The sequence below is a fragment of the Trachurus japonicus genome, unplaced genomic scaffold (genome assembly GCF_045865225.1).
Source record: "Trachurus japonicus isolate A0001 unplaced genomic scaffold, Traja_1.0 AP030730.1".
NCBI lineage: Eukaryota > Metazoa > Chordata > Actinopteri > Carangiformes > Carangidae > Trachurus > Trachurus japonicus.
Genome location: NW_028220863.1, coordinates 1 through 126,420, shown reverse-complemented (window position 1 = coordinate 126,420; position 126,420 = coordinate 1). Strand labels below are relative to the sequence as shown.

Here is a 126,420-nt window from a genome sequence, read left to right as displayed (position 1 = left end):
GGTCTAAAGTCTATCTCCTCGTTCAGGCCAGGGTGTATCAAGGCATCAAACTGGAAAATCCAAAATGTTTCTCTTTGGAGGAGTTTTTGGAGGCGATCTCCTCCTCTGATAGACTGCTCTATCGTATCTATTCCCTCCACTCTTAAAAGACTGTCATTGCCGTTGTGATGGCTATGAAAGTGGCGTGCCATGGGGTAATCAACATTATTTGTCCTTATGGCATATTTATGTTCCGCCACCCTGTCTTTAAGACGCCTTTTTGTGCGTCCTACATAAAAACACTTGCAAGGGCATGTCAGTCTATAGACGACATGCGTGGAGTTGCAGTTAATAAAGTGTTTGTTTTTGTGTTTCTCTCCTGTTTTGAGATTGGCAAATTCTTTTTGTTGTATAATGTTGCCACAATGATTACAGTTAGTTTGTAAACACTTATATGTGCCCACAGGTCTTTTAAGCCATTGTCTATCTCTTCTGGGGGGGAGATAGCTGTGGGTGAGTTTATCCTGAATAGAGGGAGCTCGTCTGTAGTGGAAGGAGGGGGGATGCTGAAAAACTTCTTTTAGGGAGGGATCACTCCTAAGTATATCCCAGTTGGATAGGATGATCTGCCTGATGGACTGGGCTTGTTGGCTGAAGCGTGTGCCAAAACTAATACCTAAACGATCTCTCTTCTGTTTTTTAGATGGCTCCAAGAGATGTTGTCGTCTAATGGAGGCTGCCTTAGTCTGGGCAGCAGAGACAACTGTTTTTTTTATAAGATCTATCTGTGAAACGTTTGGTCATGTGTTGAGCCGGTATCTGGAAATCAGAGTCTTGGCCACAGATCCTCCTTATCCTTTGGAATTGCCCAAAAGGAATGTTGTTTTTAAGGTGCTGAGGGTGAAGGGAGTCATAATGCAACAAGGAGTTACGGTCTGTGGGTTTTCTGTATAAAGTAGTGTGCAAATTGTTGTCAGCCCCTTTATAAATAAATAAATCCAGGAAACTGATCTTGTCTTTGGAATACTCTATAGACAAATTAATGTTCTCATTGGTATCATTCAAATATTTGTGAAAATCAATCAGTTCAGTATGACACCCTTTAAACAGAAGGAAAATATCATCAATAAATTGTACATACAGTTTGATATGATCTCTGAAAAGATTCTTTTCTGGATTGAAAATAAACTCTGACTCCCAGAGTCCCAGATAAAGACAGACATATTCTTGGGCAAAACTGGCTCCCATACTTGTACCTTTGCATTGCTTAAACAATTTGTCTTGAAACAGGAAAACATTGTTATTCAACACCCATTCAGTAAGTTCTATTAAGAAACCTGTAGGGGGCACCTCACCCTCTCTGTCTGAGAGGTAATGATTGACTGCTCTGTGGCCATCTGAATGATCAATGTTTGTGTAAAGTGCCTCTACATCCATAGTAACCATATAGTCCCAGGGAATATCATGCACTTGGTCTAACTTATTTAAAACATCAGTAGTATCTTTGACATATGAAGGTAAATTCAGGACATATGGTTTTAAAAAATAGTCAATATATTGAGATGCCGGTTCTGTTATAGTTCCGTTAGCAGCCACTATGGGCCTGCCAGGCGGGTTGTCCTTAGGTTCTTTATGCACCTTAGGCAGCATATAGAAAGTAGCTAGTCTGGGATGTTCACATGAAAGGAAGCTTTGTTCCGCCGTGTTGATCCAACCACTGTCTCTGGCTCTGATGAGAAGAGCATCGAGTTGTTCTTTCATAGAGGGTAAAGGGTTGGTAGAGAGTTCTGTGTAATAAATAGTGTTTTGTAATTGGCGGTGGGCTTCTTGAATGTACTTATCATAATGACAGACTACAACTGCTCCTCCTTTGTCTGCCCTTTTTATAATTATTTCTTTATTCTGTTGCAGTTCTTGTAGGGCTTTTTGTTCTGGAGGGGTCAAATTGTGCCTATAGGTGGGCGGGTTAGGGTTATCAAACAATTTCTGAACATCAAAGTCCACTTTTTTTGTAAAAGCCACTAGGCTGGGGTTGTTATTCAAGGGAAAAAATTGGGACTTAGGTTTAAAAGACTTTACTGTAAAGGATGAGTGTTGAGAGGTGTGGTCTCCCGGTTGCTTCTGTGAGTACCATAATTTCAGGTGCATGTTTCTATAAAATTTAAAGAGATCTATTCTAGTGTCAAAGTGATTTGTATTGTGTGTGGGGGCAAAAGATAAGCTCTTAGAGAGTACCTTGACTTGTGGTGTGGACAAAACCACCGGAGAGATGTTGATGACGGTGCTTATTGCATGGGATGAGGGTCGTGTGTGGAGGGGGGGCCACTCTTCCTCCAAAAAAGACGATCTCGTGGGTTGGGATGATGGTGTGCCGGGTTGGTGAAGCTCATCTTCGCTGCCAGTGAGGTTGAAAGACACACTCCTGCTCCGTGTTGAGGATTGCGGGCGCTGGTAGGAGCGCGCGCGCGTGCGTCTTGGTCGTTCATATCATCTGGTTACTTAGTTCCGGCTGTAGTCCTCCTCATCTCTTTTGAATATTAACTTCATCTGTTTAATGGTATTTTCCAGTTTATCCAAATCACTTTTTAATTTTTCTTCAAATGGGAGTTGTTGGGAGTTGTGAATATGGCTCATGGATTCTCGTAATTCTTGGAGTTGCTCTTGCACGGTGGCCCTCTCAGTTTTGGCCTCTTCAATGAGCAACAGGATGAGATCCATAGAGCATTTGGTCAAAATACATTCCCATTTCTTTTTGAAAGCTGGATCATCACTCCCGAAGGAGGGGAATTTGGCTATGCGTAAACCTCTGGGGATATAGCCAGGGGTTAATTTGAGCCGGATCCTGCCGGAACAAGATCCGGCACCTCTTAATTTTGGCCTCCCTGTGTTCCGGTACTTATTTGGGCAGATCCGGCACCTCTCATTAAAAAAAACGTTTTAAAAATGTTTAAAATAAAATAATATGTATTTATTAATTTACAGAACAAATCCCCATAATTCCATGTTGTTTATAGATTTAACGTCATTTGAAAGAGTTGGAGATCTGTTGAAGTTGACGCACTGACCGGTATAGTTTCGCTTCTACCGCGCTGTGCACTGCTGCACTCGCCATTCTCTCTCTCTCCACCCCTCTCTGCCTGTGTGTGTGTGTGTGTGTGTGTGTGTGCGTGCGTGTGTGTGCATGTGTGTATGCATGCGTGTGTGTGCGTGTGTGTGCCGCGCGCGCCAATAACGGCGAAAGAGCGAGATGAATGAACGGAACGATATTGCCGAAAAATCTATTCGTGGCGGACGTAATTTATTTGAAACTATGGGAAACACTGGCCGGAGCAACAGGCTGGACCCTGGCATCAGCCCGCTGACAGCAGGGAGGTTCAGAAGAAGAGGAGAGGCAGTGAGCGGAGAGTAGTGTGGGACGTCCAGCGACAGGTCAGGGATGAGATGCACAACTGTTTGGACAGCAGCTCAGTTCAAGCTGAAGCAGACTTACTATCCCTGGCTTCTTATGGAAAATTCAGGTTTTGCTGCACAACTGAGCTGAGCATACTGTCTATTAATAGGCTGCCGTGCCAATCTTTGAATAATAGAAAGATTTGTGTGATTTATTATAAGCTCTTTTTTTTGTTTGTTTTGACCTGTTGAGAAAATTCCTGCCTGTGGTGATGTGGGCATTTGCCTGTGCTGTACAGAGTAGGCTATAGCCTATATTTGAAATTGAGGCTTGTGTCCCACAGCATGGCATGTCCGCCATCATCCCCCCCCCCCGACATGCGCCGCATACGTTCCGGGACCTCTGCCCGTCTCGTCATCCCTGAGCTGTCATATGTACTTTGCGTTCCGGCACCTCATGATTTACAAATTAAGCACTGGATATAGCCCTCTTGCCAGTAGTCTGAGAGTGAGACTATGTGCCATTGTAGTCTGAGGTCTCTTTCCATGATTTTTCGCAATTTATAAAAATGTTCATTAAGATCCGTATTGGGGGAAGATGTGATTGTGTCTCGGCATAACGATTCCGACACAATAATGCTGTTGCCTTGCTCCCTGGAGTATGAAAAAACGTCAAAAGGCATGTTGGTTTTTTCATTTCACGCCAGGTTTGGCGGAGCCACTCGATGAGAACAATAGTTTTCAAAGGCGGGGGGAGGGGGGGGGATACGAGTGCTCGTGGTGGAAACAAAGGTAACTCCAGGTGTTACGGGGTGCTCTTGAAGTTGAAAAAATTTGTAGAGACAAAAAAAGCACAAGGCTTACTTCAGGCACTCACGCGCAGGAGACAAGGTGATGCGTAAAAAGCCTTTAATAAATCAGGGCATGGATACAAAAGAACGCCGACCGGTTTCGACCGACACGGTTTTCTTCAGGGCGTGGATCAAGGATCAGAGTCACAGGTGGAGTCTCTTATATAAACTCTGTGGGTGGGCCAATGGCTGGCTGCTAATCAAAAACAATAAATGGTTTGATGGTTTCTGTCTTGAAAAACCAACCAACAAAAAAAGAGAACATCACTGAGTTGCGTGTGTGTCTGTGTCTCTGTGTGTGTGCGTCGTGGGGGGGGGGGGCCTCGACGGTAATGATGTAGTCTGTCCATGGTTACTTGACCAAATGTCTCTTGACATGTTAAAGAAAGACAACTATGGACTATGGAAGTTTTAATAGTCAAAATACAGACGTTGTCATGACGTGAACCCATGTTGCTGTAAACAAAAATACGTCTCTGCTGTAAAAAAAAACAAAAAAAAAAACAATTGTTGATTCGGAGGATACCCGACCAAGGTTATCGTATGGCATGCACACGAATTACGACTCAATGTTACGTTTAGCAGCCAGCCAGCGACCTCTAGCAGCAACTGCAGTCTACACAATCCACGCCTTCGGTCTAGGTTGACTCCACTTTTCGTTTTACGGCCGCTAACTCTTTGACTGCCAGCCATTCTCACAGCAGCTTCCTCCAGCTTCCCAGGCATTTCCCAGCTTTCTGACTGATTTTTCGTAGACCCACCATATATTATGTACTTTTACTACATACACATTCAACCCATCAAAGGAAAGATGAGGGTCTCTACTTTCCAGCAAAATAAACAGTTTGTTTCTATCTTGTTCCAGTCTTGTGAAATTGGCGGTTGAATATAGGTTAGTTTAGCCCAAAATGCCATTTTGGCACCAAAATCTTGAGAAAAAGAGGTTTTTGTGTCGGCCGTCGTTTTCAGGTGAACCAGTGCAATTTGCTCCTTTATATTTTGCTTTAGTGACGCCTCAACATCTGTACAGTTGTTCTCTTGTAAACAACAAGACAAAAACAAACAAAAATCAACACTGACAAATGACTTTTGATGACAACAGACAAAACATTTAGCTACTGACACACACTACTGCAGCCTTTTTTCTTTCTTTTCTTTGAGTTACAACTTTGTCTTTCCTTTTTTTTAGTGTGTGTGGGTGCGTGACGTGTGCGTGTGCATGTATGTGTGCGCGTGTGTGTGTGCGTGTGCGTGCGTGCGTGTCTGTGTGTGTTCGGATCAGTTCGACAGGTTTTTGTAGCCGAAACACGGCGCTTTAGATCAGATCCAGCTTCCTCTGGTCAGCAGGCAGCGGTCTCACTCTGTCTCACACAAACATCTACACACACACACACACACACACACACAGCCTACAGCTCTGGCTGACGTGCCCCCTGAACTCCCAACCACAGACAGTACGCTGACGCTCACAACAGACACTCCCACCACCTTTAGCTCTCCTCGTCACGTTCGCCGGCGCCGTCCGCTCCTCATCCACACTAGATCGCGGGATTTTCAAGCTGCTATCTGAGTGATTTCTTGCAAAATCTGGCAACTTTCCAAACGCTCTTGACGACTAACGACGAGCGATCAACGGGGTTGTTGTTACTAACGTGTGTGCTTTGTATCACGGAGCTTCGACGAGCTGCCGAGCCGCCATGAGCCCCGCCGCCCCCTAAGCTCTCACCGGCGGCCAGAGTGTCACGGAGCGGCGCCGCTGCATTCAGACACCCGCCCTGCTCCGTGAGTGGGGAAAAACACGCTATATCTTTTTATATATGTCAATCCAAATGTGTTTTTCTGAACTTTATTTTGATGATACAAGTCTGATCTTCACAGAGGAGTAGGGCAAGACATTCAGCATGGCGTTGCCATTAAAAAAACGCTAAGACGAGTTATCTCATCTTTGGCAGACTACGCTTGGATTCGCTAAGACGTCTTTGGCAGTGAAAGAGTTAATATGTCACTTTATTAACTCATTGAGTGCCAACCACGTAATGTCTCGTTTTTCGTTCCCATGCGTTGAGTGCCAAAAACGAGATTTCTCCCCCTCCTAGGGGGGTCACAATAAGCGTTTAAATTTAAAAACCAAACCAACGGTAGATGCTACAGTGTTGAAACTTCACCACAATGTAGCCTCAATACTGCTGAAACTTTTGTCCACTTAAACTCATTACAAATTATGAAGTCCATCACTCTGTTTTTTTCAATAACTGTAAAACTTTTAAAATGTATCTTCTCCCACAATTTTTGCTCAATTGACACCAAACTTGCTACAGAGCATCTCCAGACCGTCCTCCACAAAACTTGTTTCTCAGATTTTTGATTAAGCAAAAATTGAGCCTACAGTGCATGAAAACGTTTGACTGTAAACAGTACTGTAAACATATACCATCAAATTCTCGCTAAATACATTTTCAAACTTCCTGAAAAAAATGACAATATTCTGGAGTCATGTTTGATGAAGTTTAGCAAATATCAGAATTTTAATTCAAAAACTGAATTTTTGAGAACATTTTGAATTCTGCTCTCATGGGAACAACTGCAGTCAATGTGAGTGTGGAATTTTTAAACATCAGATTTTCTCTTATGAAGCAAAACACTTATCATTAAAAACAAATCACCAACATTTCCATGCTGTCAAGATGCAATTTATGTATTATCAGATTTTTATTTAGATGACTGAATTATTGACATTTTGACCATTTCATCACAACAGCTGCCCGGGCACTGGCTCACCTGAGTGGATAAATGAAGCTACACAGCAGGTCTCACTACCAGCTAATTAGCTCAGCGAGTTAGGAGCTGGTTCTTGGTGTCAGAGATTGTGAGTTTGAGACCCAGCAAGGGTGATGATGATGATGATGACAGATCAAAATGTCAGATGTCCTCAAGCTGTTTTGCTGTCTAAATGCAATTTATGTATTAACAGATTTTTGTTTAGATAACAGAATTTCTGACTTTTTGACCATTTTTGAAATCTGCGTTCACAACTGCTGCCCGGACGGACACTGACTCCCTGAGTCTATTTGAAAAGACACACACCATGTCTCACTTCCAGATAATTAGCTCACTGAGTTAAGCGCTGGTTTGTGGTGCGAGGGGATGTGGGTTCAAGACCCAGCAAGAGTGATGATGATAATGACACATCAAAATGCCAGTTGTCCTCATGGTGACATCACAGCAAGCCTCTAAATTAAAAAAAAAACAAAAAAACAAATAGGTTGGACCGGACCATGGGCGAAAGCTCACTAAATTTTGCACAAAGGTCCAGTGTCATCTTCTTCTTTCTACTTCCAAGGAAATCATACTTCCCATGGGTGAAAACTCACCCAACCTTACAGAAATGTCCAACCCCATGCCAGATCCCATGTATTATCAGATTTTTGTTTAGATAACAGAATTTCTGACATTTTGACCATTTCCGAAATCTGCCTTGACAACAGCTGCCTGGGCATTGACTCCCTGAGTCGATAAATGAAGCTTCACAGCAGGTCTCACTACCAGCCAATTAGCTCAGCGAGTTAGGAGCTGGTTCTTGGTGTCAGAGGTTGTGAGTTCGAGACCCATCAAGGGTGATGATGATGATGACAGATCAAAATGTCAGATGTCCTCAACACGAAACACAAGACAGTTGTACTGATGGTGGCATCACAGCAAGCCTCTAAATTTAAAAATCCAAATAGCTTGGACTGGACCATGTGCGAAGGCTCCTAACATCTTAGAGTCACAGTAGATGTTTAACAAATACATATCATTACCTCAAAAACAGATTTTTCTTTTTACTGTGGTGTCAAATCTGCCTACACGAGAGTGAATGGCTTACTCAATTTGTGAAGCCACTGTTGAACTGCCACTTGTCAATTAGCTCAGTGCCATAGACAATGGTCTTTGGTTCCCGATAGGGGTGTGCATTGGCACTGCCCTCACGATTCGATTCGATTCGATTCGATTCTACGATGCATTGCGATGCATTGCAATGCATTGCAATGCATCAAAATTCTACTGCACACAACACGGCAAATTTTTCATCAGTCATGAAATATTGAACAACAGATTTTATCGGCTGCTATGTATTATCACTCTCCTGTATCTTTGACATAAATGTCATTAAATAAAATAAAATTGAATGGTACAGGTATTGGATATGGGATTTTCAAACCTGAAAAAGAAAACATAAATCACTTCTAGGGCTGCCCCCAAATCACTTCTAGGGCTGCCCCCAAAAATTAGCCGACAGGAAAAAACAAACAAACCTTTGGAGCCGTGTCTTGTCAATATTAACTCAAAATCAATATGACTTAACTATATGACAGACTACGGGGCTTTTATTTTGAAGGGCCCGATACAGGAAGTCGTGACACTTTCTGTTGTGGTTGTTTTTACACGGCACGGCAGGTCTCTCTCTCTCTGCATCAGAGACCCCCATACACAGCCTGAGCTCAGTCACTCCCCCTCCTCTACTGTGTTTATTGGTGATAAACGGGCATGCTGCCTGTAGTAACGGTAAAACCCGACCGGCTTGTTGAGTCTCGGACCCAACACGGCCGGACTCACGAGCGTTAATTAATTAATTCTCAACCCGACCGTGGGTGAAAAAGAAAAAAGGAAAAAGAAAGCCAGCGGCAACACTGCTACTGCTGGTGCTGCTGCTTAGCATGTAGCTACAGGCTGCGCATGTCGTTGCTCCGGAAACGCCCCCGGAGGTAATTGAAACTTCACAACTTTATTTGAGGCCAGAAAATAAACAGTGACATAATCGATTATGGCACGTTGCAGCATCGATGCTGAATCGTGCATGTCCCGCATTGCAATGCATCGCCAAATCGATTATTGTTGACACCCCTAGTTCCCGATAGCCTCGTAAACCAGCCTCTCGCGGAAATGCATTTCATTTCATTTCTCGAGAGAGTCTGGCCTCATCCCCCCTGCAAGCGTTTGGGGTGGGCGGGAGCTGGGCGGGAGTAGTAGCAAAGACGGTTTAATATCTTTGGTAGTAGCGTTGACAGACAACCCCATTCAGCCAATCAGCAAGTTGGTGTAGTGACGGGGCTTTGCACCAGTCGGTCCCTGATTGGCCAATGTGTTGTGTCAATCACAGCGGGCGACGCTGATTGGCTCGGCCTTCTGAGGGTTTCAGTCCAAACGCTTAGAATGGGGATGAGGCCAGACTCTCCCTCGGAATGAAATGAAATGCACTTCCGCGAGAGGCTGGTTTACGAGGCTAAGTTCCCGAGGTTGTGGGTTCAATCCTCAACTAATGCAAATTGGACATTATAAGGACAACTGTCTTGTCTTCCTATTCTCCTGTTTGTTGCTCAGAATTGCCTAAATTTGCCCAAAAGTACCCCGGACCTGACCCATCGCTGCGCAGCAGCTATAATTATAAGAGACACCTGTGTGTGTGTGTGTGTTGCTGTGTCTCAATTCGAATACTTCCTTAATCAAAGAAAGTTTTTTTTTTTGAGTCTGCAGTGCATCTTGATTTTCAAGTAGGTCAAAATGCCGTGTACTGTAAGAACCCAGATGGTGCACTCAAAACGTATTTGATTTGAGACACAGCATGTGTGTGTGCGCTCGTGGGTTAGGGCTGAACATGTGAGAGTGCATGGGGGTGTGTGCCGCAATAAAGGCAAATATATTAACACAGTTTTTTAAACTTTTAGCCCTCAAAGATAAGGAAGCGAAAGAAGGCTGTAGGCTCCAATGTTACTTGGAGGAGGTGGGACCGAGATGGGAATATCATACCACAACATGTGAGGAAGAATCGATCTCGATCGGGTGAGTAAAGTATAACATGGTTATTCTGTTATTCACAGTTTTTAATGCTGTTGGTCAGCAGTTAGAGTTCTTACATTGCACATTACATTTTGTGTTTACAGATAAACCTTCCAGCTCTCGGGAGCTCCCAAGAGTTGAGGAACAACACATGGATGAAATTCCTCAAGAGCTCCCAAATCTTGGTATGCATATTGAATTATGACATCTTACAACATTACTCTTTCAGTTTTAAAATGTAAAATATAGTCATCGGAATATTGTATTGCTACTACTACTGTACTGTAGTGTACTGTAGTGCCCATATGTCTGATGCATATGCAGTGACAAAGCAATGCAGAAAATCACTTTTTTATTTTATTGAAAGACATCATGTATGTTTTGTTCATTTAGACCAACGTATTCAGATGTTGAGAGACCTTTGTCCTCCATCACTGTACCTGCCTCAACTGAAGTGGAAGAGACACCCACCACGTCTGCATGGGCCCAGAGACAGTTGAATGCACAAAAAAGGTTCAAAGCTGCTATGCCAGAGCTATTGAACTGCAGATTGGCTGAAGAGACTGTTGAAGAGCACTGCTGTCAACAATGTAAAGCTGCAGACGCTGTGGTCCGTTGCCTGGACTGTGTTCCTTCAGGAACTCAGTTTCTTTGTCCTGGTTGTGATCTCAAGGTGCACAAAAATCATGTTTTACATGACAGAGAGGCCATGATTTATGTTTTTTTCAAACCAATCCTCCCACATCCTCAGTGGTGATGGACCAAAGTGGCAACTTTGAACTTGCTGAACAAGGTATGTTAAAATATTTTAGTAGATAAGATAATAAGCCACATCTAAAGTTTGCTTTAACGTTTTTTTTGCTTTTTCATTTGACTGTTTTGACTATATTTGACTAATACAGACATTATTATTTTTAATTCCGGTCATTTTCTTTACTGCAGTTTGCGTGCTTCCGATTCCTCCACCACTGCATGTCTGCTCCTGCGGCACAGACTTCACCGTTGTCCCCGGCAAACACACTGTCCTAGTGACTATCAATGGTGCGTCGTCACTTCCTCTACATATTTTACTATTATCCTTTTGTCCTGTGTTGTACAGATACTGGTCAAATAGTAAATGTAATTTTGTTTTCAGGCCCATACAACTTGTGCCTGCCAGTTGTGTGTTGCCCTCTTTGCCACGACAAGTAGACCCCAGGATTAAATGACCTGCTTGGATGTCGATACTGGCCAGCAACAACCAGCTGCCAACTCCTTTTTAAGTTTGATGTCTTCACGTCGTTTGAAGAGATGAAGTTGGCGAGCCCAGCACTGTCCCAACAGGCATTCTTGAGAATGCTTGAGCATAGAGCCAAAAGCACAGGACGGGTAAGTCCTATATTTAAGTATTTTGGGGAGGGCTTTAATGTACAGGATAGTTGAGAGAGAGAGAGAGACATGAAATGGGAGGCAGAGAGGGGGGAATGACACACAGGATAGGGCCGCTTGGCGCGGCATTCAAACCGCACAGATCTGCAGTGTGCCCTTGATCCTTGAATCTTATTGTTCTACACTGACTATGTAATCGTCTGTGCTGTTGCTCTGATGTCTGTGCATGTTTTTCTTTCCAAGTTTTTATTACATTCCAAATATCAAAGTCTTGTATTAACCAGAATACTACCATCCTTCTCTCCAGATGGGTAGTATTTGTGGTGATTCCTTCCACTGAGCCTTTCAGGAATTTGCATTCTGCAATTTTAAGAAAGATGATCTGTGCCAGGTGGAACCATTTGTATGTCCAGCATGCACACCAGACATGCTGGCCATATCAGCAGATGGTAACAGGAAACATTGTCGGTATAAAAAGTCCAAAGGGTTAGTAGAATCACTTTCTCATTTTAGTAATTGATCTATACTGGACTATACTGGACCTCACTGCCAATACATTTAACTCGTGATAAGCATTTTCACAAATTCTAGAGATGATATTTAATAATGTTTGTGGATGTGTGATTATGTTGTCAAACACTTTTTTCCCTAATGTACCAGGACAGATGAACCATCCCTCTTTGATGGAGTCTTTATTGCAGAGGATGTGAAAGTGTCAGCCTTTGTTGACAAAATCCGGAGCATGATGACAGTTGTAAGGATGTTTTTTTTTTTTTTTTTAAAGTATATTTTTTCGGCTTTTCATGCCTTTATTCGATAGGACAGTTGAGAGAGAGACAGGAAATGGGAGGCAGAGAGAGGGGGAACGACACGCAGGACAGGGCCGCCCGGCGCGGGACCCGAACCGGGGCCGCCTGCAGAGGACCACAGCCTCAACACATGGGGCGGGCGCTCCACCAACTGAGCCAAACACCGCCCCAGTAAGGATGTTTTTAACTATCTAATTCTTCTTTACTTTTTGTCCCAGTATTACGTGTAACACATTGTATCTAATTTCAGAGCACTGGTCATGATGTTTGTGGGCCGGCAACTTTTACAGCAGCCAGAGAAACATCCCACAAATCACGAGCAAAGGTGGATGAGGAGGGGCTCGAAATCGCTGTGTGCCGCCATGGAACGTTGCTACAAGGCCTGAACCACTACCGTGGGGAAATATATGCATATCCACTGTTCTTGCAGAAAGAATTGTGTGAAAAGGCAAACGCGACGTTCTTTTGTATGGACATCACTTGCAAGTAGTCACAACCGTTGACTCATCATAACTCTGTATTTTCCGCAGGTGTGGCCATTACTACTGAGTTCTTATTGCATGGGTTATTAGAGCTCTGTTACACTGGTCAGACCACACTCATTTTGTGGTGAAAAAAAAAAAATCGTCAGACGTATGAACACACAGACTCAAGTTGAAAACACTACCAATACCAACCTTTTCACTCCAAGTCCTGCTTTTTGTCCTTACCATTATGAACCTCAAATGCTGTGGTGTTTTTTCTATTGGCAGAGAAGTTGCCAGAGCTCCAGCCTCTTGTAGACATGAAGCCATTCCTCTCAATAATGCATGCCAAGGCTCACACTGGCAAATGTGAGGTACAGTGGCAAGTTAAATGTTTGTATCACAACACTGATTTTAAGTGTCTTACCTCTTCTCTTCCACTAGAAATATACCGTAGCTTTATTTTTATCTCTTCAAGCTCAGATATGTTGGTTCACATCCATGAAATGATTTTGATTATTATATGTAATCGTGTTATGCATTTATTAAGTTTCCTGTAGGACCAGAGATATACACTACATGCTTTTAAAGTGCTGTTCTGTGTGCACATCATGCCTGTGTGTAGGTCAGTTGTGTCCAGGAGCAAGAAAGTAAACACAGGAACAAGGCCTTGTCTTCACGACTAGTGTATACGTCTCTGACAGAGACATAACCTATGTCAAAAGCACAGTTGTCATTTGCTCATAACCATGATGATTATCTGAACAGTATAGCATCATAATGCTGAATGTACTTTGAGGAAACATCTTGAAAATCCTACACTGTTTTACGCCTTGTAAAGGAAGGCATGCTGCCCCCAGATGACTGAGCAAAAGAAATATTAAGCATGTACAATAGCGCTAACATGCTCACATGTTCTTGAAGTCTGGAGAGGTGCGTTTGCAGTATGAACCAGATCAGAGTCAATTTGGTATAAGACCATCTCGTCTCAATGTGGGTCTTTTAATCTGTACTAGAGCTCAGTTAGCATCTCCAATGAACCACATTAACCAAGCAAACATACAAGGAACTTAACCAAATAGGTTGGATGTGAAAGCATGACTCTAATACAAATGTCTTAATCTTATTGTCTGTTTTTGGAATAGGTGAGGTTGGGGGGGGAGAAACCAGGAGGGTGCAGGAAACACAATTGGTGAGGAAGTCGAACAAGTAAACAGCTTCCTGTCAAGAGCAGCTCTCACGACAAAATATATGACCAAGTCAGGTTGGTAAAAGCAAAATATATGCTTGGAAATAGCATCAAATGATAAAATGTATTTTAGTTTTATGTTTGCATAATTTCTAGGAGGTTTTTTGTTTGTTTGTTTATTGCAGGCAGAGCTGACATGATTACGGTCCTCGCCATGGCATGGAACAATCGGAAACATGAGAGTCTCCACAAGGCACTGGCCAAGAGATTTGTCAAAGTAAGAAGTCTGTGGGTCTATGTCGTATGTTGAAATAGGGCACCATTTATGCAGAGTGTGAAACCCAAGTACTGAGGCTGAATCCTCAGCTACAGCCCTTGGTCTGATTCCCACCTGTGGCTCTTTGTTGCATTTCAGTCTTCCTCTCTTTCCCTTTTCTCCTGGTGCTTGTCGGGTGTTCTAATAGGCCTGTTTGATTGATTGATTGATTTTAAATCACAATCACAATTATTTTGTTAGGACCATGTTAGAAAATTAATCAGACATTTAAAAAACTAACTAGGGTATACAGTACAGCCCCCATTCATCTATCTGGGCTGCGCTGGGGTACCGTAGTGACTTCCGCCTCCTTCTGCCCATAACGCTCTCCCCACACACTCTCTACAAACATGTCAACGTTTGCTAAGGCGCAGTGAGGACTTTGTTGCCACAAAGACTAGTGGCCCTTTTCCACTACAGAGTGGGCTTTATGCACAGCTCCAAGTAGTTCCTGAAATAAGCCAGCTCCTTTATTTCCTGTTACATTATTGGACCAACTGATTAATCCAGGTGTGTCTGACCATTATTGTGAGGTCAGACACACCTGGATTAATTAGTTGGTCTGTGCATAAAGCCAGTTACAGCTCTGTTCTGCTCAACTCGGTTACGTCTTTTCCCATTACAGCTGAGTTCTTCAACTTGGGTGGGTGGGTTCGTCATATCAAAAGACACAGCACACATAAATTAGTTTGTCATTTCCCCAAAATATCGTTATCGGAAATTGTTTTTTGAGAGAAGAAAATTGAGATTTTATTTTTGGGCAAAATCTAACAGCCCTGATATATCTAACCAAAAATAATAAAGGAGGCGGTGGGTAGATCACCAATGACCATGTAGGAATAAAATATTGTTTGTAAGGAATGGTTATTTATTAATTTGATTTATTCTCCATTAATTGTTAACAGCTGTATCTTGAGAGATTACACCTTGGGCTCTTGTATTCATCTCTCTTTTTCAAACCTTCAAAATAGGCCACACAGAGAGCAGATGTGGAAGGAGCCAACCTCCAACATCTCCAACAGGAGCTGAACATATCTCTGGAGGACAAAGAGCAGTGGGTAGAGGATGTGAAGCAGTGGGCGGTCTCTGGTGTGTAATGTGGTTGGTGGTTGTGTGTCAGTATAATAGGTCTTGTGATATTTGACTACATGACGTTTTACATCTTGCCTTGTTTCTATTTTTCGAGAGAGACCTACATGTAGTGCTGACAGTAGCCAGGAGGAGCTCCAGAGGGAGATAGAGGACATGATTTATTCCATAAGAAAGAAGAAAAATGATCTCTATCGACAAAATGGTATGAAGTATTACATCACTCAACAGCTTATGCTTGTTGTTCTTTTCCTATTTTTGTTCTTTTCCTAATATTTCTTTTAATCAAACAGACAGCAACAAAACGAGGCAGCGAAAAAGGAGGAGACTAGCTGAGGTCAAGAAAAAACTGAAAGACACAATCATGCACTACAATGCTGAACCTGCATTTGAGCCAAAAATTGACATTGAAGCTGTGTGCAGTCTCTCTGACAATGTCATTCTGCCTTGGGATGCGCAAGGAGATGGTAAGCAAGTGTTTTTTGTGATTTTGAAATTCATAGAATTCAAATAATGCGAAGCTAGTTCAGGCAGACGAGTCCAGCTGTGCCCATCCTGATCAGCTGATCAGTCACCTGCTCTCCTCATCCAAATAGAAGCGGGTTATTTAAACCCCCCAGCTCATCCCTGGCTATGATGCCGCTGCTCTGCAGCTACTGCTTACATCTCACTGCCGCCCATGAGGTTTTGCAAACCCACCTCCTCCCCAGCATCCACCTGTGGGCTCTGTCTCTTGATCCCCTGTGGGGGGTCTGCTTCATTCCCTGTAATGTCTGCCAAAGCAGATCATTCAGGTAATGAATTACTGAGACAGAGCCTGACACCAAACCTGCTGCAGCCATGCTCAAGGATACCTATGCTGTGCTTCAGCTTGCCATGCTTACGCTCAATAAATGATTTGTTCTCATTCCAGAGTAGTCTGACTGAACTGTTGTACGTAGTAAAATGCTTTGATGGTTTCATATCTGTTCTCTTTTCCAAAACAGTGGTGAGTCTACGCTTGAAGAGGCGACTGTTTGACCAGGTCATGCTGGTTAGGCGAATGGAAGAGGAGAGGATCGTCATCGTGAAAGAGATGACCCAGCATTGTCAATATTTGAGAAAGGCTTTGGGCAAACTTGATAACCTCCTTCACCAGGTTGACCAGGACATCAAGAACCACGGTAGGTTCCACACAATCTCCCCTTACTAAAAGGAGGATGCATTCTCAGTGACTTTGACATCTTTCTAAACCCAATGACCAAGTTCGAGTTGCACTTCTGTGTGCGACTTGAGTTGGACTTGTGTCTTTGGACTCGTGAGCAATCATTATTTTCTTGGCTTGTGCTGATTTTTGTCGTTATAAAATACACTGCTACAGCTGAGCAGCGCCACATGATCTGTATTCAGACTGAGGTTAGATCTTCATATATTGAACTCATTTTATACAAAGTACAGCCAAACACAGGCTATAGAGAGAGGAACAGCAGAGTGACAGCTCGGTCAGTGACAGGTGTGATAGGTGAACTGGCTTGGGTTTTTGTTGTTTTTAGGGTCCGGGCAGCGCAGCTGCCAGGACACTATTGTATTCCAAGGAATTCTTCTTCTTCTTCTTCTTCTTCTTCTTCTTCTTCTTCTTCTTCTTCTTCTTCTTCTTCTTCTTCTTCTTCTTCTTCTTCTTCTTCTTCTTCTTCTTCTTCTTCTTCTTCCAAGGAAGTCATACTTCCCATGGGTGAAAACTCACCAAACTTCACAGAAACATCCAACCCCATGCCAGATTCACTCAACTCCAAGGACATGTGCCCCCCCTCCTAGGGGCAGCATTTCCCCAGAGCATTGTGTGTTTTCATTATATTTACTTTCCATATATTGTTATATTTACTACTTTGCAATACCCTGTTAAAGTGATCATATGCTAAACAACTAATCTATACTGTATGCTAATAGATAAAGGGGTGATGATGATAATACAGTAAATGCTTTGAATTTCTTACATTTCTTAGCAGATCGGATAGCAGCAGATGATAGAAGGGTCATTACAACCAGAAGAGACAGGAGACCTTTATGTTTTAGAGACTTGAGGCTTGATTGGACTTCCTAAAAAGACTTGTGAACATCTCTGCCAATGGCACAATACTATGTAATGATAAATCAGTGCCACTGAGCAGTAAAATGGCATGTAGTGACATGTAATGAAAGTACCACACTAGTGTCATGTAATTATTGCAGTTTCATCAAATCTAAACACCCTTTTTTGGTCACAAATCCATTAACATGTTCAAAATGCATGATCCAGACTTCATTGATCAATATAAGCTGCCTTCTTTATCAAAATTTTCTTTTCATTTTAGTGTCATCCCCAGATATGACTGAAGAGGGATACAGGGGACTACACTGCTGTCTTCTTCACAAGCTGCACCTTCTGAGCAGTGTCACCAGCACCTATGCCCTTGTGGATGCAAGCTCCTCTTTCAGTCCATTTGAGGAAGACAAAGAGGACAAAGAAGAAGAGGGGGAAGAAAAAGAGGAAGAGGAGAGTGAACAGGACAATAGCAGTTCAGAAGAAGAATTGTAGACAGATGACACTGGATTAAAACAGACAGGATTCTGTAGGAGAGATCACTGCATAAAGCCCTTGCCTGTCATGACAGTTCATCACTGCATCCACTAATGACAGCTGAAACAATTAGTAATGGTTTGGATTGATATTGAATTCCAGTTTTAGTATAGTGAAATGTACAAATTTGTCCATGTTGGGGAAAGTGAAAGTATAGGTTTTGGAAGTACCTCAAAACTGTTGCAAGTGAATGTATTTTACTTCATCAATATCATGGAGATCTGAGAATAGTTGGGGGGTGGGGTTCTGCTGACATGCATTGTTCATCTACACTATGTAAACATAAACCATGACATCAAGATTTCAGCTTCATTAAAAAAATTGGCTAACCCACTGCTACTCTGTCTGTTGTGTCTTAAGTCCACTTGTGGTAATGATAGATCATAGATGACGAATATAGTGTATATTTTATTATTGTGGTTGTATTAGGGGCTGTGTCCACCAGACGCGTTTTCAGCTCTGACAGCGCTCTCAGCGCTCCTTTCCCAGCGCTTAGCGCTCTCTCTCTCCCTCGTCAGAATGCCGCTGTTGCTAGGTTACAAAACGAGTCCTCTGACACTTCCGTGTTCCGGCCTTGTTTAATGTAAACACTACAACGAGTGTCAGAAATACACAATAGCATTAGCGGCAGCTTTTGACATGGACCCTGAGGTCGGCCTACCTTCAACACAAGTGTGGGTCATGATATAAACCGAGCCACGTCTCCGTTGTGTTGCTGTCGGTAACGTAAGTCCCGCCCCTTCTTGATTCTGATTGGTCAGTGCGGTGAAAAGTGACATTGACGAGCGTAGCGCTGTTCTAAAAGTTGAACAGATTTCAACTCGAAGCGCTCTGAGCGCCGCGACAAAAAGAAGCAAGCGCCCAGGGCGTTTTACCGCCGAGGGCGCTGAGAGCTGTGAGCGCCCAACTCAATAGGGTTTGAATGTAAAATAGACGCCCAGAGCGCTGAAAACGCGTCTGGTGGACACGGCCCCTTATTGTTATTGATAAAAATAATAATAATAACAATATGATAATAATAATACTTTTATTAAATTATTATTGATGATAATCATAGTAATAATAATAATCATCATCATCATCCCCGCCGGGAGGGAGAGACCCCGGGGAAGACCCAGAACACGCCCCTTGGGATCCTCCCGGAAGCACCAGAGGAAGTTTGGGTGTCCCTGCGCAGACTGGATGGATGGATTAGTGTGAAAATAAAACGCACATCCTCAAAGGGAATGCTACTAATGCTATTTTATTCAATGCATTCGTTAAATCTGGTACACACGTGCATTTTGAGCTGTATTATTAAAAGAAGTCTTATGAGATCGGCAGAAAGCCTACTGACTAGGGATGTGGAGATTCACCGATTCATATCGGTGGTCCGATACAAACGTTTGCGATGCGACTGCACCGGTGGATTCAGGGTACATCGGATAAAATTCATGGTTGAATTTGCGATGCATCTCTGTAGCCTGTCTACATCGGTAAATTCCATGGTTAAATCGATCGTTTCATTTTCCGAGGTAACCTGAATGCACCACCGCGGAGCCGTGTGCAGCCTCCTGCCCCTGACAGGTAACAGCAGCAGCAGCAGCAGCAGCAGCAGCAGCAGTAGTCGGAGCCGCCAAGAAAAGTAAGTTTACAGTCCGATCTGAAGCGCTGGAGCGACGGGTCAATACTCGGCCGTCACTGGCTGTAACTAGGAGCAGGGCCGTGGTAGTGGCTCTGGTTGTAGTGAGCTGGGAAGTGGTGGTAGCCGCGGATGCTAACCGCTAGTTAGCGGTAGCGGTTAGCATAGATATATAAACGTTTATATATCTATGGCGGTTAGCATCTGGGACAGAGCTAGCAGTGCTAGTAGCTCTGCTGCTCTGCTGCACGGAGCTTCACCTGAGCTCTGTCACATGTCCCATGCACAACAAAACATCTGTGACTTGTCTCTTTTATGTTGTGTTGTGAAGCACTTTGTAAAGTTGTGTTTTTAAAGGTGCTAATATAAGTTATTATTATTAAAACATAGCAAAAGACAAAAATGCAGACTTACCACCACACAAGACTAGAAGCACATAGGTGATGATTAAGCTGGATTTCATTTGTATAAGTCTAGCATTTATTTTTGAGCAAAAACCTCTAGACTACCTTTCAAATATGAGTTGTTGTCCCATAAAAATTAACCAAATAGGCTACCCTCAAATTGGTAGACAGTAAGGCAGAATAGTGGTATTTAGGGTTGGGCGGTATGAGCAAAATCTTATATCACGGTATGAGTAGCTAATTTCATATCACGGTAACGGTATATCACGGTATGTTTTATTCCCCCTGTAAATTCAATTAATGGCTTAAAATAACCATACTGTCGCATTTGATCATTTTCCTCTTTTATTTTTTAACTTGGATTTCTATTTTACGGAAGCCCTAAAGGGCCAAGTCCGTATACATTTTTTTATTATCGTTTTCTCGAGATAACAAAGTCTGTTTTCTCGTGATAACAAATTAATTTATTTCGTTATCTCGAGATAACAAAGACCGTTTTCTCGTGATAATGAAATAATCATAGAATGTGTGGTTGACATGGTTGCCTAGCAACATGTTTCCCCGGTGCAACCGCTTCTGCTTACGGGGAAGTAGCAGCTGGTTAGCCGCTGTATGTTCGTAGCAGGGGGCTACTACGTATTAACTGACTCGCCGCTCTCTGTGTGTGTCGCGGTGATAATTTAACCGTGAAAAGTAGGCTACAACACACACAACATAACGTTACAGCCCCAGTGTTGTGAGTGAATCATGTCGGGACAACCAGGCTTCATGAATCTGCTTCACATTGTGTGTGTTGTGTGTGTTGTAGCCTACTTTTCGGCTACAACACACACAACATAACGTTACAGCCGCAGTGTTGTGAATGAATCATGTCGGGACAACCAGGCTTCATGAATCCGCTTCACAGACCCCGGTGCCCGGCCGTAGGTGGCTCACACACCCGGGGAAGGACATCCTGGCAGTGAGGGTGTGTGAGCCCGGCCGCCGCCGCCGCTGGGGGCGGCCAGGCGGGGAAGGCGATCAGTGAGCTTCGCCTTCCCCACCGTAGCAGCAGCAGCAGCGGCAGCGGGGGTGGCCGGGCTCACACACCCAGGGAAGGCCATACTGGCAGCATAGTTAAGAGGAGAAACTTTCTGCTTCTAGTTTAGGAGCAGCGCAGCGGCTCGCGGCTGCAGCTCTGTTCACTTCATACACTGACTCCATTCTCAGTGTATGAAGTGAACAGAGCTGCAGCCGCGAGCCGCGTGTGTGTCAGTATCCTTTGGCCTTCTTGTGGTGTTCAGTTCAAGCATATTCAAGTTTAAATTCCCTGCTGCATAGCCGTCCCATCCTGGACCATTTAAGAGGCTTGCCCAATTGTGATTTTTCCAGTCAGGACGCTTTCTATTGTTAAGATTAAGATTAACTTTATTGGTTAATAAATTGGTTAAATTAAGTGCTCAAACAGCTGCTTAAAAACCACACATATAGTAGTACACCTACATACTGTATACATACTGTAAATAGTTCCTCTAATAAAGTCGACAATGGTTTAGACCTGAAATATAGCTCTGTTAAGTTTTCTTGGAAGGTAAAACTAAAACTATTAACTTGCTCCGCCTCAGCTCCAATGATGTGATGTGTGTCTGTGCTTCCTCCTTCCTAAACTCAACAATCAGCTCCTTTGTTTTGCTGACGTTGAACAGTAAATTGTTCTCTGTGCACCCCATTGCAAGAATGAAGTGCATGTAAACGTAGTCATTACAGTCTCTTGATATAAATTCAATGTTTATAGTGGGATTACCCTATCCCACTATAAACATTGAATTTGAAAAGGGATTTCGGTAGCACAGTTTAAAACTCAATGTTTTAAAGGCTAACCCAGATTGGCAATATAGACGGGTTTCTTGTGTACAAACAATACTAGGTGTGTGCGCAAACAGGGGGCAAAGATGACAGTTTGCGTGCATATGTGCTTTTTAGTTTTTATTATTTTTAGTTTTATGACACAGGTGCTGCACAGACTCTCGCCGACTTTAAAGCCCTTTGTCCTGTCCTGCTTTCTCCACCCTGGCTGCGCACGCACATCTGCGATGATGTTGCACAGAAACCTGTCTATAAAGAACAAAGTTAATTGATTGACAGGTTTTTTGTTGCTATATTATAACATTTATTCAGCCATTTCCCAGAATGCATATGCTTAAGAACTGTACTTGTTTGTCTTATAAATAAGTCTCTTTTTAATGTCCTCAAGGGAAAAGAAGAAGTGAAGGTACGGTGTACACCCTGCTCCAGGTGGTAAGTTCTTTATAAACAAAGGCAATACAGTGATACTGTGGTTGACATTGTATTTAAAAGTCACTTCTTTTGCTGAGTAAAGCTGGGTTCAGACTACACGATTTCAGGGCGATTCTGACACGATTTCGTTGTGGCACATTTCACACTTCGCACCGACACATTTCCAGCGTCGTGCCCGATTATGAGTGTTGGGAATGACAAACTGATGTGTAGTGTGACATAATTGACGACTAGCGATTTTGCGTCTACAGCACTGTACAACGCAAGTTATAATTCTTTTAATGTCCTGACCTAGTCTGGCTAGTCTGGAATTAATTAATTAATTAATGCTCGTGACTCAGGCCGTGTTGGGTCCGAGATTCAACAACAAGCCGGTCGGGTTTCACCATTATTACCGGCAGAATGCCCGTTTATCACCAATAAACACAGTAGATGAGGAGGGTAAAAAGTTACTGAGCTCAGGCTGTGTGATGGGGCTGCGGGGGTGGGGGTCCGCGGGCAAAGAGCCAGTTATAACATTAAAAATTAGTCTACAGGGTTAGGATTATATGCTAAATCTACTTTTATTTGTTTGAAAATTATATTTTCACCAAAACTGCAAAATTTTTATTGTGCTACTAAAAAATGTTGTGTGCTACTAAATTTTTCAGCATGGTAGCACAGTGCTACTTGGAAAAAAGCTTAGCGTCAAGCCCTGCGCATCGTATCGTGAACAGGAGTGAATCGTATCGCATCGTATCGACAGGAGCTTCAGTGTATCGTGTATCGTATCGGTGGCAGCGTATCGAATCGGCCTCAGTGGTGGAGATATAGCCTACAACCCTACTGTAGACTAATTTTTAATGTTATAACTGGCTCTTTGCCTTAACAAAAATCAGGAAAGACAAACAATGCAAATGTGTGTGAGAAAATAGAATATTTATTACAACCAATATTAGTTTTTAGTTTCATGCTGCAGTCTTCACTATGTGTGTGTGCATGAGGTCATGTGTCTGTTATGGAAGGACTGCATTGGTTAGAGAAGCTCTCTATCAGATCTGATTACAGGTCCGATTTGATTTTCCCTGGGTTTTGAGACCAAGGTGGCTAAGGCCCTGGGGTGGGGGTATTGATGAGCAGCAAACCTATATTTCCCTCAGTATAAAAAGCTGAACATTACATACTGGGCTCTACACTAACATTTGCTTGTTTACTTTAGGAGCACAATGCAAAATGTTTGAGTAGCATTTAAGCCTTAAAGGATATTTTCCGTTTTTTACAACCTGGACCTTATTTCTAGCATAAAATACGATCATTTTACTCACCCAGACAACTTTGGTGTCATTTGGAGTTGTTTTGACGAAATTAGCCCCAGTGGAGCAGCGCGTATATCTGTATAATGCGAGAGCACGGGGCACGCAATGCAGCCTGTAAATAACACATTATCCGCCGCAAAACTCGTTCATTTCGCCAATATTTTGTTATGATACACTAGTGCTATTCCCCTCCGAGCCCGTGGTGGCATGTTAACAACATCCGGGGTCTCTAGGTTGACCTACTGACCTCTGATCTGGATGATGTCATCTCCGACCACTGCCCGGCTCATTCTGATAATAATCATTCTGCTTCGGCATTCGGGTCCATTTTTAGCTCAACGAGCCAGAGCTTTAGTGAGTCCAGGCTGAGGAGAGGAAGCCTGTGGAAGCTGAACTTCATCCAGCTGCTCATTTTGTTCTGACAAGTCAGAAACACGTAGAAACGAACCATAGCATTAGCGGTAGCAAGTTAGCCACGCCGGGCAGCGGTCGGAGATGACATCATCCAGATAAGACGTTAGTAGTCAACCTACAGGCGCAGCATGTTGATAACATGCCACCACGGACTCTGAGGTGAATAGCACTAGTGTATCATAACAAAATATTGGTGAAATGAACGAGTTTTGCGGCGGATAATGTGTTATTTAGAGGCTGCATTGCGTGCCCCGTGCTCTCGCATTATACGTATACGCGCTGCTCCACTGGGGCTAATTTCGTCAAAACAACTCCAAATGACACCAAAGTTGTCTGGGTGAGTAAAATGATCTTATTTTATGCTAGAAATAAGGTCCAGGTTGTAAAAAACAGAAATTATCCTTTAAATAATGTTGAGGGTCCAACATGACCCATTTTTACATTTGAGAACAGTAAAATCACCAAACATTTTTCCTAAGTTGACTTCTTATGTGACCAGGAATGGGTCAAACATGAAAATATTTCACCTTTTTTTTTTTTTTTTTTTAAATCAACAGACACAAGCAGTAACTTGTTCTAGGTAGGTTATATTTTGACCAACACAATATTTGGTTAATTGGTCTTTCCTGCCATTACTCTGATATGAATTACATCTCTTAAACCATAGTAGCCTAGGATACAGTAGTGATGGGATCGGCAGTTCTTTTGACTGTACTGTAGTGTTGTGTCGTTCGCGAGTGATTCGCACGCTTCCTTTTACAGTACAGTTCCACCTTTCTTACAGGGTAACTACTCTGTAAAACTCTGATATCACCCTGATATTTACCTGATAATTATCAGAGATGTATGGGAGTTTTTGCCAGGTACCATGTTCAAAACTACACAGGATTATAATCTACAGTTACCAGGAAAGTACATGGTAATATCATTGAAACAAACCACGCTTCCTTTTACAGTACAATTACACTTTTCTTACATGGTAACTACTCTGTAAAACTCTGATATTTACCTGTTAATTATCAGGTAGATATGGGAGTTTTTGCCAGGTACCATGTTCAAAACTACACACCCTGATGGGGGGCAGAGGATTATAATCTACAGTTACAAGGAAAGTACATGGTAATATCATTCAAACAAACCACGCTTCCTTTTACAGTACAGTTCCACCTTCCTTACAGGGTAATTCACAAGGTTTTACCTGATAATGTAAATTGTAACTACTGGGTAATTAGAAAGTAATTACTTGGTAAATAGTTGCAAGTTATACCCTCACTGTCACTACACAGGTTGCATAGTCTATAATTCCTGGATAAATACCTGGTAGTTTTCTGTATATTTCTAGTAAATACTAGGTAACTAGTTGATATTTACCAGGTAAGTATTAGGTAACTACCACGTAAAAAAGTGGTAGTTACCAGGTAAACATGTGATCATGTGAGTAAATACCTGGTAATTACCAGGTAGGCTAAATATCTAAGTTATTATCACCCTAACAAAGTCACATATAGACACATTCAATGGGTTTATAGTCTACAATATGCAATTGCAGGATATCTACCTGGTAATTATTGGGTAAATACTAGGTAACTTGTTGGTATTTACCAGATAAATATCCGGTAAATATTTTTAACTACCGGGTTTAAAATCTACAATATATAATTACTGCGTATCTACCAGGAAATTATTGGGTAAATGCCTGGTAGTAGTCAGGAAAAATATCTGTAAATACTGGGTAATTACCTTATAATTACTTAGTAAGTACTTGGTAATTACAATTAATTTTTACTTTTACTTTAATCCGATGCGCTATGCAATGCAATACACCTGGCACTTTAAACTGAGTGCACTTTAGGGCACCGTGCAATACAACTTGGTACCCATGTTCTCCTGCACTTTAGCACCTGTCACTTTGGCCCAGCACTTTGCACTTTGCACTTTATTTCCCAAACTGTCCAGGTTCCATTACTGGCATGATTATCTGACCTGTTTTTTACCTTATTACCTGGTAATTACCTGGTAATTACCGTACTGTAAAAGGAAGCGTTACCAATTATTTTTATTTAATATTTAATCCTTATCTCCTATATAAGTGCATTGCATTTTTTCATGACGGTATTGAAACTGATACCGTTGCTATTTTTAAACACCTGCAGTATACGGTATTACCGTAATACCGCCCAAGCCTAGAGAGGTGTTCATTCATTCATTCTGGAGGTCGGCTGTACCTTTGACTACAGCCTAGAGGGGGCCACAGTGCTGAGATACCAGCAGCTGAAGCAGACCCCCCCCCCCCACCTCAAAGAAGAGCTAAACAGTTAGCCAGGTACTGCTCAGTATGGGCTTTATGCAGCTCCACTACTTCCTGAAATAAGACAGCTCCTTTATTTCCTGTCTTACATTGTTGGACAAACAGAATAATCCAGGTGTGTCTGACCATTGTTGTGAGGTCAGACACACCTGGATTCGCGTCGGGGTTCCATACAACCGACCAACTATACATTATCCCTTACGTGTTGTAACGTGACTTAAAGCAGAAGTAAGCGATCCGGTCGTTTTGGGTAATGCTGCGTTCCAGGCAGGCTTTTGAAACCGTAAATTACAGCTTCAAGTCACGACTTACGACTTTGTAGCGTTCCAGGCAACCCACTCGTGTTTTTCAGACCTGTTTTACCTGTGAAAGTCACTATAACGGCCACTCGTAACTTCCGACCCGTGAACTCGTACCAGATCGAACTGGTACGACTTCACAGGTCGGAAACAGAGTTACGGGCTGCCTTGAACGCACCATAACGTCTTGTCAGCCGATGGAGTTAGCAGCCCCCGCCCTCGTCATGGATCTATTGGTCCTCGTCCCTACATCACCACATTCAGGCGCATCCCTTGGCTGCACACACAGCCCTTCATGCCGTTCTCTCTCCTCATTGGATAAAACTTGTAGGATACGAGAAAAGTTTTCTCCTCGGCTCAGAGCAGAGCAGAGTGACTGACAGACCCGTGTTTCGGTCCAAACACTCTATGTAAGTGATTGCTGTCGGAAGATACGTATAACTATTTAAGACTTATATTAACACAAAAATATCGCTTACTTCTGCTTCAACACTTTAACATTTATTCAAACAAACTCCGCTGTATCATAGCAACTAGAAGTAAACATTTCTGCCGTGTGTTCAGGCCAAACCTCCCTCCTCCTCCCCCCAGAAGAAGAAGAAGAGGAGGTCAGAGACGACTCCTCCTCTTCTGGACATCTGCACACCTGGGAGAGAGAAGAAGAAGAAGAGACGGACAGAGGAAGAGGAGGAGGAAGTCATGCTAACTCCTCTTCCTCCTGATGAAGAGGGAGATGGACAAAAGATAAAGGAGGAGGAAGAGGAGAGGGTCATTCTAACTCCTCTTCCTCCTGATGAAGAGGAAAACAGAGAGGGAGAGAAAAAGAGAAAGAAGAAAAAGAAGAAGAAGAGACAGAAGGAGGAAGAGGAGGAGGCGAGGTTAACTCCTCCTCTTCCTCCTGATGAAGAGGGAGATGGACAGAAGAAAAAAGCAAAGAAGAGAAAGGAGGAGGAAGAGGAAAGGGTCGTTCTAACTCCTCTTCCTCCTGATGAAGAGGAAAACAGAGGAGAGAAAAAGAGAAAGAAGAAAAAGAAGAAGAGAAAAGAGAAGGAGGAGGTTGTTCTTCCTCCTAATGAAGAGGAGAATAGAGAGGGAGAGAAAAAGAGAAAGAAGAAAAAGAAGAAGAGAAAAGAGGAAGAAGAGGAGGTTGTTCTTCCTCCTGATGAAGAGGAGAATAGAGAGGGAGAGAAAAAGAGAAAGAAGAAAAAGAAGAAGAGAAAAGAGGAAGAGGAGGAGGTTGTTCTTCCTCCTGATGAAGAGGAGAACAGAGAGGGAGAGAAAAAGAGAAAGAAGAAAAGGAAGAAGAGAAAAGAGGAAGAGGAGGAAGAACACAAAGAGGGGGAGGAAAAGAGAAAGAAGAAGAGAAAAGAGGAAGAGGAGGAGGTTGTTCTTCCTCCTGATGAAGAGGAGAACAGAGAGGGAGAGAAAAAGAGAAAGAAGAAAAAGAAGAAGAGAAAAGAGGAAGAGGAGGAGGTTGTTCTTCCTCCTGATGAAGAGGAGAACAGCGAGGGAGAGAAAAAGAGAAAGAAGAAGAAGAGAAAAGAGGAAGAGGAGGAGGTTGTTCTTCCTCCTGATGAAGAAGAGAACAGAGAGAGAGAGAAAAAGAGAAAGAAGAAAAAGAAAGAGGAGGTCACCGTTGCCGCGGTAACAAGTCATGAGAAGAAAAAGAAGAAAGAGAAAGTGACAGAGATGACGAGAGGAGGAGAAGAAGAAGAGTGAGTAGTGAAGTACTCAGTTACTAGCGGTGTAACATCGCGGTTGGATACCTCGGTGTTGACGTCTCGGTTCGGTTCATTTCCCGTTCAGTAAAAGAACCAAATGTAAAACATACATTTACTTGTTGTTTATCAGGAATTTTTCTAAACCAAATTTACAGTTTTTTAGACAAATTATTATAATTCTACTCACCTGCTAATGTTATGTTGTACATCGTCCCTGATACAAATACACTTATTCAACTAAACTAAACCATTATACAAAATATGAAAAAAATAGAATACTGTTGAAAAGTGCTGCCTAATAAGTTCAATAAATTATTCTCAAATAGGCCTATTTCACGAGATTCGGAAGTGACGTCACACAGGGTAAATCAACATCCGGTCCGGTCAGCTGCGGCTAGAGCGATTGACAGAGTGGCTACACTTTTCATTCAAACAAACTAATACGACCGCCACAAAAGATTTAATCAGTGAGACTAACATTAATCTCCTAAAAAAAGTTTAACCAGTCAGCGGTAAACCTCTAAAAACCTGTGGATAAAGTTACCTGGATGTAGCTACGAGCATCTGCCTACTAGCCCCCGGTCGCTGCTCCCTTTGCATTTCTCCCACAACAAGCACATTTCCTAACAGGCAATATCTGGATAAACTGACAACAGGCTGCGGATTTAACAGCGATGTTCTCGCATTAAAGAATATTAAAACTTTTAGCAGCTTTACTGCTACTGCTGCTGAACGGCGATAGCGATGCTAATTTGTTAGCCCGTCGTTAGCATTAAGCTAGCGGACGTTATGCTTAGTTAGCATTAAGCTAGCGGACTTTATGCTTAGTAGTGGTACTGGCTGTGTGTGGTTTGAAGGTTGTTTCAAATAATGTGGGTTTGAGTGAACATCTTTGATGATTAAATACATATTGCCGCTTAATATGTTTTATGTATGGCATTATTACAGTAGGCTAATGATAGCCGCTAATCTTCCATTTGGACAGTGACAAATAAAACCTTGAAGCAAGAAGATTTTGTTGGAGAACTGACATTGATATACAGTAACTCAGTAACGGTCGTAAACCAGTGTACGGTTTAGTTTTAATATTTTGCCGTTCAAAAGCAAGCTAAACAAAGTCTTTTCCATCATCTCTTCGTATAGCCTACCCTGCTAGAAAAACCAGCATGGAAATGCTGCTGGTCTATGCTGTTTGTTTGTTTTTTAGCAGTAGCCAAAACCCACTTCTTTCTCAGGTCTTTCTTTCGGAAACTCGTGGAAATGCAAGTACGGCTGTTTTTGTCTAGAATTTGTACACTGAGGTAAGCACATGGATGTATTATATTATGCAGCAGAAGCTTTTATTTTTGGATTCAGCCATTGCGCTTCCGCGACCGGAAGTAGTTTTACCCTGTAACGGAAACCGGAAGTACCTAAACCCGGAAGTCGTGAAATAGGCCTATTAACAAAACATATAAAATATGATTAAGAAAAACTTCTCACATAACTTTTTTTTTTTTTACGTGTGGAGTGCAGCACGAACAGTTCAGGCCAGTGACGGAGGGTTAGAGAGAGAGAGATTTCTCACTAGCGGTAGCATTAGCGGCAGCAGTAGCGGTAGCATTAGCGGCAGACGGGAGAAGCGCCGTGTAACTCCGTCCACAGTCACTTGCCTGCTGCAGGATTTTTAAAGGGATAGTTCACCCTAGAATGATATTTCGCTCATTATCTACTCACCCTCATGTTGACTAAGGGCTGGAAGAAGTTTCAGAGTCCACCGTCCCTTCTCTGAGTTACAGGGGGTCTTGGCGTAGCAGTGCATGTCCATATAACGGTTGCAAAGGGACACCAGAGCTCTTCGTAAAAAAACACACACAAAAAAACATCCAAATACCTCCATGATGCTCGTATGTAATGTCCATCTTGTGCTGAAGCCCCAAATTGCGTAATTGTCCCGAAAAAAATTAAATAAGTCTATGCGGAAGCTTCTCAAAGCTCCTCTTCCTGGTCCGTCCAAATCTTGCGTGATTCGCAGTAACCGCACTGACGCCGGCGCAAATCACGCGAGATTTGGACGGACCAGGAAGAGGAGCTTCGAGAAGCTTCCGCTACAAACAAGCTTAAAATATAGACTTATTTAATTTTTTTCGGGACAATTACGCAATTTGGGGCTTCAGCACAAGACGGACATTACATACGAGCATCATGGAGGTATTTGGATGTTTTTTTGTGTGTGTTTTTTACGAAGAGCTCTGGTGTCCCTTTGCAACCGTTATATGGACATGCACTGCTACGCCAAGACCCCCTGTAACTCAGAGAAGGGACGGTGGACTCTGAGACTTCTTCCAGCCCTTAGTCAACATGAGGGTGAGTAGATAATGAGCGAAATATCATTCTAGGGTGAACTATCCCTTTAAGTCAGGTTGCTCCGGTCCAAGCTCCTTTATCCTTTTTTTTTTACTCCAGCGAGCAGGGAGCTGCGCCCGGAGGAGAATCTTGAAGTAACCAATTAGAGACCAGCATGAAGTCACATGGAAGCCAAAAGTTTAAGAGCCCACATACACACTCATTAGGCCGGCGCCCCTCGCTATTGAAATGTATGAAACAACCCAGAATAAACCCAATATGGAATGGAAAGGCTTACGAATTTCAAAGTAAAACCCATTGTATGAGTGAACACTGAACAGATATGGTAATTACTTTTTATTATGTTATTTATGTTTACCCCCTAGTGCCCCCTATTGACCGGCCGCCACTGGTGGTTACTGTAATACTGTGGTACTGTGTACTCAGGCTGGACTGGCAGGCGGTGGAAGAGCTGCAGGAGTTTGTTCCAGACGTATTGAAGAAGTCGCACGACCAGATCAATAAGATGCTGAGATACGACCTGCAGCGCTTCAAGAACTTCAAACAGCAAGGTACTAGTACTGCAAACCCCTCAGACCACGTACTAATACTGTAAACCCCCTGAGACCGTCGCCGTATGTGAATTTGCATTAAGTTTGAACACGGAAACACGGAGCTGCTCGTGACCTTTATTCTGCGGTAACATGTCTCATGTTTGCTCAAGTACAGTGTGAAGAACGTGCACTGGGCTCAGGCCCCCATACTCGGGCGTATTTGACTCCGTGGATGTCCGCGCGCACTCGAGGCAGACGTGGACCCAAAGCGGGCGTCCGCCGGTCCCCTCCGCACAAAGCTCAATTTTTATGACCGCACGGACTCAATCTTTTTCAAATGTGACACTGTACGCTCGCCTATGAAACCGCAAAAGTCTGCGGACAGCGCGCGCGGAGTGAACGCCACTCTCAGTAGGCGCCGATAGTCTCTCTCCCTCCCTCTCTCTCTCTCTGTGTCAGCGCCGCACACACACACACACACACCCACGGAGCGTCGCGTCGGAGCGATGAAGTGAAACAACAACCTGCAGATCCTGAGTTGACGTGAGCTCCGCTCGTGGTTACCGAGTCAGATCAATAAATAGGCTTTATGCACAGCTCCACTACTTCCTGAACTTAAACAGGCTCCTTTCCTTCCTGTCTTACATTTTTGGACAAACTGATGAATCCAGGTGTGTCTGACCATTGTTGTGACTACTGAGGTCAGAGTCAGACACACCTGGATTCATCAGAGCCTGTTTAAGTTCAGGAAGTAGTGGGGCTCAGCTGTGCGTTCACACCAAAAGCTTCCAAAGTGTCAAAAACACTCGAGGGTGGGCGTCAGACAAGACAGCTTATTAAATAATTATTTTGTTATTATTTGCTTAACGGCAAATATTGTCAGCCGCTTTGGCCGCTCGTCACGTGACTGACGTCAAAGTTCGATCGCGCTGGTCATTGGGTAGCCGAAATACAAAAAAAAGAAAACAAAAAGGAGCCGACGGATCTCTATTCTGACAGGTTGCCGCCGGTTGCCGCCAAACCGCGTCATAGCTAATTACCCTAAAGTTAACCAGGGCTCAACTTCTCGTCTGGTGAAGCTTTGGACACTTTGGACACTTTGGAAGCGCAGCAACGCCTGTTGACGCTTTGGACACTCAGTACTGCCTGGCTCTCATTGAAAATGAATTGACTTCCGGCGTTTTGACTCTTTGGAAGCTTTTGGTGTGAACGCACAGTAAAGCCTCGTGATTGACACATTTTAGAGCTGATGTATGGTAGAAAAAAGACAACAGAAAACAACAACAACAATGTAAATCAAATCAAACTGTGGGTTATTGAACTGTTCCACCCTTAATGAACATTAAAGTGAACTCATGTCATCCTCCCAAACTGAACACATTCTCTGGTTTCTTCAGGATTCAGTCAGGATGCTGCTTGAACTGGCAGCGTCAGTAAAAAATACATATCGAGACGATATCGAGAATCGATCAATATGGAAAAACATATCGTGATAAAGTTTTTTGCCATATCGCCCAACCCTAATACTAATACTATGTACTCTGCAGGCGTGTCTCTGTGCCGCGGCCGCTTCTCGCAGCAGTACTAATACCATGTAAAACAGTAGTAATACTATGTACTCTGCGGGCGTGTCTCTGCGCCGCGGCCGCTTCTCGCAGCAGTACTATACTATACTAGTATACTAATACTATGTACTCTGCAGGCGTGTCTCTGCGCCGCGGCCGCTTCTCGCAGCAGTACTATACTATACTAGTATACTAATACTGCGTTTATCTCTGCAGGCGTGTCTCTGCGCCGCAGCCGCTTTTCGCAGCAGTACTAATACCATGTAAAACAAACAGTAGTAATACTATGTACTCTGCGGGTGTGTCTCTGCGCCGCGGCCGCTTCTCGCAGCAGTACTATACTATAGTATACTAATACTAGGGCTGGGCGATAAAACGATAACGATATATATCGCGATATAACTTTACTCAATAGCAATATGAAACGTGGTCGATAGAAAGTCGATAGGTTTCATTCATTCATGTTTTGAAACAGCCAATGAAAACGAGAGTTGCGCCGCGCTGAACCACTGGCTGAGCCAACCAGGTTAGATTGACACAGCACAGGAGGACTGTACACAGCACAACAACACGTGGTAATGTTTGGGCTGCTGCAGCCTGGCGTCAGCAGGGGGGCATCGCCAGTAAAAAAGAGAGAGAGAATGAGTGTTGCCTCGAAAGAAAAAATGGAGGAGAACTAGGACGAGTGACCGCGAAAAGACGTGGTACGTCATGTTTACATTAACCCAGATTGATTGAACTCTAATACAGTAGGTGTAAACAACACTAAACTTTAACCACGGAGACAGCAGGCAGTCGGAGCGGCTCGCCGTCACACATCAAAGGGAGCGCAGTCACGGCGTAGCCGCTCTGCTGCTGCTGCTGCTGCTCCTCACACCAGAGCGACACTGTTCAGCTGTGCCGACCTAAACACTGGTCACTTGCGAAGCAAATGCTAACCGCAGCGATTTCTCTTCCTTTTTCTTTTCCAGCCTGGTTTAGGCTGAGAATGATCGCTAATTAGACGGGCCACGTCAGGTCCGGGTTTTAATTTTCACGTCCGTTTATAACTGTAGCAGCAGCAGAGAGATGGAGCAGCTCCTGTATGGGGAGCGTGTCTCTGACCTAACTCCTGTCTGATGTAATGTTAAAGAGCGCCTGAACAGCGGAGTGATAATGTCTGTAAAAAGACCCAGTGCTGTTGTACTGTAGGCTATATCAGCACTCATGTATGTCTCTTGTCCAATCAAATTATTTGGTTGAAACTAACTGTAGCCTATATAATACTAGTTTTATTTATCTGAAACTGTTACTAGGCTACTCATTGCTGTTATATGTTAATCATTACATCTGAAATGTTCAATTTTTGACGAAAAATAAATATTTAAATCAGAAATAACCTTCTGATATCTTCAAATCTCACTTGTGAGTATGATGGAACATTTAGGCTTGACAAAAACAGTGACTTGAGTCCTATCGTGATATATATCGATATCGACTGATATGAAAAAAATTATCATGATAGGGTTTTTTCTCATATCGCCCAGCCCTAACTAATACTATGTACTCTGCAGGCGTGTCTCTGCGCCGCGGCCGCTTCTCGCAGCAGGAGAACGAGCGGATCAGGAAGAACGTGTCGGACTTCCTGGTTCTGACGGGCATCGGCTCGGCCAATCATCTGCTGTTTCCTGAGCGCTACGAAGACCTCACGGCGGAGATCCGGAAGCTGAGAGTCCAGCACCGCTTCCTGGAGCGCCTCGGTACGTAGTCGCCATCGCCATCGCCATCATCATCATCATGGGCGTGGTAGTGGGGGGAAAAGGGGCCTGAAAATCCTGACATTATTATTTTTTGTGTGTGATGTTTTTATTTTGAATGAATTGGGCCCCTCGGTTAATTGGTGTCATAATTTATTTCAAATATATTGATAACATCAACTGCAGTGGTGGACAGTAACGGAGTAAATTTACTTGAGTATTAGATTTCTTTGGTACTTATTACTCTTACTTGAATACATTTCCAAAGCAAATATTTTTACTTTTACTCGAGTTAATTTCTAGGAAGGCGGAAAAGTACTCGTTACTTTCAGGTCTGCTCTTTTTTTTCTTCTAAAATACTATTGGACTAAACGTGAAAATGACAATTGCTGTCCTCTTATGATCCCATTCATTGTATTTGTTTTTCTAGGTGTTTCTGCAGCTTTATATAACATTGTGGTTCTAAAAGCAGCACATCAGTGCAGCTGGTTTCAAAGAGTTCATTCTCAGAAACAAGAGTTAAAAGGTCCTTAAATTCATTTAGAAAAAAATTAAGTAATTCATTGATGTGAAAAATAAGAAATTTACTCTTACTCTTACTTTTACTTAAAGTAAATTTAAAAGCATGTACTTTTGAATACTTAAGTACCTTTAAAAGCAAGTACTTTTTTACTCTTACTCAAGTAACATGTCGACTGAGCTACTTTTACTTGTAACGGAGTAAATTTTGACCAGTAGTATTTGTACTCTTACTCAAGTACTGGGGTCGGGTACTCTGTCCATCTCTGATCAACTGAGAGAATGAACTCCATGTCAAAGTCCTCCCGACATACTGGACATTCTGGGGTTCCCCTCTTGGAGGCGTAAAATGGTTTAGTCCGCCCATAGACAGCGGCCGGCGACAAGTGTAACGTCAGTGAGCCCAGATGGAATGAGGCTAGCTTAAACATAAATCGGCGTATCAGAAAAAGAAAGAGCAGAAAGAAAAAGAAAGAAGGCAGAATTACGGGAGGCAACTGTTAAAGGGATATTTCAACATTTTGGCAAATTGGCCCAATGCCATAATCCCTATAGTTTTAGGAGTAGATTTGTTACCTTTAATTGTTGGTGCAAGCTATTTTTAGAACGGCGGAGATATGATATGAGATAATAATGGAATGTTACGAGTTGTTTTCGAGGTAAATGCAAAGCCAGTATAGTGCCGAAAAGAGATTGCTTGCCGAAAAACCGCCCCCGACGGAAACACGCTTTGGCGGTTTTGTATAAATTTACCTCAGAAACAACTCTGCGCTTCGTGCACTGGCTTGGATAGAGATAGGGGCCCACTGACATTACGAGTGAATAGGGCCCAGAATTTGGTGCTACGCCCCTGATCATCGTCCATCGCTGGTTACAGACGTCACCAGACTCTCTCTCTGTCTGTCTCTGTCTCTGTCTCTGTCTCTGTCTCTGTCTCTGTCTCTCAGCGGACGGCGTCCCGCGGCGGTGTCACTACGTCAACACCAGAGCCAAGAAGATGTTTGATGAGAGGAACCACATGGGCAGGTCAGTGTCTCTGTCGCTGCGTCTCAGTGCAGCGGCTGCTTCCTGCAGCGCCGGCGGCTGCTTCTAGCCTCTCATGTCACAGCGTCGCCGCGCGGCCGGTCCCAGTCCCAAGGCCTTCCTATCCACCTTATTCCTAGCCCCCATGATGCTTTGCGGGAATTATGGGCGCGTTTGTTTACATGCTAACAGTACGCGCTAATCCATTTTCTGCGAGCGTTAGAGACATAAAACACCACCTTTTACAACTCAAACGATATAATATCATAATACCGCTGCCTACTAATATTGTGAGGTGTGAGGACGACTTAAAAAAGTGTCCAAAGATAAAAAGATAACGTACAGTAGCATATTTAGCTACTTGTTAACTTGGTTGCTTCAGTTGTTGAGGCAACGAGCTATCTGCTAGCTCTGGAAAGTTGCCTCATATAAGTTGGAATAATTTTATTTTAAAACACATTCCTCTTTTATAAAGAAATGCAAATGTGTGTGTGTGTGTGTGTGTGTGTGTGTGTGTGTGTGTGTGGGGGGGGGGGGTCTCTCTCTCACTCACCTCTTTACGGTCTGCTCTTAGGGATTGTGTGTGGTGGTGGTGGGGGAGTATTTTACTGTAGGTTCTCACCATGGATCTATTATAAGACCACACACAGACACATCCGAGTGTCCAACCAACAAAGTTATAGTAAAAAAAAATCCATTATTTAGTTTATTTTAATCATAAAGACCTATACTTTTCATACAGTGGTATGTGTCAGTGTACACAACGTTTACACAGAATGAAACAGTAAACATAAAATTGCGTGTATCATTTAGGGATATAAAAACCCCTAAATGATACACGCAATTTTTTATACATATTTTATACATTGACCCGGTTATAAGACGATGTTTTTTCCGTCGAAAAAAGTCTGAAAAAGACGGGGGAGTCTTATAGATTCGGGGTCTATAGTCACAAGTCACAGCTTTTATTTCTCTCACACTCACACACACACCAGTGTCCTGGAGAGATGCAGCCGCATCTGAGGGGACGATGGCGTGTGTGCGTGTGTGCGCATAGCGTGTGTTGCCCCTTCTCCACTACACAGTTACAGCTCAGCTCTACTCGACTTGGTTTAGGTTCTTTTAATCACAATCATAGTTTGTCATATTAAAGCGGGTTCGTCAGCACCGCGGAGCTGATCGCTGTCTCTCTAATCAATGAGCATTTTCCACCGACTCTCTTTTTTCTCTCCTTTCGTCAGCTCCAAACTCACTCTTCTGCACCGCGATTACGAACCGCAGCGTGGTTTCAAACACAGCTGTTATTTAACTCATGTGTCAGAATAACAATAATCTCGGGGGGGTCGTTACATTCATTACAATTAGGGGTGTAACGGTATATGTATTCGTCCCGTGCCGTCACGGTACGGGGGTCACGGTTCGGTGCACACAGTCACACGACGAATACGTCTGAATGAATATTAAAAAAAAAAAAAAAGTCGAGTCCTCACTCGAATCCAGGTGGCGGTAATGAGCCTCGAAGCTGCCTGCAGCCGTCATAGCAGACGAAGAAGAGAAGTGATGAGAGAGTGAAGTTAGAGGAGGAGAGCTGTCTGCTTCATTCATGTCACTGTGGCTTCTCAATGAAACAAACGGCGGCGGCGGCGGCTCGCGCGACTGGTCCACCGGACAAAGTCCGTCGGCGATGTTTCACGGATGCGCGGTGAGTCGCTAGAAACGCATCAAACACGTAGCGCATGTTCAACCCGATATGTCAATCACTGGTGCAAGTAAAAAGACAAGTTGTGTGCAACAACTTATCCCGCAGCTTTTAAGCCTCTTGACATGAACACAGACAGGTGAGGAGAAAAGGAGACCGCACACTATTATAATCAGACACATTTTGTCTGATGAAGGGCTGACGCCCGAAACGTGTGAGTGACATAGCTTTTAACTAGTGTGCGGTCTCCTTTTTTCCTTACCTGTGTCTTTCTTGGTGGTCCAGCACCTAGTCTTCAGTTTTTTGGGGGATGTGCGTGTAGCTGCCTAATATGTTTTATGAACACAGGCAGGACCAGCAACATCACCAAAGTAACTGCTAGTCTAATTCAACTGTGTAAACCAACATTGATGTCAGTTTATTGTTTTGTTTTTTTAATAATATTTTTTTAATAATAATAATAATTTAATAATTCGAATAATAGTTGCCAGTTGTCAAGTGCACGTTTTTTTCCCTCTAGAATTAATGAATGGCATTATAACACTCCTAATGCACTTGTTTTATTTTGTATTCTTTTTTCTTTTTACTTCTATAACACAAGACAGATTTTAGTTTTACATTCAATTAGTGTCTGTTGTACCGAAACCGTACCGAACCGTGACCCCTGAACCGAGGTACGTACCGAACCGTGACTTTTGTGTACCGTTACACCCCTAATTACAATGCATTTCTCCTCTGTGACGGGCGGCGCGCCCCCTCACTCCCGTCACCACACACACACGCTGCCTCTCTCCCGGTTCAGCCCCGTCCACTTCTCGGTCTCCTGCCCAGATTACGTTGTACGAGCGGACCTGTTGGTCCGAGTGGCCACGGTCCAAGCGGACCTGTTGGTCTGACTCATCCAACACAGTCCATTCCTCCACCCGCAGCCCCCAGAAGCTGCAGACGGGTCAACCAAACAGCGCTACTCTCTCTCTTCACTCGAGCTGATTTTTTAATTACAGCGCTCACCACCATGGATCAATAACCGATCTATTATCACCACATGAATCGCCTCATCTACCGAATTAACTAAGAAAACAGAAAACAATGTGAAAACTTTCAAATAACCCGCTAACAGTAATGAAGACCGCTAGCAACCACTGCTGTTAGCCAATGGCTCACTGCTACTTCCGGTGCTGACCGGAAGTTCCACCCATAACCGTTTCTACAGTAACGACCCCAGGAATAAGGTGGATAGAGAGCCGGAGCAGAAGCAGGAAGTAGCCTAATAGTCGCCATGGGAACTCAACTCAGAAAAAGTCTCCATGTAAGTGAATGGGAGTCAAAGTTTTATTTCTAATGTGATTGAATAGTGTGATGATAAAACTCTCTGAGCTCTACCTGTTTAAAACACCACGGTTCATGAAGAGAAACCAGCAGTTTGTTGTAAAACTATTGTAAAATAAAACTCCTTAGAATCCGTAACCAGAAAGACTCCAGGTGGCGTAGTGACGTCACCACATGGTGCCTTTTCCCGTGTCAGTTGGTGACGTATTTTTAGTGGGACACCAGGGGCCGTATTCACAAAGAATCTTAGGGTTAAAAGTAGCTCCTAAGGGCCGAATTAGGAGCAACTCCTAAAAAAAGTGGGCGTGTCAGTCAGGGTTTCTGTTGTCCGGTAATTACCGGACTTTGACCGGAAAAATCTGCCGAAGTCCGGTATTTTCTAACCCCGCCGGTCAAAATGTCCGGTGAAAATATTCCCTCCGAGTCCGAGCACAATTTGAATTTTATTAAAAAAATCAAACAAAAAAAACGAAATCAGAAATTTCAGCGACATCTAGATTGAGTAGAGAGAGGCTTCTCTCTGCAGAATCGCATCAAAACAGCACAGTGAAGTTGCCTGGGGGAGAGCAAAGTCACACGACTGCGCGGAGACACTGCACACATTAGATTTTAAAACAGCTGCAGCACATTTCACACACGCTGTAGGAGCCATGTTTTATACAAACCTTGCACCATCAGGCCACTAGGTGGCAGTATTTTCTTTGTGCCTGACCTGAACCGGATGTTGGTGGGGGGTCAGGCAGGTTACTTGAGATTGCTCATTGTGTAGCCCAGGTGTTGCTGATGAGGCAGGAGCAAACAGTTTTGACGGTGCTCAGCGGTGACTTAAGTTTGATTGTTTTCTGTTTATGTTATATATAATACGTGGCTTCACCAAGAAATAAAAGGAACATGATTGTTGTTGTTTAAGTTGTTTATTATCAGCAGGATAAACCCCTTGAGTTGTCGCAACTCGTTTTCGAGGGGGTCCTGCGCACCTCACGTCAACATAAAACACAACAACACAACACATCACAGTACAATGAAAGGATACAGAACAATACAATAAAAACAAAACAAAACCAAACAAGACAAAGACAAAATCTGGACAGACATACAATAATCAGTCGGACAAGTTGCAACCGAGTTTGGACAGGTATTTAGCGAAATGTGGTGACAGATTCAATGAAAGCATGAACAAGTAGTTTCAAGATGTGAAGACAGGGCATGATTAAAGCAATTAAGAGATGGAGAAGATCTGATACACATGGGTAGGTGATTCCAGTCATTTGGTGCTCTGAACATAAATGCTTTTCTACCGGTTGTTTTTCTGGTATGTGGAACGGAAAAGTAGGGGTGAACAGAGTGTCTGGTTTGATAAGTAGAGGTGAGTTGCACAAAATACTGTTTAAGATAAGGGGGGTAATTAAAGTGAATACATTTGAAAATAAATTGGAACCAGTGTAACTGTCGTCGTGCATGTGGAGAAGGAAACTGAAGAGATTGGTACATTAGGCAGTGATGTGTAAGATAGGGACATTCAAGTATGAATCTGCAGGTTCTGTTATAAACTTTGATCAGAGGAGCTAACACAGATTTGGAAGCAGAGATATACACAACATCACAATAGTCCAAAATTGGAAAAATAAGTTGCATAGCAAGTTTCTTTCTAACACTATATGTAAAACAGTTTCTAGACCTATACAACATATTAATACGACAGTTCACCTTCCGTACCGTATAATCAATGTGCGTTTTAAATGACAAAGTAGGATCTAACCAGACACCAAGGTATTTCATTTTATCAACTTTCTGCAGAGTTGTACCATCTTTACAAGATATATTACATGAATCTGAGATGGATTTCAATTTGGAATTTGTGCCAAAAATCATTACGACAGATTTGTTTTTATTAAGAAGTAATTTATTTTGTAAGAGCCAGTCTTCAAGAATACTGAAGTCAGACTGAATGGTGGTTTGAACTTCAGATAGGTCAGATTTTGAAGTATAAATGACGGTGTCGTCTGCATACAATTGCACAGAGGAATAAGTAAATATAGACGGTAAGTCATTAACAAATATAGAGAAAAGAAGGGGTCCCAAGGTTGACCCTTGAGGCACTCCTCTTTCCTGCACCACCAAGTCAGAACATTTTCCATCAACAACAACACACTGTTTCCTATTATGTAGAAAAGCTAAACCATAAAATTACATTTTTAGATAGACCAATGTTATAAAGCTTATCTAATAATAAATACCGATCAACGAAATCAAAAGCTTTGGTTAAATCAACAAAAATTGCACCAGTAATTTCACCATTCCCTGCAGCAGTAAAAATATCATTTGTTATTTTCAACAAGGCAGTAGTTGTTGAATGGTTGGATCTGAATCCAGACTGAGAGGGAGATAAAATATTATTAATCTTGAGGTATTCTGACAGTTGAGAATAGACCAGTTTTTCCAGGATTTTTGCAATTGAACAGATGATAGATATAGGTCTATAATTGTTGCAATCAAGGACATCATTTGCTTTATGAAGTGGAGTGATTCGTGCTGATTTCCAGATGTAAGGTAATTCATTAGTAGAGAGAGAGAGATTAAACAAGTCAGCGAGAGGATACATAAGAACATTGGCGGCTAATTTGATATATCTGTTTTCCAGGCCGTCAAGTCCAGCGCTACTATTTCCATTGGTTTCCCTAATGACACTCAGCACTTCAGTTGGTGTGATTTTTCTAAATGAGAAAGATGAGGGTGAGGATGAGCTGATAGGAGGTGAAGTGTAGCCATGACAGTCATAGGTATAAGATGCAGGAAGAAGAGTAGAGCAAACAGAGGAAAAATGATGATTTAGTGCTTGGGCAACAGATAAAGAATCGTGTAAAATAGTATCGTTAACTCTTATTTGATTAATAGTATGCTTTTCTTTAGCATTTGTTATTGATTTAATCTTTCGCCAAAACTGTTTTGGGTTCCTGAAGTCAGAGTTCAGACATTCTTTATAATAATTAGATTTGGCATTACGTGTTTTGACTTTACTCTGGTTTCTAAATTGTCTATACATTTCCCAATCATCATTGTTTCTCGTTCTACGGTAAGTTGACCATGCTTTGTCTCTTTGTCTAAAAAGACTAATAAGCTCTGGAGTGATCCAGGGAAGATGCTCACCCTTGACCTTGACCATTTTCCACGGAGCATGTCTGTCAAGCACTTCATTATATTCAGTATAAAAATAGTCCCAGGCATCTTGTACATTGGGTATTAATTGAAAACGATCCCAGTTTATGTTGATCAAATCATGACAAAATAAATCTGTATCCATTTTTCTATGTTGTCTGATCTTTATCAACTTTGGAGGTGATTTGGGGAGTTTAATTTTCCATACACAATAGACAATCGAGTGATCACTAAAGCAGTCAGACATAACACCAGATTTGGTAATCCTATCAGGATGTGAAGCCAGTATCCAATCCAACAAAGTACTTGTTTTCTTGGTGACCCTTGTTGGTTCATCTATAAGCTGGGTAAGGTTTATAGCAGTGAATTTTCTTTTGATTGTGTCAGATGATTTGTCTAGCCAGTTCCTATTAAAGTCGCCTAGTAAAATTAATTCATTCATGGCAGATATAGAGGTGATAGTTGAAATCAAGTTGTTAAAGGAGTCCACTGGGGAGGAGGGTGGTCTGTATATACTACCTATGTGCAAACACTTATTCGTACTATGTAATACAATTTTCACAAAAACTGACTCAAAACCATATGGGCCAGTAGTAGGAATAACAATTTCAGAAGCAATGTCTGTAGAAACATAGATAGCCACACCTCCATGCCTAGTAATTCTGTCAGCTCTATATAGGACATAGTTCCTAATACTAATTTCATTATCTGAGATATCACTGTTAAGAAATGTTTCCGAAAGTGTAATGATATTTGGCTTGTGCAAGTAAACCCATGTACGGAGTAAATCAATCTTGGGTACCAGACTTCTGATATTTAAATTAATTATTTTTAAGCCTTTAATATCATCCAATGCGTTTTTCAAAACAGTTTATGCTGTCACCAGACAAGATACTTGAAAATAGAATCGAGTTGCAACCATTACAAATCAGAACACATACATACACACACACAACATATAACACAAAATGACAAGTTAAGTCCATCAAGGATGCCCAGGCTATATCCCAGGTAGCATCGGGTGAATCCCTGGGTTTAATAGCCTATTGTTTCAAATGCAAAGAAGTTTCCGTTGGTTCATGCTAGAGTACCAGTCTAAACAATACTATCAGCAACCAGTAGTGGCTACAGGACAAGCCCCTACACACGCGAAAATGCGTAAAAAGTAAAAGAAAAAAGAGAACTTGTCAAGGGATTTTTTTTCAGTTTGTTTGTAGAGTTTTTATTGCAAAGCAGCAGACTATTTATTAGGCTATTATTATTATTTCAAGTTGCCAGCACGCCGTGTTATTATGAAATGAGCCGGTCCAAGATGTGTTTTATTTGCAAATTATTGTAGCCTATCTGAGAAAAGGCCTTCAGTTTCTTTATGTTCTTTATGTAGGAGCGCAGGGTTGTGCAATATTTATTTTAGAATTTACGTGGTCAATTGACGGCATTAACAGTAAATTACTTCCACCATGAATAGATTTTTCGACCAGCGCAACATCGTCCCGTTCAGTCACCTCCGCATAGCGCTCTTTCTCCGTCGTCGACACACACACACACACAGCAACGCGCCGCGCATGCAGTGCCCGCGGTAAAAACGAATCCCCCCCACCCATCCCCGGACGTTACGATAGCGACCCCCCCCCCCGGACGGTCCGGCCCCCGCCACAGTTCACAAAGTATTTTAGGCCTAAAAGTAGCTCCTAAGTCTGGGAGAGTTTAAAAGTCCTCGTGAGGACTCCTAACTCAGTAAGACCTATTCACAAAGAATCGGAAATGGCTGCAGCCAGGCAAATGGTTTGGAGACAATGGAGGACTGCGAATTACTGCAGAGGGGGGTGCTGGAGCACCTGACCCTTTGCCCATTGATGCCCAAAGTGCTTTTTTGTCTGTGTTTTTTTTGTTTTTGTTAGAGCAACAATATCTACAACATTTTCGCTATAAAACGGGAGTAGTGACGGTGACGGACTGTCTAATATAGGCGCCACAAAAATATTTTTTAAAAGTTGGTGGGTGCGCTAGACACATATATCAGTTAGTAGAAGTAGCTCACGTGATAGGGCTGCTCCCCCAGAAAACCAAACTTGTTGTCAGTCTGGGTTCAAATCCTTCTATAGGCTACAAATTTGGGTAATGCATTTTCTTTTCTCATCATTATTATGATCACCATATATAATATTAGGGCTGTCAACGAGTGTGAAAATTAATATTCGAATGTGGGAAGAAAAAAAAATCAGCGGCTGCTTTGCGAGTGTGCGCGTTTGCAGAGAGTCAGCGTCAGACCGCCGGCACTCAACAACCAATCACCGTGTTGAGCGCCTCTAATTCGTGCACGAGAATTGACGTAATCCATAGCAACGGGGCGTCACCAGGGCGTCACTCTTAGTTTGCTCTTAGTGATTTATCCTTACTGTGCGTTCACACCAAAAGCTTCCAAAGCGTCAAAAACGCTCGAGGGTGGGCGTCAGACAAGACAGCTCCCAAAATGGCAAATATTTTCAGCTGCTTTGGCCGCTCGTCACGTGACTGACGTCAAAGTTCGATCGCGCTGGTCATTGGGGAGCCGAAATACAAAAAAAAAGAAAAAAAGGAGCCGATGGACATCTCTATTCTGACAGGTTGCCGCCGAACCGCGTCATAGCTAATTACCCTAAAGTTAACCAGGGCTCAACTTCTCGTCTGGTGACGCTTTGGACGCTTTGGAAGCGCGGCGACGCCTGTTGACGCTTTGCACACTCAGTGTTGCCGGGCGCTCATTGAAAATGAATTGACTTGCGGCGTTTTGACGCTTTGGAAGCTTTTGGTGTGAACGCACAGTTAGTATGAGTAGGTCTCAGCGGCTTGGTGAATTGCTTTTAAGAAAAAACTCCTACGTAAAAACTTTTAGCGCTCCTAGCGGTAAGATAAAAGGCTTTGTGAATACGGCCAGAACTGTAGTCCGTAGAGCGTCTTCACACTAAATACATTCTTCTGTTGTCGTGACAACAAACTGCAGGTTTCTCTTCATGAACCGTGGTGTTTTAAACAGGTAGAGGTCAGAGAGTTTTATCATCACACTATTCAATCACATTAGAAATAAAACTTTGACTCCCGTTCACTCACATGGAGACTTTTTCTGAGTTGAGTTCCCATGGCTGCATTCGGAGGAGCCTTCCAATCGGGACAGGCCTCGTGGCGCCGCTGTGATGTCATCGACCTTCAGATGGTGCTGAACTGGGACTCAGCGACTGAACCTGAGTGTTTACCCTCTGGTGTCGGTGTCTTCTCTCAGGTTCTCGGAGGAGGAGGTGTCTTCTCTGATAAAGTTACAGAATCTCCACGGCAATGACTGGAGGACGATCGGCGGGAAGATGGGCCGCAGCGTCTATTCCCTGGAGAAACGCTTCACCACCCTCGGTAAATCCCCTAACAGCTGCTGCATCTCCTACTCATGTACTATTCAGAAGAGGTTTCATCTCACAACAGATAAGCTCCGTCAGCTCCACTATTCACTAAGTATTCTCTTCTACCAGTTCATAAACTTTATATTTACCCTTTACCATCAGTTTAACATGTCTTATAGAGGTCCTATGTTCTGGAACCTCCTTCACTAAGATCTAGGGGTGGGAGAAAAAATCGATTCACATGAATATCGCAATATCTTTTTTGGCGATTTTTAAATCGATTTTTTTTTTTTTAAATTTTTTAAATATTGTGCAATGTGCATTTGTTAGCCTTTTTTACATACAGAGAGTACAGGTTTTGAAAAGGGTTTAAGTTCACTTTATAATGGAGTATGTTAATTTATAGGCTCCTACAGTATTTGTGTGCAGATAAATTTTAAAAATGCAGACTAAAAATCGAGAGAATCTGCAATATCATAGAATCGCAATTTAAATCCAATCAAGCATAAAAAAGCATATCGTCCCAGCCCTACTAAGATCCAGATCTTCCTATTCACTCTTTAAAAAGCAGCTAAAAGTACATCTCAACTTCTCTTGAATTTCCTGCTCTCTCCACATCCCACATCCTACTCTGTCTTTTTATGATTTCAATTAATGAATTTTTTGTACCTTATTTCCATTGTCTCTATTTGTTACTGATTATTTTGTTCTTTATCTCTCAATTTTTTCTCATTTTGCTCATATAACGTTGATTATCTATGCACTTTATCTCCTTTTTTTCTATGTTTATTTGTTAGCCGTAGAAATTTGCCTTGCTGTAATTTGTTATAGGGGTGGAACTTATGTACGAGCCAATCGGTTTCGTTCTCTCCGTGCACCATTGAATTCAAATGTGTGCTAAATAAATAAATAAACCTAACCCTAAAACCTGAACAGCTCTGATTCTGGATCTACTAAAACCAGATGTGTCTCAGACCAGCACTGTGGCCTTCAGCACCAACACATCTGGCCGGAGCAGAGCTGGTCTGAACTGGCGTCAGGGTGGAAACCTCCCGGTACCAGACCTGAACCTGGTCTTTCCCATCAGTCCCCTGCAAAATGTTTTAAAGGGATACGCCAACATTTTTTTTTGTGTCGTCTGCCTCACTCACGAGTCCATGACCAGCAGATAGACACCATCCTTTCGACTGTGCGTGCAGTAACCATGGAGATAGAGCCGTATCACCCGTAATTAGCTTAGCTCAAACGCTGGAAGTGTATAGGTAGTGTTAGCCTGCCTCCACCTAAAGTCGCTAATTAGCTTAGCTCAAACGCTGGAAGTGTATGGGAATGGCTAGTGTGACGTCACGAGTCACTTCCGTGTCCAACTCCTGCTGCTAACGTACAGCAATGCATGTTCTTCATTGCTGTCCCCCCAAAACACACACACACACACACACAATCATTTATAAGTTACATAGAGACGTTATATGAGCAAACGTTTAGCGCTAGCTACTAGCTAACTAACGTTAACCTACGTGACTGGACCACCGCGATCCACTGGTTCACTGGCCTCCCCCGGTGCATTGTTTACGTTGTGTGTTTTAATTAATCCTGTAACGTTAACGCATCGCGATGACCACGGTACGGCACGGTGTCAGACAGGCTCATTAATGTGCAGAGGGACCATAGACTGTATAAAAGAGAGGGACGGGGACGAGGTTAACTTTACAGCTGTTTCCTTCGTCCCCACAGTGACTCCCGACACTTAAACCTGAGCTGCTTCTATTCTGAAAAACTCTGACAAGTCGAACTTTAGGATGTGTTAGAGGACTAATTAATCTGTCTAACCATCTATGACACCTGAAACGGTAAACACAGATGATCGATCGAAATAAATCACTGAGTGAATTCACTTTCAATCACTGAAAACAGTTGGTTCTTGAATGTAACTCAGTAAGACATAGCCTCAAGATTTTTTTCTGTTAGGTTATACATGATGTACATGCTGACAAAGTACTCTGAGAAAATCGCTTTGTTACTTTCGTCCCATGTTACGTTCATCTTCTCGTTCTCTCTCTCTCTCTCTCTCTCTCTTTTTTTTTATGGTAAAAAAAAAAAAAAATATATATATATATATATATATATGCTATATTGTGCATTGAATTCATATACATGAATATGTGTTTATTTATTCATTAATGAAAGCTCCCGCTGTGTTTTTGACCCGGCTCGGTAGTGTTAGCCTGCCTCCTACCTAAAGTCTCTAATTAGCTTAGCTCAAACACTGGAAGTGTATAGGTAGTGTTAGCCTGCCTCCTACCTAAAGTCTCTATCAATCAATTTGTTTATTTCGGGCATGTCAATTTAAATCATCATCATCACACTTCATCTTCGTCTTCAATCACTGAAAACAGTCTTCATCTTCATCTTCTCTAATTAGCTTAGCTCAAACACTGGAAGTGTATAGGTAGTGTTAGCCTGCCTCCTAGCGATATTTTTTTCCATAGGATAGGTCTGGGAAAGTACCGCCTTTCCCGCCGTTCCCACTTCTGATTGGTTAGATGGGCTCCATTTTCGACTCTGATTGGCTAGAAGGGCTCTCGCCTGATTGGTTGTTTGTTTTGGCTGTGAAACGGCTGTGAAACGCAGGCTTTTGGCAAAGTGTGATAAGTGCCTAGATCTACCTGGACTCTCTCTACTTATCTGGCCTGTCACACCGTAACCGGGGCCCCACCGGACGCGGAAGCGCCGAGAAGCGGGGGCATTTTCATTTCGGCGTCCAATCCTCCGCAGGCGCCTCGCGCCGTGCACCGAGCGTTTGGTCTATTTTGTGCACGGGCCGCGAGCCATTGCGTCAATCTTGGTAGGAAGTCATACAAAGAAACACAAGAGAATCCGGTCAATTTTCAAAATAAAACACCAGGAATGACAAACACGTGAGGCCAATGTGTGTACGTTTGTAGCCTATTTGTGTTTATTAATCGAAACAGAGCGCGAGAGATGAACACACACACACAGCTGAGGGGCGAAGCGCTTGTCCCCCGGCTGCCACAAAGTCGTTAAAGCAGAAGTAAGCGATCCGGTTGTTTTGGCTAATGCTGCGTTCCAGGCAGGCTTTTGAAACCGTAAATTACAGCTTCAAGTCACGACTTACGACTTTGTAGCGTTCCAGGCAACCCACTCGTGTTTTTCCGACCTGTTTTACCGGTGAAAGTCACTATAACGGCCACTCGTAACTTCCGACCCGTGAACTCGTACCAGATCGAACTGGTACAACTTCACAGGTCGGAAAAACACGAGTTACGAGTTGCCTTGAACGCACCATAACAGTCCTCGTCCCTACGTCACCACATTCACGGCGTCCCTTGGCTGCACACACAGCCCTGCATGCCGTTCTCTCTCCTCATTGGATAAAAACTGTAGGATACGAGAAATGTTTTCTCCTCGGCTCAGAGCAGAGCAGAGGGACTGACAGACCCGTGTTTCAGTCCAAACACTCTATGTAAGTGATTGCTGTCGGAAGATAACTATTTAAGACTTATATTAACACAAATATATCACTTACTTCTGCTTTAATTAATGGTATAACGCTGGATGCACTCGTTGATAAGTTTTTTTTTTAATGAGGAGGAAATGAACTCAGCTGTGATTGAAAAGCATGAGTCGAAAGTTGTAACTGTGTAGTGGAAAGGGGTGCAAAGTAGGAAATGGTAACTGGTTGTGGAAACCCTGCTTTACATTGTTTTAACATAAAAAAACTTTAAAAAATCATCATTCTGAAGGTGTGGCGGCTTTTATTTTGCCGTGGCGGTGCGCCACGATCAATTACATGTAGAGGAAACCCTGTGCCTCCTACCTAAAGTCTCTAATTAGCTTAGCTCAAACGCTGGAAGTGTATAGGTAGTGTTAGCCTGCCTCATACCTAAAGTCGCTAATTAGCTTAGCTCAAACGCTGGAAGTGTATAGGTAGTGTTAGCCTGCCTCCTACCTGAGCTGAAATCAGCAGTCAGAAGCTGATTTCATTTTAGCTCTAAACTCTGTTATCACTTTATCACATATTTAAAACATTTTTAGGCGAGAAATTAGCCGTTTAGATCAGCAGTGTGTCGTTAATTTGTCTAAATACCAGCTGTTCACAATTTTGTTCGGACGAATTCGGCGCTACTCAAGCTAGCCGTTGTGACCAACGCACTTCCGGTTTCTTTCACAAAATAAAACACCTGTCTTCCTTTACATACAGAAAACCATGACGATAGAATTTGTGCTTTTACTTTGAAATAGGAAGCTAACCTACCCTCGATGTAGCTAGCTTGAACCAAAATAAACCGTCTTTGCTTGAACCCTCCGTTTTGACCAATCTCGTCCCGTCATTTGACTGCTCAAGATGCCTTACCTGAGAGCTTTGTCAGCTCTGAGACTAAGATCGGCCCGCCGGTTTCCGTTTAGAGTTGCTGAAGAGTTTCTCTGATGACTTTAGGTGGAGGCAGGCTAACACTACCTATACACTTCCAGCGTTTGAGCTAAGCTAATTAGCGACTTTAAGTGGAGGCAGGCTAACACTACCTATACACTTCCAGCGTTTGAGCTAAGCTAATTAGCGACTTTAGGTGGAGGCAGGCTAACACTACCTATACACTTCCAGCGTTTGAGCTAAGCTAATTAGTAGGGGTGTGACGAGATCTCGTCCCACGAGATTAAACTCGACGATATTTCTCGTCGCGTTAAAAATCTGTCTCGCAAGATTTTTTTTTAAAGAGGAACTAAACCCCAAAACCACTTTTTTCTGCTGAAAACAAACGTATTTGGGTATAAGGTAGTGTTGTCAGTTGATTCTGGTCCAACTTTTGACATTTTAGTCAAAATATTTCAATTTGGTGTATTTTGTAGTAAAAATGTAGAGTGACTGCCCTCTATGGGTTGAAACACGGCTATTACAATCGAATTTTTCTATTGGCTGAGATGGAGGCAGATGACGTTTTGGAGGCAGCTTTCGTCACCGGCCACTAGCTCCCCGGCCAATCAGCACCGGCTGCTGCCTGCCGCTAACGGTTGCTAGGCACTCTAGCTGCTCTGCTGCGGCTAACGGTTGCTAGGCGCTCTAGCTGCTCTGCTGCGGCTAACGGCTGCTGAATGGGAATCGTTAGTGCGGCCGGCGCTAACGAGCCGTTAACGAGTTAACGAGCCGGCGGATCGGCTGTAGATGCTGTGTCACGGCTCTGGCGTCCTCTCCTAGTAGTGTCCACGCTACTAGTGCTGTAAGAGTAGCTCGTTAGTAGCTCGTTAGCGCTAGCAGAAGTGTCGATGTGTGTTTATTACTTTTTTTTCTCTTTTGTGTGATTTTGCGGGTGTGAATGGGGCGCAGGGGGGAGGGGGGAGGGGGGATCGTAGAGTGCTCCTGGAGTCCCGCCCATAATCAAGGCATTTTTTGAATTTCAAGCTTAGAGCACGTCATCCAAAACTGAGGGGTTTAGTTCCCCTTTAATGTTAAAATATGTAAAGCAGGGTTTCCACTACCAGTTACCATTACTTTGCAACCCTTTCCACTGCACAGTTATAACTCTACTCGACTTGGTTTAGGTGCTTTTCAGTCACAGCTGAGTTCTTCATTCCTCCTCAGTAAAAACAAAACTTATCAACCAGCGCATCCAGCGCTAATTAACGATTCTGTGGCTGCCGCGACTCTCTCTCTCTCGCTGACGCACACACACACGGGCACATGGACAGGTCACGCTAACCGTCCGACGTGGGAGGGAGGAGGGAGAGAGGGAGGGAGGGAGGGAGAGGGGATGGGGGGACGGGGGGATCCGAGGAGTGAAATGGCACTGGGGGGAGTAGCTGCCACTACTCAAAAAAAATCCTAGAGGAAACACTGCACATAATATTGTTTGCACTTGAAAAAAAGAAAGAAATATTTAATTTTATTTAATTTATTTTAACTTTTATAAATTTTAGTTTTAATTTCAATTTGTGGAAGAAGAAATTTATTTAAAGCTCATGCTTACATCATGCATGTAAAGAGTTATAATAAAACATTTCAAAATGCAAGTGCAACTCGGTTAAATAAAAGTCTGTTGGTCCAGTCATATATTTTGTCATTGTAGTTTTCTTAAAATCTCGTCTCGTCTCGATCTCGTGAACCCAATCTCGTGTCTCGTCTCGTCTCGTGAGATGAGTGTATCGTCACACCCCTACTAATTAGCGACTTTAGGTGGAGGCAGGCTAACACTACCTATACACTTCCAGTGTTTGAGCTAAGCTAATTACGGCGATATGGCTCTATCTCCCTTGTTACTGCACTCACAGTCGAAAGTATGGTGTCTATCTGCTGGTCATGCACTCGGGAGTGAGGCAAGACATAAAGAAAAAAAATGTTGGCGTATCCCTTTAAAGCAGGACCCAGTTCAGGACCGATCCTGCTCAGCAGATCCAGACCAGGAACCAGCTGATCTCTCTGTCTTCTCTGTGTGCAGCTAAAGCTCGAGGGTCGTGGAGTCCAGACGAAGAGTCGCGGCTGCAGCAGGCGCTGAGGATCCACCTGGAGGACCGGGCCCAGCAGAGTCCAGCCGGTCCTAGTCTGAGTGCAGACCAGCTCTGGAGCCGCCTGCCCTGGACCCAGATCAGCCAGCTGGTCCAGACCAGGTCCTGGATCCAGTGTCGCGTCAAGTGGTGAGTGCTGCAGGTGTTCAGGAGAATATTGATGTGGTTTTACGGCGGGAGAGGAGACTTCCTCCTTCAGATGTCTCTCATTCCGTGATGAGGACTGCTGCGCTGATGAGAAGTGGTACCGTTCCAATATGCTCCGGTCCGCAATTTAATGGGGGGGGGGGATAAGGAAGTACCGGGAGGTGGAGTCACCTGAGTTCGGTGCTTCGTGACGTCAAGCTGCACAGCAATTCCAATTTGCTTGTTTGGAGACACGATCTCAAAAAAGTGCAGCAATCAATTGACCCTTCGCATAAGCCAGGGTTCTTACGGATCCTTAAAAAGTCTTAAAAGGCATTGAATTCATTAATCTAAAAACAAGGCCTTAATTGGCATTAAAATGTCTTAAATCAATTTTTCAAAAGTCTTAAAAATGTTAACACATGGTAAGTGGTATTTTATGGTTGTAATTAGTCTCAAATCTCAAAATAATTGGTAACATTTCGACATAGAGAAGTTAGTGGCGGCCGTCAACGCTAAATTTCTCACCGCCACCAGCTCCCGAGTCAGTGTTTTTTTTTTTTTCCGGACTTTTTATGCATTTATTTTGAAAGGACAGCTGGAAAGAGACACAATCCAATGTTCATGTAGCAGTCACTTTACCTTGGATCACATAGGAAAGTGGGTAAAATTGTCCCTAACCCTATGTAATTGATGTGGGGTTTTTCTTTTTTTTCTGCATTTGTGTTTATTATGAAGTCAGTCTTAAATTTAATTTCAAGTGGCTTTAAAAAAGTCTTAAAAAGTCTTAAATTTAACTTGGCTTAAGCTGTAGGAACCCTGGTAAGCCCCGCCCCCTTGGTTACTGTTGCTACGCCGGGCAAGCTTTCACTCCCAGCCATGCTCCTGGCAATATTTGGTATCGATTTCAAAGGAAATATCAGCAAATTTCTGAATAAACTGTTCTGAGATAATAGAGAGAAGAAGTCACAAAGATCATTCATAGTTTTCAGTGACGTGACTCGCACAGGAGGATAAAACATCTGTTCAACGACACGACTGGACAATGTACAGAGCAGCAGTAAGGGCTGGTAATTTTACCGTCTATCAACCCACGAAGACTTAGGTCATCTCACTGGTTGTCAAACTGCAAGTTTTTGGGCGATTGTGAACCACATACAGCTTTCGTTTTACGACCGCGTGGGCTCCGCGTACTCGCTGTCACACAATATACACCGAGTACACCGTACACCGAGTACACCGTACCGTACGTTCGCGGACAGTGCACGCAGACCGCGCCACTCGCAGTACGCCTGACTCTGTGGGAGCTACTGTAGCAGGTGAGGTGGAGAGAGAGAGATTGAGGGAGGAGGAGGAGAAGGAGAAGGAGGAGGAAGAAGAGAGAGGAGGATTCAGGTGGGGGGGTGGGGGGGTATAGACGCCATTCCACCGCTTTATTTCAGCACCGAGCTTTTGTAAAAAGAAAAACCAGAAAAAGACGAATACTCGACTCTGACGCTCAATTAGTGGTTTTGAGATTCAAATAGTCGGCTATTCGGTGAAACCCCTAACAGGTGTTCATGTGTTCATGTGTTCATCTGTGCTCTGTCTCTGTGTTTCAGGTTCAGCATCCTGAAGCGGAAGCTGTTTTCAGGTGGCAGAACCAAAAGCCGAGGAAGTGAAGGACTTAAAGTTAAAATCCTCCTCATCAACACGTAAGATGTTGAACACCTAACCCTAACCTCACCTCACCTGACCTGAACTAACCTGAACTAACCTCAGTGTGTGTGTGTGTGTGTGTGTGTTTCAGGTTGTACAACATGTGTGTGGACGACGCTGCAGACATCGACTGGGACAAGGTTGCAGAGAGTGTTGGGTAAGGTCAAAGGTCAAAGGGAGCTGTCAGGTGGAAGTAAGTTTTTATCGTAATGTAACGCTGCGTTCCAGACAAGTCGGATCTTTCCCAGTCGGAACTCGGATCGTTCCCAGTTGAAAACGCAGAGTTCCGACTCTAAAGCGTTGGAGACGCACCACGTCAGAAAAACCCAAAACACGTTGGACCGGGACAAACTTCACAATCACAGTTCTTCACGTAGTTACTAGGGTCGGGAGAAAAAATCGATTCACATAAATATCGCAATATCCTTTTTGACGATTTTTAAATCGATTTTTTTTTTCAAAAATTTTTTTTTTAATTTTTATTATGTTTTTTGAATTATTATTATTTTTTGGAATTTTTTTTAATTATTTTTAAAATATTGTGCACTGTGCATTTGTTCGTCTTTTTTTTTTACATACAGAGAGTCCAGGTTTTGAAAAGGGTTTAAGTTGACTTTATAATGGAGTATGTTAATTTATAGGCTCCTACAGTATTTGTGTGCAGATAAATGTTAAAAATGCAGACTAAAATTCGAGAGAATCTGCAATATCGTAGAATCGCAATTTAAATCGAATCGTCATCCAAAAAATCATAGAAGAATCGAATAGGGTGAAAAGCATATCGTCCCAGCCCTAGTAGCTATAAAACATTAGAAAGGACACAAACTATTTAAAAATAACGTTTTGATGTATTTTGACATTTAAATGCTTTTTTTTTTTCCCCATGTATTTTTATTGGGCATTTATAATACAAACATACAAACATAATAATTACAGAACACGTAAACAAAGACAACAGAAACAGAACATGACAGGTTGACAAAAAACCACCCCCCACCCCCTGGAGAAGACCCGCATGGAAAATATCACGAGAACCCTGCTAGCATAGAAGACCGAATATTAAGATGGGTTCGTATTAGCAAGGTACTGTATAAGAGGTTGCCAAGTTGCGTCAAAATGTTGGAGTCTGTCTTTCAGGACATATCTTATTCTTTCCAGATGGAGTGTATTAGTTCAATCAGGATAGACCATTTACGACGAGAGAGCCAGGTTTGAAGATGAAGATGAAATTACATTTATTGTGAACAAAATAAACTTTGGCGCTTAGACCACGGGGTGTAGACCAGCCGAGTAAACTGATCTGGGGATGAGAAGCTTGCATCTGAAGAAGTTATATCCCTCCGGGCCTAGACACTGGTGGTGGTAGGGAAGCTTGAAGTCGCCTGATGAGGAAACTTCTCGGTTGAAGATCCAGATTAAGACAGTCTGTATCTTGACGAAGGTGGTGCCGGGGTGGAGGTGGGCTGAGAGTTTGCTGAAGTGACGGCTGGATGACAGGAGAGCGAGAGAACTTTTAAATTTGACGCTAATGACTGATTGGTGGAAGAGAAAGAGGATGGCAGACTGTGATTGGTTGAATTATGAGAATAAGGGTGGAGCGAGAGGATAGCGGGAAAACAGGGAAAGGGCTTTGAGGCGTGCTTAAAGAGATAGTCTTCCTGTCTGAACTTTCGCTAAGCTTCATTTAATTCCTCTAACCACATCTTAGATGTTGGTGTATTTTCACTCTTCCATAATAAAAGAATATTTTTTTTCGCTATTATAAGACCATATGAAATAAAGCATTGTTGTGCTTTGCTTAATTTTTTTAAAGGTTTCAGACACCCCAAGAATGATAAGTAAGGATTCTGGCTTTGTCACAAACCTCATAACCTCGGACATTATATCAAAAACACCAGCCCAGAAAGAGTAAATTTTGGGGCATAGTACGTAACTATGTAGATGGGTTTCAATGGAAGCTTTGCATTTATCACACATAGGTGATACTTCTGGATATACAGTATATTATGTAATTTTTCCTTTGAGAAGTGGAGCATGTGTATAATTTTAAATTGAATAAGACAGTGTCTTGCACTGTGTGAACAGGTGTTGATCTTCTCAAGGGCTCTGTCCCATAGATCATCTGTGATCGGTTCGCCAAATTCTTTCTCCCATTTGCTTCTATGCATATGGGCAGGGGGGGACTTAATGACAGGAGATTATTATAGATAGAGTTATCACCACGATTGTAGGCTACACTTGCAAAATGGTGGCGGATAAAAACATTGAGTGGCAGGTAAAATTTAGAACCCCCCCCCCCCCCATCGTTCATGTTGCAGTCACTTTACCTTGGACCATGTAGGAAAGTGGGTAAAACCCATTTTTCCATTTGCGTTTGTGAAGTTGGTCTTAAATTTAATTTCAAGTGGCATTAAAAAAGTCTTAAAAAGTCTTAAATTTAACTTTACTTAAGCTACAGGAACCCTGCAGTAATAAAACAAAAAATTTGGGAGTGCTAATCCTCCTGCAGATTTAGGCCTACAGAGATATTTCTTACCTATTCTGGGAGCTTTGTGTCCTCACAAAAATGGAGTAATTAAAGAGTCTAATTGTTTAAAAAATGTCTTTTCAAGGAATATTGGGATATTTTGAAACAGATATAATAACTGTGGGAGTAAGACCATCTTAACCGCATTTATTCTTCCGATCATTGAGATTGGTAGTGCATCCCAAAACAATAACCTACAGCGCAGTTTTTCTATTAAAGGAGGAAAGTTTTGTTGAAAGAGAGAAGTATACTGTCTTGTCACTTCTATTCCTAAATAGGTAAATTTTTCCGAGGAGATTTTAAATGGGAGATTGATCAGGAATGTAAGATCATCCATGTGGACTGGCATTAAAACACTTTTTGTCCAATTAATCCGATATCCTAGCCTAGAAATCTAGACGCACCCTAGCAGCAGCAAAAATATTCGCGCCGTAGGTGGGTCTAGAAACGAGCCATAGGAACTTTTTGAGTCTCGAACACCGATTGTGTTCACCAATCACAGCGCTCTATCTGTTTAGAGAGTCGTTGGGCGGGCTTAACGCGATGGCGACATACATTTTAATTGGCTTGTCAGGCTAACGTCATCCTGCTCTTTGCTCTGATTGGTCGTAGCGCTCAAGCACTACCCCATTACGTGCAGAGGCAGTTTGAAAGACAGCCTTCATCCCGCCCCCTGGATTGAGCCGAGGTCTACCGGTCATTTCCAGACTATACATTTTAGTGATATAGTCTGGTTTGTCAGGCTACCGATATCCTGCAAAAAAAAAAACCCGAATAAATTGATTTTATCTAAAAGTACCGGAATAGTCATTTGTGGACGTGTTAAATAAAGAAGAATATCATCTGCATACAATGATATTTTACTAATTGTATCTTTAGTGGTGTATCCATGTATCTGAGGGTCAAGTCTAATACTTTGAGCCAACGGCTCGATAGCAAGAGCAAAAATCAAAGGGGAGAGGGGGCATCCCTGCCTCGTCCCTCTACATAACTTAAACGGGGAGGATAGTGTTCGGTTGGTTAGGATTTGGGCTGTAGGGTTTTTGTAGATAAGTTTAATTAGTGACAAAAAAACATCTCCGAGATTGAACCTACTAAGAACTTCAAATAAGTATCGCCACTCAATCTAATCAAACGCCTTTTCGGCATCAAGCGCAATAACGAGATCAGAGTGTGGTTCTCTTCCTGTAAACATGATATTAAAGAGGCGTCTCAGATTGAAAGTAGAGTTTCTATTAGGTACCAAACCTGTCTGGTCTGGGTGAACCAACCTCTCCAACAGGGGGTTCAGTCTATTAGCAAGTATTTTGGCAAATAGCTTTCCGTCAACATTCAAGAGTGAAATAGGGCGATAGGCACCTACTTCCTGTGGGTCTTTCCCTTTCTTATGAATAACCGTGATCACAGCTTCCGTTAAAGTCGGTGGTAAAGCACCGCTTTCCTGAGTGTGTTTGAATACCTTTAATAAATAAGGAGATAACTTTTCACCATACGTTTTATATAGTTCTCCAGGGAGTCCATCAGGACCTGGTGATTTATTACCTTTTAATGAGGCAATAGCAGACTAAATCTCTATGATTGTGAGCTCCGCATTTAGCAATTTAGAATCTTCAACATTTAGCTTGGGTAGGTTACATTTATCTAAAAACGTATTCATAATCTCAGACTCTGAGGTGGATTTAGAAGTATATAAGTCTGTGTAAAATTCGAGGAACCTGTTATTAATATCTCTGGGTGTTGTGAGTATTGTGTTATCACAGGCTTTTACTTTATGTATTGTCCTATCGTTCTCCATTTTTCGGAGCTGACGAGCTAATAATTTATGTGGTTTATCCCCAAATTCGAAGAACCTTTGTCTGGTATACAGGAATGCTTTACTTATTTTCACAGACATAATTTGATTATATTCATACTTAAATGTTGTTATTTTTCTGTGTAGAGTTGTAGATGGGGATCGAGCATTTTCCTGATCTAGTGCTTTGATCTGTTCTTCCAGTTCTTTTAACTTGGACATGTTTTCTTTTCTCCTTGATGCTTCAAATGAGATTATGCTACCTCTAATATAGGCTTTAAACGCCTCCCAGAGAGTGGAGGAAGATGTCTCTGGAATATCATTCATATCAAAATACAATGAAATTTGATCTTTTAGGTAATCACAAAATGTTTTATCTGCAAGCAGGTGAGGGTTTAGTCTCCAAGAGGTATGCTGTTTGTCTAAGTGGTCTAAACATACTGAAAAGAAAAGTGGGCTGTGATCTGAAATCACAATACTATGATACTGAACATCCACTATAAAAGGTGCCAGTTTGGCATCAACTAGGAAGTAGTCTATCCTACTATAAGAATTATGCACAGGTGAATAAAATGAATAGTCCCGCCCTGAGGGGTTCATCATCCTCCATATGTCTAGGATATTTGTGTTATTTATATATGTATTAAGGAATTCACTTGAGGCATTTCTGGGAGGTTTCTTTGTGGAGGATCTATCTAGATATGCATCCAAAACGGTGTTAAAATCTCCTCCGATTATCAAATTAGTCTGTGACATATCTGGTATTAATGCAAAAACTTTCTGAAAAAATACAGGGTTATCTGTATTAGGTGCGTATATATTTACTAGGGTGAGGGAGATATTCTGAATCTATCCAATCACTATAACATAACGACCCTCTTTGTCGGCTATAGTTTTTTTCTGCAAAAAAGGTACACCTTTTCTAATTAAGATTGTTGCGCCTCTTGCTTTAGAAGAGAAAGCCGAGTGATAAATCTCTCCTATCCATTTTGTCCTGAGCCTGCCATGTGATTTATTATTCAGATGGGTCTCTTGTAAAAACATAATATCCGAGGTCAGTGTTTTAAGATGGGACAAAACCTTCCCTCTTTTGACTGGATTATTTACTCCACGCACATTCCAACTGGAAAAAGTGAGATTTTTTTTCCCCTTGGTGCTATCACTCATGGTATCCCGCGTATTGGTAATCAGTTTTTGTAAGGTCTTCTTTCCCCAACCCAAATCTCCCTCCCCAGGTCAACCTGAACCAGAGATGTTCACAAGTATTTTTTTGCAAGTCCAAGTCAAGTCTCAAGTCTTTGGTCACGAGTCCAAGTCAAGTCTCAAGTCTTTGAGGGGTGAGACTTCATCAAGTCTCAAGTCTTTGGTCACGAGTCCAAGTCAAGTCTCAAGTCTCTAAAAAATAAAAGTCTCCTGTGTCTTCTGGTTGTAATGACCCTTCTATCATCTGCTGCTATCTGGTCTACTAAGGATACTGCACAGTTATATCTAAGAGATTCAAAGCATTTACTGTAGGTTATTATCACTCCTTTATCTATATAGTATTGATTAGTTGTTTATTATATGATCACTTTAAACAGGATATTGCAATGCAATATGAAGAAAACACACAATGAAAGCCTTCCTTTAAAGGAAACTGTATTCTGAGTCAAGAAAGAATCAAGGCTGCTCTGTCCCTCTGCACTGGCCTTTTCTCCGCATGTTCCTGAGAGAAGAACTGGTTGTTATTATTTTTTTAATTAGCTCTGTCAACTCATGGGGGCGTGTCGACACGTCCAGACTTCCATACAGGCCTTCAGTCATATTTCGCAGCAAAAACATTAATAAACAGGAGGATTTAGCCTACAGTAGCCTGATATGTGCCAGTTATGCAGCAGCTAGTCCCCGTGAAGGAAGGTCTGACGTCTGAAGTCTCTGTGGGTGCGACTTAAGTGCGACTCGAGTTCGAGTCGCAAACTCGAGTCCCCATCTCTGACCTGAACCACATATTAACAAAGAAACAAAATAAACTACTCTAGCCAATTCAAAGTGAATGGCGCGAGCCTTCTTAGGGAAGCTGAAAAAAAAAGATAACTAAGGTTACTTCCACACCTATTGGTGGCCTGTTGTTAACTCCAAAGTTGGTCCATTAGCTCTGAAACTTAATAATAAAGAAATTTAAATATGATAAAGGGAACGTGCAACCATACAGGGGTATACATGTGCACACGCACCCCCATTTATACAAGCGCATTTATCATCATGTATTACATGTACCTGGGAGACAGAGTAAAACACAAATGCACTCCCCAGACCTGAACGTCAATTCTACATTTCAAAGTTGTTGTTTTTTTTTTTAAACCAACATATCTTATGCAGCATATACACAGAAATTTTTTTGGAAATTATTTAAGTCAAATGAACAAATTTCTCTCTTCCTTTTTTTTTCTCCTCTGTCATCTAAAATTGAAATCACCTTGATTATAACTAGGGCTGGGACTCGATTAAAAAAATTAATTGAATTAATTAGAGGCTTTGTAATTAATTAATCGCATTTTAATCGCATATAAATATTTGACCTGAGATCAGTGAGAAGCATTTTTTTTCACATGGATTTTAGTATACCATTGAATGACTCAGTAACCAATCACACAGCTCCATGTTGTCTCTGTGTGATGTTCAGGGACAGGTCAGGCAGTGTTTCCCACAGGATTTCAGGAGGGGGGAGGGGGGCGATATAGTGCTGCAGCTGAGCAATTAGCGCTATATAGCGCATTTAGCGTGCGCCCGTGTCTGTGTATCTATGTGCAGGCAGAGATCAGAGATGGTGTTTTAAATAACCATGCTAGCGTTTCACCAGCTCTCATCTCTCAGCCTCTCAAACTGCCGCCTCTCTCGCATGCGGGCGCACCGCACATAGACACACATGAGAAAAAAAGATTTATTTTTTTTTTCCCCCAATTTTTTTTTTTTCTTTCCCCAATTTTTTTTTTTTCTGTGAGAGACTGTGGCGGGCCCAAACGATGGGAAACACTGGGTCAGGACAGTTTGAAGACAGACAGCTCTGAAATGCACCGTGGACAGTGACAGGTCTGTAGCTACGTCTTGACCACATATCAGCTGTTCAGCTGCAGCAGAGGAAATTCTGCTGCTCTCAGCTGCACCGCGACGAGCGCTTTAAAAAAAATTTTTTTTTAATTAAGCTCCGGTAGCGACTGGCTAAAACACGGCAGGATACTGTAAACCAGTGTGGATCCAGTTTGTTTACCAAAGCTTGGTCGCCGTGCTGAGGCACCGGGTCGGTTTGAGCTGCGTTCAGGCTGCATTAAAACTCCTCAGGAAGCTCAATGTCGGCGGCTTTTTGACTCGTTACTCACTGGTTTCTGTGTTAGAGATGGTACAGGCTGAGGCCAGTATACAACAGGTAACAGTGTTGTTGTCTCTTTTCACCTCCCCTCTCCTTTGCAGTGATCAGTGCATGGATGTATTATAGGATCAGTGTCGGCGGCTTGTTAAATGATTGTGCTCCAGTGTAATCAGTACGCCTGAAACTCATCCAGTGAGAAACGTTCCACGGTGCAAAATAAGTGCGTTAATTTTTTTAACGCGTAATTTTTTGTGTAATTAATTAATCGTAATTAACGCATTAAAGTCCCAGCCCTAATTATAACTTAATCTGACAGGGTAAGCATCCAAGAATTAGTCTTGAATCCTGGATATAAACATATGCTGCTTAAACATAGCTGTAGTTTTAGAAACAAGAGATAAGAGTAGGTCACACTGGGCAACACTTAAACATAAAGCTGAATCGAATCATAGAACTAAATGAAATGGATAAATGAATAACGCTTGGATTATAACAATACAGTCTCTAGATTATAAAGGATATAGTGTAGTGACCCACGACTTTAACACCTTGCATGTTTGTTCTTACCGTCATGCAGTAAAACACCGGTTATGTGTGTATGCGTGTGTATCTCTGCAGGTTTTTTTTGGGGCAGGTGACTACGGTGGCCGGGAGGTGCAAACCAAGATTACAACATGTACATAAAACACTTTTACAAAGCTTGAGACAAATTTACATTTTAGAAAACATTTTTACAAATTCTGAAACACTTTTACAAAGCTTGAGACAAATTTACATTTTAGAAAACATTTTTACATATCATAAAACAAAATCACATTAACATAACACATTTACAAGTCCCAAAACAAATTTACATTTCAGAAAACAAATGAACAAGAAACAAAACACGTTTACAAACACCGCAACAAATTTACAAGTGTTGACACACTTTTACAAGTCCCAAAACAAATTTACAAGTAACATATCAACCGGAAAGGGAATGTACCAACTACCGTAAGTGATAACGGGAGCAGCCAATACGAGTTGTTACTGTTCATGGTGACCCAAAATGGACAGCGATCGGTGCCAAACATAGAGGTGCCAAGTGAATTTGCCACCGTGGCGAATTCACATGCTACTGCCGGCTTCATTGCTGCCCGCTGTATTGATATGTTACTTGTAAATTTGTTGTGGGACTTGTAAAAGTGTTTCAACACTTGTAACTTTGTCACAGTGTTTGTAAAAATGTTTTGTTTCTTGTTAATTTGTTTTCTGAAATGTAAATTTGTTTCGGTAGCCTAATGTAATTTTGTTTTATGATATGTAAAAATGTTTTCTAAAATGTAAATTTGCCTCAAGCTTTGTAAAAGTGTTTCGGAATTTGTGATGTTGTTTTGCACCTCCAGGCCACCGTAGATGACAGTTGTTGTGCTAATGTTAGCCGCCGAGGCTAACTAGCCACTCACAGACAGAAAACACATATTCCTGAGGTCTGTGATTTATCAGATGACCCTGGACCAGAGAGTTGCTCCGCGTATTCTTCGGCTTTTTTAGGGTCTGTGAAGGATGTCTGTGTGCCATTGTGTGTGACCAGGAGTCTTGCAGGGTAAAGTAGGCCATATCTGACGCCGGGCTTGTTGCGCAATAGCTCCCTGGCACGGTTGAATAGAGCCCTTCGCTTAGCCACGGCTGGAGGATAATCGGGGAATATTTGAATCCTCTTGCCTCTGAAGTTAAGTTGTTTCGCCGCGCTGGCTTTCCGTAGAATGTCCTCAAGCACATGATAATAGTGTAGCCTCAGGAAGAAGGGCCTGGGGGGCTCTCGAGGGTCGGGTTTCTACGGAGGGTCCGATGCGCTCGGTCAATAAGTGGCTTCTCATCCAGAGATAGCACATCTTTTAGCAGGTCAGCTACGAAGTCGCGCGGCCTGGATCCCTCTGCCCCCTCGGGAACTCCGATGATCCTAATGTTGTGCCTCCTAGACCTGCCTTCTAAATCCTCACATTTTTCAGTCAGTTTCCCCACTTCGGAGTTCAGTCGTGTTACCTGACGTTGGAGAGCAGTAACATCGTCGACGTGGAATGAGGCTGACTTCTCCAGCTCTTTAATAGTCTTCTCGTGCAAGGCCGTGGCTCCTTCAAGTGTTGTAATGGATGTCTGAATAGGGCTGTTTGATTAATTGATTTAAAATCGTAATCGCGATTATTTGGAATCGTAAAAATCGATTTTTTATTCTAACTAGGGTAATTATTACGGTAAGCCCCCGTTCATGAATCTGGGCTGTGCTGAATTATCGTAATGACTGCCGCCTCCTTCCTCCCATCACGCTCTCCCACTGCTCTCCCCACACACTGTAAACAAGCATGTCGGCATTTTGCTAAGACCAGTGAGGATTTCGTTGCCAAAAAGACCAACGGCCCTTTTCCACTACACAGTTACAGCTCTCACGGTCCATTAGGTCCATTTAAAAAGACACAAACAGCACACCAAATAGTTTGTCATTTAACAAAAAAATCGGTATCGGAATCGGAAATTGATTTTTCAGAGAAGAAAATTGAGATTTTATTTTTGGGCAAAATCGAACAGCCCTATGTCTGAATTTCCTTTTTAGTCGTAGCCAGCTCCTCTCTTCGCTCAGTGCAAACAGTTTGTATGCGTGCATCTATGGAGGCACATATATCGTTCTTGATCTGAGTGACTTCATTTCGAAGATTAGCGATAGCAGCTAGTATTGCACGGTTGGGGGGGTCCGCCTCATCACTCATCTCCTCAGGTAGAGGTGTGTCACTCGGGTCCGAGGGCTGGTAGGGGCCTGCTTCTTGTTGGTCGTTTTTTTCTATTTTTTCCTTTTTTTGACATACTGTAGTTTCTTTACATTGGTCTTTACGATGCGCTTTTGTGTATCTTCTTGCGTCGTTCCGAGGATCTTAAGAGCAGATTTGAGTGTAATTGTGCAGTACTACCTGCAGTATTACCTGAGGTACTATCTGCAGTACTACCCGTAGTACTACCTGAGGTACTATATGCAGTACTACATGCGGTACTATATGCAGTACTACCTGTAGTACTACCTGAGGTACTATCTGCAGTGCTACCTGCAGTATTACCTCAGGTAATACCTGCAGTACTACCTGAGGTACTATCTGCAGTGCTACCTGCAGTATTACCTGAGGTACTATCTGCAGTACTACCTGCAGTATTACCTGAGGTACTACCTGCAGTGTTACCTGAGGTACTATCTGCAGTACTACCTGCAGTATTACCTGAGGTACTTCCTGCAGTACTATCTGCAGTATTACCTGAGGTACTATCTGCAGTACTACCTGCAGTATTACCTGAGGTACTTCCTGCAGTACTATCTGCAGTATTACCTGAGGTACTATCTGCAGTATTACCTGAGGTACTATCTGCAGTACTAACCCCAGTACTGTGTGTATTTCAGGAGAGTGACTCCTCTGTGTGTACAGAAGAGTTTCAACAGACTGAAGGTTTCCAGAGTTCCCAACTGGGCCAGGCTATCACGCAGAGGTTAGTACTACACCAGTACACACCTGTACTACACCAGTACACACCAGTACACACCTGTACACACCTGTACTACACCTGAACCAAGTATGAACTGGTTCTTAAAGCCCCAGTGTGTAACTTATTTGGCTTTTTATTATCAAAAATCAAATATGTATTTCACTGAAGTCGAATCACAGCTGCATACAAATGAAAGCTTTCTGGTACCTTAGAATGAGTTGTTACAAGTCGTTACAAATACATAAGTGGGCGACACATCGAACCAAGCAGTGGTGTAGTGGTCGTTGGACACCAGGGTGCGGCGTCCCCCCATTTTTTTTTTTTTTTTTTTTTTTTTGAGAGGAACTAAGCAGGATTTTCCCGTGGCTATGCTACATTTTCACCTTAATTAAAAAGCTCTGGAGTAATAGTGATTGTTAACTACATGACTTGTAACTTGTTATGAGCAGTGGCGCCGCCAGGATTCAATTTCAATGTACGCACAGAAACGGCAAACACAACAAATGGGTGGGGGGGGGGGGGGGGTTGTTTGTTCTGATGTTTAAATTGTGTGATTTCTGACTGACTGTGAATGTGTACGGGCAGGTAGGGTATGGTTGGATGCGAAACTGAGGGGCTGGGGTGAGTAAGACAGAGTCCTGTGTGTGTGTGTGTAGGTGAGTGAGTGAGGAGGAGCAGAGGAAGAAGTGAGAGCTGTCAGATAAGTTTGTGTTATGTTGTTGTAGTTACGTCCGGTCGGACGCTACAATATCAATAGAAACGTGTGCTTAACATAGACGTCGGACGCGAAATAGCCGCGGAGCGGAGCCAGTTTCCTTTCGGTGTCGTTAACCGATTGTGCCAGATGCGCCAGAGCGCGCACCTCTGTGCCAGGCTCGCGCTTTGCTGCGATTTGTGTTGATTCATCTTAACAGAGCGCGTGAGAGATTAACACACACATTCACACAGGCTACACATACCCGCAGACACACAGCTGAGGCGCTTGCCGACCGGCATGGAGAAATGCGCATCTGGTCTGGTCAGTGGGTGCTCGAGCACCGGAGCACCCACGGAATCGGCGCCGGTGCAGACAAGTGAGTTTGAAGCTAACGAGAGGAGAGAGTCTTCACGTAGCACCTTCATTATCGCTGCTCTGCTGCGTGTTTGTGATCGTGGGTTTGGATCTCTTTTTTTTCAAATGCCTGGAAAAGGCTCATCTGTCTTTTTGACATTTCTATACTGGACCGGGGGGAATCATCACATAGCGGTAGTGTAAATAGGCGCCAGAAATCAAAAAGGGACAGATGACATGACGTAAAGGACAATCACTGGCTTTTACGGTAGGCTTCAGTGATTGGTTTAACAATCAATGAACTGAGCACGTTTAGCCTGTTACAAACAACATCACACCCCCTCAAAATAAACAAAATTGCTTTTTTTTCCCACCTATGAAAAAAAATTGTACACAGAGTAGGGCTGGGCGATATGGCCTAAAATCAATATCACGATATATTGTTCAGTTTGCCTCGATAACGATAAATGGACGATAACTACTCTAGTAGTTATCGTCCATTTATAGTATATATATATATATATATATATTTTTTTTTTTTTTTTTGCTATAACTGCTGTATTTACAGAGGTGCCACTTTAAAACTATACACTGTCTGAAAATATGTTAAGAAAATACAAATAAAATACTTTTAGTTGTTTAGAGTTATTGAACAACTGATAAGCACACATTATTGCAGCACACATGGCTACAACATTTCTTTTTGGAACAAGCTGCTCTTCCTCCTCAACCAGATGACTACCTCAGCAGCCCCAGGCTTCAACTTTTGAACGTTTTCGCTACATTTAGTTGTGGCTGCCGCTGCTTCTTAATTATCGCCGCCAATATTTCATAATGGGGTCGGAGCAGACGCACAGTAATAATCTACCGTCACTTTGTAAACTTCTTCAAGTGCCTCGACCCGCTGGACGGCGCTCTGTTTATCAATAAAGAACGTCAACGTGGTTATTTCAGCACATACATTTAACGCCACATGTCCGTTTCTGTCTAATCTCTTGTCACTCCCTTCACGCTGGTCTGTTGACAAAATCACGTGACGGTGGCGACCGACGCTGCACGTTTTTAATCCGACATTTCAGCGAGGTGTTTTCTCATTGCTCTAGTGTGTGTGTGTGTCATTAACTCAGGTGAAAAAATAACAACAGTCTCAGTACAGATGAGCGCCGGTGTCACCGGCTCTGTCCTTTCCTGTTACAGACTGGATGGGTGGAGTCACGTGACTACACACGCTGAACACGGAGTACGGCTCTTAAAGGGACATGCACACAGCCTACCTACACACACAGCCAAAAAAGACAAAAACGACTTTTATTTTGTTTCTTTTGTTTTCTTCTTTTTTTAAAACCGAATTTACCGACCTGGGCAAAATGACGTCGGTTATCGTCGTAAATTTCGATATCGATAAATTTTCGGTTTATCGCCCAGCCCTAACACAGAGTGCGTACAGGATTCCGGCTGGCGGCGCCACTGGTTATGAGTGAGAACGGATCTCTCTGCCTCCCACCTGGTCTGAAAACCTTGCAACATCAGTGTAGTTACCTGGCCGCCGCCCCGATGTCCCAGCTGTCCTCTCTGCAGCACCTCCACACAAACGCGCTCCGTAATCTGCATTCTTTTGTTTATGACTACACAAATATACACGTCTAACATCGTATATATCCACAGCTCCATCTACTGATTTTTTGACGGCTTTGCTGTAAACAAATGCACACGGCAGAGGTGTAGCAAAGTAACGGGCAATTTCCACTGGGTGCGATTAATTTCAATTCTGTGTCAGTTTCATGCATCATGTGTTATGATTAGGTAGGCCTACTAGGTCTGGTCTAAAAGTTGCTTGTCCAGAGATTATAACACTTTGGCTTGGACTTTCAACACTTTGGAGTGAATGATTCTGACAGTGGCATTAGGCTAGATAACAATTAAACGTTACAGTCTTGTTCAGGGACACTAAACTAAGTGTGGCAGTGGATGGTATTTCAATGACATCACATATTTATTTCAATGACATCACAGATTTGGTATTTCGATGGGGTCCACCCAGTAAAAAAATCCCCACTACACCACTGGAACCGAGGCGGCCATGTTGCATCGCCATTTTTTAGGTTGAGTGGCAGCGTGACCGTAGGTAACCACGGAAACTCAGCGGAGCTGTCGGCTCGGCCTGTTAGAACTGTCACCACTGTGTAGTGTGAGGAAGGACGGAGGCACTGGTGTTGCATTCAGGTGCAGTCGGGCAGACGGATGTCAGCAAACCAACCAGATGTCATTTTACTCCACCAGAGAAAGACGGTAAAACAATACCACATCACCATGACAACATATTGTCATGCCTGTATTGTTTTGCCTCGTGCTGGCGGACCTCTTGTTTACATAGACGCTTGTTTATCCTGTTACATGCAGCGTCTGTTGTCTGTCTGACGTCTGCCCCATTTCACCTGAATGCAACAAGAATACGTTCAGATATGCAACCGCACCACTAGATGGTTAGCCTGACAAGCCACACTACATCATTAACATGTCTAGTCTGGCAACGACCGGTAGTCCTCGGCTCAATCCAGGGGGCGGGATGAAGGCTGTCTTTCAAACTGCCTCTGCACCAATAGGGTAGCGCTACGACCAATCAGAGCAAAGAGCAGGATGACGTCGGTAGATTAAACTTTTCCCATATCCCGTCGGCAAAACACCAAATACATCCTTCTTAGAAATGAATGACTTCAGTGCAGTTTCTTGCTCAACTTTTAAAGAAAATGACAAGTTTAATTCTTTCAAATTTTATGCCAACGCCAATTCAAATGATTCCTTCGCCAAAGCTATCTTGTCATGTTTTTCACCGTCGCAAGTATGTTGTCATGGCGTTAAAGGGACAACGAGGAGTTTTGGAAAAGCGAAGCGTTTTCACACTACATTTTTGAGCCTCCGCGCGCACCGTGAAATTCTTTGCCCGGCGCAAGACAGACACATGTTTTCATTCATCAAGAATTAAAGTCAGAGGTTGGAAGACGATCAGATACCGTCGCAGTTCCGACCATAAACAGCGATTTGGCGGCGTTATTCTCATGACTAACCGTGAAACCGAAAGTAAGGAAACGCTGGTCGGCTCGCCCAGCATTTCCACCACCACTAATAATAACAAAATAATGATAGAGACAAAACGATATATTCATCAAAAATGGAGCCATTAACAAGTGTGGGTAACTTAGATTCATCCACATTAACTCATTGAGTGCCACGCCACTTTCCAAAGTTTTAGTCAAGTGTACTGGCAATTTAGACCATTTTTGACCATTTTTGTTGAGCCATAGTGTATTCTATATTATACCCATGGACACATACTACGGCTCGTTTGAAAGATTAAACTTTAAGCTTCAAGTGGGTACAAACCGTTTGTTTCTACGTGCCACCGTTCCTGAGAAAACTCAAGCTCAGTTCCTCAGGTGCAGGTGGGTAGCAGGAGTGCGTAAAATCAATAGAAAAAGACGGCCACCACACACTGATAAGACTCTGGGAGCCTATCGCTCTTCTGCCACTTACATTTCTGGGTCAAAGGGCTCGTGTAAGATAAATATTGTTGTTCTAGTCTCAAAACCACCATGGGGGTTTTACAAGACAATGTACCATACAAATTGAAGTCATACCACATAAGAGAATAGTACACATCACATAGATTTCATCAATAAATATAAAAAATACACAAAATAAATACAATAAAAAAATAGATTCAATACATATACATGCTATCCAGGGATCCATCCCAAAGATTTTTTAAATCTACTGGTTACCAGCAAAATCGTATTTTGTGTGGTACACAGTGAAACACTTTTTGAGGTGTAATGGGGTATGACATGATGTACAGTAGTAGCTAGTTTCACGTCTGTGCCCACCCTTCTGAGACACCCTGCATACGCGAGTAGGATTTTTTTTCTTGAGAGTGACCCTATACTTTGCCATCACATGAGCTCCAATGCCGCCACTCAGCCTACTCAGAGGGTCTCTTCTCGGGGCCCTTGGCTCTTTGTTCTGCCTACCAATGACCACCTCCACCACCCCTATGGCCTCACCCCCTGCGTCCTCACCTCCTGCATCCTCATCCCTTTCCTCCTCTTCACCCACTGCCTCCTCACCTCCTACATCCTCACCCCCTGCGTCCTCACCTCCTGCATCCTCATCCCTTTCCTCCTCTTCACCCACTGCCTCCTCACCTCCTACAGTGGGTACTAGTTTCATTTGGACGGTTTCACGCGAGATTCACGCGTGAGTCACGGGAGGCTCACGCGGATTTTTTGTGGCCAATGTGCCCAAACAACCGCCAGGTGGCATCTGTGAGCAGCAGATCGCCTCTATAAGACAGCAGCAAGGAGCAGTGAACACGAATGGGGAATGCAATATAATAATAATACAGTATAGTTTTTCAATGAGAAAAATGTAACGACGGCAGCTATACGTCTCACTCTCTTTTATCGATCCTCTTGTCAGCTCCAAACACACCCATCTGCACCGCGATTATGGACCACAGCGTGGTTTTCCACACAGCAGTTAATTAACTCAGTGGGCGATGCTGCCGGTGTGTTTTTAAAATGAGCCAACTACTGTACAGTAGTGTTCATTCCCCACCTTGTTTGACTGAGAGTGTAGCTGGATGATTTCTCATGAATGAACGGGCAATAGCCTATGTCACTTTCGGGCTGGGCGATAAAACAGGATATCCTGAAATAACTTTCCCTCGATAGAAATAGGCTACAAGATGTGTGGATATAGGTTTCATTCATCCATGTTTTGACAGACAACACAAACAACCAGTGACAGGGACGGACTGGCCATAGGGCAATATGGGCAAATGCCACAGCAGCCGCGACCGAAGATGCAGCCGTGCTGATGTGACCGCAAAAAAAAAAAGTCAGTCGGGGTCAGCTGGTTTACAGCCGGCGACTCTGAAACACTCGAGACACAATAACATTAGTAACGCAAGAAAGGTATAGTTCACTTAGTAGAGCAGCTCTCACTATAAGCAAAGATTTTATTTCAGTCTGGGATGCCAACGTGCAGTTTTAGTGAACAATGCATTTTCTCTTATCATCATTATTATGATCACTGATGGGCTATAGCCTATATGTGCGGCTATATAGATACCGTATGTGTGTGTTTGTGTAATGCAGGGGTGCTTTAAAAAAAACACAGTTGTCTGGACAGTAGGCATTTTTCTCACAACCGACCTCAAAAGCGAGGGCAGGTCCGCCGAAGCATCATTCCGGGTGTTGTCTTTGTTGTTACTTTGTTGCAGCTCCACAGAGCACATGGCTACTTAAAGCAGATATCAGTGGAATGTTTTTGTTAATATAAGTCCTAAATAGTCCTATTTTCCGTCAGCAATCACTTACATGAAGTATTTCAGCCTAAACACGAGTCTCTCCGTCACTCTGCTCTGCTGTAACCCGAGGAGAAAATTTTCCTTGTGGGATACAAGTGTTATCCAATGAGGGGAGAGAACGGCATGAAGGGCTGTGTGTGCAGCCAAGGGATGCGCGTGAATGTGGTGACGTAGCACGAGGACCAATTGATGCCTGACAAGGGCGGGGGCTGCTAACTCATGGTGCGTTCAAGGAAACTCGTACTTTGTGTTTTTCCTTCCTGTGAAGTCATACCAGTTCGATCTGGTACGAGTTCACGGGTCGGAAGTTACGAGTGGCCGTTATAGGGAACTTTCACAGACAACAGGACGGTAAAAACACGAGCTACGGGTTACCTGGAACGCTACCAAGTCGTAGTTGTGACTTGAAGCTGTAACTTACGGTTTCAAAAGCCTGCCTTGAACACAGCATTAGCCGAAACGGCCGTGCCGCTGTTATCTGCTTTAATTATGCACGTGCTGACCATATATGGTTGTGCTGTGCTGAGGCATTCTGGGGGTGGAGTATGAGGTGTGTTCATGTCCGCACCATTCTTGGGTCCGGTGTGATTATCAATGGAATATTGCGGAGAGTTGTGCGTACGCACAGCTTGATCAGTGTTTCCCACAGAAAAAATAAATAAATAAATGTGTCCACGTCTCAGGTGTGTTTACGTGCGGTGCGCCCGCACGCGAGAGAGGCGGCAGGTTGAGAGGCTGACTGGCGGAGATGAGAGATGGTGAAACGCTAGCATGGTTATTAAAAAAACACCATCTCTGATCTCTGCCTGCACATAGACAGACACAGGTTCACATACAGACAGGGGCGCACGGTAAATGCAGCTGCAGCGCTATTAAACTAGAGCAACAGCAACTCTCATATTTAAATTGTGTTTTATATTGATTTCATATATTTCACTGATTGCAATTAGGCTATAGAATGCGAGTGTGTGTTTTATTGAAAGCGAGGCTGGGTGAAAATCGCTACAGTGTGGTTTATATGCAGCGGTCTGTAGGACCAGCTTAATAGACACATCAGCGACACATTAGCACCTTCATTTATCTCTGATCAATAGGTGTGCTTGTGGATACTTCACTTTCATAAGCCGGAGGACAAAACTGTAGGCTTCATTGTTTCGTTTCATTTCGTTAAGTGAAAATCATCTCTGAATTATGGAACTAAAAATAAAATAGGCCTATCTTTAAAAAAAAGATCCTATGATATTTAGCCTAATTGCATTATTTTTATTCAAATGTGACTAAGACCTTCATCTACCTAAATATCCTGTTTGTATTTTTCTGGAAACTGTTACATTATGTAACGTGACCGCGGCACCCCCCCCCCCCTCTCTCCCTCCCGAATTGGGCATATTATGATAAATATAACTGTAGATGAAAACAATAATTGAAGAAAAAAATAAGCTATTGTCGACCCGAGGTATAAATGCCCAGAAATCGAATGTTTCATTTGTGTAAGTTGTAAGCTTCATATTCAACAGTCTGACGAGGCCTCTCAAGCGCGAAGTCGACCGGACCTGCTATTAGCCACTCCGCTCTTTTACTAGAAAGGTGGTTTCGTCCAGCATTGTCTGACGAAAACGCACGGCGCTATCTTTTTTTTTCTTCAACTTTTTCATTTCCCCCTTCAGCACCCGAAAAGTGCTGCCTGTAAAGTTGCTGGACTTCTTTTCTTTTGAAGTTGCCGCCCACGATCAAAAGGAAGGCGAGACTGCCACCTAGTGATAGACCCACGCGAATAGATGATCTGGTTTTGACCTGACGTTAATGCATGCACCAGTGATTCCATGCACAACCATCAGAAGACAAATTATGATGAAACTTCCACATCGCGAGTTTTCATGAGTTTTCGATTGTCATTTATTTCAGTTTTATTCATCGTAGAGCTCCCAAATTTAGATATAAGGTGCGTTAGAGTGTCTATTTTCGTAATATTAAAAAAAAGCTAAAAACGTAAAATCTCGTTTTTGGCACTCAACGCATGGGAACGAAAAACGAGAAATTACGTGGTTGGCACTCAATGAGTTAATATGAGACATTTTTATTGTTGCGGAATTTTTCGTTCTGCCGATGGAGAAACTCCTCGTTGTCCCTTAAAGCCCGCCCAACGACTCTCTAAACAGATAGAGCGCTGTGATTGGTGAACACAAACGGTGTTCGAGACTCAAAAAGTTCCTATGGCTCGTTTCTAGACCTACCTACGGAGCAAATATATTTGCTGCCGCTAGGGTGCAGCGAGATTTCTAGGCTACTAGATGGGGGGAAATCCTACGTACTATACCTTTAACACATAAATGATTCTGTCCTCAGAGATCGTTGACTACCTGCAGCAGAAGGAGGTTCCTGTCCTGAAGGAGAGACTGGAGAAGTTCATGCAGGAGGAGCAGGAGGAGCAGGAGGAACAGGAGGAGCAGGAGCAGCAGCAGCAGCAGCAGTTCCTGCTCTCCGACATCTTCAGCTCTCAGGATGAAGGCCAGGCATGAAAATCACTCACCATTCGCCGTTTTGAAACCAAAATAGATGACCTACGTGAATCGTGCAGATCCGATGAGAAAATATTTTTTGGGGGGGGGCGGGGGGGGGGGGGGTCAAGTGGCAAGTGATCAGGATTTGGAGGTATAGATTACGAGAGCCTTGAATTGAGAAGAGAAAAAAAAAAAGTAGAAGAAGAAGATGAAAACACCCACAAGCGCGAGGGCACCTGATTGGGTTGTGGTTGTGAATTGTACTGTGAACTAGAAAATTTCCTCTCGGGAAATTTTGAATGGGCCACGGGGCTACTGCCGGTTGTGCCATCTCTGTCAACATGGGAATCAAACCCACGATCTTAAGGTCAAGACAGAGCTGATCAGACAGACACATGATCATCTTTCTATAAGCACTGATATGGAGGAGCTGTAATCACATTAGGTTAACTGTGTGTGTGTGTGTGTGTGTGTGTGTGTGTGTGTGTGTGTGTGTGTGTTTATCTTGTGTAATAGGGCCAGGACTCAATTAAAACAATTAATCTAATTAATTAGAGGCTTTGTAATTAATTAATCGCAATTAATTGCATTTTAATCGCATATAAATATTTGACCTGAGAACAGCGAGAAGCATTTTTTTCACACTATACCATTGAATGACTGAATAGCTTAAGCAACAAAACATTGTTTTTTTTTTCAAGGTGGTACTTAACCAAGACCAACATGCAAATTATCGATTAATTCATTAATCGATATTTGATACAGATTTAAATGGTCTTTCCTGCCAATACACTATGATGATTACTGTAGTATTTAACTAGGCTACATAAATCACAGTAGCATAAACTGATTTGTTGAACGGACCAGGTGATGGGCTGACTGGTCCTGTCTAACTTCTGTGTACTGGGTGCCATTGTGCAGGGTGTTAAGGCAGCCTTCCTCCACTGCAGTCCCTATGGTCCTGGACCCTCTGGCTGGTGGGGTGGGCTGCTTTCAGCTGGGGGGGACTCTATCAGCTGCTCCCACGAGAGGCATTTGACGCATTTGACACCAACAAGGTTTAACTTTAAAACCAGATTAAATCATGGTTTAAGTTTAAATTCTGTTGCACGTTAACTGTGTTTTAATCACATGAAGGTGTGTGTGTGTTTGTGTGTGTGTGTGTGTGTGTGACTGTAATCACATGAAGCTGGCTCTAGAGTCTGTGTGTGTGACTGACTTGACACATAGTTAGTTAGTAGCTGCATCCTGTGTCAGTCTGATTTAGCTGTGTCTGTGTTTATAAACATTTAAACGAGCGCCAGGTGGATTGTTTATGAAGTTAACGAGCTCTGGCCTGAGGATCAAAGAGGTTACCACGGCGATAGGGGCCCCCGCAGGCTGAGACAGACAGAAACGTGGAGAAAAAGAGCCATTTTCTGCCTCTGCACCGGTCTCACATTTAGGCTTAGGGTGAGAAAACGGTAACTCCTATCAGAACAAAACACAGATTAACGTTGCTCTAAGGACTTACTGAAAATTTCGGTACGATTTGGTGTTTCTACAGTAAATATTTTGGCGACGCTGGCAGTTTTAAAACATCAGGCCGTTCTGCTTCTCTCAGAAAATATTTGTATTGGACTCAATGAGGAGCAGAGACAGACGTGGCCGCACTTAGAGGCTCAGAGTTTAAATTCTGTAAGTCTCTCTGATATTTTGAGCAGATTAAGAGATCGAGGATGAGCTTGTCTACAAACGTGCCGGAAATTATGTGTGTAGAGTGTGAATTGTGGCCGTTTGGAGTTTGGATAGAGAAAAAATCTGGAGTTTTTCTGGCATCTCTCCCACTCTAACCGATGATGTCACCCACTCTGACACGAACATTCCGTGCAATACACACCCATTATAATCTCATAATTTCTCCAAAAATGATCATGGTCATTGATCATGGATTGATCAAAAACTATATGACCTATCAAAACGTGGAGTAATACGACAATACACAAGACTTGTGTCTACTGTTTAAAGTTTAAATGGAGTCTCTAGGTGAAAGTATGCCTGAGCAGTAGACGTTTGTTAAACTCCAATGATTGGTCTTTTTCGCTCTTTTTTTTCCGCCCGTCCCATTGACTTACATGCAAAAATTTTGCGCAGTTTTTCGCGACTTACGTTGCGAAAAATTCGTACACTGTTGAGAAAAGTAATAGCACACCGATCCCGATCAGGACGCACGTTTTGATATATGATTTGTAGTAGCGAACCGAAATCTGGCCGGAAGTGGAAAAATAACTAGGAAAAAATCCACACAATAACAGTAAAGCCCGGGCACTGGTCTCTGCAGCTATTTCATAGCTGTTGGGACCAGTGCCCGGTGCGATTGCCCGTGGCCCTAATTAACAGTCCAGTGCAGTCCAGAGCGGCGGCAGCGGTGACGCCGTCGCCGCATTGTAATTTGAGCCGTTACAGCGCGACCTGTCCATGTGCCTGTGTTTATGTGTGTGCGCACCAGCGCGCTAGAGAGAGACCGGGCGCCACAGACACGTTAATTAATGCAAACACTGCTGGTTGATACCACCACTAGCATGCATGCGCGCTTCTCTCTCTCTCTCTCTCTCTCTCTCTCTCTCTTTGAGTGAGTGAACAGAGAAAGAGCGCTACACGGAGATGAATTAACGGAACGATATTGCGTTGAGGAGAAAAAAAACAAGCAGAGTCAATTTGTGGCTTGGCTAGGTGTGTGTTTGAGTAAAATGAACTTTGTGTTTCATTCTATAAACTAGGCCTACTGATAACCATTTCTCCCAAAAATTACAATTGGTCAAAATAACAAAAAAAGACGCAGTGTTTTCAGACCTCAAATAATGCAAAGAAAACAAGTTTATATTCATTTTAAACAAACCACTAATGTTTTAATTTAGGAAGAGTTCAGATTAATATCGATGGAAATTTCAATTTTAATCCTGCAGCAGCAGTGATTGATTATTTACTGATGCATATTTCTAAGATTTTCTATCAAAATAAAGTCAATAATTACATTTTTTGTGTTTTTGTGTTGGTATCGTGACAACACTAATAACGTTATATAGCATAATGTGACCATACTTTATTATACACTCATACTGTCTTGTAGTTCTGCTTGAATTTCTTATCAAAATGCATCAGATTGATGCTTTCAAATATGAAATATTCAAAATTTTCTTTTCTGCCCCCGGACCCCCCGACAGGGGTCGGATCCTTCTCACCTTTTTCACCCATGACCCGTTTTCATGTCTGGAAGGCGACCAGGACTTCATCGAGGTCGATGACAGTCAGCTGACCGCTGGCCAATCAGGAAGCAACCTGCATTCATAAAGTTTCCTCATAAACAAACTAACACTCAGGAGGCTCACCGACATGACGTGCATGTTTTGTGTTGAGATGCGGCTGGAGATGAGCCAGCTTCATGCCACTGTTTGCTAACTTCTCCCCACAGAAGAGAAAAAAAACACGATGCTCGCATGGGTTGCAACTCGTGGACTTGAATCCCTTCATCACAAATTCTTCTGAATACTGTCAGGATTTTACCGGCGCTGGTTTCGCCTTTCTTATCACTTATCCCTCCGTGTTTCAGCAGCGCTGCTGCTACACTTCAACCGCGACTCCGTTGTTTGATTGACAGGCGATGCCGTGCACAAATGTGACCCGTTCTATCAAAATGAGTTGGATGTTGCAACGTTCTATTTTTAGATAATCAGCTGATAACGTGGAAAACCCATAGAAAATCAAAAAAATATGTTTACCCTAATTTCAAAGCAATGACATTCAAAAACAATCTCCCAAAGTTTCACAGTCCAGATAATTGAGAAAAGGCACGTAAATGATGATTTAAGTTGACTTGCAACTTAAACCCTCTGAAAATGAGCGTTGCATCGGTGCAAAACATGAAATATCTTCTGAACCGTTCATGATAGAGACGAGCTGTAAACTGCATCTGAATCGCGGGATTCTCCACTTTCCAGCGGTCATTGAATGGTGCCTCTATGACAAGAAGGGACAGATACAGAAACAGATGCTAAACCGAGTAGCATCGACGCTAACAGAGTGTAGCATCAATGCTAAACCGAACGTAGCAACGACACAACGCTTGCACATGTTTTACAAAACATCAACAAAACATGACAACTTCTGAACCGTTTAGATAGATAGATAGATAGATAAACTTTATTGTCTGTCACGAGTGACAGAAATTCATCTTTGACAGGCTCAATAAAAACACTAAGAAACAAACAGACATTAAAAACAACAATGTTGTGCAATCATTCTAAAAAGGGGAGGGCGGGGGCTGTTAAAAGCAGCAGAATGTTCATTTCTTATTGTTCAGGATGGTTATTGCAGAGGGGATGAAGGATTTTTTGTAGATGTTTTTCCTGGCCAGTGGGACCTTATGGCGTTTGCCTGATGGCAGCAGCTGGAAGCAGTGGTGAAGGGGGTGGGAGGAGTCTTCTGTGATCAGGGTGGCCTTCCTGATCACAGACCGGCTATACAGTTCTGAGAGGGGGGTTTGTGGTGCTCCAATGATTTTGCTGGCCTGGTTAACTGTGCGGGAAAGTTTGATCTTGTGTTTGGATGAGAGGAGGCTGTACCAGGAAGAGATGTTGAAGGTGAGTAGGGATTCAATGAGGGACTGGTAGACCAGAGTTAAAACATGTGTGCTGACGTTGAAAGTCCTTAATTTCCTCAGCAGGTAGAGGCGCTGTTGTGATTTTTTAAAAATGGTGTCTGCATGCTGAGAGAAGGAGAGGCAGTTGTCCAGGTCAGTTCCAAGGTATTTAAAAGACTCAACCTGCTCCACCAGCTGACCCTGGATGCTGAGTGGTTTAAAAAAAGCAGTTGCTGACTCCCTTCTGCCCCCACAGCACAGCTCTTTGGTCTTCTGGACATTTAGCTCAAGACAAAGCTGGTTAAAAGTCTGTGCCAGGTTTTCAACAGCCTGCTGATACCGGTCCAGAGCAGTGGTGTTGGTCAGGTGAGCCACCAGGGCCATGTCATCCGCATATTTAAAAAGGCTGATCCCCTCGCTGTTACAGGTGATGTTGTTTGTGTACACAGAGAAGAGAACAGGAGATAAAACACAACCCTGGGGAACACCTGTGTTTAAAATCAGCTTCTTTGATTTAAAACCATTTAAAAGCACCTGTTGTGGCCTGTCATTTAGAAAATTCTTGATCCATAAAACCAGTGTGGGATGAACTTGGAGATCTAAAAGAGCATACAGCAGGGTGTCTATGTGCACAGTATTAAAAGCAGAGGAGAAGTCCATAAATAAGATCCTGGTGTGAGGGTGTGGAGAGTCCAGATGTTTAGTGACAGTATTCAGCAATGTGAGACTTGCGTCCTCGACACCCCTTTTTGCCCTGTAGGCAAACTGAAAAGGATCCATTTTGTGTGACAGCATTTTAGCCAGGAGGTCACACAGGACTCTCTCCATGCACTTGCACAGCACGGAGGTCAGGGCCACTGGTCTGTAGTCTTTCAGCTCCTTGGCTGGTGTTTTTTTGGGGATGGGAATTATGGTGGATTCCTTCCAATTATTAGGAACGTTTCCCGAATCCAAAAGGCACTGAAACAGTCTTGTGACCACTCCACCTAGCTGAGCAGAGCAGTCCTTAAGTACCCTGCCTCTGAGCTTGTCAGGGCCAGAGGCTTTATGTGGTTTGACCCGGCGAAGGATGGAGGTTACCTGCTGCTCGTTGATGGTGATGGCTGGGTGGGGGGAGATGGTGGTTGAGCAGTCAAAGTCGGATGGAGAGTTGTTGTTGAACCGGCCGAAGAAGATGTTGAGTTGTTCTGCAAAGGGGGCGGGTCCGGACGGCTGGCCACTACGGGTTTGGCAACTCTGTCCATCATAATATTTAGACCCTGCCATGCTTCCCTTGCATTTCCAGATGTTAATTTTTGCTCCACCTTGTTCTTGTAGCTGATTTTTGAAAGCCTAGCCATCCTTCTGAACTCTTTCTCCAACTCCCTCACTCTGAGTGTGTCCCCTTGCAGGAATGCTGCTTTCTTTTGGACTAGGCAGATTTTCATGTCCCTTGTAACCCATTTTTTATTATTTGGGTGAATAGTTATCTGTTTAGTCTGTGTCACTGTGTCCTCACAAAAAGAAAAATAGGAGGTTAACACATCAGTAAGCATGTTGAGATCATTGCCACAGGTATCAAAAAACAAGTCCCAGTCTGTCAATTCAAAGCAGCCTTTCAGTGCTTCAGTTGTTTCATCATTCCAGACTCTTATTGTTTTTGTGATGGTTTCACCTGTCTTTAGCTTTGATCTGTATGTGGGAAGCAATAAAATAACATTATGGTCAGAACGGCCAAGTGGGGGTCGTGGTTTTGAGATATATGCACCAGGAATGTTGCCATAGCACATATCCAATATACTCTGTTTTCTGGTGGGGGTCGTAACATACTGCTCTAGATCTGGCAGATGTGTGGTGACATCACACCGGTTGAAATCCCCCAGTAGAAATACAGGTTGTTCTCCAGTTTGGTTGACTGCTCTGTTATAGTAGTCAGATAAATGTTCAGCAGCAAGGTTAAAATCAGGGCCTGGAACATATGCTAAAATGACAGTGATCTGGGAAAATTCTCGTGGTAAATAGTGTGGTCTGAACGACACAGTCATCAGTTCATAGTGTTTGCAGCAGACAGTCTCTCTCACTGTGACGTTTGTTGCCCAGCTGTTACTGACAGCCATACAGAGCCCGCCCCCAATTGACTTCCGTGTTCTCGCTGCATCTCTGTCAAAGCGGATGATTTTAAAACTATCCAGATAGAACTCCGTGTCCTCCGTCAGCCATGTCTCCGTGAAACAGAAGAGACTAGTTTGCCGGTAATCCTGGTCAAACTGGATGAGCGTGGAGAGCTCCTCCGTCTTATTCCGCAGCGATCTTACGTTTGACAGCGTTATTGCAGGTAAAGGTAGACGGCTCCCTCTCCTCCTCAGCCTGTTCCGTATCCCTCCTCTTGACCCCCTTTTCCTCCGTATCCGTCTCCTTTTGTGTCCATGGAGTAATTCAAGAGGTATATTGTCTGTGAGGGGGGATATTTGAGCGGCCGTCAGTGGCTCACGGCGGCCCAGCTCCAGCAGGTATTCCCGCGAATAGGCGAGCCTCTCTGGGCTGACTGCGAACGGCGATCGGTAAAGTCCGTTTACATGCCTTGGACCGGTGATCAAAAGCCAAAGATAGGCCAGGGAAAAAACTGTTGCTATTAACATGATGCCCTCCAAAAGACGTACAAAAACAGGCACTAGAAGTACCGAAAAGACACACTTTCATTCCCACACACACGGAGCCTGTCAGGAGTCGCTCACTCACGTAGCGCCCCCCCACGAAGAGAGAAGCTGCCTCATTCTCTTAGAATGAGGCATGATAGAGACGAGCTGTAAAAAGCATCTGAATTGTGAGATTCCCTGCTTTCCGAGGGTCATTGAATGGTGCATCTATGACAACAAGGGGCCGTATAGGGTGCGTGTAATCACGTGGTACAGGAACAGATGCCAGAGTCACTGGCAAAAAAAAGAACGGAATAAGAGAGTGAAAGATCGTAATTCAAATGGCCACATCTCAAAAACAATCAAATGTATGACTTTGACTAGGGTATCATTTTAAAGCTTATTTTCTAATCTTTCCATTGATACCAAAATCTCAGCTTTGCAATTTGGGTCACTGTGACTCATTTTGATTGATCAGGTCACAAATGCCAGGTTGGGTGAAACCATCTGGTGTGGGGGAGACTCGTTTTTTTTTTTAGGATAATTAATTAAGTAAAAAAAACATTTACAGATTATGGTTGTTTTTTTTAAAGCCGAAGTACTTCCACACAACCGACACGGCTCCTCTTTTTGGTATGAGTATCTCTGTGTCTGTGACATTATTCACCACTCAACCCAGGCATGCAGCTTGTTTGGTATAGCCCCCCTCTCAAACAATGTCCCGCTGCGCGACGTTCCGCCGCTCTGCCGCTCTGTGTTCCCAACGTTTTGTACGCTACACACTCACCGGTATTGGGGTATATGAAAAATTCATCATAAAAAAGAAATTCACCGGTATTCGGTAGGAACTGATATTTGTTGACTGAAACAGGAAATAGAAGTAGAACAGGGAAGGAACATCAGGCCTATGAATAGATGATCAGTCTGTTCCCATCAGCAGGAAGGTTTGGGTGATGGAGGAGACATTTTATCTGTTTACCTCAAGTCAAATAACTTTATTAATACCCGTAGGTAGATTTAAAAGACAAACAGCAGCAGGAACAAATCTGTTTCTGTAGCGTGTGGTGTTTGACTCTTGTCTGTATCCAGCTGTAAACACAACTCAGAAACAACATCTGGTTTATTTTAGAGTTGTGATGTCACTTCACTTCTCAAACTAACATTATTTATTTCTGTTTTTGTTTTTTAGACTCACAACCGAACTCTGACGAAGCCGACGGTCAAACTGAGAGAGAGAGGAGGGGGACAGAGGTGAGACACACAGCTTTATGGCTCTGTAGAGAAAACTATAATGCCACAGTGTCAATACTAAGTTTATGTCCAAAACATGTTTAAAACATATTTTTAAGTTCAATTTGAGGCATATTTTAGGCAAAATTGTGTTGAGACTAGTAGAGAAACTTCTTCTCGCTTGAAATATTTACATTTCGGCCACAGACCTTTCTCAAGGCATCAAAAATTGTGGCAAAACTTTTTAGAAATAAATGAATATAAATAAACTTGATCAGTTCCTACTTCAGAACATGTTTTTTTTTTGTTTTGTTTGTAATTTAGTTTATTTATACTACAGAGTATTAGGGCCACATTGAGAAAACATTTTTTCACAGACTTTGTGAATAAAGTCATTGTTTTACGAGAGTGGCAAGTGGCAATTTTATGAGAAAAAAGCAGCGATTTCCTCCAAGTCCGCCTGGTTCTTTCTGCAGAATAGATGCATTTTCTTGCATATTTCTTTTCAAAGTCCTGATACTGATGTACAATGTGGTGCTGATGAGCCAAAAGATGTAGTATCTCCTTGTTTGTGAAAGATATACTGAAGTACAACTTCACAAAATGCTCCACGGCCTCATTTTAACAACTCTCCTCCTCTAACGGATTAAAATATTATGACTTGATCGTACTATTATGACTTTTTTCTTGTAAATCTATGACTTTATTTATTGATAGATAAAAAATTCACAGATTTGAGTCCTAATAAAAGTGTGTGGTGTTTGTGTTTTTATAGGAGGGGGTGTCTTCGTCACCAGACAGGAGAAGGAGGCGGAGGAGGAGGAGGAGTTGCCGGAGCAACGACCCAGGTGAGTGTCTCCTCGGAGACGTCGTCACCGCACTGCTTCTCAGAAACAAAGCTGTGATCTTCTGACTTTAACACAACTCCATTCAACGTAATCTCCTCAGGCCCCTCCAAGGAAGAGGACGGGGGGGAGAGCAGGAAGAGGAGGAGGTTCGACAGCTACTCCCTCACCTTCCACGACAGCCTGTCCTGGTGTGTGATTGGTGGACTGGGAAGTGGGTGTGACCGACGGAGCAGCCAATCGTCAGACTCACACAGCACAGTGAGTCTCTCTTTACATCCTGAGAAAACACAACCTTCTTGCATTTGAAAACTTTATAATTTACTGTAATATCAGACTGGTTTTTAAATGTCTTCATAACTGTGTATCACCCCTGTTTTCTGCACTGATAAAAAGACGCTGTAGCTCAAGCCAAGTAAACACACAAGCCTCCCACAATGGCGACTGCATTGTTCCCAAGTGGACAACATCATTTGGACAGTCTGCCTTCTCAATAAAAGGGGTTAACCTATGGAACACTTTACCCACTCACCTGAAACTGGAGACTGACACAAACTTGTTTAATAGAGGATTAAAAGCATGGCTAAAAGCAAAACAACAATGCTCACATGTATAAATATGGACTTTTTCATTGTTACTATTTTTACTGTTAGGATCATGATTTCTGTTTGCTCAATCTCCTCTCGTTGATCTTGTGCTCTGTATTTTTTAGTATGCTACTGTCATGATGTAGTGTCATGCACTTGGTTTTATCTTATACTGTTGATAATATGTTCTGTGCTTTTTGAATTGCCGCCTATGGACTGGTGTTGAAAATTAGCACATGTGCTAAACACACCCAAGCAAAGCATCTGTTCTGTCCACTGGAACAGTCTCAATGTATTTGTGATGTCCATATCAAATAAATAATAATACATTGGATTTTTATAGTGCTTTTCAAGGACCCAAAGCCGCTTACAAAAGACAAGAGGAGGGTAATGACAGACAAGGGGGGAGGGACAGAAGACAACACAAGCAGACAATTATGATGGGAAGGGAGGATAGGGGAGATGAGTAGGGATTGGGAGGAGAGGATGGAGGTGAGGTCAGGTGGTTACGGATTGGGGAGGTTGTAGGCTTGAGGGAAGAGGTAGGTTTTCAGACGGGATTTGAATATGAGGAGTGTGGGAGAGTCGCCATCAGATTGAGGGAGGGAGTTCCAGAGTCGGGGTGCTGTGCGGGAGAAGGCTCTGTCACCGAAGCTTTTTAATGGGGATGTTGGTGCGGTCAGGGTGAGAGTGGAGGAGGATCGGAGGGCTCGGGGGGGCGGTGGGGGATGAGGAGGGTTAGACAGGTAGGGGGGGCCAGGTGGTGGAGGGCTTTGAAGGTGAGGAGGAGTATTTTGAAGTGGATGCGCTGTTTGATGGGGAGCCAGTGGAGAGAGTGGAGGACGGGAGTGATGTGTTCACGGGACCGGGTGTGGGTGAGGAGGCGGGCAGCAGAGTTCTGGACCAGTTGAAGTCTATGGAGGGAATGGGAAGTGATGCCGGTGAGGAGGGAGTTGCAGTAGTCGAGGTGGGAGGAGATGAAGGCGTGGATGAGGGATTCGGCAGCAGGGGGAGAGAGGCAGTGTCTGATTTTGGCGATGCGGCGGAGGTGGAAGTAGGAGGTCTTGACGACGGAACTGACGTGGGGATGGAAGGAGAGGGTGGGGTCCAGGATAACGCCAAGGTTGCGTGCCAGGGGGGAGGGAGTGATGGTCGAGGTGTCGATGGTGAGTGAGATGGGTCCGGTTTTGCTGAGGGTGGATTTGGTGCCTATGAGGAGGAAATAAACATAACATAACATTTGTATTTAGTTTTTCAGTTAGTTTTTTTTATTTCAGTTTATTTTTAGTGAGTTCAATAAGTGATGACGCGGTTTTAGTTTAGTTTTTATTTTTGAGGAATTTACTAGTTTTTATCTAGTTTTTATTTTGTCTTAGTTTTTCATGTTTTAGGAGAAATCCTCTGTCAGACCTCTGAAGATGAACTTCCAAATTTGCATCCCATAATGTTCCCATCAGTCCTCATCAGGTTCCATTCACTCTTATCTACCTGTGGGTCGTACTCCCAAGACGTCCCATATTGAGCTGTGGCGTTTTCTAGAAAATTAAGACTAAGCTGATGTTTTCTGCAAATCAGTTCAGTTTTAGTTAGTTTTGCATTGTTCATTGTAGTTTTTATTTAGTTCTTGGAAGGTTACATGCTGTCATTCCGACATGCCACCATATATTCCGACATGCCATCGTCCCACCATTCCGACATGCCATCGTCCCACCATTCCGACAAGGCTTTCAATATAAAGAAATGTGCGTTACTCAGCAGGTGACTCCCTTCTACTGACTCTCTCTGTATCTGGCCTGTCTTGCCTCTACCTGCTCTTTTTACTAAACTCAACCAAGCCCTTTCTTCATTGCCTAAGCCCAACCAGTGCAAAATCTTTTGGGGAAAAAAATACATTATTAAAGGAATTGTCGGAAAGGCAGGATGTTTAAAAAAAAAAAGAAGAAGAAAATACCGTCATTCCGACCATAGGAGGCAAGAATTGTCGGAATGACGGGACATTTGATAGAAAATGAAGTGTTGCCATTTAGACAGTTAGAGCCCTATGTCGGACTGGTGGGATGTCAGAATCTGTCTTGGAAAAGTTTGTAGAAAAATTGTCATTTTAAAATTATTTTCTTGTCTGTAACAACATCTATTGCACGTCTGCCACTTACTAATGTCCAGATCCATCCCCACCATCCTCAGAGCATTGAGCTCCAATTCTTTCTGGCTTAACGCTCTGAAGACAGTGGAGATGTTTACCATTAAAACCTCACTACTAGGGCTGCCACGATTAGTCGACTAGTCACGACTACGTCGACTATTAAAATCGTCGACAACTAATTTAATAGTCGATGCGTCGTTTCTTTTCTTTTTTTTAAACTTTGTTTTTCTCTCAAAACTGCTGGGGCACCTTCCACACACGCACCCACCGCTGCAGCCGCCCACCACACATACACACGTGCACTCACTCACTCAAGGTGAGTTTACAGGTGGTCTCTCTCTTTTCTCTCTCTACCTGTCTTGTCCCTCATCAAGCGGCACCGGTGTAACCCCCCGCCCGCCGCCGTCGCCGCCGCCGCCACCGCCGCTCCTCTCTCTCTCTCTCTCTCTCTCTCTCTCTCTCTCTGTCATTTTAAATGAGAAGCGCTACTAGGAGCGGTACCGCCGCTCCACCGTTTTAAATCACGGACTGAAAAACAGCCGTTCGTCATTTAAAAATAAAATCGCGGACTTTGAGAGTCGGTGTTGGAGAACTAGAACGTTACCGCGTCTGGTCACAGCGTCCTGGTCACGTAATGAGCGCTCATCTTAACGAGCAAGTCTTCTCTCCCGGCGTAAAACTACGTCAATATTTTCCGGTAGCTTCTCATCACAGTCCGCACCTTGCAGAGTTTGAGCTGCACCTCAGTTTCACTTGTTTTCATTTGACAGTTTCACACAGAACTTTCTGGTGGAGTCTTTCTATGTTTCTTCTTCTGTGACAGTAAAAAGGGAACATTTAATTTTTTCAGACAAGACGATTGTCTTATAAACTATTTGATTTTTTTTTAACAGAACGACTCCTATTATTTACACTGAGCACAAGTTATATTTGATTGATAGGCCTACCAAAACTTTATTATTGTGAACAATTCCTTAGTTTCAGGTGTCCACCTCATTTTATTTAAATGTTATGTTTAATGCCAGAGACAAATGAAGGAAAGACAAAAAACCTTTAAGTATTTATTTTGGTGTTGTTTAGGCCAGTGCCTTATCCTTATTTTACTCAGCTGTTTGCACTTTATGCTACAGTTAAAGCTGCATATTTCATTAAATGTTTAATGAACTATCATCTTAATTGTCTTTATTTTTAGTTAGCATATACCTTAAACACTTCAAGCTGAAAGCTAATGATGGTATATAAGGGCAGCTGCATGCTGGTGCGATAAGCTGTATGTTTTACATTCAATTTACGTATGATCCGATTAGTCGACTAATCGAAAAAAATAGTCGGTGACTAGTCGACTATCAAAATAATCGTTTGTGGCAGCCCTACTCACTACACTCAATAAGGTTCTTCACATGACAGCAGATTAACTGGGTTGCCCTTGTTACACCAAATAACCAGCAAAGCTGCAGTTGGTCTCCAGTGGTATGTAATATTTAGTAAGCAATCTGGTCTGCTTGACATTGTGACTGTTGAGGTTAGTAAACCACTGTAGTGATTTATTTAAGTTTCATTAGCGCTTTATGTTTGCACCTTGTAGGTGCCTCGCTACATAGCACATAGTATGTACATTGTGTCCTACATGCATACTGTGTCACATAATGGACTATTTTATCTAACACTAATTTTTTTGTGTCATCTTCCAATATTCATGGGTTGCAGTGACGTCACGTCGAAGGGACCGCCGCCATATTTGTGTCCGATTTGACAGGTCTCCTCATATGACAGCATGCAAACCGCAGGATGGAAATGACAGTTTCTTGACAAAATGACAGGGTTTCATACATCCAGTCTGGGTTTATATCTCTATAACAACAGACAAACTCTATATTATCCCACTTATTACACAGTTTATTAATTAATTAATTAATTTGAGACGTAATGTTGATCGAAGTCCGGTCACTTCTCCGCTGTTTGCTCCTCACCCTCCTCTCGGTCGACTCGTGTGTAGTTGTTTTCAACGAGCTTTTGATAATCAATCAGTAGATTGATGAATTATCATGTAAATGTTACGATGTGCGCATTTATGTAGTCCTGCCTGTCATAAGAGATCACGGTTACGGGACACATTTGTGTCACGGACTCGCGGTGGCACAGACACAGCTGGTCACAGCTGTGGCACTGCGCTGGCCCGTCCGCTCTGTCTTCTCTGATCACAGGTTTGGTTCCAGCAGCGGTGAGGGAGGCAGAGAGCCTCCACTCTCCCTCTAACAAGCTACAAGTCATTTTTCTAACATCACAATGAAGCTGGTAAAAATGAAACACAAGGTAAAAATCCTTGATAGTTCTTCTGCTCTGCTCCGCTGATCAGAGCGGCGTCCCTAGCAACGGCCCGTTTTACTTAGCAACGGTCTGTTATACAGAAATAAAAGACCCTATGCAGAATCAGTGAGGAATTAATAAGAAAGTAATCAAAGTGCAGAATTCAATATATCCATGTTATTTAAAAAAAAGTGAATCCCCTCTTTTTGTGAGACTTGTCACAGCCCATGCTGCCACTGATAGACTGCCTGCAGTCAACTATTTATTCCGCCTATAACTTTACGTCTTTTGGGATGGAATAAAACTGCAGTCCGGGGTTTCTTTGGCGACTGCTATCACAGTCAACAGCACAATATAATCCTGGCATCTTTCAAATAACGTAAATTTTCGGTCTCTTGCTGATTTCCTCCTACTACTCCACTTGTTCTGGTAACGTGATGCTGTGATCTGTTTCCAGATTGCCCTGATTCGGACACAAATATGGCGGCGCAGAAACACAGTGACGTCATGTGAATCTAATGAATAGTCTGTTGTATACATATAAAGAATGTGGTTCTTTTTACCAGGTACTCTGATTACAAATGCCTACATATCAAGAGGACTCAGTGTGTCATTTGAAATTTTAGTGTCAGGATAGTACATTTTCCGGTCAATTTCAAACAATATAACAGTAATAATGAATGAATGAAAGATTTTTTTATTTTCGTGTCATGCCACCACTGTGGCCCATCCCATAAGGGATTACAAGACGCATTTCATGACAAATACAAGAAAAAAAAGACTAGACAGTCCTTCCTGTTAGTGTTACCTGCCACACAGGTGTGACATAAATAAACATTGTAAGATTACTTTCCGTATTCAACTATATATCGCTCTTTTTAAAAAGAAAAAGTTTTTGTTTTTTCGCCTTTATTTGACAGCACATAGTGAGATAGACAGGAAAGGGGGAGGCAGAGAGAGGGGGGATGACATGCAGGAAAGGTCTGCCCGGCGCGGGACTCGAACCGGGGACGCCTGCGTTGCGGACTGTAGCCTCTACATGGGGCAGCCGCTTTAACCACTGCGCCCCACACACCGCCCCTATATATCGCTCTTTGTCTCATTGCCCAAGCCTTTGTAATATTTGCTATCTAATGTAATGCTGTCTATCTATCTGTCTTACAGTGGGACAAAGTGGAAAAACTCCTGGGAACCAAAAGACAACATTCAAAATGAAAGCTACAAGCAGCTGTGATCGGCCCTCGCTCACCCATGGAACCACGGCGGCCTGAGGCTGTTGTTCATCCCCATAGTTTGTGTTTGTGGGAAGATTGGTGGCTGTGTTGAGTTTGCCACTATATTTTTTAAAAATCTTCATTCAGTTTGTCGTATGTTCCTGTTGTAGGGATAGGTTTAGGTTAGGTTAGGTTATAGGACTGAAGGGAACTTTGAAGTGGATCCAGGGAGAGAAGAGTTTTTACTTTGTTTACTACTCAATTCTTGTGTTGCTTTGTTTGCCAAACAAGGAAATTTGACGGGGTATGTGGAAAATAACATCAGATCTTTTCATACCTTTTCCCCAGTTGTCCTACGCTTTTTATGTTCATGAATGTGGTGTCTCACCTCTTCATTCATTTTCATAATGTCAAATTATATTAGTAGACCTATTTTCCCTGTCCTATTGATGTATGTGAATCCATTTAATAAATTTTATTTTTTCTCCTTCCACGGCTCTGTATTTTCGACTGCAGATGGTGTGCAAACTAACTGTGACGTAAAACCTGTATGTGTTTTGAATGGGATGTCTTGGGAAGAAAGCTAACATAGCTGGATTGTACTCACTTGTAAATTAGTTTGTTCATAGAGCAAGAATAAAACAAACAAACTTGTCCAGCAAGTTTGAACATGATTGAGGATAATGATTGTGGGCTACAAGACTTTGCTGCTCCCACGTGGAGCGCATGTTCTGGAACATTAGCGTTTTGTTGAGATGCTTTTTTTCAATGAAACACACACATATCTGAAGTGACCTATTGGACATTTTTAGGGAGGAATTTGTGGTGATGCCGGTGAAGAAGAAGTGCCAGAGTCCTGGATGTCTTATGCTGAAGAAGTTTATTTACTTGATCAAGGGGAACAGAAGAGTTGTCAACACAACATAAGTGTGTGAGGCCACCTTAATTCTAAGGGTCAAACAGTAAAGCTCAGATTCTTATACTAGAAAGGTGGACCGAGACAGCAAAGGGGAGATGTGTTAACATCCAATTGGCTATAGTGCATAAACATGAAGATAAGGATTCACACAAACTAGTGTTGCCCAGTGACGGTGAGCATTATCAGACATAATAAAAATGGGGTCTGATTTAGGCCTACTCAAAATCCACTGACAAATAGCTGTTGTGATTTCAGTTTTTGCATTATGTTTGGTTCAAGATGTCTGGTGGTGAGGACAGGAAGTAAATGGAAGGCAGTGGAGGTGGCAGAGTCACGCCTAAGGCAAAAGGCTCTGGTGGAGGCCTTGGCATCAGGAAGAGCGGGCTTGGGCTAACTCTCAAAGACCCAGGTCAGCAAGGCCTGGGGCAAGGAGACACCAACTACTTCAGGAACAGCTTTATGCACTACATTACCCACAATTCCTCAAAACATGGTAAACCCGTTTTAGTAGAAACTTGATTAATTTTAGATTTTTCTCTTCTGTTGTGTAATACAACAGAGCATTTACACTCTGACAATATAATAATGGTGGGCAACATAATCCATGCAAGACCACGATCAAGCAGGAATCCGTCAACTCAGGGTCAGTATTGTTGTTGCATTCATTGCATCTTAAAGATCCAGATTATTTTATTCACTCATTTGTATCTAATCAAGAAAAACATAAAGCTTGATATGTATGGAAACAGGGGGAACAATCCAGAACCAGTATTTGAACTGATCTGCAAACAAAAATACTGTTTTTACTTTCCTTTTTTTTTTTTTTTTTTACTTTGAAGCAGTAATATTATATTAAACATTATAAGTGCAATACTACAGAAGATTATTCAAAGAAAATGTCACTGTGAGAGTGACATGAAATCATGTCAGAAGTCATGGTTTGTCACATAAATGTTACCTCTGTCAAATCTTTTACATGCACATGCAAACAAATTATTCAAACTAATGAATAAATGATGCTGTCACAAAAATTAAATATTGGCGTACAGAGGATGGCTTAACCCACTCCCGTGAAAATCGTGTTTTTTGAGCTTTTCACATGTTCCTGTGGCATTTTTCTTGTGTTAGAGCACTTATCAGCAGAGAAGGAAGTGCAAAATTGCATTTCAGAATTTTTCTGCCTTCAAACTGCTGTGAACCAATGGCAGACTCAAACTGGCAGTTTCAGGAAGACTGGAGTTGAGGGTGTCACAGCTCCAGGGGAGGGCACTAGTGCTACAAGCACTACACTACAATGCATCTGGCTCAGAGGTGAAAGCCTTCACAGCTCGGTGTAGCTGTCAAGGTATAATAGGTATAGCTCACCTGGTAGAGCAGCTTGCACTGTGAGCAAGGACTATGTTCCAGTCTGGGATCGAATCCCAGTGTGGAGTTTTACGTTAAACGCGCTGAATCTGTAATTGTACAATGTCCAGCTGTCAGCAAGCGGGGGGGTGGGGTGCGAGGAGGTGGCTGGGCGGGTGCAGAGCAGCGCAGTCTCCGCCCACCCCCCAGAGGTGCATTGCTAATGTGCATTGCTAATGAGCTGCTTTTAAAATGGCCGAAAAGGGTCGCGGGAGTGGGACTTTAAAGGGTCACTGCCTCTAGTCTAATGGTATATCTTTTGTCAAAGAGTAGGGGTAACATACTCTAAGTGAATGTGGTCTTTGAGTATCCTTTTGCCTCTGCGGACTGATTTACAGTAACTGATGTAGTGTAGCTGGACACCCAATACTTACTACTTGGTGATCACTTCCTGCAGAGATTTCCCATTCTGGATCATGCATGAATGACGTTAGTTGGTGATATGTTATTTTTTAGCAAGGGACCATTTCAGATATTTTGTTCTTTCCAAATACCCATGTAGATAAATGTTTGACACTGAGGCTGTGCTGTTTCACAGGGTAACATGTGCCTGTAGTATTGATAAAAGTAGTTCATTTTAATAGTATACATTATTGTTAATATTTGTTGTTGTTGGTACAGCTGGTTGCCTTCAGACGAGTCATCCACCTATCAGTGCGTCCAATGCTAACTCTGAGGTGGTCTTTGCTCCAGATGTTGGTATGCACTTTATTTGGTCTCCATAAGCCTTTCGTGAAATGTTTGACATTTGTACTTATATCAGTCAGAGTCAGAGTCAGAGTCAGAGTCAGAGTATCTTTATTGTCATTATTCAAGATAATGAAATTGTCTTCGGACCCACGGCTTAAAAACACAACATACAATACAGTAATAAATAGAATAGAAAAATAAAGATAAAGAATACAATTTGCACAAGTATGTGGGGATAGCTGGGGACAGGGAAATAAAGTGCATAAGTGCCAGTCTGAGTGTATCTGGGAGGGAAAGTACGTGTAAGTGTGTGTGTGTGTGTGCGTGCATGCCACTACAAGGGGGCGATAGCCTTCACCGCTCTAGGAAAAAAGCTATTCTGAAGCCTTGTAGTGGTTGCCTTGATGTACCTGTACCGCTTGCCAGACGGCAGCGGTACAAACAGTTCGTAGCCTGGGTGGGTGGGGTCTAAGGTGATGCATCTAGCCCTCCTCTGGACTCGAGAGGTGTAAACAGAGTCCAGATCAGGCAGACGGCAGCCCACAATCCCCTGTGCAGTTCTCACCACCCGGGCCAGGTCCTTCTTGTCCCCTGCCGTACAGCTGCCGTACCACACCGTCATACTGAGGCACAGGATGCTCTCAATTGTTGCTCTGTAAAAGTCTGCGAGCAGTTTGGAGGAGAGACCAGCTCGCTTCAGCCTCCTGAGGAAGAAGAGCCGTTGTTGGGCCTTCTTCACCAGGAGTGAGATGTTCAATGACCAGGAGAGGTCAGAGGAAATGTGGATGCCCAGGAACTTGATGGTGTCAACACGCTCCACCGCCTCTCCCTGTATACAGATCGGGGCATGTTGAGTCTTCCTGGACCTCCTAAAATCAACTATGACCTCTTTGGTCTTTGCGGTGTTCAACATAAGGTTGTTATTTGAACACCACTGTATCAGGTGCTGGACCTCAGCTCTGTAGTGGGTTTCGTTGTTGTCTGACACGAGACCCACTACGGTGGTATCATCCGCAAACTTCACCACCATGTTTGAGGGGTGGATGGCAGAGCAGTCATGTGTGAAGAGAGTGAAGAGGGCAGGGCTTAGCACACAGCCCTGCGGCGTGCCGGTGTTGAGGATCAGAGGGGAAGATGTTGAGTTCCCTATCCGCACCACCTGAGGCCTGTTGGTAAGGAAATCTTTGATCCAGAGGCAGAGTGATGTTGTCAGTCCCAGGTTGTGGAGCTTCGCGGCCAGCGTGTCCGGTAGGACGGTGTTAAAGGCCGAGCTGAAGTCCACAAATAACATCCTGACATATGTGTTAGGATGCTGCAGGTGAGTCAGGGCTGAATGGAGTGCTATTGAGACGGCGTCCTCCGTGGAGCGGTTCTCCCTGTAGGCGAACTGCAGGCTGTCCAAGCCGGCAGGGATGACGTCCTTTAAGTGCTTTAGGAGGATCCTCTCAAAGCACTTCATAACGACTGGGGTCAGAGCAATAGGGCGGTAATCGTTGGGGCAGGTGATGGCTGATTTTTTGGGCACAGGCACAATAATGGAGGACTTGAGGCAGACAGGGACCTTACACAGTTGCAGGGACAGGTTGAAAATGTCCAGAAAAACTTCTGCCAGTTGGTCAGCACATGACTTCAGGGTGCGGCCTGACACCTTATCTGGGCCTGCAGCTCTGTTGGAGTTAATTCTCCTCAGGGTGGAACTCACTTGATGCAGCTGCAGGACGAGTGGTTGATGTTGCGCCTCTAGCTGAGGTAGGTGTGCAGTCTCTCTGCTGTTCGGGGAGTCAAAACGAGCAAAGAATCTGTTTAAGGTGTCAGGCAGCGTGGTGTCATGGCTTACCTGCTGGTTACTGCTCTTATAGTCTGTCAGGATCCTGATGCCTTTCCACATATTTCGTGGGTTGTTGTCCTGAAAGTGCTCCTCAATGCGCTGTTTATACCTGTACTTCGCCAGTTGGATGCCCTTTTTTAGTTCCTTCCGGGCGCTGCTGTAGGCCAGTCTGTCTCCGGATCTATAGGCGGCATCCCGAGCTTTGAGCAGGGCCCTCACTGTACTGTCCACCCATGGCTTCTGATTAGGAAATGCCGTGATTGTTTTTGTGGGTAGGACAACATTAGTGCAGAAACTAACATAGGACAGCACAGATGACGTGTATTCCTCAAGATCAGCATTCGCCTTGAACACTCCCCAGTCTGTGAGCTCAAAACAGTCTTGTAAGGCTGAAGAAGCCTCCTCGGTCCAAACCTGAATTGTTCTTGAGGTGGGTTTGGTCCTACAGATCAAAGGTCTATAGGCAGGGATCAGCTCCACAGTGATGTGATCTGACATGCCAAGGTGGGGGGCTGCTGCAGCCTTGTATGCTCCAGGGACGTTGCAGTAAACTTGATCTAGTATATTATTGTCTCTGGTCGGAAAGTTTATGGACTTGTGGAATTTGGGGAGCACAGCCTTTAAGTTCACATGGTTGAAATCCCCAGCCACGATCACAGCAGCCTCAGGATTCACATTCATATTACTGCTTATCAGGCAGTACAGCTCCTCCAGAGCTAGCTTAGCATTAGCTCGTGGTGGTATGTAGGCTGCTACAATCATGACAGAGGTAAATTCTCTAACCAGTTTGAACGGTCTGCACTTCACTGCCAGATATTCCAGATCAGGGGAGCAGAATGTTCCAATAATGTTCGTAGCTGTACACCACGAATTGTGAATGTACAGAGCCAAACCTCCACCTTTGGTCTTGCCAGATGCTGCAGTCCTATCGGCCCGGAACAGAGAGCGCCCCGCTAGCTCCACCGCTACGTCCGGGATGTTGTTGTCCAGCCAGGTCTCGGTGAAGATCGCCACACAGGTCTCCGTCCTACGTGAGCTGATCCTCAGTCGGATCAGCTCACGATATCTGTATTGTGGATGCAACACAGAATTAAGATGTGAATACTATCTTTTTATTTAAATACAAATTTGCCAGAATTTTTATCACAGCAGTTAACAGTCCTCTTACTTTTGACGTCTTTTGTACCATTTTATCAGAGGAGCTTCTACAAGATCTGATGCAACAACAGGAGATGGAATGCAAGATGACGTGGAAACATCAGCATCACTCCTTGCCGCCTCAAACTGGAGCAGACGAAAGAATCTCTTTTCAGAGAACTGGAGGGCAGAGAGGCCACGTTTAGTCAACACAACAGTGGCAAAAGAAAACGTAAAAGCCCACATCTGTCAGCAGTGTTGGAGCAAATCTGCTGGTATTCGTTGTCGGGATTGTAGACCACGCCCCTTTCTCTGTGCCGAATGTGATGTCAGCGTGCACACTAGACATCCCCTTCACAACAGAGACGCGAGTACAGCAGGATTCTTCCAGCCATTACCCCCAACAACTTGTGTGCTCAATGAGACCCTTTGCCCCTGTGGTAAGTTCTGGTTTTGTGAGTGTATAAAATATATTACTTACTGGACTTTTTGAGCACATCAGGTTGAAAACTTTAACTTCCTCAAGAACTGATTCTTAATTCACAAGTTTGTTTGTTGGGTGTGAAAAGACTTTCTTTCTTTCTTTCTTTCTTTCTTTCTTTCTTTCTTTCTTTCTTTCTTTCTTTCTTTCTTTCTTTCAGAGCGGTTAGTGCCATTGGAGATCCCTGACAGAATCTGTGGTTGCCCAGTAGAGTCACTGAGGATCAAGGCTGGAAAGACAATCACTGTGGTCACAATGAATGGTAGGGAGGCAAAGAAAAAGTGACTTTGGTGCTTTTCCAGTCACAGCACGGCCCGGTAAAGGTGCTTTTTCATTACAGCTGAGTTCTCTAGTTCCTCCTCAGCAGGGGCAGGGTTGTCACGGGGCCGCATTGTCTCTCTCTTTTCGATCCTCTCGTCAGCTCCAACTCACTCGTCTGCACCTCGATTACAACCATGTCGTGGTTTTCCACACAGCTGTCATTTAACTTTGGTGAAGAAATAACAACAGTCTCGGTACAGTGGTATCGGTGGTTGCTGTTGCTGCTCTGATTTTGAAATTACTCGGTTTGATTCTCATGTCAGACGTAGCACTCACAACAACGTTCTGCCCAATCAGTGGAAGGCAGTCAGCTGACCTCACGTCCTAGTATCGCTTCGCCCCACTTGGATCCATGGCAACTCCCATGTTTGCAATAGCTTTATATATAAAATGTCAACATGGCTATCAAGTACTATAGCAGTACATAAAAAAAAAACAAAGTTATGAAAGCCTACATTAAATTTGTGCTTTTTGTTTGTTCTTGTGTTTGTTCTTTCAAGGACGACATGAGCCCAGAAATGGCCTGTGAAGCTTGCAATGCCATGTGGACTGCAGGGATTGATGATGTCCTGCAAAGTGACTACTGGCCAGCCACCCTTCACTTCGCCACCATTTATTCTACAGACATTTTCTTTTCATATGAAGAAATGAAAATGGCTGCACCTGGCCTGTCCTGTCAAGCATTTCTCAGAATGTTAGACCAGCGAACTGTCCGCTTTGGCCGCGTGAGTACTGAAGTTGTTTCCTCCTTTTTGATCGATTTGATTTGTTGTTGAAAAGCAGTGTCCTTATGATTTATTTTTAAAATATCATCAGCTGTTGATATGCTTTTTTGTGATAGACTGCAGTGTTTCCTCCAGGATTTTTTTAAAGAGTGGCGGCGAGGGTGGTCTGATCGACGGGGGGGGGGTGCGCGCGTGAGACCGGATCGTCGACATCATTCATATTTTTCCCATCATAACTAAAATCCCAGGAGGAGGGAAATGCTCTGCAACAATCTGTATTCACTGACTGACAGCTCACGCACAGAAATTAGAAGAACAGCAGCTTTATAAACAACAAGCTGTAAATCAGTTTGTTTTTTTGTAACATATACAGGTGCAAAAGAAAATACTGTAGCTACTGTTCATTAAACAATGAGGGAGGAAAACGACACACAGGCCTCGTCACCATCAGCTCAGTCACAGTTTTACTCACAGTTTTAGTTTTTCCTGGTTGGTTGCTGCTGTTGTTGTTGTGCGCGACGTAAAGCTGTCGATATGAGCGGAGTTTTTTTTTTTTTTTTTTAATTGCCGGCAGCCCGGACACACTGCCCGCGGAAGCGGCAGTTTCTCCTGCTCTCTCTCTCCACGCCGGTCAAACATCGACCCGTCTGTAGCTACTCGGTTTTCCACACACACAGGTCTGTCTCTAGCGCTGTATGTAGCCTATGGATGTGTGTCTTGTGTGCAGACGCAACTGACAAATATCTATAGACGGACAAGCAAACTTAATCATCATTTATTTTATTTTGAAAATTGACCGGATTCTCTCGCCTTTTCTGTGCCCGACTTCCTGTCTGGTACCATCTGGTTCTATCCAGCTTGACGGCGCTCGTATTTATTTCATTCAGCGCACTCAGCTGTTGTTTCAAGCCGCTACTCTTGTAGCCTACTACCACATGATCAGCGACTAGTCGACGTCAAGCTCAAAACGTCATTGTGGAGCAGGGGACTAGTCTGTGCAACCCCTAGTGGAAAACCTGCTTTACATTGTTTTAACATTAAAAAAAAAAAAAAAAAATCATCATTCTGAAGGTGTGGCGGCTTTTATTTTGCCGTGGCGGTGCGCCACGATCAATTACATGTAGCGGAAACCCTGGACTGGGAAAATCTCAGGAGACAGCTTCTTAAGAAGTTTCTTTGAGTGGGAGGCTGTACGGTTTGAAGTGGACACCATCTGCAAGGAGGAGCCCTTCAGCTGTCCTGCGTGCAGTCCACATATGCTTGCGGTGTGCGTCGATGGAAACCGCAAGCATTATCGTTTCAAGAGTGCAGCACGGTACTATAAAATATTTAGAATGTAATAGTGTTTGAACTGATAACAAAGCATAACTCTCTCAATGTGCACCAATTAACCTTAGAAATATGTCATGAAGTGTCCCTTTGCTGTATTTAGATCTGAGGAACAGCCCATCTTCGATGGTGTCTTCCTAGCTAAGGATGATGACGTCACCAGCTTCGTCAGCTGCATTCAGAGCAAAACAAAACATGTAATTCTGCAGACCATACATATATGTATGGGAATACAATAATCTCCTTGTAGAGTTTAGTAAGGTAACTCTGTGGATCATTCTCATCAATCAGTCTCCATTTTGTAGGCTTCCGGCAGAGGTGTTTGTGGAGGGGAATGGTCAGCGGCCAGAGAGACCTCAGCCAGATCAGCCAGCAAGCTAGATGAGGAGGGACTGGAACTTGCAGTCTGTCGCCATGGAGTGCTCCTCTGTGCCCTCAATATGTACAGGGGAGAAATATTTGCATATCCCCTGTACTTGCAGCAAAAGCTGGCCAGTAGTGCGAGTCCAACATTTTTTTGTATGGATGTGACGTGCAAGTATTGGCCTTACCTCCAAAGGCTAGCAAAAACCTTCCCAGAGCTCCAGCCTCTTCTGAACATGAAGCCCTTCCTGTCAGTGGTACATGCCAAAGCTCATGACTTAAAATGTGAAGTAAGTAATCATTACATATAACATAATTACTCTGTGAAAATCTCTACACTATTACATCAACATTTACAAGTTTTAATAGGCTTTGTTTTTTTAATGTATTTTTACAGGTCAAATGGAGTGGGGCATATCAGGAGGGGGCAGGATTAACCCTGGGTGAGGAGGTGGAACAGGTCAATGCCTTCCTGTCTCGTATAGCTGTGACAACCAAACATATGTCAAAAGCAGGTGAGATGGCACATTATTAAAAATTTACAGAAGGTTTAAGAAATCTTGTCCATGCGCTGGAATCAGCAGAAGAATAAAAGCTTGGCCACTTCTCTGTCCCACAGATATCTGAAAGTAATAATCACTTTTTGGGTGTTAAATCTTTAATAGTAGAGGTTGAGGCTGTGGACTTGAAAATGTTTACTAGGGCTGCACAATTTATCATATTTTCATCATCATCGAGATGTTGACATACATAATATGTAAGGGATAATGTATAGTTCGGAGGTTGTTATGGAGAAATAAACCCCGACAGGTTGTATGGAATTCAACATGAAGGGGTTTATTTCTCCATAACAACCGACCAACTGTACATTATCCCGCTTATTACACGGTTTACGAGTGAAATAATTAATTTGAAACATAATGTTGATCAAAATACGACTTTCATCGATTTAAAATTGCATTTAGCGAATCTGCAAGACCGGTCACTTCCGCTGTTTTGCCGAGCCTCCTCCCGTTTGTGCATTTGAAGCCTTTGATAATCAATCAGTGGATCGATAGATTACCATACACATGTTAAGATGTGTGTATTGTGTGTAGTCGTATCTGTCATAAACAAGAGATTCATTTTACTGTTTACGGGGTGCGTTTGTGTCGCGGAGTCGCGGTGCCACCGAGAGGAGAGGAGAGCTGAGACACCGGGTCAGAGGCTCTGATCAGCAGGTTTGGTTTCCAGCAGCGATGTGGAAGGAGCCTCCACTCTCCTTGTAACAAGTTACCAGTCATTTATCTAACATCGCTATTAGTCCGAAGCTGTTTAATGACGGTAAAAATGAAACACAAGGTAAATATCCTGCATAGTTTCTCTTTTCTGTGCTGCGCTGATCAGAGCGGCGTCCCTAGCAACGGTCTGTTATACTTGACGACGGTCTGTTATACAGAAATAACAGACCGCAGAACGCAGCGCTGGACCAATCAGAGAGCAGCATTCAATAGAGCCGTGTAATAAAATAATATAATATAAAGACAGCCTGAACCAAGATAAATAAAAAAGTTAATTAAGATGTGGTGACAAATTATATCTAGTAGCGTCAAGTTAGGACTTAATGACATGTATCTTTTGTGCACATCGGCACATTATTTATTTTCCTCCCCATGACCACTGTTGGGCTACATACATGTTTATTTATCACAAGTCATATCGTCATCCCAATTTTGCACAAGGTTATCGCACATTGCCGTTTTATCTAATTCCGTGCAGGCCTAATGTTTACCTAATTATTTTATCGTCACTGTGATTTGTAGACCACAAAAGCTCTGGAAGACCAGCTGAAGAATCTGGAGTCCATGAAGGCAGAGTTGTCAGTGACTGACAGCCAGTTGGAAGACTGGGTCAGCGATGTGAAGGAGTGGGCAGAAGGTGAGGAAATGCCTTAATTTAGTTACTTATTGTTATTATTATTGTAATTATTATTGTAGCAAACACTGTCTGACAGACTTTTATGTAGTCAAGATATAGGGTATTTAGATTTTCAGTCTCAGAAATAGTGACAACACCTGCTTGTAACATTCTGTTTTACTTACTTTGTCAAGAGGCCTCATACATGTTTCCTCTGTACAGCAACATCCACCAACACAAACAAGGCTACTGACTTGGCCAACAAGATTGAAGTGCTGGTCTCAAGCATCAAGAGACGCTCGCAGTGTCTTTATAGGGACACAGACAGCAACAAGGGTCGAGCCAAAATCCGCTGCAAGATTAGGAAGGAGAGAGGGATCCTGACCTCGTTTGTTGAGAAATATAACAGAATGGTACCAAGTGCAGAAACTCTGTGCTTGGAAACCAATCTGTCAGAAGACACAGCATGGCCATGGCAGCTGCCACACAGTGGTAGGTACACCAGTCTGTTGAACGATTTCCGCAAATGTGCACATCTTTAATGCCTAAAATTAGTGTGCATATCCACAAGACTTCATAGATCTTTTCAAAGTTGATATTTTCTATACGTGATTGTTGTTTGGTCATAAATGTTTTCCAGACTCTGTCGACCTCAGGACAAAGAGGAGAGCATTTGACAGTGTCATGGCCACTAGGAGACTTCAGGAGGAGAAGAAGATTCTCATCACAGAGATGAATCAGCACTGGAAGTCCTTAAAATCTTGTGTTGATTCACTGAAAGAGCTCTCCTGCTTGGTTAGCAGGGCAACAATGCAAGGCATGTATTTCTAATTTTACGGAGCATGAGTGTACATATTAATCTGTTATGATTAAGTTACTAATACAGATGTATATTATTATGCCATACACTAAAGATTCACCATGGAGCCTAAATGAGGATGGGTTGAATGGTCTGCAGAGCATCATCAGAAGAAAGCAGGAGAACATCAAGAAAATGATGGCTAATGTGAGGCAAAAATGACAACTTTGACTGGAGCAGAGACCATCAACTTTTTAAGCAGTGCATCAGATGACTACTCTGACAGTGACTCTGATGATGCACTCTGAAGCCTCTACCAAAGTAGCTTACTTTAACCATTTAAAACGGTAGGGCTACTGCTTGTACATGTTACTGAACCCGCTGTTGCAATCTTTTATTGTCATTGTATTTTCTGCAAGTTTCATGGCCAAAAAGTCGCACCCTCTAACATTTTGTTGGACCGCCTTTAGGTTTGATAACATACCGCACGCATTTGCTGTTGCATCGTTTCAATCAGCTTCTGCAATGTCACAACATTTATTTCCGTCCAGAGTTGCATTAATTTTTCAAAGATTCTGGGGTTAAGATCTTTATTCTGTGCAGGGTTTCCGTTGTCCGGTAATTACCGGACTTTGGCCGGTAAAATCTGCCGAAGTCCGGAATTTTCTAACCCCGCCGGTCAAAATGTCCGGTGAAAATATTCCCTCCGAGTCCGAGCACAATTTGAATTTTATTTTAAAAAACAAACAAAAACGAAATTGGAGATTTCAGCGACATCTACCCTGAGTGGAGAGAGGCTTCACTCTGCAGAATCGCATCAAAACAGCACAGTGAAGTCGCCTGGCGGAGAGCAAGCTGCGCGGAGACACTGCACACATTAGATTTTAAAACAGCTGCAGCACATTTCACACATGCGAAAATGCGTAAAAAGTAAAAGAAAAAAAGAGAACTTGTCAAGGGATTTTTTTTCAGTTTATTTGTTGAGTTTTTATTGCAAAGCAGCGGACTTTTTATTATTATTAGCCCATGTCAAGCGCACGAGCACCCACTGACCAGGTTGAGCACCAACTGGGGTCACGCCACCAGATGCGCATTTCTCCGTGCCGCCTCGGCCCCTCAGCTGTGTGTCTGTGGGTAGGATATGTGTAGCCCGTATGTGTGTGTAGCCTGTTTGAATGTGTGTATCAATCTCTCGCGCGCTCTGTGATGAATAAACACAAATCGCGGCAGAGCGCGTGCGCTCTGGCGCATCTGACACAATCGGTTAACGGGACAGAAAGGAAACTGCTCCGCTCCGCGACTATTTCGCGTCCGACGTCTATGTTAAGCACACGTTCTTATTGATATTGTAGGGTCCAACCCGACGTACAACAACATAACACAAACTTATCTGACAGCTCTCACATCCTCCTCTGCTCCTCCTCACTCACTCACCGACACACAGACACACACACACAGCTGTCTTCCTCACATTCACCCCGGCCCCACAGCTTCTCATCCAACCTGCCTGGCCCGTACCGTAGGCCTACACATTCACAGTCAGTCAGATATCACGGAACTTAAACACCATAACAACAACATTACTACGGGGTTGCTACAATATTTTCAGTTGTGCAGTCGGCTATTATTTATTAATAATGACCGGAATTTCAAACATTTGTCCGGTAAATTGAAAACCTGCCGGTCACGTTGTCCGGTGACATTTTTTTCTAGCAGAAACGCTGATTCTGTGGTCACATTGGACCACATTTCTTCCTTAAAGATGATGGTTCCCCACTATCCTTCCAGTTTTTAATAATGCGTTGGACAGTTCTTAGCCCAATCTTAGTAGTCTCAGTCATTTCCTTAGATGTTTTATTTTCTTCATGCCAATAATTTGACCCTTCTGATACAGATTAACATCTGCTCCACGACCCCAGGATGTGTCTTCTGACATGGTTTTAAGAAATGAGACTGTATCAGTTAGGGATACATAAGTTGGAACATAGCTGAAACATAATCATCCATGCCGTCTGGCCTATTAGCTTAGTTAAATCCAAGTGGAGACTTTTTTTTTTTTGACGAGCAGTGTACATTTCTTCTTTGAACTTTGTGAGTTGTACATTTTGAAAGGTCCAATACAAAATGATGTTCATTGTTATTACAATTTCTATTACAATTATTGTTGTTAATTGTGTTTATGTAATGTAGTCATGCATGTGTATTTGCTGCTACTTTTAGTATATATGCTGTATCGATTAGCAACGATGTGGCAGGTGAACTGTATTTTTTTCTGTTATGTTCGAAAAAAAATAGATGTGCAGACAAAGTATCCCACAAAAGTGAGTACACCCCTCGCATTTTTGTAAATATTTTATTATAACTTTTCATGGGACAACACTGAAGACATGACACTTTGACACAATGTAAAGTAGTCTGTGTATAACAGTTTAAATCTGCTGTCCCTTCAAAATAACTAAACACACAACCATTAATGTCTGAACCGCTGGCAACAAAAGTTCACTAGAGCTTCACAGGTTGACTCTGGAATCCTCTTCCACCCCCCCATGACCACATCATGGAGCTGGTGGATGTTAGACACCTTGTGCTCCTCCCCCTGCTGTTTGAGGACGCCCCCCAGATGCTCAATAGGGTTTAGGTCTGGAGACCTGCTGGACCAGTCCATCACCTTTACCCTCAGTCTCTTTAGCAAGGCACTGGTCGTCTTGGGGGGGGGGCGTTTGGGCTCGTTATCATGTTGTAATACCACCCTGGGCCCAGTTTCTGAAGGGAGAGGATCATGCTCTGCTTCAGTATGTCACAGTAGGGTAGACAGGCAGACTGCCCACCCCTTTAGCATTGCTACAGGGGTGGGGGGGTTTGTCTGTCAGTGCTCAGACCATACGCCACATACTGCCAATGCCAACATGTACTATGACATACTGAAGCGGAGCATGATTATTTTATCTGGTTAGTAGTAGTATCCCCCTAGCCCTCTGTGTAAACAGAGGTAAGCTCAGGTAGAAACATGTAGCAGAGAGTACACTTTCCCCACAGATCAGAGATAGTGGATTTAAGATCTTTTGTTGTTTAGTTACTATGGCATCAGATGAAGTTGAGCTCAATGAGATGCTCAGTAAAACGAAGAGCCTGACACAGGAGCTTAACCCAAAGGTAATTTCAATATCTTCTTCCATGCATGGGTGTCAGATGTCATGATGCATACCAACAGAAAAAGTACTTATTTGTGCAGGAAGTCTATGTGCTTAACTGCAATACTTTGATTATTTTGTGCTTTTTAGGAGAAGAAAACCAAAGTCATCAGACCAGCCATGATGGAGAAAACGGGATGAAGATGGCAAGCAACATTCAGGCCCAAACCATCAAGTCCCCTGCATCAAAGTCATGTGGTTAGTTGATTTAATTCAACTTTAGCGGACAAACTATTTGGGGTATGAATGTATTTCACTTTGTGAATGGTTAGGAAGGCTTAGCAGAAAAAGTGTATTCCTGTTGACCAAATCTTTCCTCTGCATATGGATGGGAGTACCTGTAGTGGACAGCAGGACAACAATCTACCAGTAGTGAAGTCACTTTTGAAATAATCATTTAATTCACAAGGACACAACAGTGATACTCTGTTAGCACTCTGAACTTTGTCATTTTAGCCAGGTGGGCCAAGAAAGTTCATCCCTGCGTCCCTGAGAATACCGTTGGAGATGCAAGAGGCAGGACTTGGTATGTGATCATAGCCCAGAGCTTACGGACGCCAAACTCGCCTCACTGCAGCCTTGGGGATTCGACTCTCAGCGTGAGTGAACACACACTCACACACACACACACACACACACACGCACGCACGCACACACACACACACACACACACATATATATATATATATATATATATATATATATATTAGGGCTGTCAGAGTTAACGCGTTAATCGCGATGCGATTAATTAAAAAAAATAACGCGTTACATTTTTTTAATCGCTGTTAATCGCGGCCCATTTTGTCCTCTGTCTGCTGGACTGGAGGACTGGAGTGTGGGACCTCCAGTCCAGTAGGTGGCGGTAAGGCACCTTAAGTTGGTTGCTACACAAATATACACAGTCTAACATATATCCACAGCTCCATCCATTGATTTTTTGACGGCTTCTGTTGTCAACAAATGCACATGGCCAAGCAGAGGTGTAGCAAAGTAACGGGCAATTTCCACTGGATGCAATTCGTTTCAATTCTGTGTGAGTTTCATGCATCATGTGTTATGATTAGGTAGGCCTACTAGGTCTGGTCTAAAAGTTGCTTGTCTAGAGATTATAACACTTTGGCTTGGACTTTCAACACTTTGGAGTGTTGAATGTACAAAGCGCCATATATAATATTTTTAATAGAGATTAATCGCGAGTTAACTATGGGAAAAATGCGATTAATCGCGATTAGAAAAATTAATCGTTTGACAGCCCTAATATATATATATATATATATATATATGCAGTGGCGGCCTTAGACATCTGGGGGCCCGTTTCAATATTTCATATGAGGCCCTACCCTGTTAAACATAAAATTATTTGCCAGCCATGTGCCCATGTGTCGCTGATGCTTTAAACCCTGAAAGGACGCAGTAAACGCACTATCCATGCATCCCAGGTACGCACAACATTGTGTTAAAATCACTACCAGGGCAAGAAACCAGAAGAAAAAAAAAGACATGAACAGGAATCTTAACACAATCAAAAACTACAGGCTTTAACAATATTCTGAATTTAAATTTGCAACAAAAGTAATGAGAGCAAAGTGCTCCGCGTTATTTCAGCACCACGACCACGGGCAAGGAAAGGACGATGCGGACGGACAGACGTCTACAGGCGCTGATCCTGTCGGTGCTGCGGTGCTGGAGCAGCCACAGACAGCTGTCTCCTCCATTATTAACATCTGTAAATAAGCTGCCAATAATATCACATTTTAGTTGTGCTCTCGCTGTGTTTTATTTCTCTGTTAAGTTAGGACGTACTCATAGATCGCCTGTTTGGAGGCATTTTAACCCGAGGAAAATAGAAAAGAGGAGGAAAGTGATTGACAGACGTCAATCAATGTGCGCACGTCAGGAGGAAAGCAGGAAAAACAAAAGGACATTAGAAAAGGAATAATAGCCTACTGGGAGAAGGAAAACGAGGGTCTATTGATAGTTTGCGGGCCGTTTTCAAAGGTAAGCCTACGTTGTTATTGATATTTCCATATTACTAATCAGGAGCGATTACCGTCGCGGTGTGGCATGATGCGCGCAGTTGTAGAGCGGATCAGGGGTCGAGTGTGTGACCGCACGGTGGACAGAGCTGTTTGTGTGTGTGGTGGATGTAGGCCTGTGTGTGTGTGTGTGTGTGTGTGTGTGTGTGTGTGTGTGTGTGTGTGTGTGTGTGTGTGTGTGTGTGTGTATGTTAAGGTGAAACCTATGAATTATTGTACTGTCTTTTACTTGGTGGCTGGCAGCTGGGGGCCCCCTGGTGGCTGGGGCCCGTTTCAATTGAAACGGTTGAAACATAGGTAAGGCCGCCTATGTATATATGTATACACACACACATTTGAACTATTTATTTATGTCCACATACTGTAGGAAAAAAGTACAGGTTCTCCTGCACAAGGGACATAAACGCTACCAGTGCAGATAATCAACGAAAAAACAGTTATTCAATGTGTCTAGGCAGCTGAACATCGTTACATACAGGATGATACACAGGTCAGGTGAGGAAGCAGACATCAAGGGTACAACAAACACCGTCTCCTCCAAATTGAGCAGCTTCCGATGACAGCTGAAACTGAGCAATACCTTGACAACTGCTTAGCTCTTGTTTTACTGAGGCCGGCCACCTGAAGGCCCCTCACCACCAGCTTGTGCACATGACAAAAATTAACAGTTTACATTTGTAGCCTAGCTGAGAGATTGTCTGTTTCAGCTGCTGGTTAGGCCTCCTCTAGGCTGTGATCAAAGGTATAGCCGACCTCCAGGAGGAGCACCTTTCTGTGATTTTCATTAACAACAACAACATCACGGGTGTTGGCAGTAACATTAGAGAACACTGAGACATAGTTACACAGGCTGAACATGCTCGGCTTCACAGGAGAATGCTTATACAGCATGATGGAAGAAATATCTGCTCAAATTTGCTCTCTGCCATGGTGAATACAGTAAGGAGCATGGCTACCTGGAAACCAGATGGAAAGATTCAGTTTAGTTGGTAAAACCTGCAATCTTGCTTTTATAGCACGTCACAATGCTCTCATCCACGGCACGATTTTTGAACACAGCATGTGAGACAGAGTGGTCTGCAGCTGGGAGACATGCAGTCTTCCCTTGAAGTCTCAGCTCAGTCCAGTGCTGCCGCTGCCTTTGTTGTCGCGCCCCCAAGAGGTGACCTCGAGCATGTCTCAGTGGGAGAAGGTGTTGTGTTCCACAAACATTCACAGTTTCTTTTACAGAGATGTTGGGGTCAGATATAACTTCCTCTGAGACCTGCACAGCCTCAGAGTCAGACCCTGTCCACTCCAGTGTAACATCAGCCCAGCAACATAGATCGTTCAGATCGGGCCAGTCCAACCACACACCGACACACACCGGCTGTCCAGCTTTCCACACACACACACCTGAATGTATATAACACAACTCTGCTTTGAGAGCACAGTACCAAATGTAAATCTGTGTTTCACAGTGAGCAGCAGCAACAGGGACACCCTACAAGCATCAGCCCTCTCTCCTCCTCACACGCTGCCACTGCCACCCCACCACCACCATCACCACCTCCTCTGACCTCTGGCACTGAGGTAAGAACCATATCACCTTCTTGTGTTATATTGTGCCCTAGGTATGCACAGGCAAATATAATAACATTGTTGACATAGTTCCACTCATTTGATAAATTTGATCATTTGCTCCTTATTTAGCAAATTTCACATGTGGTCAAAAGATAATAAAATTGAAGACCATCACTGGTTGCAAGTCCGGTGGTGCTGTGGTGGAGGGGGGCATAGAGAGAGCAAACAAATTCAACATCTTCTTTAACAGGTTTGACTCTACGTCTGCCCCCCTAACACCCACCCACCCACCCCACTGCCCCTGCCCCTGCCCCTGCCCCTGCCCCTGCCCCTGGCCCTGCCCTGTCATTCACCCCAACCCAACCCCTCCACTCCCCCCATCTCAGTCAACTTCGGAGCAGGTCAGACAAGAGCTGAGGAGACTCTGCCCAGGGAAAGCAGCCGGTCCAGACAGGCTGTGTCCCGGGCTGCTGAAGGCCTGTGCTGCAGAGCTGGCAGAGCCCCTGAAACACATCTACAACCTGAGCCTGCGTCTGGGGAAGGTTTTTACACTCTGGAAAACAAGACATCATGCATCATCCCGGTGCCAAAGAAGGGTCGACCGAGTGACATCAGCGACTACAGACCAGTCGTCCTCACCTCTCACCTGATGAAGACACTGGAGCAGCTGATCCTGACTCAGGTGCAGCAGGCCCAGGACCCGCTCCAGTTCGGATACCAGAGGAAGGTGGGAGTCAAGGACACTGTGTTGTGTCTACTGCACCGTGCTCTCACACACCTCAACAGGGAATGTGGCGCTGTGAGAGTTCTTTTAATAGATTTCTCCAGCGCCTTCAACACCATACAGCCCCTCCACCTGAAGGACAAACTCACCACCATGCAGGTTGACCCGGCCCTCGTCACCAGGATCACAGACTACCTCACTGGCAGACCTCAATTTGTCAGGTTGGGGCCCATAACATCAGACATGGTGACCAGCAACACGGGGGCGCCACAGGGGACCGATGCAGCTACTAACTAACTATGTGTCAAGTCAATCACACACACACACACACAGACTCTAGAGCCAGCTTCATGTGATTACAGTCACACACACACACACACACACACACACACAAACACACACACACCTTCATGTGATTAAAACACAGTTAACGTGCAACAGAATTTAAACTTAAACCATGATTTAATCTGGTTTTAAAGTTAAACCTTGTTGGTGTCAAATGCGTCAAATGCCTCTCTTGGGAGCAGCTGATAGAGTCCCCCCCAGCTGAAAGCAGCCCACCCCACCAGCCAGAGGGTCCAGGACCATAGGGACTGCAGTGGAGGAAGGCTGCCTTAACACCCTGCACAATGGCACCCAGTACACAGAAGTTAGACAGGACCAGTCAGCCCATCACCTGGTCCGTTCAACAAATCAGTTTATGCTACTGTGATTTATGTAGCCTAGTTAAATACTACAGTAATCATCATAGTGTATTGGCAGGAAAGACCATTTAAATCTGTATCAAATATCGATTAATGAATTAATCGATAATTTGCATGTTGGTCTTGGTTAAGTACCACCTTGAATGCTTAAGCTTATGTATTCAGTCATTCAATGGTATACTAAAATCCATGTGAAAAAAATGCTTCTCACTGTTCTCAGGTCAAATATTTATATGCGATTAAAATGCAATTAATTGCGATTAATTAATTACAAAGCCTCTAATTAATTAGATTAATTGTTTTAATTGAGTCCTGGCCCTATTACACAAGATAAACACACACACACACACACACACACACACACACACACACACACACACACAGACACACACAGGTAACCTAATGTGGTTACAGCTCCTCCATATCAGTGCTTATAGAAAGATGATCATGTGTCTGTCTGATCAGCTCTGTCTTGACCTTAAGATCGTGGGTTTGATTCCCATGTTGACAGAGATGGCACAACCGGCAGTAGCCCCGTGGCCCATTCAAAATTTCCCGAGAGGAAATTTTCTAGTTATTTTTATTTTACCATGGCCTATTTATTGTCATTATTTTTCTTATCTATTACCTTAAATTTCCTACTTCATTCTTAATTATTCTTCTCCATGCACTCATGATCAGCATCATGTTCATGTTCCTGTCCATTTGTCAGTCCAATTTAAATCATGATTCATTGACACTGGAGCAACTGTTACTAAAACAAATCTCTCTTTTTTCCCATTTCTTCTCTCTTGTAGCAACATGAGATGGAGAGATTCCTGGGTGCCACACGGACATCTTAAAGCAATGTAAAATGATGTGGTTAGTGGTTAATGGTTACAGTTACGTTGTGATGACTGATTGAATAGTTGCTTAGTTGATAGATTAGTTAGTTATGCTTATACAATTGTACAATTGTGTTTTTGTCCATTTGATTACAGACCTGCAAACTCCAGAGAGTAAAAAAGGTGACAAGGTCCGAAAAACCAAACCAACCCCCCCCCCCCCGGGAGAACATTTTTGTGATTTTAATATGCAAGTTATGCTTTTTGGAGTGTTCCCAGTTAAACAGAGAGCAAATCTCTCATTAAAAAGACAGCTTTGAGAGAATAAGTACACCTCAATCAGGTGGGGTCAGCTGCAGAAAATGTTCACATTATTTGACTAAAGATTATGCATCAGTTTGGATGACCACATGACCTGTGGCTTTCAGCTTTCTATGATTATATTTAGCCTACTGTTTACAGCTGAGAATATCAGGTATTGTCCCCCCTCCATTAAATACAGTGCTGTGAAAAAGTATTTGCCCCCTTCCTGATTTCTTACTTTTTTGCAGATTTGTCACACAATGTTTTTATTTATTTGTATAATATTTTGATGGGGCAGCCATCTTGGGAAGGTTTTCACCACTGTTCCAAGCTTTCTCCATTAGTGGATAAAGGCTCTCACCATGGATCACTGGAGCCTGGATGTGAAGAGTGAAATTGAACCAGCTTTCCAAAAAAAATAAAAAGGTTTATCAAAGTTAGTTCATGATTTAACAAGAGGGGGCAATTACTTTTTCACATAGGATCAGGTAGGTTTGCATAGCTTTTTTCCCCTTAATAAATGAAATCATAATTTAAAAAGTGCATTTTATATTTACCGTACTTCGGTCATCTTTGTCTAGGCTATTAAAAGTTGTTTGATGACTAATAACAAGTTTGAGTAAGAAATCAGGAAGGGGAAAATACTTTTTCACAGCATTGTATGTAGCCTGGGGGTTGAAAATCACAGCACATAAAATGAGTGTGTATCACGTCTTTCCACATACGTTCTTCCTTCGCCTTTCAAACGGAGCAGAACCGGTCTGACAGAACACCAGCGGTAGAAGCAGGTATGGAGCTGTGTGCCGCGAACGTGCATGAAAAAACAAGCACGGCGAATGTGCGGCGCGCCGCGTGCATAACTCGCGCCTACATTGAAAGTATGTGAGCAAAAGACGCTACAGCTGAATGGCCCGATGCACACACACACGCTTATCCAAGGCGCCTGTCATCATAGTTTTCTGCGTTCCACCGATACATCAGATAACTTCCCGCGTGTCGTTTCAAAATAAAAGCTGTCCGATATGTTTATCAAGACTCTATCACCCCCCCCCCCCCCCTTTGAAAAACTCCCCGGTTCTGCACGATTCACGTAAACGACCCAGTTGACCAGAAAAACGGCGATTATAGCCGAAAGGTGACTAGTTTGCAGGTATGGATTATCTTTGAAGTGGTCGTCCTTTTAGTTCATCATTTGTACACTTGATTCATGTTTGAAAATCTCCTCCTGCAGATAACAACATAAAATGTGAATTCATCAACCCCAATGGAAAATATGCGTGCCTGTTAATTGAAGAAATGTACTATATTTGAAACACTATGACTCCAGAGTACAGGTTACCTTCTAGTGTGTGTGAAATAAAGATTGCCTTAGACTCTCATCTTTCAGACTTCTGATGATTTTATGAAGATTTGCATATAAGCCCATCTTGATGAGTCCATCACTGGAAGGAGGGAAGAACAAGAAGCAAGGCCTCATCTCACTCAACTAACACGACTGACTGCTCCTTGGCCAGAGGAACTTTCTACGGCCAAAAAAACAATGGTTTCTGAACAAGAATTAGCTTTTTATGCCCAAATGAAACGGCAATCACTGACATCCTGGAGAAAAGGAAGGTGAGATCACATGGTTTTGAGCCAGTATAGAATAAGGTGTCATTACAGACTGTTATATCAATTTTTATATATATGGGGAAGAGGAAGTGGGAGTCTCATCCAACATACAGTTCACTTGTGATTGTAAGACTGTGACATATCCCAAACATATAGGACCTTCTGGGGGACTGGGAGAGTGAGAGTTCGTTTGTTTTTTTGTTTATTTTCACATATCAAAAGTTAAAAAAGGATATAACATAAAATCCAAGACAATGTGAAGGGGAATGCCAAAAAACCCTCCAGGGGCTTGTACTGTAGGGTGGCATTCTCCAACTACAGTTCTAAGCTAATGAGCATACATTTGTAAGGTACAAAAACCGTTCATACAATAAATACAAACATGGTTTAACATGATTTAACATTGTGCAATGCAATACAAAAGCTTGATAAACATATAATAAAAAAGTATAAAGTTATCCCAGTTTAGATGGGCAGACCATGTGGGAAGTATTCACTGGTTAGCAGAAGTGACTTTAGTGCTCTCCTAAATTGTTGTAAAGATAAGTTAAAGAAATGTGCAGGTAATAAATTCCATATTCTTGGCCAGGGGTACTCAAATACATTTGTCGAAGGGCCAAATTTTTCTTAACAGACACCTTGGGGGCCGAACATTCAAATAGGCCTAGATTGAAATTAAATTCACCTTTTTCGTCTAATAATTTAAATATTTTTATTTTACTTGTAAGCACATAATTTTTATTTATACACTTCACTGTGTTTTGTAAATGTCTTGACATTATCATATCCTAATTTACATATCATGAGCTTTACACTGCTGACTTGTATCCTCAGACATGCCCTGTGATTTTCAGCTTAAATATGAAAGGAGGCTGACCATCACAGGACATGTCTGACTCTGTTCTCATGATACAAGTCATTGATCCTGAAATGTGTGTTTCTCTTCTATAATACACATTCTACATCTCAGAGGCGACGTCTTTCCACACATGGGCTTCCTTCACCTTTCAAATGAGACAGAGCTCAGTGGGAAACAGTAGGAGAGACACAGGCCGAGGGCACCGGGACACAACACCGGGGGAGAAGCAGGTCGTGCAGCTGTGCGCCGCGGACGTGCACGAAAAAACAATTGCGTTTCATCAAATGCGCGCAGCTACCCAAACACTCGCGCATGGTGATTTGGGTTCGTCAGCATTTCTGTATCCCAGTGCAGGGCCTCACAGGCACACACAAACGCTGTGCACGTGTTTCCATGTCCCAGCGCTTTGACTTACAGGCGCAGGGAGCCCGATAAATGCAGTATACAGTAACATGTAAAGTAGTAGAACTCAGTCGCGGGTCTGATTGGAAGGTCCGGCGGGCCGGATGCGGCCCGCGGGCCGCCTATTGAGTACCGCTGTTCTAGGCCCACGATAAAATAACAGAACTGTGATTGGGAGGTACAACAGTATTGGGTTCTAAGGTGACACGAGTTACGTGTGGAATATGTGTGAAATTGAAAGTTGTATGCAAATATATAATGAAAAGATGATGAGAGGATTTTTTTTAGGGAATCATAAACAAATAAACCAATCTGAAGATGATTCACTTGATAAACACTGAGGATACCAGACTGAGAGAATAAAGGCTGTGAAGAATATCTTTGATGAGCACAGCTTATTATTCTTACTGCTCTTTTCTGAAGCTGGTATATGGGCTTGAGCTTAGTTTGGTAAGTGGCCCAGGTAATATTACAATAATTTATATATGGATAAACCATTGCATAATATAACATAATGGCAACCTCAGTGTTGATGCTGATTGGTTAGACTATTTAGTTCTGTTCTCTGCTGCTCTCCTTCCTCCGAGTCAGCTGGTCTTCCTGTCTGACTTTTGTGTTGAAAGAGTGAGGAGTGAGACAGTTTATCAACCACTGAATTCCTTCTTTAAAAAAAGCCTGTTGTTTGAAGTGAATATTTCTACTTCTGTTCATAAACCCAGAAGACTTTTTGACCTTGGGAGACCCCAGAGAGTGCATGAGTCATACACTACCTCCTCAGATGACACCAAAGAAAGAAGATTGAGGTAAAAATGGGTCTGAACTGCTTAAAATGTAAAAGTCTGACAGTGTATAAGACAGACATCAACATCTTGAACAAATTTTGGCCACTCACTACCCCTAAAAACATGTTTGACTGATTTTATACAGCGAGGCCTAATAGTGGTCTCAGAATGTTGACCTGGAAGAGGATCAGCCTGGAGCACCATGAAAATTAAACTTTGTCACAGGACAACAGTGAAGACATCGTTGGAAAGGTCTCGACCTAGGGAGTAACATATGTCAGTATGGCAACTGTGGTCAGCTGCTCCTCCTCAGACGTGACCTTTGAACCTTGAGCCTGATGCACTTTTGAAGGCTTATAGAACAGTAACAAAATGTGCTACAACAAAAAACGCATAACCACGTTATATGCTTATATCATGAGAAGGGATGTGTTATAAATAGGGCCGGGACTCGATTAAAAAAATTAATCGAATTAATTAGAGGCTTTGTAATTAATTAATCGCATTTTAATCGCATATAAATATTTGACCTGAGAACAGTGAGAAGCATTTTTTTTTTCACATGGATTTTAGTATACCATTGAATGACTGAATACATAAGCTTAAGCATTCAAGGTGGTACTTAAAGCAGATATCAGTGGAATGTTTTTGTTAATATAAGTCCTAAATAGTCCTATTTTCCGTCAGCAATCACTTACATGAAGTATTTCAGCCTAAACACGAGTCTCTCCGTCACTCTGCTCTGCTGTAACCCGAGGAGAAAATTTTCCTTGTGGGATACAAGTGTTATCCAATGAGGGGAGAGAACGGCATGAAGGGCTGTGTGTGCAGCCAAGGGATGCGCGTGAATGTGGTGACGTAGCACGAGGACCAATTGATGCCTGACAAGGGCGGGGGCTGCTAACTCATGGTGCGTTCAAGGAAACTCGTACTTTTGTGTTTTTCCTTCCTGTGAAGTCATACCAGTTCGATCTGGTACGAGTTCACGGGTCGGAAGTTACGAGTGGCCGTTATAGGGAACTTTCACAGACAACAGGACGGTAAAAACACGAGCTACGGGTTACCTGGAACGCTACCAAGTCGTAGTTGTGACTTGAAGCTGTAACTTACGGTTTCAAAAGCCTGCCTTGAACACAGCATTAGCCGAAACGGCCGTGCCGCTGTTATCTGCTTTAACCAAGACCAACAGACTAGGGATGCAAATTATCGATTCATTCATTAATCCAGGGCCGGCCTGTGGCATAGGCCGTATTGGCAAATGCTAAGGGCGCCGTCCATCCAGGGGGCGCCAGCGCCACAAATGGGAAAGAAAAAAAAGTGTAACTTTCACTATAACTAGTTGGTATTATTTCTTAATACAAAAAATAATCCCACGTTAATTTAAGTGCAAAGCCTATTAACTCATTGGCTGCCATTGACGTCTATAGACGTCAATCTAATTACAACCGTTCACTGCCATTGACGTCGATAGACGTCAATTGCGTTTTTCAACGGGAAGGGCTGGAGGACGGTCTGGCGGAGCTTGTCCATCAATATCAGGCTTGTAAACTAGTGTAATGACGTGTAGGTGCCCTGTAGGCCCTGTAGGTGGCAGCAGTGCCCTCTTTGGATGAGAGATCAGCATTGATTATGAGAAGAAGAAGCGAGATGACAAGAGATATGCTAAAGAAACTTATGCACGGAGCCTATGTGTTCCGCACGTCGGCACATTATGTACCGTGTGTGTCGCGGTAGTTTGGAGAGGAAGAGGGTCGCGATCGTGAGAAAATGACGGAGATCATTGAAAAAGACACCGACGCTGGACACCGGCGATCAAGCCGGGCCGAGTGGTGAGAATCAGCAGCTGACGGTGCGTCACCACAGACCAGAGCCCAGCTCAACTGACGGCTCGGTGGACGTGACCCGAGCGATTCCGTCCGGATCAACCAGGAGCAGCAGAGACTCGTCCCCACGCTCCAGAAAGACATGAAGGTAATAATATAATACGTCAATGGTAAAAATAATAAAATAAACTAACTTGCTAGCGAGCTAACTTTTACTGCTTAGAGAAGGGCGGATTGCTTTGATCGGAAAGGTTAAAAAAAAAAAAACTCCACATCACACTTGACTACATCTATAAGAGATGTATTTTTATGGTAATTCTATATATTTCTATAATTTACAGGTGGTGGATCGAGCAGTGGTCGACCATGGGGCAGAGGTCATGTGACAGCTACAAACGTACAAAAAAGTTAATGCATTTTACTGATATTTGTAAATAAATTATTATTTTGCCATCAAAAGTCCTTTCTCAGTGTTGTTTTTGTTGTTTTATAGAAGGAGAACACTGTTCAGATGTGTGAGGTGTCACTAAAGCAAAAAATATCAACGTCAAAGTCACTGTTCTGCTTGACATGTTTCTTTCCACAAAAAGCTTGTTTTCTCAGTGTTTTGGTCAAAAACTGCTGTTTTTGGCGAAACCAGCCTACGTTCTACTGCTGTTTACAAAAGAACGGAAAAAGGTAGAAACAAACTTTTTTTTCCTATTGAACAAAGAGAGTCTATTCTTTCTCTTGGTAGTTTCGGTGTTTATATAGTCATAGAACACAATATTCTGTGGGTCTTATAAGATCGTTCAAAATGCTCTAAAACGGCTGGCAGTATGGGGCTCTCTGCTCTGAAAATGGCTGGCAGCCAATGAGTTAAAAAGTAAAAATATAATATGTTACAACATTACTTACAAAGTCGCCCCTCTCCCCACATGCCCATTGGTACGTGTCCTCCGCTCTCCCCACAGTCACACACACACACACACACACACACACACACACACACACACACACACACACACAGGTGAGGTACCTGTCTGCAGTGGGAATGCATTCAAGCCGTTTTCTTGTTAGAAACGCCACATTTTTAATTAGATGTATGGATACTTGGTTGCATTAATCCTCAAAGTCGGCGCAAATGCCAGCTTTTTTGCGGGACCGTCTCGATATGTTTTTGTTTATATTTCGGTCATTTTACGCCGCCCTTGACGACCTGTCAATCAAAAGAACAGCTGTGAAGCGCTTCGAACCCGCAGAATCGTTAGGAGAGAGAGAGAAGCAGTGAGGAGGATGAAGGTGCTTCAGAGGCTGAAAGTTTTGACTCATTAGATGAGGAAGATATTGAAAAAAAGAAGAGAGAGTTGAGACTTCAGCCTGCTTAGACAGCAGGGCCACAGCTCTGTAGACAAACAGCACCACAGTGACAAGACATGTAGGGTGGGCTACATTATATAGGTTAAATATTGTAAATTTACCAAAATTTACCAAAATCCCTTTTCAAATTCAACGTTTATAGTGGGATAGGGTAATCCCACTATAAACATTGAATTTATATCAAGAGACTGTAATGACTACGTTTACATGCACTTCATTCTTGCAATGGGGTGCACAGAGAACAATTTACTGTTCAACGTCAGCAAAACAAAGGAGTTGATTGTTGAGTTTAGGAAGGAGGAAGCACAGACACACATCACATCATTGGAGCTGAGGCGGAGCAAGTTAATAGTTTTAGTTTTACCTTCCAAGAAAACTTAACAGAGCTATATTTCAGGTCTAAACAACACGTTCTCACTCCCAGTGCGTCAACCCCCTGACGAACGGTCACTGTCCCTCCTCGTCACATGCCTGACTCATTAGGTACCCGTTTTTCGTCATGAGGTGACGAGCGGGGATTTCAATTCATTCCAATGCAACCCCCTTCGCGGCGATATGTGACGCTCAGAGTAAAGTGATCCAGCCGACCGGACACGGCGCTGAACGACGCACTGAGCTGAAAAACTTTTTTTCCCCTTTGAAGCTTTATTGAACCTGGTGTGTCTGACATAGCTTTCATCCAAGCCGTCATTTTGGTTATTATTTATTTACTGATCTTGGCGTTGGTGCAGAATAATAAATAAACAAACAAACAAACAAATAAATAAATTACATCCTTGTCGGAAGACCAGACGGGGTGGGGGTGTGTAATAAATAAATAAATAAATAAATATTTTTTGTCCCGTGCGTAATTGTCAAGATCCGCATTTCGATTAAACTCGCCTTTCTTCTTTTGTACGAGTTGTTGGACGACTGCATTTTCATTTTATTTACTTATTTCCCTGTCCTAAGTCATGTTTATGGATACACAGTTGAACATATTGTCATTTTACCCTCGGCATTTTCCCCTCACTTTGCTGAATATCTGTTGATTCATGTCATAAACACGTTTTGTTCATTAAAAATATGTGGTGTTTATTAAAAATATGTTGTTCATTCAAATCGGTTGTTGTTCATTGCAGAACAATAGAATATTAATACGGTGATTTATATACAGATATTGATCGCGCAGTGTGACCACAATCACTACGCACGGAGGCGTGAGGGACATTTGAAACAGCTGTATCAATCGTCCCTGCAGCACTACTGACACTTCAACCTGTTTTGGCTCTAAACTTCAAAACTATGACATTGCATAGTTTAGGACCTGTTTATGTACGAATTCATCTGTTGTTAGGTCATATTATTATTGCATGAAACACACAATACAACTTTTGATCACAAAAAAACTACCGCACGTAACATTTTACTTTCCGTAGTAAAAAAAAACAGGTTCGCGCTAATAACTTTTGAATGCGTGGACGTAATTTCACAAGCTTTCCCAGGATTGGTCGGTGTTGAGTGCTGAACTAGAGGATGTGACGTCATTGCAACGGCGCCACCATAGACTGCGACACTGCCCATCTACGGCGTCTGGACGGAACTACAACACCTTAACAGTGTGTTTGTGATCATGAGGAGTGGAAATTAAGCCATGGTTGATTTAATTCAACAGCATGTGAATAAACAGTGAGGAATCAGAACAGTTAGACAGCTCTTTTTCAACAAAGTCCAAATAATTCAAGTAACTCAAGTCATATAGGCCTTTTTTTTTTAATTGCAGAAAACAACATTTCTCCCCCCTTCTCCCTCCTCCCGCCCAGGAACCTTAGTTTATAATATAGTGTAGAATGAACCCGTCCACTGTAGTAATGTTTATGCACAACTGCACCATTTTAGCCAGCTCCTTTATTTCTGGTTTTACATTGGACAAACTGATTAAGGCTCCATTTTCAGGAGACACAGCTATTCTTTAATAACTTCCACATTCGTTGGGTTACGTTCAGAGGTTTATCAGGCAGGGCCTAGGGTCATCCAGTGTTAGCAATTACAGACCCATCTGACCTTCACAGGGTCACAGGTCAACTTTTTCATGTGAAATTTGACGATTTTTGCTATCAATTCAGCATAAAACACCAATACTTGGAGCTGGGAAGCGGAAATCTTTAGATTCTAGTCCAGACCTTGGAGCAGATTGACGGTGCCAAATATCAGAGCTCTGCTCCACTCGAAGTGTCCCAAAATGGCCAAAAAGCAGTGTTCATTTCTAATCCCCCATTGTGTACAAGACTAAATTCAACAGATAGTCTTTAATAACTTCCACATGCTTTGAGCTGGAAGTCTGAAAGTTTCAGGGTTTTGTCAGGGCCTAGGGCCACCCATTATCTGCAATTTCAGACCAATCCCACATTCAGAAGGGGTCAAAGGTCAAGGTTTAGTGTGAAATTTGACGATTTTTGCTATCAATTCAGGCATAAAACACCAATACTTTGAGCTGGGAAGCTGAAATCTTTAGATTCTAGTCCAGACCTTGGAGCAGATTGAAGATCAGAGCTGTGCTCCACTCAGAAGTGTCCAAAATGGCCATGTAAGTGTCAAAGGTCACAGGGTCAAACATCAAAGTTAATCCTAACAAAACACACACGCTTTAAGTAATCATCATGAAATTTAGATGAGTTGTATATCAGAGAGTCCTCTATCATTATATTGTATTCCCATTGCTCTGGGGGCCACGGGGGCCCCTGGGGGCCACTTCGCTTTCCCATGCTCTCATAGATTTGGGTGTCGGGTCAGTGGATAAGGGCCTCACAATGAGTCCACAGGCCAAGTTTCAAGTGATTCGGTTGGTTTCTATGGAAACAGCGGCCTCCTGGAGACAGAGGAATGCGGCTGTTTGAAGCCCCGCCTCTCGAAAAGTAATGGCTCAATCAGGACCGAACGCACATCAACGCGTTCGTCTTGGGCCCCCGGAACCACTGATATCAAATTCAGAACTGTACGACTTTTAGAAATATATTTCATCCATTTCAGCTTTTCAGATTCAGAGCCTCTCAGACTTCATGCCTGAGAGACCTTCTGAGTCAGAAAAGCTGAAATGGATGAAATATATTTAAAGAAAAAGCGAAGTGGCCCCCAGGGGCCCCCCGTGGCCCCCAGAGCAATGGGAATACAATATAATGATAGAGGACTCTCTGATATACAACTCATCTAAATTTCATGATGATTACTTAAAGCGTGTGTGTTTTGTTAGGATTAGGTAGATTAGGTAGTTTTTTTGTGATCAAAAGTTGTATTGTGTGTTTCATGCAATAATAATATGACCTAACAACAGATGAATTCGTACATAAACAGGTCCTAAACTATGCAATGTCATAGTTTTGAAGTTTAGAGCCAAAACAGGTTGAAGTGTCAGTAGTGCTGCAGGGACGATTGATACAGCTGTTTCAAATGTCCCTCACGCCTCCGTGCGTAGTGATTGTGGTCACACTGCGCGATCAATATCTGTATATAAATCACCGTATTAATATTCTATTGTTCTGCAATGAACAACAACCGATTTGAATGAACAACATATTTTTAATAAACACCACATATTTTTAATGAACAAAACGTGTTTATGACATGAATCAACAGATATTCAGCAAAGTGAGGGGAAAATGCCGAGGGCAAAATGACAATATGTTCAACTGTGTATCCATAAACATGACTTAGGACAGGGAAATAAGTAAATAAAATGAAAATGCAGTCGTCCAACAACTCGTACAAAAGAAGAAAGGCGAGTTTAATCGAAATGCGGATCTTGACAATTACGCACGGGACAAAAATATTTATTTCTTTATTTATTTATTACACACCCCCACCCCGTCTGGTCTTCCGACAAGGATGTAATTTATTTATTTGTTTGTTTGTTTGTTTATTTATTATTCTGCACCAACGCCAAGATCAGTAAATAAATAATAACCAAAATGACGGCTTGGATGAAAGCTATGTCAGACACACCAGGTTCAATAAAGCTTCAAAGGGGAAAAAAAGTTTTTCAGCTCAGTGCGTCCGCGTCCGGTCGGCTGGATCACTTTACTCTGAGCGTCACATATCGCCGCGAAGGGGGTTGCATTGGAATGAATTGAAATCCCCGCTCGTCACCTCATGACGAAAAACGGGTACCTAATGAGTCAGGCATGTGACGAGGAGGGACAGTGACCGTTCGTCAGGGGGTTGACGCACTGGGAGTGAGAACGTGTTGGTCTAAACCATTGTCGACTTTATTAGAGGAACTATTTACAGTATGTATACAGTATGTAGGTGTACTATGTATGTGTGGTTTTTAAGCAGCTGTTTGAGCACTTAATTTAACCAATTTATTAACCAATAAAGTTAATCGTAATCTTAATCTTAACAATAGAAAGCGTCCTGACTGGAAAAATCACAATTGGGCAAGCCTCTTACAGTAAATGGTCCAGGATGGGACGGCTATGCAGCAGGGGATTTAAACTTGAATATGCTTGAACTGAACATCGCAAGAAGGCCAAAGGATACTGACACACAACAGGCGGTCTGTTAAGACTTTTGAGGATACAGAAGTATCATCTTCTGTAGCACCAAAGCAGCTTCTTATAGTGGGAGAGTCCATTGTCATCAGCAGAATTTTATTTTATTTTTTGTCTTGTGAAGCATAAAAGGACTAGTCATTGTAGAATCTCCAATGACTACTGTAAACCTAAAAAGTGTTTTTCCACTGTGTTTTACAAGAAAACCAATAGGGAGAGGGGAAAACATACTTACATTTACAACTCTTTTGTCGACAAGACTTTCATACAGGAACACCTTCTGCGCTCTGTGTTTTCTGCATTCTAAAAAGAGTACAAAATAAAGAAGTGTTCTGAAGTAGCAGCCTAACAAACTGGAAATAATTTTACTACATTCATGTAGCATAGAGGAAATCTAACCTGTCAGTTTGGCTTTTTTCATAGGTGGCTGGGAGGAGAGGGAAGATGAGGGAGGAGGCTGAAGAGAGAGGGAAGATGAGGGAGGAGGCTGAAGAGAGAGGGAAGATGAGGGAGGAAGCTGAGGAGAGAGGGAAGATGAGGGAGGAAGCTGAGGAGAGAGAGATGAGGGAGGAGGCTGAGTAGAGAGGGAAGATGAGGGAAGAGGCTGACGAGAGAGGGAAAATGAGGGAGGAAGCTGAGGAGAGAGAGATGAGGGAGGAAGCAGGGAGGAGAAGTGAGATTGAGGAGGAAGCTGAGGAGAGAGGGAAGATGAGGGAGGAGGCTGAGGAGAGAGGGAAGATGAGGGAGGAGGCTAAGGAGAGAGAGATGAGGGAGGAAGCAGGGAGGAGAAGTGAGATTGAGGAGGAGGCTGAGGAGAGAGGGAAGATGAGGGAGGAAGCTGAGGAGAGAGAGATGAGGGAGGAAGCAGAGAGGAGCAGTGAGATTGAGGAGGAGGCTGAGGAGAGAGGGAAGATGAGGGAGGAGGCTGAGGAGAGAGGGAAGATGAGGGAGGAAGCTGAGGAGAGAGGGAAGATGAGGGAGGAAGCTGAGGAGAGAGGGAAGATGAGGGAGGAAGCTGAGGAGAGAGGGAAGATGAGGGAGGAGGCTCAGATGGGACATCAATGGGATCGACAGGGAAAAGGTGAAGAACAAATTCTTCCTCTGGTCCTCCAGGCATACTGTCCACAGAGGGGGGGGCACAGTTCTCCATTACTGGTGAGGGTGCGTGTGGTGCCAACTCTGCAAATATTGCAAATAAAACAATACACTTCTTTTTACAAGAGTATTCATCTTGGTTTGATTTCAGGGCAGAACTTAGACAACTAGCAGTGAATTGCTTTTGTATATGGCTCCTTTAACAACTTGGTTTATTTATTACAGACCATCATCATAATGGAAATGTAGTTACTGTCGCTTAAAACTTTGATTGATACCACTGGCATTACTGTAGTATGCTAATGACATGTCTTGGTGTCCACAATAGTTATGTTTCCATCCAAAATTTTTAATGCAAATTCACTAATACCAAATGAAAAATACCTTTAGAAAAAGGTAAACTTTTGATTTAATTTTATGAGTATCAACACAAAGTTTATATGGTCTGTTCTGATGGCTCATCAGATTCTCTCTTAATCGTTAAAAGGCTGTGCAACAAATGCTACTGGAAACATTACATTAACACAAATCTGTTTTGCCATTCAGTGTGAAAAATGACTAGACACACCTGAAAAGTTAATTGGACAAACAGCATGTGACATCATTCTACACAGGTTTTAATTCACTTAAAATCCACTGAATGGTAACACATTTTTTTACCAGCTTTATTTGTATAAACGTTTCTTGCTAAATTCTGATAATTTGATTGACAAGTGGATGGAAAGCCATTGATGAACAGGCTACAACAGAAGGAAGATGCAATTGGGTCACTTCAATGAGGACTAAACCCAAAAGAAACAACTGGAGCACTCGATATAATGCAGAGATTTAATACAGGTGCACAACACCTGAGGAGGCTACAACAGAAGTTGTAATTTCTAAAAAGGCTCAAGGTGGATAAGGTTTAAATGTTGCAAAGGAAACCTGTATATTTACACTTGTTGAATCTAGTGACACAGAGCCTGTGAAAGTCTACACCATAGGACAGTAATGTGATATATATGATGTTATTACACGGCTCGATTGAATGCTGCCCTCTGATTGGTCAATCGCTGCATTCTGCAGTCCGTTATTTCTGTAATGACCGTTGTCAAGTATAACAGACCATTGTCAAGTAGATCAGGCCGTTGTTAGGGGCGTTACTAAGGACGCCGCTCAGATCAAAGTAGCACCAAAGACGGTTTGGTAGCACTAGCCTCGCCTCACCAGGCTCTTCAGACAAGCGAAGAGCCTGGTGTCAGTTAACTCCGAATTTTGTCCGCGATCAGGTTCCGGTCTGTAGCGGAAACGGAAGTTGCAAAATTCACCAAAGTAAAGGTTTTCACCAACATAAAACTTGTAAAAATAGACAGTGCAAAATCTCTTGGGGGAAAAAATACGCTATTAAATGAATGGTCGGAAAAGGCGGGGTGTTTAAAAAAAGAAGAAAACAAATACCACCATTCCGACCATAGGACGAATAAATTGTCGGAATGATGGGACGTTTAATAGAAATTACGTGTTGCTGTTTAGACAATTAAAAAAACAAATTACAGGACACAATTTACTCGATTCCTCTGATTCAGCTACATTGGAAAAGTTAGGTACTGCATTATGCACTGAAGTAAGCTAGCTAGCCAAACAATACATTTTCAAGTGAATAACACAGGAAGTTTCTCTCCGACTCTGTTTCTTAAATTAACTGCTGTTTTGGGACGATTTATTTTTGTTATGTTTTCATTTTTGCCCGCATTTCAATGATCTAGGGTGTTTCTTGCCACTTACCTGGGTCTGGTAGGCGGTTACACCCCGCCTTTCCGAAGCCCCGCCTTTCCGACAATAGACTTCCATTCATCGTAATAGCAGGGTTTTCTATTTTTTCTAAAGACCCCGCTACTCCGAAAAGGCTATTGGGGGAAACCCCCAGCGCGCAGTGCGCATTGATCCTTTTTTCCTTTTTGGGGTCAAACGGATCATGTGCATAATTAACTGCAAAACAAGCAAATACTTCATATTAATGACATAATGTTCATTATGCTTAGCCTGTCTAGCCTCTACCGTCTTTTTTACTTAAAACTTAACCAACTCCTTTCTTTCATTGGCCTAAGCCCAACCAAAAGCATCTCCCTCAGTCAGCTGTCAGGCACGAGCGCGGCGGCTGCAGCATCCTCGCGCTTCCCCTGTGAGCTCAAGCCGGTTCAGAGCCGCGCTCAGAGCGAGACGCAGGGGGGAGAAAAAAAGTGTATTACCCCTTTGTACTGTGTGGGAGATCTCCAACAACGGAAGTCGGGAGAAAGCAAGTGGGACAGATCTGCCCAGTCCCTGAGCAGCGCACGTATACAGACAAGCCACAAAGCAGAATGTAAACAACATCACGCGGTTCAGCACCTTCGACATTGGACAGCTGCGGGGGGACTGTGTCGGAACAGCGGTGTTTCGAAGTGGGGGTATTTCGGAACAGCAGTGTGTCGAAATGGAGGGGTGTCGGAATGGAGAGCTGTCCCCCTGGTAGGCTATGGGTCAATTATCCTCATGTCCGGACTGAATGGTGTCAACTACAAGTCCCAAGATGCATTGCAAATAAAACATCCAATCAGGAAAGCTGTTGGCCTATCTCACAGCGAGCTGAAATTAAATGATATTCTAAGACTTTACCTTAATTATATTAATAACTTTTGATAATTTCGTATTTAAATTTGAATCCGTTTTGAAATAAATTGTGTAAAAACGGTTTTCAGATTACTTCTCATAATTTGAAGAATTGTGGGTAATGTAGTGCATAAAGCTGTCCGAAACAGACCATAAAACACCGAGTTTCTCAGAGTCGAAGGGGAAAACACCAATATTGATTCTCAGAGAATCAACCCATTTATGTTATGTAATTTTAAAAAAACACACTGGAGTTTCTGTGTTAAAAAATACGCCGAATATAATTAAAAAAACACTTTACCACTTGCACTTTTTCCCTCCAGGTACCAGGTTCACAGTTATCCAACGGGAGTGGTGCTCACGGCGTCTTTCAGCACCGCGGCCTGATCCAATAGGATTGAATGGATGGCTGGAGCACTTGCTCTGAGCGACACATATCGCCGCGGAGGGGATTGCATTAAAATGAATTGAAATCCCTGTGCGTGGAAGTCTGACGCTGAGGGAGAACTTGAGCATCTGGAAACAACGCGAAAGGGCCCTGACCAAGCGTCGGTATTTTACGCTTAAGGAGTGAGACTGTGTTGGGGTCCACCAGGGTCCACCAGGGACCACCAGGGACCACCAGG

At 43.0% G+C, this 126,420-nt stretch overlaps 3 protein-coding genes and 1 long non-coding RNA gene across 4 annotated transcripts; all 4 read left to right on the top strand.

Annotated features, from left to right (window-relative positions):
- The first annotated feature begins 11,790 nt into the window (after positions 1-11,790).
- LOC146960086 (uncharacterized) lies at positions 11,791-17,826 on the top strand. Its single transcript, XM_085772633.1, has 11 exons — positions 11,791-11,891; positions 12,066-12,167; positions 12,467-12,731; positions 12,969-13,057; positions 13,824-13,942; positions 14,053-14,144; positions 15,155-15,272; positions 15,370-15,477; positions 15,566-15,739; positions 16,259-16,435; positions 17,603-17,826. Exons 5-11 carry the CDS (start codon positions 13,930-13,932, stop codon positions 17,824-17,826), a joined length of 906 nt encoding a protein of 301 aa, XP_085628759.1. The 5' UTR covers positions 11,791-11,891; positions 12,066-12,167; positions 12,467-12,731; positions 12,969-13,057; positions 13,824-13,929.
- A 1,565-nt stretch (positions 17,827-19,391) lies between these two features.
- Positions 19,392-73,931, top strand: LOC146960085 (transcription termination factor 1-like). The gene is made up of 10 exons (XM_085772632.1): positions 19,392-19,434; positions 30,919-31,104; positions 34,205-34,390; positions 35,854-35,932; positions 45,373-45,497; positions 51,937-52,132; positions 53,731-53,823; positions 53,919-53,984; positions 64,914-64,999; positions 73,759-73,931. Exons 1-10 carry the CDS (start codon positions 19,392-19,394, stop codon positions 73,929-73,931), a joined length of 1,233 nt encoding a protein of 410 aa, XP_085628758.1.
- A 4,362-nt stretch (positions 73,932-78,293) lies between these two features.
- Positions 78,294-78,745, top strand: LOC146960084 (uncharacterized). Its single transcript, XR_015035523.1, has 3 exons — positions 78,294-78,351; positions 78,505-78,532; positions 78,613-78,745. It is a non-coding gene; the product is annotated as an uncharacterized LOC146960084 (long non-coding RNA).
- A 19,488-nt stretch (positions 78,746-98,233) lies between these two features.
- LOC146960083 (uncharacterized) lies at positions 98,234-109,175 on the top strand. The gene is made up of 11 exons (XM_085772631.1): positions 98,234-98,292; positions 98,410-98,503; positions 98,612-98,959; positions 99,067-99,184; positions 99,225-99,298; positions 100,472-100,586; positions 101,206-101,382; positions 101,480-101,576; positions 108,052-108,163; positions 108,541-108,696; positions 108,747-109,175. Exons 1-11 carry the CDS (start codon positions 98,234-98,236, stop codon positions 109,173-109,175), a joined length of 1,779 nt encoding a protein of 592 aa, XP_085628757.1.
- Positions 109,176-126,420: the final 17,245 nt, after the last annotated feature.

Bases quoted from the DNA above. Each gene is read 5' to 3' on its own strand.
- LOC146960086 (XM_085772633.1), top strand. The intron at 15,273-15,369 runs GTGTGTAATGTG...CTATTTTTCGAG, and splicing joins GAAGCAGTGGGCGGTCTCTG to AGAGACCTACATGTAGTGCT. The intron at 15,478-15,565 runs GTATGAAGTATT...TTAATCAAACAG, and splicing joins TGATCTCTATCGACAAAATG to ACAGCAACAAAACGAGGCAG.
- LOC146960085 (XM_085772632.1), top strand. From the start codon at position 19,392: ATGCACCACCGCGGAGCCGTGTGCAGCCTCCTGCCCCTGACAG. The intron at 19,435-30,918 runs GTAACAGCAGCA...TTTACCCCCTAG, and splicing joins CAGCCTCCTGCCCCTGACAG to TGCCCCCTATTGACCGGCCG. The intron at 34,391-35,853 runs GTACGTAGTCGC...TCTGTCTCTCAG, and splicing joins CCGCTTCCTGGAGCGCCTCG to CGGACGGCGTCCCGCGGCGG.
- LOC146960083 (XM_085772631.1), top strand. From the start codon at position 98,234: ATGCTTGCGGTGTGCGTCGATGGAAACCGCAAGCATTATCGTTTCAAG. The intron at 98,293-98,409 runs GTACTATAAAAT...TGCTGTATTTAG, and splicing joins CGTTTCAAGAGTGCAGCACG to ATCTGAGGAACAGCCCATCT. The intron at 101,577-108,051 runs GCAAAAATGACA...TGTGTTTCACAG, and splicing joins AAAATGATGGCTAATGTGAG to TGAGCAGCAGCAACAGGGAC.